Source organism: Phymastichus coffea, unplaced genomic scaffold (genome assembly GCF_024137745.1).
Source record: "Phymastichus coffea isolate CEN01 unplaced genomic scaffold, Cenicafe_Pcof_1.1 PCOF00140, whole genome shotgun sequence".
Taxonomy (NCBI): domain Eukaryota; kingdom Metazoa; phylum Arthropoda; class Insecta; order Hymenoptera; family Eulophidae; genus Phymastichus; species Phymastichus coffea.
This window is the reverse complement of record NW_026706951.1, coordinates 1-107,664: the sequence shown is the minus strand read 5'-3', so window position 1 is coordinate 107,664 and position 107,664 is coordinate 1. Positions and strand designations below refer to the sequence as shown.

At 47.9% G+C, this 107,664-nt stretch overlaps 11 protein-coding genes across 21 annotated transcripts; 5 read left to right on the top strand and 6 right to left on the bottom strand.

Moving 5' to 3' along the window:
- Positions 1-232: 232 nt before the first annotated feature.
- Positions 233-36,567, bottom strand: LOC131671996 (inositol-pentakisphosphate 2-kinase). 3 transcript variants are annotated; one of them, XM_058948883.1, is made up of 8 exons: positions 36,227-36,567; positions 4,484-4,630; positions 3,761-3,968; positions 2,173-2,369; positions 1,650-2,069; positions 1,323-1,586; positions 1,056-1,246; positions 233-822 (listed from the first exon to the last, which is right to left on the bottom strand). In XM_058948883.1, the coding sequence occupies exons 2-8, from the start codon at positions 4,613-4,615 to the stop codon at positions 636-638; spliced, it is 1,599 nt and encodes a 532-aa protein (XP_058804866.1). In that variant the 5' UTR covers positions 4,616-4,630; positions 36,227-36,567; the 3' UTR covers positions 233-635. The 3 variants fall into 3 exon arrangements, with proteins under 3 accessions (XP_058804866.1, XP_058804867.1, XP_058804865.1); XM_058948884.1 differs by having other exon boundaries at positions 1,323-1,553; XM_058948882.1 differs by having other exon boundaries at positions 1,323-2,069.
- On the bottom strand, positions 5,317-11,631 carry LOC131671997 (protein BTG2-like). Its single transcript, XM_058948885.1, has one exon. It carries the CDS (start codon positions 11,061-11,063, stop codon positions 10,527-10,529), a length of 537 nt encoding a protein of 178 aa, XP_058804868.1. The 5' UTR covers positions 11,064-11,631; the 3' UTR covers positions 5,317-10,526.
- A 75-nt stretch (positions 36,568-36,642) lies between the features above and the next one.
- On the top strand, positions 36,643-40,764 carry LOC131671994 (spindle assembly abnormal protein 6 homolog). The gene is made up of 3 exons (XM_058948880.1): positions 36,643-36,667; positions 36,946-37,475; positions 37,980-40,764. Exons 2-3 carry the CDS (start codon positions 37,284-37,286, stop codon positions 39,789-39,791), a joined length of 2,004 nt encoding a protein of 667 aa, XP_058804863.1. The 5' UTR covers positions 36,643-36,667; positions 36,946-37,283; the 3' UTR covers positions 39,792-40,764.
- Positions 40,765-40,941: 177 nt separating this feature from the next.
- LOC131671993 (uncharacterized) lies at positions 40,942-44,777 on the bottom strand. Its single transcript, XM_058948879.1, has 5 exons — positions 44,604-44,777; positions 44,301-44,505; positions 43,290-43,738; positions 41,602-43,215; positions 40,942-41,533 (listed from the first exon to the last, which is right to left on the bottom strand). Exons 3-5 carry the CDS (start codon positions 43,626-43,628, stop codon positions 41,372-41,374), a joined length of 2,115 nt encoding a protein of 704 aa, XP_058804862.1. The 5' UTR covers positions 43,629-43,738; positions 44,301-44,505; positions 44,604-44,777; the 3' UTR covers positions 40,942-41,371.
- Positions 44,778-45,793: 1,016 nt separating this feature from the next.
- Positions 45,794-59,267, top strand: LOC131671989 (serine/threonine-protein kinase PLK1-like). Of its 7 annotated transcripts, none has more exons than XM_058948870.1 (12): positions 45,879-45,899; positions 47,914-49,389; positions 49,513-50,879; positions 52,241-52,650; positions 52,715-52,981; positions 53,801-53,905; positions 54,000-54,116; positions 54,679-54,893; positions 55,421-55,904; positions 55,997-56,454; positions 56,868-57,001; positions 57,144-59,267. In XM_058948870.1, exons 4-12 carry the CDS (start codon positions 52,249-52,251, stop codon positions 57,491-57,493), a joined length of 2,532 nt encoding a protein of 843 aa, XP_058804853.1. In that variant the 5' UTR covers positions 45,879-45,899; positions 47,914-49,389; positions 49,513-50,879; positions 52,241-52,248; the 3' UTR covers positions 57,494-59,267. The 7 variants fall into 7 exon arrangements, with proteins under 7 accessions (XP_058804854.1, XP_058804853.1, XP_058804852.1 ...); XM_058948869.1 differs by lacking the exon at positions 45,879-45,899 and having other exon boundaries at positions 47,914-48,263; positions 49,175-49,389; XM_058948868.1 differs by lacking the exon at positions 45,879-45,899 and having other exon boundaries at positions 49,513-50,348; positions 50,444-50,879.
- Positions 59,268-59,507: 240 nt separating this feature from the next.
- On the bottom strand, positions 59,508-64,835 carry LOC131672007 (fibrillin-3-like). The gene is made up of 11 exons (XM_058948907.1): positions 64,471-64,835; positions 63,217-64,409; positions 62,727-63,146; positions 62,278-62,639; positions 61,773-62,216; positions 61,359-61,703; positions 61,154-61,282; positions 60,921-61,078; positions 60,452-60,859; positions 60,260-60,389; positions 59,508-60,187 (listed from the first exon to the last, which is right to left on the bottom strand). The coding sequence occupies exons 1-11, from the start codon at positions 64,553-64,555 to the stop codon at positions 59,773-59,775; spliced, it is 4,089 nt and encodes a 1,362-aa protein (XP_058804890.1). The 5' UTR covers positions 64,556-64,835; the 3' UTR covers positions 59,508-59,772.
- Positions 64,836-66,537: 1,702 nt separating this feature from the next.
- LOC131671977 (uncharacterized) lies at positions 66,538-67,726 on the bottom strand. Its single transcript, XM_058948843.1, has 3 exons — positions 67,659-67,726; positions 67,193-67,518; positions 66,538-67,110 (listed from the first exon to the last, which is right to left on the bottom strand). Exons 1-3 carry the CDS (start codon positions 67,660-67,662, stop codon positions 66,538-66,540), a joined length of 903 nt encoding a protein of 300 aa, XP_058804826.1. The 5' UTR covers positions 67,663-67,726.
- Positions 67,727-68,427: 701 nt separating this feature from the next.
- LOC131671992 (protein SET) lies at positions 68,428-71,874 on the top strand. Of its 2 annotated transcripts, none has more exons than XM_058948878.1 (5): positions 68,428-68,853; positions 69,627-69,807; positions 69,918-70,123; positions 70,184-70,478; positions 70,552-71,874. In XM_058948878.1, exons 1-5 carry the CDS (start codon positions 68,593-68,595, stop codon positions 70,569-70,571), a joined length of 963 nt encoding a protein of 320 aa, XP_058804861.1. In that variant the 5' UTR covers positions 68,428-68,592; the 3' UTR covers positions 70,572-71,874. The 2 variants fall into 2 exon arrangements, with proteins under 2 accessions (XP_058804861.1, XP_058804860.1); XM_058948877.1 differs by having other exon boundaries at positions 68,430-68,853; positions 69,627-69,816; positions 70,552-71,873.
- A 591-nt stretch (positions 71,875-72,465) lies between these two features.
- On the bottom strand, positions 72,466-75,488 carry LOC131671990 (zinc finger protein 367-like). Its single transcript, XM_058948874.1, has 2 exons — positions 75,036-75,488; positions 72,466-73,770 (listed from the first exon to the last, which is right to left on the bottom strand). Exons 1-2 carry the CDS (start codon positions 75,421-75,423, stop codon positions 72,773-72,775), a joined length of 1,386 nt encoding a protein of 461 aa, XP_058804857.1. The 5' UTR covers positions 75,424-75,488; the 3' UTR covers positions 72,466-72,772.
- A 3,965-nt stretch (positions 75,489-79,453) lies between these two features.
- On the top strand, positions 79,454-84,879 carry LOC131671991 (SERPINE1 mRNA-binding protein 1-like). 2 transcript variants are annotated; one of them, XM_058948876.1, is made up of 6 exons: positions 79,454-79,982; positions 80,749-80,899; positions 81,399-81,590; positions 82,011-82,082; positions 82,449-82,980; positions 83,066-84,879. In XM_058948876.1, the coding sequence occupies exons 1-6, from the start codon at positions 79,691-79,693 to the stop codon at positions 83,141-83,143; spliced, it is 1,317 nt and encodes a 438-aa protein (XP_058804859.1). In that variant the 5' UTR covers positions 79,454-79,690; the 3' UTR covers positions 83,144-84,879. The 2 variants fall into 2 exon arrangements, with proteins under 2 accessions (XP_058804859.1, XP_058804858.1); XM_058948875.1 differs by having other exon boundaries at positions 81,999-82,082.
- Positions 84,880-89,680: 4,801 nt separating this feature from the next.
- LOC131671974 (plexin-B) lies at positions 89,681-106,053 on the top strand. Its single transcript, XM_058948833.1, is given in 15 exon segments — positions 89,681-89,901; positions 92,220-92,882; positions 93,336-93,866; positions 94,190-94,566; positions 94,912-95,315; positions 95,386-95,884; positions 95,970-97,922; positions 99,894-100,919; positions 100,921-101,034; positions 101,036-101,069; positions 102,288-102,550; positions 102,552-102,818; positions 102,820-102,948; positions 105,842-105,892; positions 105,894-106,053. Coding segments are annotated over 14 exon segments (6,075 nt in total). The 5' UTR covers positions 89,681-89,901; positions 92,220-92,512; the 3' UTR covers positions 105,951-106,053.
- The last annotated feature ends 1,611 nt before the right edge of the window (positions 106,054-107,664 follow it).

Below are 107,664 nucleotides of genomic sequence, written 5' to 3'. Positions count from 1 at the left end.
GTTCCAGCGTCATTCGAAACACCCCTACTATTTTATTTATGAATGCCTAGAATGAAAACTACTTTTTTCGTGAACAGCTGTTGCGCTCTTTCTATTATAACTGGAATGCGTGTTCGACATTTGGAAATATTTTTTTTTGGAAGAGCGTGCCAGATAGAACTGCTACGTAAACGTTATTCTTAGTTATCTGCGTAAGGTCATTTTAAGAAAAACATTTTAGTATGATATTTCAATACTGTTTTCCTTTAATCAATCGTTAATAAATTAATCACTTAACGAATTCATTATGCACTTTGCGATACAGAAAAAATGAAATAATCAGCAGTTTATATAGAAAACATTTGATTAATAAACATAATGATTTATTAATAATTCAAAGTGAATGTATAAAATGTATATATGTATAGCTTGAATTTGATATCAGAAAAATTGTTTACTACTGTGTATGAAATGGAAAAAAACTACTCGATTGAACTACATTTCCGCAAAATCAATATGATCTTGATTAAACATAATGCACAATCTAGGATCTCACTCTTTTGTTATCTATCACTTGTTATCTCTTGTCGTCACAATGATTTAATCTTCAAATGTTCGACGATAATACTCTGGTGACTGAGTATTTGATTTACATCTCACAGCCTTAATTGCTTCTCTAATTCTTTTATAGCTGCCTGTAATACGTCATTATCCCTTTGACGATGCTTCTTAATGCATTGCAATTTCTTCATATCTAGATCTAATATTCGAACGCTGACTAAGTAGCTCTCATCTTCGGATAGGTCGATTCGATGAATCGAATGTTGGCACAAGGTTGAATCTCTGTAAGGTGGTATGATTAATAGTTGACACTCGTTGAAAAAATTGTTAATTAGAATGTATTTTCAATTTTGAGGACTCGAACGTATGTTGTTCGTTAGCGATCGTCGGTCCGGGAAGAAAAAGGTGGTGCTAGGCTATTGACGAAGAAGGGCGTACAAGCAACGTCTGGTAAAGCAGGAATCTAGCTACTCCAGTGGACGGAATGAGAAGCAAGACAAATTGATAATACTCACTTGTCGATCCGTTGAAAAGCAATCAAAATCGAACAGTCTCTTGCAGTACAGAAGAGCAAGTAATCTCTCAAAATGCCATAAGATTGTTGCATCGTAAAGTATCTGAACACATCGTTGTCAAGAGTGGCACCGAAGAGCTTATCCCGCAACGCGCAGTCGCTCGCTGCTTCGCCAACGGCAGCTCTGTCGGCCTACGTGGGAGGAGCGCACGATAGAGAAAAAAGGCCACGATAGAGAGGCTGGCGAGAAGAGGCGATCGATATTCACGTGAGGCGCAGCGGCAGCGGCAGCGGCAGCGGCAGCGGCAGCAGCAGCTGGCGGCTGGCAGTCTCGAAGCTCCGCATAGACCATTGCGTCGTCGAGCAGTGTGCCAAGACTGGCGTGAATCCAAGCGACCACGTCGGCACCGCTTCGGTGAAGCCGTTGCATGCGCAGAATGCGCTCGAGAACGGAGCCCACGGGGAGCCGGCGCGGCTCCTCGCCAGACATCTCGCACGCCTGTCGATCACAACGCAAGCCACGCAAAGCCCACTGCGGCTGCTGGCTGTGCTCAGCTCGCCAACTATTCGAGAACGGCTGTTGCGAAGCGCCTACCTGCTTCGCCAGACACAGCAGGCTTCTCGTGCGCTCGACGAGCTCGCTGGGTAGCCGCCTGGGCAGCCAGCTGGGCAGCCAGCTGGGCAGCCAGCTGGGCAGTCTCGCTTCCTCTCCCACGTCCCGGGCTTTTCTCCCTGCGGCGGCCGCCGCGTCGAATGGCCGCGCGAGCGCCTGTCCCAGCAGCCCCAGCAGCGAGCTCGAGCCCAGCTCCGATTCCTCGAGAACGCGCTGCAAACTCGCCTCGTCTCGGTTGGCGATCTCGTCGTCGTAGATGATCGCTCCGTTCTTGAAGATCCTCAGGTTGTTCTGGGGCGAACGCAGGAGAGCCTTGAGCGCGCGTTCCGTGCGCTCGGCCTCGCCGGAGAACAAGTCGAACGGACAGTACTCGCTCGGCCGCCTCGTGCTGCCGTGGTGCGTCTGCGTGGGCAAGACGTTCGTCGATTAAAGCACACGGCCTTCCGCGAGGAGAGAAAGGGCTCCCGAACGGGGAGCAGCGCGCAAAGGCCCCTCGCTGGCGCACCTTGTAGTACTGCGTGAGGCAGTAAGGGCACTTGGCGAACAGCCGATCGGCTTCGCAGACGTGCGCCTGCTTAGGCTTGATTTCCACGCAGAAGGTGGCCGCTGAGGACTCGCAGCCGTGCAACTCGTCCGCCAGGTAGGTGTAGTCCGGGAACTTGGTCGCGTACACGCCCAGGTCGTCCTCGGTGCGCCGGTGCTCTGCAAAACGCGAGCGCTCGGTCGGTCGGTGCCGCGGGCGAAGGCAAGATGCGCGACGGAGCCAGTTCCGCAGACGCGAAGCGCACCTGTTGCTGCGCGCCGCCGTTCGCCTGGCCCCTCGTCGCTGCCATTTGTTTGCGCTCGGCGCGCTCTGCCGGGAAGCCGGCTGCCGCGCGCGAGCGTCGACGACCGGTCGAGCTCGACCTGCTCGAGTCGCGAGGTGTTGGGGTCGCGCCTTGGATATCCGCCCTGCTGGCCCGATCGAGATCGGTGCGTCTGCGGATTTCTATCGCTGCTGCACCTGCCCCACACGTTCACTGAAACCTCGAGTCGGACCGCCGAGAAAGTCGCTTTTCAGGCTTCGGCGAAACGAAAGGAAGGGAGAGGTGCGGTGCATAAATTTGATATTCAACGGAATTTCCACGCGAGGGCAGGCGAGCGACGAAGGCGCGAACAATCGGAGGAGCGGCGAAACGGAAACGGAAGCGCGCCCCGTTGCCTCCTCGCAGCAATGAATGCGGCTTTCTCTCTCTCTCTCTCTCTCTCTCTCTCTCTCTCTCTCTCTCTCTCTCTCTCTCTCTCTCTCTCTCTCTCTCTCTCTCTCTCTCTCTCTCTGCTCCCTCATTCCTGCTTCGGCTCCTTTCTGCTCTCGATTTCTGTGCTGCGCTGTGCAATTGGGTCCGTCCTTCTCCATTCGGCTCATTGCCGAGGAGGCCCGTAGCGTACGGTCGGATTGCAGCTCGCATCGCGAACCCGAATCCGAGTCTGGCTTTCATTTGGTTTCCGAGCGGCTAAAGCGTCAACGGAGCTTCGCGGACGCGTCCAACGGAGCTTCACGGACGCGTCCAACGAAGCCTCGCTGTCGCCATCGCCGTCCGTTCGCGGCGAAAGGCGCAGCAGAGGTTTTCTTCCTCGGCTGTCCGCTACTACTCGCGTCGTTTACGCTGGCGCGTCCGATGGCGCCGACTCAGTTGCCGTCGGTCTTGCGGCCGAAGACTCGATCCGGAAGCCGAGCACGCGTACGAGTCAAATCGCTTCGCAGACTGTACCGAGCGAAGCCCTAGTTCCAACCCGCAGAAGGGAGGCTGAATGCAGCGTGCGCTTGCTCGAGGCGCGGCGAGGTGGCCGACGGAGAGCCGCGCATCGAGAGCGTTGCGCAAGCCAGCGCCGAGCTAATCAGGAGCGACTGCCTGGCAGGGGGTGAGCGGAAATTCGCGTACACGGCTGTCCGACCTTCCCACGGCCGGGAATTGGAGCTGGAGCCCCCCGCTGGACCGAGTTTCGGTCGGCCGCAGTGCGCTCGGGGCTGCGCACTTTGCCCATCGGCGGCCAGCAGCTCGAAAACCGAAGGGTACGCGCGAGTGGCCCTCGGCTGCGGGGAAAATGCTTACCAGGTCGCGAGGCTCGGATCTCGCCGGCCAACCGGGCGATCTGCGAGCGGTCGCAGCGCACGATCTCGGGCACGCACACGTAGGCGGCCAGGTGTCGGCAGACCACGCGTCTGATGAAGTCCACCTCCCGGCGGACCTGCGTCTCTTGCTGCCGCGGACTGCCTACGTCGGCGCCAGCCCACTTCCTCAGGCGGACCACCTTGCGCTCCTGCAACATCGGACACCGGTTAGGCGGCTCCAAGCTCAAGCCCGTCGCCGCCTCCGCTCGGTCGAGGCCACGCCGACCGGCAGTCCTGCGGCCGAGGGAAGCAGGTGCGGACGGCCTCGCGATTGCGCGAGCGCGGCGACAAATGGAGAGCCCCCCTTGCCGGGTGCAGAGGGCCCGCGAGTCGCGGTTGCGCAAGCGGCACGTGCGCCGCCAACGTGAGCCGCGTGAGCGACGCCCGCCGCCGGCGAGCGCCGCCTCGCCGGAGCCGCGGCCAGTCCGCGGGCGCAACGGCCGCGGGGACGGAGAGGCGGCGCGCAGACGGGGTCGCCGCCGAGAGGAACAATCGATAACTGTACCGCGCGCACCGTGGCAATTGGTGCGCGAGCGCGGGGAGCCGGAGAGAGCGGCGCACCGTTACGATAACCCGCGCGTGGCACGGATCAGCCCGCGGCTCGCCAGAGCGGGACCGCGTCGTGGATCGTTCGGGCTCCGCGCTCGAGCGCCACGCTGCTTACCGATGGCAGCGCGACCACCAGGTTGGCGTTTCCCTCGCCCCGATAGGCGCAGCCTTCGATCGCCACTGCTGTCGCGCCATCCGACTCGGCCGGGGTCTCCACTGGCTGGTTGCGGCCTCGCCTGGTGGGCATCGCCTGTTGTCCGCACTGAAAGCAAGCAAAGCGCAGTTGGCACTGGAAGCGGCGGCGGCCGGCCGACGGCTGCGGAGGAGCTCTCCGAGGCGCTCGCTGCCTGGCGCCGCTCGTCGTCTCGGCGGGGCCAATGTCCTCCGCGCGGTAGACCGCGGACGAGGCGCCAGGCGCAGCCGAGCGCTGCTGCGGCGGCTGCGGCTGGCGGCGGCAGCGGCTGGCTGCGGCTCGCGGCGTTGCCAGATTTGGCAGCGCGTCGGCGCTGCGGCCGCGTCGAGTCCGCGTCGCGTCCGCGTCGGCCGAGTGGCCCGATCCTCTCTCGCCTTCGAGCCCGAGTGGTCGGAGCTGCGACTCTCGCTGGACGCGCGCTCGCGGCACCTTGTCTCGGGGTCGGACGATCAACGCGGAACGGCTGCATCGAGTGAAGCGCGTGACTCGAGCTTTCGCTTTGCTGCCGGACCGAGGATGATTCAGCCGCGTCAAGGAGACAAACACGAGTTCCCGAGTCGTACGTGCGAATGTATGCTGGTTATCAATAAAACAACTGCGACGATCGGTTAATCATCGTGCGTTTATTGACGCAAATCCACGCTTCTACAAGTCAGACTAGAGTCGTAAAAACCCAAAAGCATTCGTGGAAAGTAAGCAATCGTACAGGATTGTACAAGAACAAGTCGAGGACAAGAAAAGAAAAGACACCATGGTTATTTTTCGTATCAATGAAATCTTATAAGCACAAGGCCTTTTTCGACTCATTGTTTTCTTTATTTTTTTTGCCTTTTTTCATTAATATCATCATTATTTTGTGTATCTCTGTACAAAAACAGTCGAAAAAATTATAGATTCTTCTCTCGCATATATACTTCGCCGCGCATACTTCGACACATCGGTGTCGCTATATAATAATTATAATTCGCTCAATCACTCTCAAGTACTCTCATGCACTCATCGCGCATTTTTGTTAAAGTTTTTAATTTTTTCGAGCTCGAGAGCGTATGTACAAGCATATCTTCCATGAGACACACACACAGACACCACACACACACACCACACCACACCACACCACACCACACCACACCACACCACACCACACCATACCATACCACACCACGCCATGCCACGCACGTCACGCCACGTCACGTCACGTCACGTCACGTCACGTCACGTCACGCCACGCCACGCCACGCTACGCCTCGCTACGCCTCGCCACGCCACGCCACGCCACGCCACGCCACGCCACGCCACGCCACGCCACGCCACGCCACGCCACGCCACGCCACACCACACCACACCACACCACACCACACCACACCACACCACACCACACCACACCACACCACACCACACCACACCACACCACACTTTCATGCACGCGCATGTGTGTAAAATATCGTGCGTACGAGAGACCTACCAACTAAATATAATCATACACTGATGATACAATTAATCTTAGAGATATCGTAATTATAGATCAATGCAGAGCTTTTTTCACTCTATTATCTTCCGTCAATACAATACGCCTCCGAATTGTTGTTTGTTGTCGAATGGTTTTTCATTCTGTTTTAGTGCCTTACAACCTATTTTGTGAGTGTTAAGTTACATAATTGAATGTTTACGTGTACACGGCATCGAAACAAATCTACCCAGAGATTTTTGTACATTACAATGCTTTTTGACAATGAACATCAGACGGAGAAACAGCTTTTGTTGCTTACTTCACGTGTATTACATGTAAGAATTGCGTGTATCGTCATCTACGTGTGAAAATCTAAAAATCCGCTTATCTCAAAAAAATCACTTGGCCTCCGAATCTCGATCGCGTTAGCTCCTCGAAAACCCTCCTCGTTTGAATATTATTTATCACGCGCGCGTCATTTTGTTTAATTTTTTATCACGACTATTTATTCAATCCCCCCTTAGCAATATTTACAATAATATAATCACAATACAGTATGGCCGATCTTTCCTGAACCACGGAAAAATCGACGCACTAATGATAATAAACTTTATACAAGTCGTTATTCTTTTTCTCGCGAATAAAGGAAAAAGGGCTATCGGTTCGAAAAGGCAGTTCAAGTTTCTTTGCTTTGTATGCTTTTTTTCAGAGGAACATGGTTTAAGCTCCGTTCGTTCGAGATTCGAAGGCTGTTAAGACATTATATCCCTCGCAAGCCCTCCCTTATCGCTCGTTTCTTCACCGTTTTTCGTCTCTTCGGATGATCCAATTGAAATGAAGAAGGATCGCAATAGGACGATACGTCAAAAAAGAAAAAACACTGTTGCTTTTTTCCGTTCACTCACACACGCGCAAAGAATAAAGAAATGAAGTCGCGATTGTTTTCTTCTTGCTCTCACCCCCTTTATTAAACAGAGTAATTATTCACAGTCAAACTCATTCACACTGAAAATCCTCGCGCTCGCGTTCTCGCGTTTCTTTTTTGTTTCTTTTTTTTCTTTTTTGTTTCTTTTTTGTTTCTTTGTCTGTCGGGAATGAAACTTCTCATCTAATTTAATGCTTGTTTTTCGTTTTTTTTTCTTCATTTTTTTTGGTTTTTGATCGTGATTGTTTATTTCTTTCGTGTTTTTCTCGTAACATTTTTAAAAAATACTGAATTAACCAAGCTAAAATCACAGACTTGGCTCATCTACCGCTTGGCCGCTCATCATCTCGTGTTGGCTACTGCGGCTTGTATGTGATGGCCTTTCATTTGTACAAATTCTTCCTGAAAAGGACTCGTGTATGCGTATATAATTAGTTTACAACGCTCGGCTTGCTATATCGTCGTTATATATCGCTCTTGATCACATATATAATTATGTATACATAGTAATAAGCGCACACCGCAGTCGCGATCCAGTCAACGAATGCGTTCGTAATTCTCATCATTCCACTGTGTTTTTATCATACAATAATCGATAATCGTCGCGAGAGGCTGACCCTCCCTCTCGCGATGAATCGTCGTCAATATTCTCTCGCAAGTGTGCAGGACAAATGAACAGTTAAAATCAGGGAGAAACGGAAAATCGTATGAATGAAGCAGTAGTCGACGACCACGACGCGCAATCGATATTTTTGGACAGACCGTGCGTGGGGATTGGACTTTCGACATGCCTAACTCTTTAACGATTTAACGACTCTCGCCCCACACACGTCGTATCGAAAAATAATCTTAGGTACACGTGCAATTACTTTCTTGCACCAATATTCAAATGTACTATTTTGTGCGCGTTCGCGAAGGATCGTGTTGGAGCACCGCGTGCACTGCCCAATGGTTACATAAATATCGTATGGAAGAGGAATTGTTTCGTTGACTCAATGAAAACGGACAAACGTAGTATTAATGGAAACAAATGTTATTACTATTACATTGTATGTACGGTCGATCGTGTATACTCTTTAGTACATATACATATTTATACATGCAGCTCTGTATCCCCGGACGCGTGTGCATCGCTTTTCTTTCAACATATATACTTTATTTGCCGGTGTCACCTTCTTTTTTCGCTTATATATATCTTTTTTTATTCGTTATCTTGTTACTGATTTCTTTTTTTTGTTACTTATGAGAGGTGCCGTCGAGCTTCGACTCGAACTTGCGGAGCCTTCACGCACGCTTATCGAATGAGCATTTTAACGAGCAAATGAAAAAACATATAACAATGTGTTATCCGTGTGTATGCAAGCGTATTAATCTCAAGATTGAAAATAAAAGAGAAAGCGCTTGTGTTTTTTATTATGAAGAATAAGTGGTTTATTCTAAGGCATTTATAGACAAAATATACAAAAAAAGCAATTACAAAAAGTTTTGTAATATCATACTTCGACAAAAACACGCTCTCGCTGACAAATATATTATATACATACATACATACATACATACATACATACATACATACATACATACATACATACATACATACATACATACATACATACACACGCACGCACGCACGCACGCACGCACGCACGCACGCACGCACGCACGCACGCACGCACGCACGCACGCACGCACGCACGCACGCACGCACGCACGCACACACACACACACACACACACGCGCGCGCGCGAGCGCGTATGTATGTATGTATATAGTTATGAAGAAATCTCGAATGTATCGCGTTTTTTTTCTATATACACAATTGTTTCGTGGCATATAATGTACAATATATAAATCTCGCACGTATAAGGCTCCGCCGGGGGCTTTCCAGCGTCCGCTCGACTGACGCTACATGTATGTGCCTCTTTCTCACGCAGTCCTAGTCTCTCCTCTATATAACGCTATATAATCACAGGTGGGTTGTTTTATTCTTTTTTTTCTTTTAGCATATCATTTTGTTTGTTACTTTTTTTGTTTATCGTTTTACATACGTACAAGAGCCTTAATGAATTCTCCGACGCCGAGCGCGATATTTCTCTCGTTCATATCAGTCAGTATAGTCTCTCTCCATTCTCACGCGCACTCACACGAAAAATGAAAAAAATTGTAAATATATATTTATAATATATATAATGATCAGCTATTACAGAAGAAAAATGAAAGTATACAAGACGAAAAAAAGAAATGCACTCTTCATCAATCCGACCTTTTAGTGTAAATTGCAACTTATGTAGAATGGTGAATCAAAAAATAAAAAAAAAAAAGAGACGAGACGTTTCGCTCTCATTAATATTTGTAAACTTTATATTTTTGTTTGTTTTGCATTATATAGAAATCTATCACTTTTTATATATCATAAGGAAAGACTATAACATTGTTTACATATTTACGAAGGATAATATCCTAGTCGCTGGAGAAGTGGCTCCTCCTATGGTGTTTCAAACTTTTTACGTCGTCTTGTATTCGCTGTGTTATCAGCGCGTGCGTTTCTGTGGGATTGTCCAAAAGAAACAAGCCGTTGATTTTTTCACTTTTACACTTTACAATATTTACAAATTTTATGTTGAACCGATATAATCAAGCTTGTCGTTGAGTTATTACTATAAATTATATGTGACGAGTATGATACAATTTAAACGGCTTTTGTTTTGGAGCAGCCAATAAATAATGAAAAATCCAAGCCACTGGAAAACTCGCGAGAATCGTAGAAAAGAGGGATAAAATAATTAATGTCCTTGAGGGAACAATCACCAGCAAAAGGAGCCACTAGGATCGCACAATGAAACGCATGTATATAACGTCACTCGCACACAGACACTCGCACCCCGTTGTCATATCTTACGTGCATACACTTGTACACCAAAACCAAAGAAATTTAGTTAACATTTTCCTCATTCTTCTCTCTGATCAATAAATCTCGCGAAGAAAAAAATCACAGCTTCATTGTTTTTGTCGACTCACGTTATTCAACCGAATAATAATACAATATACACAATTGGCGAAGAAACTGGTTGTTGCTGCCGCTGTTGCAGTAGCCGCGAGCGCACTCTATGACGGGCGACGCATCGGAACAAAACAAAGAACTCGCAGTGGCAGCTGATAACGGTGGCGGCGACGGCTACGACGAGCATCCTCTCCCTTGTTGCTGAGATCATCGGCAGTCACGAACCGTGCCGTCGCTCGAACACTCCTGGCCCCGTCGCACGCGACGACGAGCAACACACGCTGCGCGAACCGCAGCGTTCGCGCGTCGGCACCGCGCGAAACGTACACTTTTGTACACAGTGATAAAGGAAGGCTGATGAGGTTGGGTTGTGCCAGCTTTTTCTCCTCATTCTCTCGGCAAATGCAATCTCTCCTTTCAGACACAGACACAGTTAAATAAAAATGGGGGCTATGATGCAAATCATTGTTTAAGAGTAGTAATCGTAAGAGTAATAATCCTGGCTGCGCGTAGTGGCTCGCGATGGACAGCAGCAGCGGCGGCGGCGGCGGTGGCGGTGGCGGCGACGGCGGCGTCGGCGGCAGCAGGAGCTTTAACTGGACACGAAGGCGGCGATCTGCTCGCTGAACTGCGTGTGCTCGAGTAGCAGCGAGTCCTTGCAGCTCTCAAAGTTGGCCTGCTGACTCGAGTGGCTGGTCTGGTGGAGAAATTGCGGCGCGACCTTGGGCATCGGCTCGTCAAACGACTCGCTGCCGGAGGACAACTCCTCCCCGCAACCTTCAAAGAGAACGCAGATGCTACCGTTCTCACCGATCCTGTACGACACCTCGGCCGGATCGATCCACATGGTGAGCTCGCTGGGGAAGAGCGAATGCAGCATGCCCGGCCCGAGGCCCACGTTGATACCCGCTTGCGCGATCACCGGGTCCATCTTGCCGTTGATGCGGATACAGCGGTAGCCGCTGCCGCGGTTCGGCTTGTCCGGGAACCAGTGGTCGGTGTAACGGCGCCGCAGCACCTCCTGCAGGGAGTGCTTGAACATCTGCAGCTGCGCCTCGCTCAGCTGTCCCTGCTGCAGCCGCAGCAGCTGCACCAGGAAGTCCGACGCCGAGATGATTTCCAACCTCATTGCTACTGGTCCACGGTGCTGACTTCTCCGTTCGACCCACTAACTCTCACCGTAGTCGTATTGCTCCTTAGCCCGCTTGTGCGCAGCAGTTTGAGCCAGCTTGCGGCGAACACGCACCGTCGCAGCGAGCGCTGACAAAATGGCTGCCGAGTCTTGCGCGCACACACACACACACACGCACACACACACACACGTATGGCGTTTCGCGGCGCGCTGCTTTCACTTCTGGCACGGATAGCTGTCGCACAATCCGTACACCGTCGTTTGCCTGCACACTGCTCTTCTCGATACACGCTGGGTCGACGATCCTCGTCGTGCTTGCTGCTCGGCACAATAGTGCGTTCGTGCAGTGCGCGCCTGAATACAGCTAGCCGGACTGCCGAGGACGTTCTGACGGGTCGCGCTGCTGCCGCGGCAACTTGGCTGCGCTCGAGGCAGCTAGTGCTCTTTGTTCACGGAAGCGTCGGCGCGCGGCAGTGGGGAGCCAATGGCTGCCAAACTGGGCGCGCCCGTCTCTTTCTCTCCGTAGCCCCGCTGCGCTGCCGCGCTCGCTCGACTGCCTCCCCTTCGTTCCTCCTCCTGCCCACTCTGCGCGAGAGTGCATAGCAGCAGCTGTACGCTCGACCCGAGCGCTGTTTTTTCAAGCCTTCATTAGGTGGCGTTTTTTGCCTGCCTAAGCAACATCTATCTCTCCTTTCGCTCTATCTCGCGACGTGTAGCGGCCCTCTTTCTCTTTCTCTTTCTCTCTCTCTCTCTCTCTCTCTCTCTCTCTCTCCCTCTCCCGCTCCTTCTCCCTCGCCCTCGCCCTCTCCGTCTCCATCTCTCTCACTTGGCGATTATCATTATCGGCGCGATCGCTGCGAGAGAGAAGGAGAGGGCTCCTTCGGACGCCGCCGAGCGTCGGCCAGTCCACAAGCTGGTTCTTTCGAATTTTCAAAACCGATAAAACGATTGACTGTTCGCCGAAAGCTATTATTCACAAGAGAACTAGCGAGATGGCGCTCATCTCCACTTTGACTGCGTTAACTTCTCGCTCGTTTCCCTCCTCGAACAGCGTGGAAAATACGTCTTTGTTTTTCTCGCAACACTGCACCTAATCGATAACTGGCGATCGCGCGATGGTTATCTTCAAGCTTCGCTGCCAGCCGACTGCTTGGTTGTCGATTTGGAGCGTATTATTCAGTGTTAGGCTCGCGCGATTAATCATTAAGCAGAAAGAAACAAGAATTCCATCAGGGTCTTATTCAGCGCGATATGGCCCCGATGAAATTTTTATAGCAATTAGCGGCTTGTCTGTAAAAAGGACTCGAGACCGTGAGTCATGATGCCTTGCGCAAATTCGGCGCGTGCGCTGCTCGTGGATCTGGATTAGCAGATGACAAAACCCATAGACTGTTTGTCGCCAATCTTGGTACTCCAACAATCAGCTGCGACAGAACGTCTCGTGTGCATCTTTCTCTCGATTAGAAATAACCGTCTTGCGTGTGCGTAAGATCAACTCTCATGTCCAAGTCTGAAAAAATCATTAATCTGCCACTGAATTTTGGCGCTACCTTCAAGCGAGGAGATGGTGCGCAAATGAGTCGAAGCTGCAGTTAAGCGCGACATATGTGTGTGAGTTGTAAATATTGGACAAGTTCGGAAATGAACGCCGTGAAAGCCTTTGTCATTATAGGCTCGTCGGGGGTCTGCCCTCATCCCCCCCCTCCCTCTCTCCACTTGTCTGCGTCTAGCTGAGAGGGAGCTTCGCAGCTGCGCGCGCCCAAGCAACAAAGCCGCACACCTGCAGCAACTCCGTCGAAAGGTCTGAGCCAGCGTCTTGCGACGGACTTTCCTCTTGGTTTCTCAACCGGCGGCAGAGGCGCGCTGTCGGTTTCTCCCATGCTCCCATGAGACATAGGAAAATCAAACTTGTGGCGGGGAGAAGCGATACGTGTCTCGCGCCATGAAAATTTGATAGGCAGGGATTACAGCTGTGCGTCACTGGAGCTCTCTCCTCGCTTACTTCGGCACCGTGGCCATGATCTGCTGCCGCTTGATGCGATAACCGAGACATAGACACGCTTGGGCTTGCTCGCCTCCGCGCCGACGTCTCCGGAGAAAGAGAGGCCGGATCGGCGACTGTCGAGCCGAGCTCGAAAGCCTTGCGCTCGAGAAAATAATAGAGTACTCTGGGAACGGACAGTGCCTACTTGCCTACTCGGCCAAAGACGTCTCGGCGACTGAGCTGGTCTATCGCACCGGTCTATCGCACCGGTCTATCGCGCCGGTCTATCGCGCCGGTCTATTCGCGACGCTTTGCTGTGTGACTCGTTCGAGAAAGCAGCGGGAGCCAAGTGGAGAGACGCAGTCGCCCGCGACAGAGTTCGTCCTTTGGCCAAGTCCTCGGTCGCGGAGGGACAGTGGACACTGTCAATGGGGCATCGCGCGTGCGCGAGGCGAGCGATGCGAATAGCCGCAACGCCCGGGACGCCACTCGTATTGCTAAAGTCGGCTCCGAGTTCTGAGACAGTCACACTACACAACCAAACAAATAAACGGACGCAACGTCCGCTAAGCACTCGCGTAACCGCTACTCTGTTCGATCGCACACGACCAAGCCGCGACGTACGCCAAAATAATGAGACTTTCTCGTGTTATCGTTGCCTCTTGCTCTTTGCCTCTTTTACGTAAGCAGAGCCCAACTGGCGTTGCGAATCTGGCAAGGTTCATTTCTACACCGAAAGCGAGATGGCGAACCTCGCAAACGTGCCACGTGTACGGCGAAGCTCGAGCGAACCTTTTCATATCAATTTCAAGATTCTAATGGTATATAAATAAATCGTGAATAAATCGTGCTGTTTAAAATATCAAACACACTACATCCATCGGTATTTATTGATCGAGAAAAATAACATTTGCACCCATTTTTTCGCAAAAACCGATAAACATTTACTCATTTGAAGAACGTATCGGGAAAATTATCCAAAAGATTAATTCATTCTACGATTGAAAAAGCGTACTAAGCTATTACACTATCAGGGCTCGCGGTCACGACCTACGGTATTAATGCCAGAGGCTCAACCTACGCAACACTATACACAATGACTTTCTGTGTTCGACATTTTTAAATCAATTACATTTTATAAATGTATATACTTTAAGACTAAGTAGTTCTTATCGCGTTTACTTTAATGATTTTTTATTTAAAATATAAAAAACTAGAAATTTTTTATATTTTACTTTTATATTTTTTATTTTATATTTTTTATTTCCTTTACTCTATTTAAATAGCGAATCTCTAAAATGGCCGAAAACTTATTTTCTTTACCAATTTTCTGCAGATGTTTTTTATTTATTTATTTATTTAGAGAGAAAATTATTTTCAAATCTCATATAAATTAAATAAATACGTATTAAATGATACACACTATAAAAAAACAGATCAACAAAAAATTAAAAAATTTCGTGTAAAATATTCTACAGATCAACTATTAGTCAGACATTTAATATATGATATTCATTTTCTTCATGGAGATGTGAGTTAAAGGCTTTAATGAATTTTTTCAAATAATGAAGAGATACATTATATTTTTGTCGGATCTATCATTATCAAGTTAATCAATGATAACATGACTTATTGTTTATAATGAAAACAACATTTCTTTAATAATTATATCTGACACGCCGATATTATTATCAATATTCATTTCTTACAATTAATAACACAAGTATTTTATATAATAAATTGTTATTCCTCGCAATAAAGCTATCACTTTAGTAACAATTTAATAAATTTTTAAATGCAAATTAGAGTTCTAAATATAATAACTACAATTAACTGATTGAAATATATAAGAAACTACTTTACTAGAATGTAATAAAAATAGTATAAATCCCAATTAACCAATAAATTAAGCTCTACAAAAGAATATTGCCAATAACTATTAGTGCCATTGGAAGTCATAAGTTTTATTTCTTTATATTACGTTTATGAAAAGGTGAGAAGATGTCATAAAATCATAATCATTTTATTTCAATTTATTTTTTTCTATATTTTGATAATAATATTCTATAATATTTTCATAAAATAATAAAAGTACTATCACACTTTTATCATTTTATCAGCTGTAAAGTGAATTTCAACATACAAAATAATTATTAGTAAATAATAATTTTCTAAAAATCATTACATTTTTCATTACTTTAAATAATTCATACGCGAAATTTTTTGTTGACCTATTTTTTTTTTAATTATGTTATTCAAAACATATTTATTTAATTTGTATTAAAGATCTAAATGTAATTTTTAGCATTCGTACCAATTTTTAAATATATTTCATTACTTTCAAAACATTACAAATAATTATAAGTAAATAATGAGATTGATAGAGTGAATTTCAATAATGGGAAATATATTAAATTTTTTCAGATTTATCGAGCACATTATAAAGCAGTTAAAAAAGAAATTTTTATGCAAGATTTAACTCTGTCAAAAGTGTTTTTGATGGGGATTATACAATACTAAACCTTATATACTTAATAGTAGTGGTTATGACCCCACCTTTTAGTATAAATGTATTTTCCTCTATTTTATTCTATTCACTTTCTTTTTCTTCCAACCAATCTTTAAGACAATATTAATTACAGTGCCACAAATGATTATAAAATTATTGATTTGCACTAATAATTTCAAGACATAACCTCTTATATCCTTAAAACGATTTATTAATGGCATATTTCCATTCTTGTTTATTATTATTCACATTAGTTATTAATTGCTGAAATATGAATACGTGAAATTTCACAATCCTAGATATATAATACAAATATTTTAAGAGTATAGGAAAATTGAAAATTTCGCGGTCTTTTTTGGCATCGACCAATCACAACGCTAGATGCCGGCGTCTCGTCAGTTTTTAGGCTAAAGTAAAAGAAAGAAAAAAAAAATAAGACTTTCTCTCTTCACTTCGGTCGGCGTAACCCAAGCGTATGGCTCTTTTCGCGCCCCGAGCTGTAACTTACGGTCTTGGATCCGCGTGTTAGCGGTCATGCTCGTCAAAGGAGCGAAGCCACAGAGGAGCTGCCATTCCGACGCGATGATCCGTGATGAAAGCGGATGATCGCGATGACACATTTCCCTCGGCCCTTTTCTTTTTTTTTTTCTTTCAATGAAATGCTTTCGCAGTAGTTGTTGAACGCTAGAATATGTGGCCGCTCGGTTTTGCCGATTTGTTTTCTTCACATTTCATTCGCTATCCGCATTTTTCGGTTACACTTAAGACTTGGATCATTTTTAACTATTAAAAATCCAGGTTGTACAAGACATTGCTTATAAAAATTGGCCGGATAAGTCAGTTATTATTAACAATAAACCCTTAAAATGACCGTTTTTTCCAATAATATCTTTTGTTCGCAAGAAAGAAAAAATTAAATAATTACATATCGAACACTTGGAAACGATGTGTCTTTATCAAATAAACATGCATAAACTTTTTGATCGGAAATTATTTATAATTAGCAAATGATTACGTTTTATACATGAAAAGCACTAAAATGCAAATTAGACTAAATGAGTGAAAAAATGTCGTGTCGAATCAGAACTTGACATTTATATTCAATTGCTATTGCAAATACCATGTTTTTTCATACGTTTAGGCTAATTTGCATTTTAACGTTTTTGATGTCTATATAAAACGGTTTTATTGGTTAACTGCAATGAATGGTCGATAACAAAAATTCATGCATATTTATATGAGGAAGCCACATCGTTATTATGTTTGTCTAATTATTTTAATGGTTATTTGTTATTGGTCGATTTTGACGATCATTGGGTTTGTAACAGTTAAAAGTGGCTAAATATTCTTGTGCTGCAATGATACTCAAACGAGAGGGAGAGAGAGAGAGAGAGAGAGAGAGAGAGAGAGAGAGAGAGAGAGAGAGAGAGAGAGAGAGAGAGAGAGAGAGAGAGAGAGAGAGAGAGAGAGAGAGAGAGAAAAAACCATTTTTCACCGTTATTTATATTGTTTAAACGATCTTCCCCTACGAATTTCGAGTAGTATAACTCAATTTCTATATAACAGCATGAAGTGTACAATAGTTTGGAAAAGTAAAATTACAGGTGTAAATTATTCTGCAAGTCAATGTAGATTGCGTGTAGCCGTGTCTTCAGTAACGACCGAAATTTCGATGGCTGCGTCGTCGCTTCGAATGACAATGGAGTTCTTTTCAAAATCTGAAGGCATTGCACGAGCAAAGCTTACGCGGTGATGATCGGCGCGCGCAGCGAAGCTTGCCGCTGAGTCACGACATTGGAGCATCGAGCGCTGGTTTTCGCTGACGAGCGGCGCCGCTTTCCCGATTTTGGTCAACAACTCGCTGGCTTGTTCTTGCTTTCTCTCGATCATTGGACCAAAACTCTGATCATCTGGCCGGAACTTTGGTGCGCGCGACCCTAAGACAATAGAAGCCGTAGACGATCACTGGCATTTCCGAAGCGACATTTGCACGATGATTTGGCGTGTCGCAGGCGTCTGAGCGGTCGCCAGAGCAGCCAGAAAAAGTGCGTAACACGCACAGGCCGATCTGCTCTGGGTTTCAAGCAGGTTGCAGTCGAGCTTTGGCGTGCGCGACGCAGTGGCGACAACCGCCCCGGAGACCGATGGTTGCAACCGGGGAGTCGACGGACAGGCGCGAGACGAGAGCGGCGATCGATCGGCAAAGTGGATTTACGCCAGCGCGGCAGTTGTAGGCGTGCCGCCGAGGTGAACGAACGCGGTAAACGCCAGCTCCGAGTGCATCTCCACTGCTGCGCGAATCTCGAGTGGCGGCAGGAGCGAGCTTCGGCGGCGTCCGCTCGGCCACGAGCTGCGTGCCGAACTGCCCTGTCGAATTGGTGCGCTCCCTCTCTTTGTCCACGAAAATTGCGCAGCTCCGGCTTGGCCCGTCGAGGCCGAGTGGCTCCTCCCCGAGAGCGCGGAGCGGAACGAGCGTCGATGAGCAGCCCCGAAGCCGACTCTCCGCGAGCGTTTGTTAATCAGCAAATAGCACGTCGAGAAACGAGAGCGCTCGGCCAGCTGTGCACAGGCGCGGCGGCTCGAAGGCAGCCAAAGCGCCTCGGCACTCGAGGAATCCGCTAGCTGCTCGCAGTTTTCGGGTGGACGCGAGCATCAAGGTGCCACCGACTACGGTCGGCCGGGGCGAAGCGATAAAAGCCCATCGAGGATGGAGATAGCGCGCAGACGCGTTTCGCAAGCTTACGCAGCTGTCGCGAGCACAAACAGCTCGAACGCACCTGCGCGCTGAAAACTGCACTTCGGTAATTTTCCGCGCAGTCGAGCGTTGCTTGGCTTAGACGCGGAAGCGGGGCGCGCCTCGAGGGCCTTATCTGTGGACGAACTCAGACTCGAAAAATATTTGCCGGCCAGCGGATAACATTGGATAAAACCGATCGATCGTTGTTGTTGTTGTACGTGGCTGGACCGCGCAGTGTTACGGAATACTTGTACGGAGCGGCTCCTCGACAAGCGGCGCGCGCTATCTCGTTAGCTCACAGCGTTGGCTCTGCGCGAGCATTTTCCAAATGGCGTTCGTTCGAGCAGAAGCAGCCCGACTGGCCGACGATCAGTCGGCTGCATTCGGCTTGTCGTCGTGGTCGCGGCGAGCGCGTCGGGCTCTGGCTGCTAGGAGCCGTGGAAAGGCAAGAAGTGTTTCTTGTCGGGAATCGCGCGAAATGCAGCAGCGGACTCAGGCAAAGTAAGAGAGAACCACTCGAAAGCGATGAACGAGCTGCGACAGTCGGCCAGTCGTTCGCTGTACGTCGGGTTCTGGGTATCGCTGCGCCTCCGACGAGACCCGCACGAGAAAGACGGAAAGGAGGGCCGTCTGCAGAGAAGAGCAATCGGCCTTTTCGAAATCCTGGCGTGCTCTCGGTGCCCAGCGTCGCTCTCCAGTCGACTCGCGGCCGACTCGCGGCCGACTCGCGACCGACTCGCGACCGACTCGCTTTCACCGGCAGACTCGGCCGCGCCATGGCGAAGCCTCGATCCACGCGATAACCCACTTTCGTGTTCGCCGCTGCAATTCTCGATGGAGTAAGAGGCGCCGAAGCAGTCGACGAATCGCGAGCGCCAGATCGCCTCGCAAATTACCGTTCGGTCTCTCGCGCTCGATTATACCGTTTCGAGTCGCACCGCACGGGGAATCGATATATAACGGGCTCGGCGGAAGCTGCTGATCAAGTGCAAACCAAGAGCGAAGCGCAGGCGAGGCCCCGGTACACTCCGACAGCAGATCGGGCCCGACCGAGGGCAAACCAGCGAGGGCAGCCCGAGGCCTTGAGCGCCCGGTCCTAATACTGCAGGTGTGCCATCGACGCGAGAGAGAGGTTCAACGGGCAGCGCTTCTATGCGTCCCTTTGAATTTTCCAGACGGTTGAACAACCGGGAGCTCGATGCAGCCGAGAGCCCAGTCGTCGCTTGAAGAAAAGTCAAGTCGAACTGCGAGTTCGCTGACTCGACGGCGTCGAGGCGATCCAATCCGACGTCGAGCGAGGCGTCCGCGCCACGAGGGAGCCAGGCAGGGAGTATTTCGGTCCGTGCGCGGCAATCAAGATGCCACACGTGCGCGGCAATCAAGATGCCACACGTGCGCGGCGTGCCCCCCACCCCCCTCTGGCGAAAAAGAAGCAAGCCATTACGAGCAGTGCAGGGCGCGCGCGCGCGTGTGAGAAAGCACGGCGTCGTCGGTTCGCAATGGCGTCGCGGACGCTCGATCCGCTGCTCCGTTTCACCCACCGCCGAGCAGCGGATTCAGTTGTCGATGAATGTCGATGGGCTGAATCGAGCCTTGGTTCACCTTTGGCATCGCAGCGGCATGCGCGCGGCCGCTTTTCGGGGCCCGAACAAAGGACAGGGGGGACAAGCAGGACGGGGCGCAGAGACGCGAAGGAGGGGGGCCCCACGTGCGAGCAACAGCTGTGTGTCCCTGCAACATCCGCCGACATCTGCCGTGGAGCGTGTCGTCACGCTACGCCGCATGGGAAAGGAGAGCCGACGCGCAGGCCCTTGGGGCGTTGGGGCGGCGTCCGACGCTTCGAACGAGTTCCAGGCCTCCCGGAGCCTAAAGCGGCTGAGCGCAGCTTCCAGACGGTTCGCTGCCATGTTTCGCGCTGCCCGCGTTTGCACGGTGCTCCAGGCCGTCGGACAACTCGGCGAGCATCATTTAGTCCAAGAAAAGAATAGTCCAAAATAATTGGAATAAGAATAAGATTAGGATTCGTCCTAGAAAACAAAAGTTTCGCGTCCATTTTTTATCAGCGTAACAAGTGTGAAAAGTTCGGTTATTTCATATTTCCGTAAGAAACATTTGTTTTCACGATTAATCGTATAAATACGTCAACATAGATTGAGTCATTTTCAAGTTATCGCAAGAAAACCATCAAAATGAGCTTTTTTCATTCGACTAATATCTTTTGCAACAAAATATTGATAGGCGATGCAATGTAAAGTGCACGCTTTTATAACAGAAAAACTCGGTACAAATTGCGAAAAAAAAAATATTTAAAATCCTTTCTGCAAAAGCAATTTTAAACTTTTTTAAAAATTAATTACTTATTTTCTTGGTAATTTTGTATTTACGAATTGTTTAAAAATAGCTTTAATATGAGTGCTATGACTGGCTTTATTAACCATTGGAATATCTTTCGTTGTTAACGCGATTATTATTGTTCGTGAATACCGTAATAAAGTTTGAAATTTTTGACGAATTTCTAAAAAAAATGTACTCTCGAAGTGCAATACGAACAAAGATACGATTTTTTTAAACTAAATTCTCATGCATTGAATTATTAACTTTTTGCGATGCAGTTTTCATCAACATTTCAAGCGAGAGTTGAAGTTACAGAAAAAAATCATGCCATTAATCGTATTAAACCGTAGTCCTTGAATTCACCATCTAACGCAAGAGTAGCTGTAGCTCTGGGTCGAACTGCGCGTCCCTGTGCTGGGTAAAGAGAGAATGGAGGCTACAGCGTAGCTGTTAACAAAATTATACTACGTTTTAAAATTGGAATCAAGCGAAAATTTTCCCATTTTCTCGGCAACTACTGCATAGAATGTTATCAGTTTTTATCATTTTTTTTTAATTCCGAGTAGTTAGATAAAATATTAACTATCGCCTAAGCAGTTTTTATAAATAAATTGTTAAAAGTTTATGGCGTTTGGGGCTCGGCATCTAACGCAAGAGTAGCTATAGCTCTGGGTTGAACTGCGCGTCCCTGTGCTGGGGGAAAAGAGACTGGAAACTGCGCGTCTAAAAATTCGAATCGAGCGGAAATTTTGTCATTTTCTCGACAACTACTGCATTGAATTTTATGATTTTTTTAAAAATTTGGGGTAGTTCGACGTAATATTAACTATTGCCTAAGCGATTTTTGTAAATAAGCTGTTAAAAGTTTGTGGCCGTCGAGGCCCGGTTTCACCGACGACAACGGCGCGTACGGTTTGATTTGGTGAAACCTCTCAGAGTTGAAGGCCTAGGGTGAAGAGCGAGGGTCAATCCTTTCTCACTAATCCCCCTAGTCCGCTTAAGCCGCTAAGAAGTTGGCCAGAAGCACACATCAGCATCCAGCATCCGACGGCTATAAAAAGGAGGCTGCACCCGGCCCAGGAGTTCAGTAGTTACTCAAGATTCTGCCAAATCGCTGATCGGTTACACAATCACCTCGTCTCGTGCGTCCGTCAATTAATCTGTTGAATCGAGCAAGATAAGGACGCCTTGCTCGATTTTCTGTAGCACCGCCTGTAAACTTCTCTGCACCGTTGCAATAAAGTTATTGAAATAGAGTTTCGTTAGTCTTACGTCATCTCCTTGCCTAGGACCTAGGCCAAACGCATGCGCATACATTGTAGACCCAGATCGACGCTAAAAAATTTCGGCCTTTTTTGGGAATAGTCGCAGTCAGAAGTGTACTAGACAAGTGTACTGTAGTAGTCCGGTAGAATTCTAATTGAAGATGGATGTGAGTTCAGGAAGGTATTTTATTTATGGAATTGCTCAAGAATATGATAGTGAATAACGTACTCACAACTTGAATTTCCCATTGCGTTTTTAATAACAAATGTTTAAATGAAAAAAGTGTCAAAATTGACCTATTGTTCAACACTTTTTCTCATTTTACTAATTCGTAAACTATGAAAGATACGATAAAATGCATGGGAACAATATTGTAGAGCAAATTTATTGCTATTATATGCCAGTTTAAATTTGCAAAATTCAATTTGACAGGGCTGCAGCTGCGGAATAAACAAAAAACAGCACGAAAAAGTAGCTAATTCTCGTACTCGGATTTTAAATTGGCAATATGAATGGACATGACGATTATTTATTATTTAGAAACTTCAATCTTTCATTAACAAAATAATTGAAAATCCATTCGATAATCTTTATAATTGTTCCTTTATTGCATTAATTAATTAACAAAATTGAAATTAGAGAAGCTTGTTTGCATCAACACTGCCATGGAAATAAGCCATTAACACCTGTCGTGATTTTTTTACATCTACTTAAAGGTTCAAATGACCATATGCCGTGATCTAATTGACACTTTTTTAATATTAACCTACTCAATTGATTTTTTAAACAAGAGCTCTGATTTTTACCTTGATTGCAAATTAAATATTACCGTGATCGTTTTCTCAAATTTCAATCTAAATAACGCGTTGCAAAGTACTCAAAGAAAGGTAACTTTTGATATCTTAATCGTTGAATTTCAATTATTCTATCAAGAGTTACATAGCAGCAAATTTAAGTAGCTGTACGCGGCTATCGAGCAACGATTTCGCGAAAAAAAAAAACCGACATATTGTTTGCTCTAATACTTTATGTATCTTTTAAAATAAAATACGTCGGTTGTATTATTTTTTCACAATTAAATAAAAACGAAAAGTCAACGCACGCGAAATCCATTTTCCGGTATTGGAGTAGCAGTAGTGAGGGAAACCGGCGCAACAACAACAAATTTGATCAGCGAGCTAAGACTCACCGTAAGCTCTACACATAGACTTTTCATGACTTCTAACAACCAATTCCTACATTTTTCTTTAATTTAATACAGCGAATCTCAAGAAATTTAAACATCAAATTTTTTTTATTCCATTGTTAAAAGTTTATGAGTTGTAGTTGTTATTACGAATATGTTTTTTTTTCTTTGCAAAAAATGACATTGTTTATTGGTATAACGCATATGTACGTAAATATTGTCGAGAAAGGATTTGAAAAATGTTTTTGGAGAGGAGAAAGGTGGCGCATAAGAATGCCGGTTAAGTACGGTGACCTATAGTTAACTACCGAATTGTATAAGACTATAGCTAGATGTATTTCTACGGAGGGTCATTTTAGTTTAGGATTTGGCAAGAGAAACAGTGAGAAATACCGTTCTACAAAGAATAAATAATCATTATGTCCATTGATATTGATAATTTGAGATCCGAGTACGAAAATTAGTTACTTTTTCGTGCTTATTTTAATTCTACCACTGCAGTCAAGGAAAATTCAATTTTATCGTATCTTTCGTAGTTTACGAGTAAAATAAAAAAATATATTGAAAAATAGGTCATTTTTTGGCACTTACGATTCCATCAATAAAATACCTTCCTCAACTCACATTCATGATTTGGATATTTTTCTGCTAATTCGAGTGGACTTTAAAGCTGTATACAGCTTAATACGCAGTGAGATACATTATTGATTATTTTCATTGTTGATTGTACAAATAGTTATCGGTGATTTATTACAACACTAGAAAAAATAAATTCACTTTTTCATTCTTCAAATATTTTCTCATGAAAAGTAGGTAATTCTTTCAATAATACAATTTAAATAGCTAACAATAATGAACATTGAAATTGAGTTCTTTAGAATACATTTCGCTTATTTATCATATGTAGAGATGCGAATTGACCTACTAGATGATAACATGCAATTAAATATCCATTTATTATTAGCACGCCTTAGTTGGAAAGTTTTATGGAATTATTTTCGATAAATTCTAATTTATTTGCACATTTTTCTATATAAGTAAAACTGTTATTTACGTGATTGCGCAATAAAATAAAAGTTGATATGATATATTTATATGTAGCTTTTTTCACGAATGCTGACGATTTTTTTAATATAATACAGTGCGACAAAATAAATACCAAAATAATACTTGTTCAACAATACAATCCACAAATCCAAAGAAAATCGTATTATTTTTATGAATTTTGTGTAAAAGAAACAATGAGTTTGCAATTATTGATAAAATTTATATGCGCATTTAACAATTCTAATAATAATTTGAATAACGTACGAGATTTTTCTACAGCATTCGCCAGTGTTTCAAATACGTTTTAAATTTTAAACTTTATTATTTTTTTAATTGAATTGAATTTAAATCCAGGGATCGACTGGTACGGAAGGACTGTGGTTGTTTTCTGATAAGCCATTTAAAGACAAGGAAACTACAATTGTTAAAGCATAAGGTTTCGAACCATTCATAGTAGCAAGTTTGAAAAGAAAAGATAATAAAGAAAAATCACTAAGAGAAATGAAGCGAGTTAAAAAGAGGTTAACGAGATAGAGGTACATCATTCTTGCCAATCTTATTGTGTCAACGAACAAACACTTAATGTATTCTACGCAGCTCATCGGGTGCACGAAATTTCGATTTTTAAAATCTTGGTTTTTTTGCGGTGGCAATGCATCCGATGAATTCAGATAGCATCTGATAAAACATAATATTAATAATAGTACAGGCAAAGTTCAATTGGTACAAAAAGCGGTAACCGAAGAACGCATTGTAGCAATAGTGAAAAGTCGATAAATATATCGAAGAAAATGTCAACAAAATTTGGTATAAAGAAATTACAGCTCGCATAAATGGTAGCTTTTAATTTTAAACTTAACTGCTTTTAATGCTCGTTATCATGCTAGTTGTATGAGCAGATTTTATACTTTGAGAACAAGTAATACTCGTATACTTCGTCAACTACACAATTGCTTAAGTTTATAATGAATTTTGTAGAAGACAATGCAGAACAATGTCAATTTTCGTTGAAACAATTCATTATAGAGTATAACAAAGAATTGAAATCTGAAGAAACACTTGATCTACGAACAATAAGAGATAGAGTAGAAACATATTTTGGCAATGATATATCTGTTTATAGTTACAAAGACGATGAATCGACGCAATAAATAAAACGCAAGGTACTTTCTAATTTAAAAAAGAAATAGCAACAAGTGCAGCTGAACTTAAATCAAATGAAACGCGTGGTAAATATTAAAAAATTGACGAATTGAAATTCTAATTTAGAAGTTGTAATCAAAACTTATAAGAAAAAATTAAAAACAGAAAAAGTAGGACAATAGAATATTGATGTTTACTCACTGTTTAGTTGCATCGATGAGATCATGCACATTTCTATCTCCGCTTATGCTGGGCCTATCTACATCGATGCGTAAAAAGCGTGCATCCAATAGAAGCCCGGGAGATGGCGTCATCTGCCGAGCCCCTACCGCCATAAACTTTTAACAGTTTATTTATAAAAATTGCTTAAGCGATAGTTAATATTGTATCTAACTACTCGAAATTAAAAAAAATGATAAAAACCGATAACATTCTATGCAGTAGTTGCCGAGAAAATGAAAAATTTTCGCTTGATTCCAATTTTAAGACGTGGTACAATTTTGTTAACAGCTACGCTGCAGCCTCCATTCGCTCTTTCCCAGGGACGCGCAGTTCCGCCCAGAGCTACAGCTACTCTTGCGTTAGATGGTGAATTCAAGGACTACGGTTTAATACGATTAATGGCATGATTTTTTTCTGTAACTTCAACTCTCGCTTGAAATGTTGATGAAAACTGCATCGCAAAAAGTTAATATTTCAAGTCATGGGAATGTAGTTTTTAAAAAATCATATTTTTGTTCGTATTGCACTTAGAGAGTACATTTTTTTTAACAATTCGTCAAAAATTTCAAACTTTATCACGGTATTTTTCAACGATAATAATCGCGTTTCCAACGGAAGACGTTAATAAAGCCAGTTATAGCACTAACATTAAAGCTATTTTCCAGTAATTTGCAAATACAAAATGACCAAGAAAATAAGTAATTAACTTTTAAAGAAGTTTGAAATTGAATAGCAATTGCTTTTGTTTGAAAGGTTTTAAATATTTTTTGTCGCAATTTGGACCGAGTTTTTATGTTATGAAAGCGTACACTTTACATATATTAGTTGAATAAAAAAAAACTCATGTTGGTGGTTTTTTTGCGATAGCTTGAAAATGATTCCATCGATGTTGACGTATTTATTCGATCAATCGTGAAAATGATGTGGTCGTGAAAACAAATGTTTCTAACGGAAATATGAAAAAACCGAAGCTTTCACCCTTTTTACGCTGACAAAAAATGGACGTGAAAATTTTGTTCTCTAGGACAAATCGTAATCTTATCGCATCACGATTCACAGCTTTTCACGCAATAATATTGTCAATATGAATGTATGTTTATTTTGAAGTGTTTTTAGGTAAATATTTTGGACTAATAACGTGCGACTTTGATCGTCGGAAAGAGCCCGACGCGCGGCTTGGCACTTTTGGCAGCCCCGTCGATCGGATCAGCTGCGTCTCCTCGAGCTGAAAAACGACAGTGGCGCCATGCTCAACGTCACGACGCCACGACACCATGTGCTACGTACAGCAGAGACGGAGAGAACGGGGTGCGACGATTGACCAAGAGCCCAAGAAGGAACGCACGCACGCACGGGGAAAAATCGATAAGTGCAGCTAGGCCGACAAAGAGCCATTGCTGTCGGCGCGCTTCCGAGCGCGACGAGCAGGAAAGAGAGCCAGGCAACAGACCTTTTATTTGCTCGAAATGCTCGATGCCTGACTCAGCCTATTCCATATTGAACGACTCTTGGTGCGATGTTTCGCTCATGTTTTCCTGCACTGACGCGCTAGTCGAGTCGAAGAAAGAGCCAACCGCGGCCGCGTTCGCTTCGCCAGCAAGGCAGCCTTCTCTCGCTCACTCACAGCCCAAAGCGTACCTCAACTGGACGCGATCAAGAGATAGCAGCTTGGTCGACGTGCTGTGCAGCGAGATTCCGGCTTCCGAAAGCTCATTCGCGCTACCCCATCGACAGAACGCCCAAGTACGCAGATTAACGAGCGCTGCATCTCGATCTCCTCACTCACATTCTCACGGCAAGAGCCCGCCGTCCAAATCCGTTCCAGAGGCACGCTGGTCGCCGACCTCTCACTTATTCGTCTTTCATCGACAGACTTGCTGCATTCCGCGGCAATTTGGAGGCGTATTTTTAGCCGCGCGCCAGACGGAGAAGCAAGGAAAGACAGAGAGCGACTCGACTCGACTCGCCTCGCCAAAGTTACGGCGGCCGTACAACGACACCCCAAATGAACATTGCGGGCAAACGAAGACGGCGTGCGGAGATAAGGATGGGGAAGGAGACCGCTGGGGAAGCTGCCGCTGGCCTCTTGCCTGAACAGCACGGCACGCACGGACGCGCGCGTGCGTGCCGGGCCGCACGTATACCAGCGCGGCAGCCGCGCTCCGCCCTCGCCTGCGATCGCATCGCAACTGCTCGAGGAAGCTTCTCTCGGCACGCGCAGACCGAAGGCCCGGTCCCCGTGTGTGCGCCGCACACGTGGACTCGACCGTCGTTGGAGGCCGTCCCGCGGCGTTACTTTATTAAACGCGGAGCGGCGTTCGGCGCGACAGCCGAGTCTTGTCTGTGCCTCGTCGGCCCGTCGGCCCTTCGGCCCTTCGCCCCTTCGTTCCGACCGAGACCTCCTATACCGACTGGCAAGCGGCGACGATGCCTGCTCTCTCAGCCTTGCTTTCGATTCACCATTTCATTTGGCGCGTCGTCGATGTTGGTAAATTTCATGACCGTTAGCCAGCTCGGTACGACCAGCCAAAGTCGACATCGAGAGAAGCTAGTCGGCGAATATTTTCCACGGATAAATATTGACGAGCGGCGGTCTCGAGAACCGCGAGTGCGAGCAACACGTCGATCGAGCGACTTTCATTGTGCTACCTAGAAATCTTCTGATCGCGAGGCCCTTAAACGCTGAAACCGACAACTAACTTGGACGAGATAAAAAGTTGGCTGATTGTCTGTAACGAGGGCCCCACGGCTCCGCGCACGAGAAAGGTTTGCGAAGAATGACGCTAGTTTTGAGACGACGCTCGCGTCGAGGTCTGTGCGACGGGCGCTCGCTCGACACACAATTTACGCCGTGCCTATAGGCACAGGCTGGAGAAAGCATCCGATAGGTCCTGAGCGCACGCCACCAAATTGGCATTTCAGTCGGGATAATAAGCAGCGAACCGGCTACTGCCAGGCAGTGCGGTCTCGTGTTTGATCGTGTTCGCTTGTGTTTGTTTCTCGCGCCTCTGAACTAGCGCAAGCGAGAGTTTGTCTTTTGAATTCGTTTGATCGGCAGCTCCTGTCCAGCGTTTCCACGACTCCGGAGAGCACTCGCTTGTCCGTTTGCTCGGAAGGAGCCGCGCGCGAGAGGCGCGAGAGTCGCGAGAGGCGTGATTGCGGTGCTCGCATTCCGCAGAGCGGCAAGAAGCTGGAGCGCGAAAGGCGTTTGGCAAAGCGCTCTTGATGCAGCGTCGGCGTTGCGTGCGCACTATCGCTTACGCAAAAGTCGATCTGGCCGAAAACCGCGCGCGAGCCGATGGCGAACCGGACTCTCGTCCGAGCGAGGCGGAGAGAGGGAACGCACGAAAGGAAAGACAGAGCCGGTAGGACCCGTTTTTTCTCGGCTCCTTCGACAATCCGTCCGCTGCCTCGAACGGAGACGAGGCAGCAGCAGCTCCTGCCTCTTTGTGTTCTTCTCTCGTTTTCCCAGAGCGCCCCACTTGCCCGACTGCGGCCGGATTCTTTGTCGCGCTTTTATTGACTTTCGGCTTGATCGAACGCACCAACTCTGTAAAGTTTCGAAAGCCGGGCACCAGAGTAGCGGCAGCTCACTACGCGGAGCGCTTCCTCCGGAGAGAGAACGTGCAGTGTCTCCCAACCCAACCCACTCTCGGCAAGCAGCAGCCGGGCCGTTCTTCCTTTGTTCGGCCCGCTGCGTTTTTCTGACTGAGTGCTGGCTCCGCCGATAGGTCGACAGTCCACTTCCATTACAACGGAATCGGAGTGACGCTCTGTGCGCCGTTGCGGCCGAATCTCGTTCCGACCTCTGCTCTCTCTCTCTCTCTCTCTCTCTCTCTCTCTCTCTCTCTCTCTCTCTCTCTCTCTCTCTCTCTCTCTCTCTCTCTTCCTTTTCGCTGCTGCGTTAAAATTGTCGACAACGCTAGCGCGAGCCGACCTCGATCGATTCCCGTGGATCACGCGAGCGACCTTAAGCAGCTCGCGCGCCCGCGAGTAATCAGGTCGATAAGTGTCAGGAAAGCGACTTGAGCGAAAGTCGATCAGACGAGTATTCGATAATACGCTGCTTTGTGCTTGTCAAGATTGCACCTGCTTCGGAAAAGTCGCAACCATTTATGAAACTGTTGTTGACCGGTTTTGGTCATGTCCAAAGTATCGTTGGCATTAGCGTCCAAACAATGAAAAGGCCAACTCTAGGTTAAACGTGTTGACGAGCTCGTGAGAAAACAGGGGAAATTGACGTCGTGTCCTTCCGATTGCACGCAAGACTGTCCATATGCTTGTTCCGAGCGCCGTCGGCTCACCAACGGCACCAGATGGCTGTCGATGCACGACTCTGTGTTTTGGCAACTGCTTTAGGACGAAACACCTGTCTGACTACGTTCGCGGAGGCTTCCAAGATTTCAATAGGCAGAGCCCGTCAGGAATAGTTGACAACGTATGTCAACATGACCGATCGCACTTGCAAAATTCTGCTTTTTCGGTTGATCAAAATTCTATGAGAAAATCCCGACTGTTTAATCTTATTGCGTAACGCGACAACGACGCACGACCCCGATGCCGAGCGCTAGCCTCGTGAAAAGCCGAGACACCCGAGAGAATCCTTCTCCTTTTTCTCCCAGCCAGCGGCAAAAAATCTTTTCTTGCGGTATCTATTTTCTTTACTTCTTTTTGGAATTCGCACACGTCACCGCGTCAGCTTATTTTTCACGGCACGGACGCGTTTCTTTATTTATAACAATGCAATCATTGCCTGGCAAAGTAGTCGCGGATATGGACGTTTGCCCGAGCAACGAAAAATGGCACGCGTGGCTCCGACAGCGCCTTCTCAACTTGCAATTCCGAGTGCTCTTTCATTCGCGCCGTTGCGTTTTTTCATCCTTCCGAGAAATCATCAGTGCCTCCGCGAGACGCTTTCCCGTCCATTCAGGATACACGCGATATTGCAATTATGATTTTCGCGCGCAGGTACTCAGCGAACACCGCTGCGAAGCGACTGTGACTCAACGCGTGCTTGCGAGTTCATTCCGAAGGAAGATGCCGACCGTCCCTTTCCTTCAAGGCTCGGATCGAAAATGTTCTTCAGCCGTGTTCTCGCGCTCAAGCTAATGGATCACCGAGCTGTTGCCAAGCGGAAACCGCTGATCGTCGCGGGCCCAACTTTTCTCTCCCTCTCTCGTGCTTCCCAGCCCGTGTTGCCGGCGCGCACCAAATGCGCGCTACTTCAAAACGCACCGTTCGGCAATCGCGCAAGGGCGTCCAAAGGGGCATCCGTCTTGCTCTGCTTAACGGACGGGTAACTTATAGAAAGTGGGAAAGTCAAAGTCATCTCCTGCGAAGAGGACCTAACTGCGATTTAATAATTGCGACGAGAGAGACAGGAGAGAGACGAATGTGCGGCTATCGCTGTGTTTCTCGTTGAAAGTCGACCGAAGCGATTGATTTACCAACGACTTTTGCAGCGCCCCGATAGCTTCTCTCCAATAATTGCCTGGCGTACAATGGCTGCATATCAACACTTGGAGATCTCGAAAAAAGAGCAGCTAGTCAGCGCCAACAATTACCGCTTACATAATCTTCTCTGCTTCGCCCGCATTTCTCATAAGCTCGGCGAGCAACGGAGCCGCCACCGCCGCCGCCGCACAGCCTCAACTTGGATTCCATTGCTTTGTCCTAATCTGCTGGAAATCGACTCCATTGATAGTTCTTTCGCGCACAACTATAGACGCGTGGGAGCGTCGGTCCGAGTGTACGCCGAGGAGCGACGCGGCTGGAAAAACAAAGGACGTATGTCGAGCGAGCACAAAGGAACGATCTTTACGAGAGAAAGCTGCTAATTAACATGTCCGCAGCTCGTGACCGAGGTTCACGATTGTTATTATTGTTGGAAATATGCTCGCAAGGCGTCCAGTCACGCAACCTCGATGTCGCGTAGGCTGCGAATAAAGACCAGGCTAATGTTACATCTGTCGGGAGGGCAATCGGAAACGTCAGAAATCTGGCCTTTCAGATCAGCAGAGCCAAGCTTGCAGGTGTCGTGTCAGCTCGCGACTGCGTCGTACTCGTCCGTTTTCTTATTTCAGCTAAGCCGCCGATGAATATGTCCTCAGATATTTGCTGTTGTTTGCTTGGCTCTGCCGGTTGCGTTGCGGCGAGTCAAGAAAGCAATGGTCGAGCAAGCCCGAAAAAAGAAACGAACGCCAGGAGCGTGTAGCTCTTTAAACGGGGAATATGCCCGTATGCCAGCGTGAGAAAACAAACGGAACGGAGAAACGGCAACGCCGCGCTCGACGATTCGGCAGCGCCGCAGCCAGTCGCAGCCAGTCGCAGCTACCGCCGCGGCCGGCCGCGGAGTTTTGTTTCGCTCGAGCTCCCTTCCCTCCCCCTTCTCTACCTTTTCTCACCCCCTCCTTGCGCCATCTGCCCCCTTCTCTCGCCCTTCTCGCGCGGGCGCTCGCTCTCTCTCTCTCTCTCTCTCTCTCTCTCTCTCTCTCTCTCTCTCTCTCTCTCTCTCTCTCACTCTCTCTCTCTCTCTCTCTCTCTCTCTCTCTCTCTCTCTTTCTTTCTCTCTCTCAGCGCTCGGAGAAATTGCACTTTTACGCTTACGTGTACACAGGCCTTCGTTGCCGAAACTGATGCCCGTCGTACGTGCCCTTCGCGCCGCTTGCGGCAAGCAACAGCATCGCAACATGGCGACCGAGGCGCACCATCGCTAATCACCTCCGGCAAAAGACATCGAGACCAGCTGTTTTTGCTTATTGCCTCTTCAACTTCTCAGCAGACCGATAGAACTACGTTGTCACTTGGATTACTCCTACTACATATATCGCTCTGACGCTCGTTCTGGCGTGGCATCTTATGCCTACTCGGCTGAAAATAAAACCTTGGCGCACTCTCGGCGCGACTGATAAGTTTAGCCACAAAATGAAGGCAGTTGTAAGCACCAGGACTATATGAACTACTCGGGGAAAGCCGTGTACGATTTACGAGTCCAAGCTCCGAATCGTCGAGGTCAGAGTTTTCTGTCATTCGCTGGTTCGCCGGGAAGTGTAGCTGCGCGCTCGCTGCGTGGATAAAGGTCGATAAACCATGACCCGTCACAATGTCCGTTGGCCTTTAAATCCGCTTCGTTGCAAAATCAATAGCCGTCGCCTTCGAGCTCTCGCTTCTTTTTCTTCGCTCGATATGCGACAGGTATAGATTTGTTGGTTACTCGGCAAGCCAGATAAGCTAGATTAGACACATCAAACGTAGCCGTGCATACGAAAGAAAGAGTGCGCTTAGATCAACGTTTCCCGGAGAGTATGAGACAAGGACTTGTAGATCGACGTATAGTGGAGGCGTGGCGCATGCGGGTCCCAAGGGCCCTTTGTTTGCCCCTTTACAGACTGCTGCGGGCCGGAGGAGAGTAGGGGTGGGGTAGCCGTCCTTGGTTGGCTTGTGTCTCTTATTTTTGTCTTGTCGTTGTTGGCTCGTCGGGGTCTCCCGACCAAAACTTATCTAGGAAGGCAAAAATCTGGTCCGGACGGGATTTTTCTTTCTTGGTTTTCAGGGACTAGCAAATATCTTTTTCAAGCCTTGGCGTAATGCCGGCGACTCATTATTTTTCCAAATGCGGATGGCCAAACGTTCGTAGACTGGAAAAATACTCCTTTGTTCGTTCATCATTTGGAAAGAGGCGCAAAGAGGAACAAAGAGAGCCAAGAAAAAATATGATTGCTCTACATAATTCATTGCATCAACAGTTGTTTTGTTCAACGCGCTTCGTTTTGCCAGGCAGCGCGTTGCTCGGCAATACCGTGTTTTTGTGCCTTTTTTTCGCTGTCTAATTTATTTTTAATCTTTATTTATAAGCTATGCGAGCCTTGATAAAAGTATAATCACAGCAACCAGTTTCTTTTTTGTTTTACCGCGCAACGTTGCAATGCTCAAATTAACATCCGGTCCTTCTTTTCGCGGACGCAAATATTTATTTTTAATTTCGCACACGCGGTCAAACAAGTAGATAACGATGTTTGGTGTTTGAATGCGACTTGTTGAACAGAAATATACGCTACCGGTAAATATTTTGGATGAGCCGCGGTAACAGCGCTTATTCGCGCACGCATTACAGTCGATTGTTTGTTCGCACATCGAGCAACGAAAAATTAACGAAAACCTACCGAACATCGTGCCGAAGGCAATTGATTTTCCAATGAGTACACGAAGCGAAGATAAGGAGGACGGAATAAAGAAAGCACAGTTACGCTCGGCCGCGCGCTTTTCAATGGATTTGTATTACTAAAATTATTAACGGACCGCTGATAACAAGACGAAGGTTCATGAATGAACACTTGTCAAAGAGAGGCCAAGTACAAAGAGGTCGAGCAAAGATAATACAAAGGAGCACGGCGGAGCAGAGCAAATAAAGTAAAAAAATCAAGTTCGCTCGTAAACAAGATCAAACGATGGCACAGAGTGTCAACAGCAGTCCGCCGAGCTTCAGCCGAGCCGTTGCTCGGTTGCAACATGCTCGTCGCTGCAATTCTCGCGTCCATATTCGCCAAAACAAAGCTGCCCGTGCGCATGGCCAACGGCCCTACGATCAATCTACGACTGGCCGTCTCTGGAACTTTCTAAAAAGAGGCAGCCACGTAAAAAGCCACTTACGTGTGCGCTCACACCGACAGAGTTTACAAATTACGGTAGCCCGCAGCAGCATTCGTCTCTCCAAGGCTTCTCTCTTTCTCCGCGGAGAGGAGCAGTGGCGGAGACTGTAATCAGCGCCAGCGCCAGCGAGGGCAGAGAGAGACAGAGAGAGAGAGAGAGAGAGAAACGAGAGGCGCGTGCGTACATACACGCACGCGTAAATCTGTCGTGAAGGAGGCAGTCGCTGACGCAACATCGTTGAACGACGAACCCGACGACACTCGAGCGATTCAATCGTTGCACGCGCGACGATAATCGGAGAGGGAGAGAAACACAAGGGCTTCCAATCGAAACGAATGTTTTTCGTCGAGTTGCCTTTGGATCTAACGAAGTCATTGAAAAGAGCTCCTATATTCGAACGGCGGGGGCTCCGCAGCATTCGCGATGTATGTACGGAGCCGTGTGAACGTTGGCGAGATCGCGCGACCGCCTCGACATCTCAGATATGTACATTCGATCTATTCTATATTACAAGGTTAAATCGCCGTGCGCCTTCTTCACAAAAGCGCAGAAAACAGCAGCCTAGGTAAAAAAGCAACTTGCAGTCGTAGACGCTACTCGGCACGGACCTCCGTATGTGGACGGAGCTCGCTGCCGAAACGCGACTCTCGCGGTAGCGGGCCCGTCGAACCGGACGCTCCCTCCACTAGCTATGCCAAATCATCACAAAGGTCGCCAACCAACGCACACCTGCATTTAAAAACGTCTTTTCTGTGCACCATCCGTCGTATTTTCCTTACTCGACTTGTGACCCCCCCCCCCTCCCGCCGGCCACCGCCCCCCTCGCCTTTCCCATCAAACGATCGTCGGACGCAAATTTCTTCGTCACTTTCTCGTTTTACGAATCTGCGTGCAAGAAAGGTGGGGGGGGGGGGGGGGGCTACCAAAGTTTCAAAAGTTCTCAATACGATCTTATAATAAAGTTCCTTATATCTTCGTTTACATTTTAGGATTTAGGTTCTTTTTGCAACCAGAGGACTAATTTGGTTCCAAAGCGCATAGGGACAGCACCCGACAACACGCCAGCTACCGCGTTTCCGAGAAGCATCGCACTGCACGCTGGTTTTTAGATGCGAGTGAGCTTATATACTGATAGACGATATTTACAGCCGCTTAAGAGTCGTGAAGAGATGTCGTAGCCACCTAACGAATCAAAACGTTACTAGACTTGTGGCACAAAAATTTTAATTACGAGTTGGAACAAAATCTTGACTTGCACGTTATTGCCTAATATCATTACTGACATCGATGCGATTACGAATGAATATGCTATAGAATTAATTTTTTTTTTCTTATGTTCAATAAATATCAATGTAGGTTACACTGAATTCAAGCTTGAAAACATTACAATAACATTGTCAAAAAATAACGAATAATGTAGATGTCGTCAGACGACAGGCATAATACTGACGGTCGGCCATGAAGAGAGCGACACAACCAACACGAGGTTAAAACACCGATCAGTAAAAATGGAACTTGTAAAATGTTAATGGCCATAGAGAATATTTGGCGGCCCTGCCCTAACTCATCATCTCATACGCCCAATATTCTTGAAATATAATCTTCAATTATTATCGCTTCGATAGCTGATTATCAACACGACTCCGGCTGCACAATCATCACTCGACACAAAAACCCACATGATAAAATAGCATACTGCTCGAAAACCGCTGAAAATTCAATTTGATCCATCGTGAAATCTTCGTGACAGCATTTAATTTAACCAACGCTCGATAAACGTAGTGTAAACAATCAGGAGAAAAATCTTGACGACGCTTTGATACCACCGTCGCGAAGAAGGCCTTGAAAGTATTATAAGGCTTCGGCATACATGCTGTATTCATGCTGCCTTCTCTCCCGCGCAGCGGACCGCCTCGCAAGCGCCTATCGGACGGATACACTTTTAAAAAATTCGCCGATAGACCAACCGGCGCAGCCAGCACGCACAAGATTTTTCAACCACCCATTTTTATAACCTTCTTTGAACAAGCTAATCTTCATCCTCGCGTTATCATTCAATAACATTACTTGTCGCTTGACTAACCTTTGCTGCGGATGCACAATGCAACGACTTTCGGCGTCTTGTCCGATGGAGGAAGAAAAATTCTCGCGACGTGTATGTGCTTGATAATCAATAATTAAGTTGGAAACTTGCACTTCGAGCACTGACAGGCTTTTTACCTGCACATGATTTCACTACAAACACACAAACACAATACACCAAACACAACCCCGAACGCCGATGTAATAAATAAGTCGGAAGAAAAGGCGCGGAAGGTGTGCGACCCACGCGGGCGCTACCGAGGTAATTTTGGTACGTTGATAGTAGTATAGTCGCTACGGCGGGAGACGTGTCGACTGTCGGCGATTTGCTCGTCTCGCATCGAGTCGCCTCGCAATGCACACGACACAGGATTGGTGTGCTGCGGGCTGGTGGGCACACAAATACACTACAGCGCCGCCTTTTAATTTCTAATCTCGACCGGTAATACAGATGCTTTCGTCACTCACGCCTTTCTGTTCAGTGGCTATTTTCTGTCCAACGATTTTTTCGTGAACAATTTCGATGTCTCCATTTAGGATTCTGATAATTTTTCCTGATATCTATATCTTCATACGCAATTAATTGAAAGCTTTACATAGGAAAGATAAAACAATAGTAAACTATTCCAAACAAACATTTATATTGACAAAATACCTCTGCATATTTTTAAAAATAAAATCATTTGTTCTATGCAATCTAATAATTACACTTAATCATAGCCCAAAGCAGTACGCGAAACGGCAATCAAGCATATCTCACAAGCATATAACCATTCAAGTGGCCGGTGTCAGCGCACACACACATGCACATCGATGCGCATGATTAAAAAGGATTAGTCGCGAAAAAGAGCGGCGTTGTGCATTGTAGTTATATGTAGTACTACGGGTGAGCACGCGAGCATAGTATATAGTACGCCCGGTAGCGGTAGAAAGTGTGTGCCGCGAAAGCCCCCGCAGCGAGAGCGAATCGCAACGGCGTCATTTCCACATCCCTCTTCATTGTCAGCTGCTTGATATAATAATGTACTCGTGATAAAAATGCAAGTAGGCGGTGGATCATGAATTTCTTGAACGCGATTGCTGTTGGCGCAGTAGCCGGCAGCGATTCTGCTCTACAGCTCAACAACGTCGAGGTCATCTACTCAAAAGTGCAGCGAGTCTACGTCAAACCACAACATAAGGAGGAGCGACAGAAAGATCTTCGTGTTAACGTCGAGATTCACGCTGGACTTAGTCCTGTTTGTCGCAAGGTTTGCTGCATCGTTTTTTATCATTCTTGGGTATTACTGTAACCTAATGTTTTTCTCTGGCTTCAGACGTGATTGTAAGTAAATAGGTATCGTTTGCTCGGAGGACTAGTTGTTTTTTTCTAATTCGAGCTCATTGTCTGCTTGATGATGCACTTTACTTTTCTTGCCCTTGCTTGCTGAAAAATATGATCCTGTTGTTAAATAATTAATTTGTAAAATTCTGTTCTAATGTAATTAATAGTGATTAATAGACGAGAGATTATAAAAAAACGATTTTTTTCTCTTTATCGAAGCACCACCTTGCAATAGATATTTACATGAGGCTTGAGTTATAATGCAACTTTATAATATATATAAATAAAAACCGAACACCTGCATAATTTCTTTTAGAGTAATTTGAGTATAAGAAATTTTTTCACGTAGCTTGGACTATTTTTACTCTTTTAATTTCATAAATATGTAATTTGAAAGTGTAAGAGACTGACATAATTTATTATTTTCCAGGCACTATGTGTTCTTTTGGCAGATGATGATGATCCCTGCTTTTTATACTCGCTGTTCATCACAGATGATGACTTTAAAGTACTGAAGGCACAGCAAGGTCTTTTAGTGGATTTTGATAATTTTGCCACACAGCTAATATGTTTACTAGAACAGTGTCAGGTTCCAGCCACAAGTCTGTCCAAGTCACCAAAGTTTTTGCTGCTTCTGGCAGAAGAAGCAGGAGACTGGAGTTTCAAGCTTGTGGAGACTAATAATTTTAAGCACCTATGTCATTTGAGCTTAAATATAGCACCATCGAATGACTCAGATTTGAAAACTCATATGGCTATGAAGATAAAGAGCTTGAAGGAAACTATTGTACAAAAAGAAAGGGACATGACCAATCTTGAAGCAAGATTGGCTGAATTGGCAAATAAATTAGAAGCAAAGTGCAAAGAATCAGAGCAGTATGAACAAAATTATATTACCGAAAGGACCCAATTACAAATGAATTTATCTCAACAAGTTGCCTTAGAGAAAGATAGACTGGCTCAAGCAAGACTGGAGTGGCAGAACCAAACTGAAAAGCAAAAAATGGAGTTGGAATACAGACATAGCGAGACAATAAAGCAATTGCATACTGAAATAGCTGAGCTTAAGGCACAGAATATTAGTTATAAAGAGAAACAGTCACTCATTGAAGCCACGAACAAAGAACAATTGAAGAGACTTCAAGAAGTTGAAAAAGAACTGAATATAATGCAAAGGGACTATGCTGCAATAAAGAAGCACAATTCTAAACTTGAAGCTGATTTTCAGGAGAAGGAAAAGTCAGTGAATATTCTTTCCACAAAAGTAGCAGTACTGGAACAGGAATTAAAAGATAAGACAATATTAATAAGTAAACATACCGAAATGATTAAGAATTCAAAGGACAGTAAACAAAGACTGGAAGAACTACTAGCAGAAAGGGATTCACAGTTACAAAGGAAACAGGCATCTCTTAAGAATCTCAGTGATGAGCTTGTGAAGGCAAATGAAATTCTAGGTAAATTACAGAATGAATTAACTTCAACTAAATCCAAATTAAAACTAAGAACAAGCATAGCTATTGAACAAGAAAGACTTCTAGACAACAAACAGAAAGAATTTGGCCAATTGGAAAACAAAATGGAATCGTACACCAAAGAGAATTGTGAGGCTAAAGCTCAGCTTGATAATCTCAAAGAAGAAATCAAAGTCTTAAAGAACCAGTTAGAAGAGAAGGAAAAAACAATCAAGAACAATGATAATGTTATAAGTTGGCTTAACAGACGGTTAGTAGAGCAATCACCGCTTACAAGTGCCACAACAACTGCTCCGATGGCTGTGTCACAGCCAATACAGCTAACATTACCAAGAACCAGTAAGTTTATATCAAACAGGTTTGAAACGCGAACTCCAGCAACAAGTACATCCAATCAATCCATTTTATTGACTGGTCTACCACTGAAGAATTCAATTGCTCAGAATCCCAACATCAATCTCACTGCTAGGAGTACTGCAAGATCAACAGGTGTTGGCAACTCTGACAATTCGACTGGAGTCAATTTCAAAACTGGACAGATCTCTAGCACAAGTACACCCCTGGAACGTGCCAATTCGCAGAGTAAGATAATAAATAATGCTAATTCAGTGCCAGCAATTATTGAGAACAACAATATGCCAGCTCCTATGATCAATGGTAATAAACTTAAGGGCACAAATACTACTTTGCAAGGTGGTCTGAGAAGGGCATATGACAAACCACTTCTGCCATCTGCTTATTTTCCTAAGACTTTGCACAATCAATGAAAAATGAGAAACAAGGTTTATCTTAAAATTTAAAGAATTTCTATTTTTATGATATTGATTGAAGAACTGTTCTGACTGTAATATTAATTTTAAAGTACTATTTGGGATTGACCTATCAAATTAATTATACATTTATATTCTTTGAGTTTAGAATTATTATTAACAGACAGAAATTGCCAATTTACAATTAATTCTTGTTCTCTTTATAGTTTGACGAATTTCTGTATTCATAGAAAAATCGCAGTATCTTCATTGTGTTGAAATTAATGTTACATTCAAGACTATTTTTTTGTGATTTAATTTTTATAATGAAATTTGACTGAATAATTTTGCAAAAACTAAATCGTCTCTTAAAGTTTCGTAAGATAATATAAAAAGTTTATTTTGTATTATTAGGCGCACTTATTTTTATTAGAGTATTTATTGAAAGTTAGGAACAAATAATTTTAATGCCTTGTAATTGAAACTATTTATTTCAATTAAAGTGAATCTGTTTTAAAACTAATTAAAATTATCGAGGAAAAGCTACAAATATAAACAAGGATTTGTTTGTGACTGCATGCACATAGAAATTTTCTTGTTGAACAAATTACAAAGTACAAATAATATTCAACAATTACCTAGAAAGAATCTTAAATTAGTATAAAAAATATACATTTATCTGACGATTTGCCACTTATCTTGTTGAGAAACTTAGTACACAAAAGTAATGATATTGTATAAACTTGTGTAGTTTTTTTATAATTATTTTTATACATATATGTACTTTGAATTGTAAATTAAATGAAGTTTTATATGAGATTAAATAAAACAATATCCATGTATTCATTGAAAATGAAGGCATTTAGACATCACACTTGGCATAATTGTAGATGTAAAAGATTTTTATCTTACCGTTGAATATGTGGATTATGTACCTGGATCTTTCTAAATGACCAAGAATATATCAAACAAAATGATGACTTTCTATTATAAAAAAAATTTAATTGAATACAAATTAAAAAAAAAAAAGAAAGATGTATTAAAACAGCCTAAGTCAAAAATTCGACTCAATTAGCGCTCTCTAGCCTCATAAAGAGCTACAGTATTAATTGTGAACATTCAGTATAATAAGAAAAGTAATTCGGAGTGAGGATCATTTATATTTTCATGAGCAGTCGTGTCTATTTTATTATTTTTGTACATAAAATTAAAATAAATATAATTATTATACAAAATTAATCGATAAAACAAACAATTCATTCACCTTTATGGACAAACATGTCACTCTTTTTTTCTTCTCATTATCATTTGTTCGCTTAGTTACGTCACAGATAATATGTTATTGTTAGATTTGAAATACAATAAAATTAGTTACGTTGATTTTAATGCATTTGAAAGAAGTGAATCTTTTAATGCAGTTGATGAGCGTGAGGGAGGCGAATATTGTATCTAGCCCCAAATTGTTTATTATTTACCGATGGAAAAGAGTCGTTTTTTATTTAAAATTGTAAATGTAAGATCTTTATACAGCTGTACAGATATTATCCGCGCACTCGATGAAATACTGATTTGTATGAGAACGGAGTAAACATTTATCTTCACGTTGAAGATAACGCCGATGACAAATTTTCATTTAAAATATCCGAATTGCCCATATTCAGCAATGGAAGATCAACTCTTTTGCGTCTGCGTTCACATTTTGGACAAGGTTTGCTCGCGTTCATACAATCTGAATGGGAAACTGCACTACAGGATCCACACTGTAAACAAAATCAAACTAAAATATCAATATCAAAAATCTCTTTCAATGTTCAAAACTACTACTTACCCTGTAGGTATTCTCCGTATCAAATGGATAAATGATCTTCGTATTATTGCACACCTCGCATATAAAACCCTTCTGGCTGCAAAGCCAGCAGCTAATAACGTGATTCCTCGCGAATTCCACGATTTTCTGCAACTGCTGCGCCAACATGCCATTTGGAATATCCGGAAGATCCGACACAGAATACTGATGAATATGTTCGTACATATAATCCTTCGGCGCGAGTTTCTTTTGGAAAGACTCGATAATCGGCTCTCTACAGGTAAACAAATAGGCCCTTAATAAATTCAACTGCACTCTCAGTGTTTGCAATTGCGCCATCGTGTCGACAGCAGTGTATATTTTCGGGTTGATAATCTTCAGATCGAGCAAAGTGGGACAATCGATGAGATATGTAGCCGCTTTCGAGCACACAGGATATTTCTTAAGATCCCAGTTGTGCACGACTTTGGCAGGAATCAGATATTCTTCACTAGCCATGCAGTTACAACAGAAGTAATCCCCGGTGAAGTTACATACATTGGCCTTGGCGAAATCTAGGCCGATGTGTTGTCCGCAGTCGAGGCAATTGTAGTTCTGCAAGTCCAGACCTTTCTCCCGAGCTAGTCGTCCGAGCTGCTCATTGAAGCTACGTCTCTCGTGGGGTTCCGACGTGTTGACGTTGACCGGCGTCGCAGGCTCGTAGACCGGGTATTTTTCTAAAAGTTCCTCAAGATTCGGCGACTTGTACTCAGTGGGTCGATAACTCTTAAGCAAAGCGTCATACGTTGGTCCCTCTCCGGGGGTCGTCGGTCCCTCGGAAGTTCGCGATACCATAGATGTGGTCATCGACGACTCGCAATCTTCGTAAGAGGTCGACCACCCTAATTTACCAATTAGCGAGTTACCTACCATCACGTCGAGCTTTAATATACTTTCGTCCAAAAGCGTGGGTTGTAATTCCTCGATTTCTGTTGTCGACTGGGCTTCCTCACTCTTTGCTTCTTTGACCTTTGCTTCGGAATCTTTGGGCTTGGAGGATGTACCTTCGCCAGGCGAATCAGCCGTTTTAATAGCTAGATCCTGTCCATTCTGTCTCATCTTTCTCCTGAGTGTCGGAGAAGCGAGCGATGTCAGTTCACTCTGTGTGCCTACCTCGACGCGATGCGTCTTTTTTGCCAAGATGATTCTCAACGCCTCGTCCTCAGACAATCCGCTGAGATTATTCTGCGACGAATTGTACGAGCTGAGGCTGCCGATCGAACTAGCCGTCTCGATCTCTTCGAAGTTACTGCTCTCCAAGTCGTTACTATTAATCGTCTTGGCAATATCTACGGCGCTGAATACCGGAGCGGATTTCATAGGTGGCGACCATATTGCTGCCATGAGCAAAGGAGTGCTCGACCAGAAATTCAGAAGGCTGGAGTTACACGCGAGGTTGAAATTGATGCTATCGACATTCTCGAGGAGGCGTTGAGCTACTTCAACCAGATCGAGATCTCGAATGAATGCAGCTTTGTTGTAGTAAGGTTTTAGGGCAGAATTTTCACGACGAATCGCCTCGAAGTAGCTCGATAAGAGGCCTTCGTTCAGAGCTAGGCGAATCCAAGCGCGACAGTAACCAACTTCCGTTGTTATCTAAATATAAATCAACAATTGGATGGAAAAAATGGTTCCAAACGTTTTTCGTACTATCATGTCGTGCAACCTACCTGACTCAACGACTGTATCTGATCGATAATGCCCCTATGCGAGAACACGAGCAAAGGACCCCAGAAACTTGGTTGTGGCATAGCATCGTAATCTGGGCCACTCAACGCCTCCGTCACTCTATTCAACAGGCTATCTTTCAGCCCGTGAAGAAATATGGCTTCGAGGGCGGAACACAACGCGAGTGCCTCGTCGCAGATCTCCACAGGAGTATTGTCGAGGAAACTTTGAGCACCTTGGATCTCGATGACCACAGTGTTGAGCTGCTGCTGCAGAGATTCGCGTACCAGCATGTGTCGCCGGTTCGACATCGAGTTCACCGTGCGCAACAGCGAATTCATCTTGTACTACTACGATTTTGATCGTGGTCGTCGTCTTCGTCCCTTTTGCGCTGCTGCAGCAATGTAACGTCTTCATGTTTTGCTAAGCAATGCCTTGGAGAATCGTGTGCCTGTCAAGGAGAACATTATATGCATAAGTTAAGATTGTTCAATCCTGTTCTATTGACTAGTTTAAAAATACAGTCAATAATGTCTGGTGGAGTTTCCTGTTGCTGTCCTGTGTTACTATTTATAAATTATATAGTTCAATCAATAACCTCACTCCCTACTGTAGCAATTAAAGGTTTGTAGGAACGATTGAAAGAGTGGAAGACTGAAAAAAGCTATAATTGTCATTGACTAGATAAATTAGACAAAACCACATTGCCAATGTAGCATACACATGCTTATCATTATCATTCGAGTAGCCTAGATAATCTGCTAAAAACAGCAGTTTTATATGAATACTCATATAAATTGAAAAATACTTTTGAAAATGGTAGCAGATGTTATAAAACTGATCTACTCCACCAAAAACAGACTCGATTGTTAAGACTTCTTTAATCATTTGTTGCAGTCAAACAACAATAGCAGCAACAGCAACAATGATTAAAAAGAGAGAAAAAATCAAGGGGCCTCCAAAGCATAGGTAACGGTATAACAGCACTTTAGTACTCATCAATAAACACTCACCTAGCGTCTCTCTAGAGCGATCAGCAGTTTAACATTAACAATATCATAGTAGCAGCTCATCGTCGTGGTATTGGAGAACGTGCAAGCATCGAGCATTCTCTTCGCAAGAGACAACAATGACAAAATAAAACGGCAGACTCACGCTTTCTCTCTTTCTAAGTTATCGCAGCCGACCAACTGACCGATATTGACTGACACTTCTAATCTGCAACACAAAATCCGTTACGTATGCGCACCATCACAGGTATGCAATACAGAGATGTGAGCAGAATGTTTTAGCCTCTCGTAAAATGGAATATTTACCTATTTATCATCAGGAGCGATTAAATGTAGGGGCAGCTCCCGCGAGAGAAGCAGAATACGCATAATCGCATAAAATTGTTAACGATAACTTGAAATGGTTATCTCGTCAGCTGTCCGATGACGATGATCGCGTGAGAGAGAGGGAAAGGAAGAGAGCAGCACTGTATGTATGCGTTGACTATATGTATATGGCACATTCTAGACTATGACGATCAACTTTTCAGGGGTAGGTTTCAGATTTTCTTGAAACTTGGTCTACGTATTGTTTATATGGTAGTGTATTTAAGTATGGATTATTAGATCATTATAATAATTATATCAAAAGTTATAAACAATTGAAAATTTTTGACGAAAAATTTTCAAAAATTTATATCTCCGCAATCATTTAAGTTATTGAAACGAATTTTTTTCAAATTACGCATAAAAGAGTGTACTTTGAAAATATTGAGTGAACAATACTTTCATATAAATTTTTCCAAAAGTTATTAACATTTTTTTTAAACAATTATCCATATCTCAAAAAGTGTTATTTTCATTTTAAAAATAATTTTTTTATTGCATTCCTTGACATTTTTTCTTTAAGATTCCGTTTTAAAATTCATCGAGCGATCATTAGATGCGATACAGTGAACGATAATAGAGGACGCTGACAGGCCTTACGACGCTTGTCGGCCGCGCATCGGCGCTGCTATCAAACTTACCGACTTACCGACTTTTCGTCAAAAATTTTCAATTGTTTATAACTCTTGATATAATTATTATAATGATTTAATAATCCATACTTGAATACAGTACCATATAAGCAATATGTAGACCAAGTTTCAAGAAAATCCGAAACATACCCCTGAAAAGCTGATCGTCATAGTCTGGAATGTGCCATGTATACATATACACATATATATATACATATATATATGCAGACATATATATACGTATATATATATATATATATATATATATATATATATATATATAAATTGTGTGAGTGTATGTGTGTGTGTGTGTATATACATATAAAAAAACAATCATACAATACAAATAATTCAAACAATCCGCTTAGGGCGAAGGAGGGAATTAATAGTGTAATTAATTTAAGCCGCTTCTCCTAAGCTGCCCTGAGCTCCCTAAGCGGCCCGAGAAGGAGATTACACCACACCGGCGAAGATATATAAGGAGCGACAGTCCTCACGGAAGCCAGTAGGGAGGACGCCGTCGAACTTGCAGCAGTTGCAGCAGTGTTCCGACACCCGCTTCTGATAGCAAGTCTAGCTTGCTTAAGCCGGGTGCAGTATATATGTACGTATGTGTGTGTGTGTGTGTGTGTGTGTGTGTGTGTGTGTGTGTGTGTGTTGTTTAATTTTTAAATCATTTATAATATCTTTGCACAACAGCTAGAAGTTGATCTTCGCAAATTGCCTTCTTTTTCTATCGACACCTTTTCTTATTCGCTGGCCCAGCTGCAGCTGACGTAACATGTTTTCCGTATCAGCTTCTTCTAATTTTTGCCGTTCCAAAGACAGGTACAAGCTTGGGTTGTGCTTCCCCACCACTAACTGAAACCTATTATGCCATTCTTCAGATATGTTGTTGGTGCGTGCTGTACAAGTTGTTTAGGACTGAATCAAATTGGTTGCACAAACGTGGAGCATATTTTGGAAAACGATTGGTGAATCTCAGTTCTTCATTTCGTCTTCCAATACTCAGCCAGCGCACGTAGTTAATCTCGAAGTACAGGGGGATAGGGGGCCCAACCCAACTCACCAGGTAGTTATTTTGTCGCGAATTATTTGAAAATATTCAACAACTTTATCTGCGTGTATCTGGGTATAAAAGCTAAAGAGCATAGTAATTGGACTCCTTTCTTGATCTTCCGATCGTCGCTATTATACGCTGCCTGAAGGCCTTCAGTTACTACATGTACATCAAAATTTTGCAATTTACTACTGACACATGTGTGAGTGAACATGAGGTCATGAAAATAATAACAAACAGCCTTGCCATCGATTTTTGTGTTCCAACAAAAGAAAAATATCATTATGGAAAAGTGTTCATTCGAAAAAACAGCGGTGGGAAATCTACCAATTTTTCATGGTTCTAGCTATATTGGATGACCATATTAAAAATGTTTGTCAATTAGTATTGTACCGTACATTTATATAATAAATTTTCGCCAGTAACAAATGTAATTCACAAAACACCCTTTTTTCTGCATGCATTAATATCATTTCTAACTATAATTAATTTGTTTAAATTCGTAAGATATCTCGATCACACTAAGGTTTCAAAAGTTTAAATGTAATAATAGCATAAACTATATTTACAGACAAAAGAGGAAATAAATTATGCATGCGACTATTATAATGGGGCCTGTGATCGACAGACGTCAATCAATAGAATCAATCAACTGATCAATAGAATTGAAAGAAAAGTTGAGTGTGTATATCGTAAAGAGTATCCTGTTCGTGCTATGGAGGACGTGCTGTGCTGTGTCGTTACAGAGCGCCGCGACAACCAGAAGGACCACGCAAGACCCGCTCTGGAAATTTGATCCTGCACACATATCAATTAGGCAAGAAGATTGAAAAAGAAATAAACGACAAATATATGTAATAAATAACGCACGGCAAAACCTTAAAATTCTGTGTTTAAAATTAAACGTTTTAAGTGTGCAATTGTGATGTCACCCATAAGAAATACATTGTCGCTGAATTTAAACGTTTAGAAGTGTTTAAAATTGGGGACAATGTATTTCTTATGGGTGACGTCATATTAAACGTTTAAATTCAAACACATGGGTTTACCGTGACGCTAATTTGATTGACATACTTTTTTTGACACATTTATAAGGAACCATAGCAACCGTTGCACGAAAGCGCTTGGTTGTAAATACCGATCACTTTAATTTTCCGTGCTAAAGTTTATTTATTTAAACGATCGCCTTGCACTACAATATTTTGCTGCAGCTGCAAAGACGCAAGTTGCTCGACTGCGCCGCTCGCAATTTTCTCTTGAACCAGTGAACCCTTGGAAGCTGAAAAGTGACTCCGATGCATTAGCAGCTTATGGTCGTAGCCATTCAATGGTTCAAACCCGAATTCGAGAGCCATTCTCGGCCAGACGTCGTTAGACTGAAACGCGACAGTTTGCTCGACTTCCTTTCTTAACCGTCGCTTCCGCGACAAACTATAAATGTATAAATGAGCTAAAATAACATCATGCCGTTTGCTTCACAATTGGTTGTAGCGCTAATGTTCATTCCAATTTGATGATCATCTCGGCAATACAACATTGACTTGTTCGATTTGTGCAGGTAAAACAACTGAAAATGCAGCATGTATGCCTTGTAACGTGTGCGCAAGCATGGCCAAAAGTCAAGTGGGGCGGCAATTGCAAAGGAGAGCTAGTGCCACGGTACAGTCACGTCGAAGCCGAGAAAGAGGGAGAGAAAGCGGGAGAGAAAGCGGGAGAGCAAGAGAAGGAGAAGGAGGAGGCGGAGGAGAGGAGAAGGAGGAACAAGAAGAAAGAAGCGACCAAGGGCCCTCTGCCTGCGTAAAGAGAGAATAAAAGGGAAGTGCGAGCGAGGCAGCACGGGATCGGAAGAAAGGAGCAGTGAACGGCCGGGCAGGCGAACACAAAGTAGGGAATAATAGACGCGCGCAGGTACATATTTAATAGATGTTTTTTGGGACGCGCGTTCTCCCTCTCCTAGTGCCTGAAGCCGAGGCTTTCAATCTCGACCAGACTAGTTTCTTCTTCTTTCTTCTTTCTTTCGTTGCTCGAGGGACAAGCGCTTAGCGTGTGCGCACCATTCATTTTCTTCGAGGCGCAAAACCAAGAGAGCGTGGTACTTTGGAAGAATGCAGCAGCACAGGCAACATCAAGGCTGTCTCTCGAAAATGCTGCTATCGCGAGGCTACGCGCGCCTCGCCCGCTAACGGTCAGCTAATCTGTACGATAACGGGGCCAGCCATACGAGCGCGCGTTTCTGCATATACGTGCATAGAGAAAAGGTGGTTTACTCGCGCGTGGCGCAGCCGGTTTTACGACTCGGAGCGTGTGAAAGCTCACGGAATGCCTCTTTCGTTGCCGATGCATTTTTCGCTTCGTGGGAGCTGCCGCGGCCACCGTATCGCGGAACGCCTGCAAATGCTAAGTCACTTGAGAAGCGTTTGCTTTGAGTAGCTCGGGCGTCGAGCTTCAAAGTCAGTTGAACTAGTTACGGGGCTAATTGGTCGATCGGAGTACAGGCCCGAGGCAGCGAGACTTCGCAGTCTCGCGATTATACAAACGAGCGTCGCCATGGTGTTCGCCAGCTTTGCCTACACAGCTACTCGTCGGCTGAGCTCGGTAGCGCCGCATTCGTGCAGTCTGCCGTTACGGAACACCACTATTTTCACTCGTTTAAGTGTCACTGCAACAAGTCAAGTTTCAAGTTCTCCTCTTTAAGGAAGCAAAGTAATAGAGAAATCATTCGATCGATCGCCAATCAGTCGGAGCGTCATCGCGAGAAAAAGGACCGATCAATTGGATTATCGCACGCCCGAGAGCACAGCTTCACGATAAAATTACAGGGAGAAATGGCCTCGATGACTGCGGAGAGATAGAGAGAGAGAGCGCCAAGAGAAAACCTGCACGCCAGCGGGATATCCTGTCTCTCCTTGGCACTGTACATCAGCCAGTTTACTAAGGATTCCCGTGATATTTCCTGATGTTACGCATAGCTTTACGAGGACGACGACGACGACGACGACGACGACTGGCTCTCATCAGAAAGAAAGTGCTGCACGTGCGTATTTTTTTCACATCCTTTTTTCGGGCCTTTTCTTTATTCCGCTGCGCACGGCTCGCTTTAGCTTCCGATTCTTTGTACAGGTCGATTGCTTCATTTCTTTATTGGTTGTTAATATAGCATTGGACAACGAAAGAGTTTGCTTATACAGAAACTTACTCAGCTCGACGCCATTCGCCGATGGCGCCGATCACGTAGCTCATCTGCGAGGCTCCACTGTAGAGGCCTTTTCAATCTCTCCTCGTGAGAATTCAAAGCACCAGCTCACCGAATGTCTCTCAAGACTTACCGAATAATAGGAGCGATGCCGTACTCGATCGGTTAATCAAGCTCGGCAAGGACAAGAGCCAGCTTGCCGGGCAATCACCAGTTTTGCTCGGGCAACGCCCGCATCCACTGTCCTCCATCTCCAACTTAAGAAGTCGCAAGCAGCCGGCTCAGCTGCATGTGTCTGCACGCCATGGACAAGGTCGCCGATGCGACAATCGATCGTTTCCGCAGTTTCTCTGGTTCTTCTCAAATGTTGCCAAATGTCCAGTTGTTGTCAATCGAAGGCGTCTGACGGATGGAAAGGCGGGATTTGACATTCGCTTGAATCGCGCGTCATTGGCCTTTATCAGCGCAACCTTGCAACCGACAAAGATTTTCCAAGCCACTTGTCGCTTCCTAGAAAAACTTTATTTGGCTTGGATGGCTATGAATGGCTACGACAAAACTAGCAACATAAATAAAATCTCCGCGAGGTCTGCTAATTCGGCTCACAGCGGCTCTACGCAATGTGCCTCCGGTGTATACGTATATCAGCGCGAAATCGACGTTTGAATCAGTTCCAACAGCCAAGCAAAAGCCTTGGCGATCTCTCTCCTCTCAGTCAAGTGTCCGCTCAAAGAGAAGGCCTCATTGTTGTCTGCGTCAATAGACCGCTTCTGGCGTATCTTGCGACCAATTCTCGATGCGTGAGTAGAAAGGCGCATTTCCAAAGCTTTCATCAGCGAGCGTGCAGTCAATCGGGCTAGCAACCGCCATGCGCGCAATCATTTGCATTATTCAGCTAGAAGCACGCCGCCCGACCCACGAGGCTTCACGATGTAGCCGACACTTGCACGCCAATAGAGCAGCCAAGCGGACGCGCGGATCCTTGTTCCGGACCGAGCAATAAGAAGCGCGGGGGCTGAACGACGCAGACGAAACCAGCCAATGTTCTCACGCGCTCGCCCGAGCGACCATCGCGGCTCGCGACACAGCGGCCACAGCGGGTAGCGAACGGGAGCGGCAGGGCGCGCGCAGGTGTGCGCCCGGCGACGCTGCAAACCAGTTTGGGCGCTCGGCACTCGACGGCTTGTCTCGAACTTCCCGAGGCGCTTGTCCCGCTCACCAGGCTCGACTCGCTCGCGTCCGTCGACTCGCCACGGGAACAGCTGACTGTGGAGTGCCGCGAGTCGCGCCGCACGGACGGGGCACGGGGGAGGCTGTGAAAATTGGCCGAGGTAAGTAACCCTCGCCTTCGGTCTGTCGCACAGCCAGCGGCGCACGCTACGCAAGAGCGGCGGGGAGGGGATTGCGCGGCTCTGCCTCGTCGGGCCTCTCGCTCGGCAACGCTCAGTCGCTTCTCCGCAGCAGCGCTTCGAGCGACGGAGAGAGCTCTCGGCGCTGGCGGTGCGCGCGCGCGACCTCACCGCGGCCATACTCGACGAGTCGATTCTTGCACACGCGCGCGCGCGTGTGTGTGTGTGTGTGTGCGTGCGCGCGCGTGATTTTCGGTGCGCGCCGCGTTCCCACGCTCTCCCCGAGAGCACAGCATCGCCTCCTCTTCCCTCGACTTTGTGGCTTCTTTTCCTCATCCCCTGGCGGCTCGTTCTGTCTCTGCGGCTCTCCGTCGTCGTGACCAGAAATGACTATTACCACCACTGCCCGGTGCATCGATTTTCTACGCTGAGCCAGAGCCGAGGGAGTGAGTCGGCTTGTCGACATGTCCGTGGCTGTACCGACGGGGGTCGCAGGTGAGTGTCTCCTTGTTGTCGGTCGCTCGAAAACCGCGTTGGTGGAATTCGTGGAAGCAAAGTCAAACGCAAAGCCGACCGCACGGACTAGGTGAAGGGCGAATCCGTGCGAGTATTCATGGTTTTTCAGGCATCGCGCGGCGCACTGTTTACAAGCAGCTCCGCTGGAATTTATTCGCTGCACGCTTCCCAGGAGCGCGCGCCCATTGCTTCCACGGACAAGCATAAGCATTGTTGTGATCGTTAGTGCAGCGCCGGAACAAATCGCCTGGCTGCTCTCACTCGCATACACATGCTACGCAGTACTGTGTTCGCATCGACTTGCAGTCTGCTGGAATTCAATACCGAGTGACTCGCTGACTGCGACTGTGAACGCTGAGCGCAGCATGACACTGTCAGCACATCAAATCCGATTAGGTGGTATCGAATCTCGATTCACAAGTCGAATATTTGGCTGGCGCGTGACCGCAGCATAGCTGACCGAGCTGATATCGTGGATGCAAGTGCGGCAAGCGCAATGAATCCGCGGGCGTATTCGAGTGCGCAACGCGAATCAGGAATCAGCGAGGCTGCTTTGTAGCTGTTGTGTGCGCTAATGAATTCCACGCGAACTAATCGACGACCATTAGCCAATCAGGTGTACTCTTGCGCGGCACATTCTTGACAAACACAAACCAATCAAGACCATTGGCTGACTGCGCTAGCTTTGACCAATCGCTTTAATTGTGTAGCCCTGAATACTCGATCGAAACGTGCTGCGAGTAGTCTCGTAGGGCCTGCCAAATTGACAAGCGTTATCCGTGCGCCGGATATCGAAGTTCTTCATTCTTATAGCCCGGTTTTTCCAGGATGTCCAATGGAGCATCGGAGCTCGTCGTCGCTGCGTCTCTCGGACGAGGCTCCCCAGCGGCGGCGGCGGCAGCGCCAGCAGCAGCAGCAGCAGCAGCAGCAGCAGCAGCAGCAGCAGCAGCAGCAGCAGCAGCAGCAGCAGCAGCAGCAGCAGCAGCAGCAGCAGCAGCAGCAGCAGCAGCAGCAGCAAGGCAAGAAATGTCGCAGACGCACGCGGCGACGACGAAGCGAGTGCACAGAGACGGGCAGCATCGGCTACGGCTCGTCGGCGCCGCTCGAGTCCGAGACGTCCTACTCGTCGCATCCTGGGTACCCCGTTTGCGCCAGCGCCGTGGTGGCGGAGGCCGCCAGCAGGCCCGAGATGCAGATACAACTCGTTCAGTCGCCGCCGCCCCACCTTCACCAGCAGGTCGGTCGACGCTCGGACCGCCGGGCCTCCGACTCCAAGCTATCAACTGTCGGCTTGCTTGCAGACTCGACAGTCGAGTAGCGCTGGCAGCCAGTCGTCGACTTCGACGCCGAGCTCGGCCGCCTACGTGGACGTGTCCTCGTCGGCGAGGCTCGCCGGCTCGACGTCGAGCGCGCAGAAGCCGAGGAACGCGCTGGTGAGGAGTCGCACGGCCAGCGCGGCACCGACCTCCGCGTGCTCGTGGAGCGGCTCGGCCGGCGAGCCCGAGAACAGCTACGTGGTCGACGCCGAGAAGGGCAACGCCTACTACAAGGGGGTTTTGCTGGGCAAGGTGAGCTCGCCAAGCGGCGACGCCGCAGTCGAGCTCTGCGCGCGCGACAATGTCTATTCTCGATCAGAGTCGTTCTGCTGCTCGTGCTCGCGCCCACTCGAAATAGCGCCTTCAAAGAGAGTTCTTGACATTGCGTGTGACATTGAGGCCGCGCCTGTACACGTGCACTCGGCGCTACTTTGGGTCTGGCCAAAGCCCGCGCTGTCGCGTTGCCTCTCGTCGCTGGACAGCTCGTCGACTCGCCACGTCGGACGTTCAGTTTTCGCTCGGCGAATCCGAAGTTCGATCCGCCGCTGGCCCCAAAATAATCTCCCGGCCAACTTTGCGCCGAGCAGATGTCGCTCACCTTCGACGTGCCAGCCTCGACGCGAAAGCGACGGTGTCGCAAGCTTGGCCGCGACGCTCAGCCGCCCCCCGACTCGCGCGACGCGGTAGGCGGAAGACGCGGTTCCCCCTAACACCGTTCGTTCGTTCGGTCGTGCAATGTATAAATACGGCTCTTCTCCCCTAGGTTATTGGTACAATGGCAGCGCTCGCGCGCGACCAACACGCGGCTTTCGCTCGGATCGCTGATGCCGTCACCGCCGCGATACGCCGGTTATTTTTAACCGATTGAACGAACGTCGTCCGTTGCCTTTTCATCTGCACTCGGTTTCGGCAGCCGACTCCTGGATGTCGCTTGCATTGGCTCTTCGGTTCTCGCAAAACGCACAACGCGGTTCATTGATTGATCCGAAACCTGGCCGGCGCGGGCCAACTGCGGGCTCGACGAGGAGCGGCTTGAAGTATGACTCGAAGAATCGTCCTTTCTGATTGCAGGGTGGATTCGCACGAGTGTATCTGATAACCGAGATCGCGTCGCGCAAGCAGTTCGCCTGCAAGATCATCCCCAAGTATCAAATGCAGAAGATCCACATGCAAAAGGTAGGCTTTCTACTGGTAATGCTCGCCGACCGAAAAGCACAATTAGCATATACGTATACATAGAGGCTTGCTTTGTTTGATCCCGGATCGGCAGATCGCCCGCGAGATAATGATTCACAAGGAGCTGAATCACGTGAACGTCGTACAGATGCATCACTACTTCGAGGACAGCCTCAACGTGTACATGCTGCTGGAAGCTTGCCCGAAGAAGGTAAGGCCCCGAGCCCTCGCTCTACGCACCACAAGCCGGCGACGCGCAGGCGCTCTTGCTCTTGTCTGGCGCTCGGCCTTGTTCGGATCGACTCTTACGAGAGTGCGCTTGCCAACATTGCCAGACGAGGGCATCGCCGCGATACACCAATTGGCGATTTCAGCTTGCTACGCGGATTGCGCGCTGATTATTCGCGTGAACTGTGCGGCAGAAGCGCCGACAGCTCGAGGAATCACCGGTGCATGCGACCCAGCTCGCCATCCAGCCGTTCCGCCTCTCGATCTCGTTGGAATGCCGCTGCCGCCGTCGCCATCTCTTGCGCTTTCTCAGAATAACGGTACGCGCGCGAGGAAGTCTTGCCGACCTCGAGCCAAGCTCCAAAGTGGTTGTGAGAGAAAGCCGCGGCGAGAGGCACAGCCCAAGTAGCGTAGTCGCGCGCGCCGCCAAAGCAAAGACGTTGCGCGACGCGCGCTCGACTCCAATAGCCATCGGGCTACGGAATTGGTCGCGCAACGGAGCGAGCGCAATCAGCGACGAGAACAAAGAAACTGCCTGCTTACAGAGCCTGGTGCACGTGCTCAAGTACCGTGGCAAGGTGACCGAGCCCGAGGCACGTTACTACATGAGGCAGATGGCCACGGGAGTGGCCTACATACACTCGCAGAAAGTCATCCACCGCGACCTCAAGCCCGGCAACATGTTCCTCTCCGACAGGATGATCGTCAAAATCGGTGACTTCGGCTTGGCTACCCATCCCGATGGACAGCGACGCAGAGTGTACGTACGCAGCAGAGCAATGGTCTCTCTGCCGACTTGCTCATTGAGACGCGCGTCCGACGTTCCACCGTTGCCTCAGCGTGTCCGCAGGCTTAGCAAAGGCCAAGTCACGTCGAAGCCGGCCGCGTGCAAAGCAACGTACTTATTTGTTGCCCCCCCTCCCTCCCTCCCACGCTCTCTCTCTCTCTCTCTCTCTCTCTCTCTCTCTCTCTCTCTCTCTCTCTCTCTCTCTCTCTCTCTCTCTCCGCGAACAAACCGCCTAATGCTCCGACTCATGGCGGTACAAACGGGACCTTTGTACGCTCGAGCGTCCATTGCCGATACGCGGTGCCTGCTATTGCCTAGCAAAGCAGTTCTGTTGATCGTGCGAGCTGCCTTCGTTATCCAATGCCGTTTGCCACGGGCGCCGAGCTTGTCAATCTTTTTCACGAGGCCGTTGTCGCGTTTAGCTCCGGCGTTCAGCGAAAGCGTCGACTTTCCCATTGTAATCGCGACCAAGCTTAATTACTGGGATTGTGCGTCAACAGAACTATCTGCGGCACGCCAAACTTCATAGCTCCGGAAGTACTGTTCAAGCAAGCCTACAGCTACGAAGCGGACGTGTGGGCCTTAGGTTGCATCCTGTACGTGCTTCTGGTCGGCCAGCCGCCCTTCGACTCACCGACCCTCAAAGAAACCTACTCGCGAATATGCAACCAGCGCTACAAGGAGCTCGACGACTCGACGGCAACTCGCGCCGGCCAAGACCTTGTGCGCTGGCTACTGCAGCCTAATCCTGATCTCAGACCCTCGCTCGAGCTTGTCAAGGAACACCCGTACCTCGCTCAGGAGTACGTGCCCACGAGCTTGCCCGACAGCTGCTGCTATCAGGTTCCGAGACTGCCGCTCGCTGACAGGCAAAATGCCCTCGCGAGTTTTTCGTCCAGCTTGAACTTCTCGCAGGCTCATCATCATCTTCATCATCATCATCAGCAACAGCAGCAACAGCAGCAGCAGCAGCAGCAACAACAGGTGAGCGCCAACCGCGTCGTCCTTTACCAGGCCTAAAGCCTGATCTCAAGCAAACGGAACGAGCGGAACTTACGACAAACGTGACATCGCAGGCTGGCAACTACGAACAGCAGACCCAGCAGCATGAGTCGCAAGCAGCGGCCCAGCGAAAGTCCAGCAAGAAAAAGAAGGTTTCTAGTTGGCTGGCGAGTCTGCGCCTGCCAAAGCTGCCGCGCTTCCGTCAGCGGATCAGCAGCGTGCTGTGCTTGGAGGCCCGCAAGAAGCAAGCGTTGACGGGCCAGCCGCAGCACGACCATCCGTCTGGCGGCACGAGCGTCCAGCGGATGGCCAAAGTCTTGGAGGACTGCTTGGCGGCGCAGAATCGACAGCCGAGCGATAGCGGCGCCAAGTTCGGCCCTGGAGCTAAGCTCGTGGAGAACGCCGCGCCACTGTTCGTCACCAAGTGGATCGATTTCTCCAACAAGTACGGCCTCGCCTTTCAACTGTCCGACAAGTCGGTCGGAGTGCTGTTCAACGACAGTACCAAAATGAGTTACACTCACGATAGAAGGTGAGCGAGTGTGCTTTGACAAAGAGCCTTTTGATCGCGGCTTTGTGCTGCGTGTTGAGAGCGGTCGTAGCGGAGCCGTGGTATCAGCTGATCACCCGAATAGCTCGCTTCGTCCGAGGTCGATCGAACCGATCCCAAGGGCCCCGCGCATCGCGGTCGAAACGGTTTTTCACGAAGACGATTTCAAATGGAGTCTGTAAGCACTTTATTAATCGCGATGCCGCGGCTACAAGCGTACTTTGATCACTGCCGCGATGATGATTGTTGACAACTAGCGACAACAAACCGCGCCACGTCTTGGCGCAACACGTTGGCCTTGCGTCACGTTAGCATGCGTCAAGTTCTCCGCGGCCCTCTTAATTAGTTACGTGCCTCCGTTCACTCCTTTTTATTTTGCCCTTGTTGGTTTGCAGACGAGTGGAGTACATCAGCTCGGGCGAGGATATCACGCGATACAATCGTGAGAAAAACGTGCCAGAGCATTTACAAGAGAAGCTTGGGCTGCTTCGACACTTCACCGACTACATGGACAAGCATCTTACCGAGGGTGAGTCACCTCGCGCACTTCGCCGCCCCAACTCCTCTTCAACGTTGCTCGCGTCGATTGGTCGACAATGCCCCTCATGCTACTTGGCTGATTTCTCCCGAATCTTGGACGACTACATGCTGAACGGTATTTGTGACCTCAGGTGGCGAGATGCTAGACCACCGGGGCAACAACCGGCCGCCAGACGTCCGAGGCAGTGGCGCAAGCAACGTGCCGCAGATGCGTCGCTGGATTCGCACGAGCAAAGCAATCGTGATGGAGCTCAGCGTGCCCTTACTCCAGATGAATTTCTTCGACGACCACACCAAGTTCATCGTGTCGCAACAGAGCGGTAACTACCTCGTGACGTATATCGACGGCGAGCGGCGAGCCTCCAGCTACTGGCTCAGCGACTTGTGCGAGAGCGGCTGCAATCCTGACGTTCATGAGCGAATGCTGTACGTGTACAAGGTGGCCAAGGAGTTTGCCGATCTTGATTTCGGCGCGCCTTGAATCAATCTAAATCACAAAAGCACATTTTTTTGTGTCACTGTGATTCCGTAAAAGCCAAGCGTTTCTCGGCCCAAGCGCACACGCGTCCTTTATTTTCTTCTTCATTAACACATCGCTCTGTTTGCAACAACATTCAGATGATACCTTTTTCCTTTCCGTTTTTTCGCAAATTATCGAATTCAAAGTGGACTCAAGTTGTGGTGCTCGAATAGTAATTAACCGAAAACATAATTCAATTCAAACAACGATCATGTGATAATGCCGATTAATAATTATATATATCAAGGTAAAGAGGGAAAAATCGTAGGCACGCCGCTGTACGCGTGTATATTTAGTGTATTTAGAGTTGCGAGTGCAGTTCCAGAGAGAATATCATATGCTAGTCAAGCGTTCTGCAATAATGTGAGACGAGAGAAAAACGAGAGGCAGAATTCGTGCACTGCCAGCAGTCATTTAGCGGCTGCACTTAATGTTGTTTTTCTTTAGCCACGGTAAAGAGTCAATATGAATGTGATACACTGAGCTTCGACGTTATCTCTCTGGTCGAGTGCTATCTAGTACTTGGACAATTCCAGCGTTGCATTATGATCGATCCACTTTTCCCCTCTGCGAGACGCTAATTTACATTGAGAGCTGGCTCGATTGATTTATCACTTCACAATTTTTGCAAATTTTATAGAACTAGCCAATTCCTAAAATAATTACTTCGAGATTATTAATTGTACTCATTATTGTCAAAACTCACTACTGTATTTCGTTGTTATTTTTTTTTCTTTACGACTATCATAAAATTGTTTTGAGTTCGAAGCCATTGATCAATTAAAACTTATATTTTTGAAATTCATTAGAGCTATATTCCTGATCTTTAAAGGATTATCACTTAAAGCGTACGTCTCTTTGCTAAATCGAAATTTATGAAAACTATTAAGCTGGAAATCGATTAAAGATAAAGCATTTGTTAGCGGCACACGCAGCATCCGCAATTTATGTTACTATTAAAATTTCGGATAACTTGACTCGTTGATCAAGATTGAGCGAATAGCGAAATCGCGCTATATCTGCAAAAGCAGTGTAAAGTTGAGAGCCGATATTTGGACGTTATGCGAGATGTAGATACCTGATGGTAAACATGCAACTTATCCGTGTATTAGTCTTGTCGAGAATAGTGGAGCGAATGTCCTAAGTGGAAAATGATTAAAAACTATATTAAAATTTATCAGCAATAAAAAACGTACTGACGACGGAAGCGAGCTGTAAGACAAGTTGGCGTTGGCGAAAACATTGTAGTTTTTTCTAGATAGAAAACGATAGGAAACCGGCAAGCGCATATGTAGGGTCGATTGATTTATACCAATGTACATCCTTTTGTGCTAGACATATGGTGTTTGTACAGTACCGAATAGTAGATGAAAATATATATCACTATTTTTCATCTGCTCGTGATCTTCGACGATTCGTGCGATCGTACTGTGTATATGCTGTAATAAGTCGAAAGCCGTTGTATTTACTTTTTATGTAGTTCTAGGAAGTCATGCGCTTATCGATCGTTATGTTATTTCTATATAGGTAAGATATCTCAAAATAAGAAAGCGGTGACGCTGTAAAGAGTAAAAGTTGCTGCGTCCTTTATTTTTTACGAAAAGAAATAATGTGACGCAAAAGTCCGTGATAGCCGATGCAAAGAGGTGGCAACACAAATCTCGTTGTTAAGTGACTCTTATCAAAGTCTCTTGATCGTACATGCCATATGAATCTCAATAAATATCATGAGGATCTCAAGTTAATGTCTCGTATTTTTATTAGTTATGCTCTTTGATCTCCCATATCAAAGTAATCCTCATACAAACAGCATATTTTTTCAATGTTATTGAAAATACCGTAGCCATACAAAAGAGTTCCCGCTGGTGGCCTCGCTCAACACGCAGCCGTTTTTTTATCTACGCTTCTTACCACTGCCTCTATACTACTATTCTCGAGACTTGCAATGAGTGATAGCAAAACTTTGGTTTGAAAGCCCTGCGATTCCAATAAAGAAAGACGAAAATTAGCTCTAAATAAGTGGAAGTCGAAAAATCGAAATAAATTGGCTGGTAAAATGTCGACGCCGAGCCTGACGGAACTTGTAGTCGTCTATCATTCCACAGTTAAAAAAACAATTGCTTCATTACAAATTATGAATTTTATTGATATTCGTGTCGTCAGAAGAGAAATTATAGTGAACGATGCAGTGACGGTTAGCTCAGCAGCAGCAGCAGCAGCAAAGCGGAGAGGAGTTGGCCTCAAAACTCGTACTGCGAAACGACGATGAAGATCTTGGCGACGGCGCTGCCGGTGAAGAGGCCGCTGGGCCCGTAAACCTCCATAGAGAGCTGGATCTCGATATCCTGCGGACCCGGCAGGCTCTTGACTAGGGAAAGCACCGCCTGCGCGGGGAAATGCCGGTCGAGCGAGAAGCACTCCTCGGTGGCGGGCTGCACGCCGGGTGACGCCCGCGCCGCGATGAAGGCCATGCTGAAGATGGCCGTGGAGCCGGGCACGCTGTAGGAGCCGCGCATGACGAACAGCTCGACCTGTCCGGAGGCCGGAATCGGGAACATGGACACCATGGCGATGTAGTTATAGCTGTAGTGGGCCGGGCGCTCCAAGCAGGCTCTGTCGTGGGCCGGGCAGAACGGACTCTCGCGATTGCAGCGGCTGGAACGACAAGTGGCGCGTGAGCCGGGCGGCTGGGCGGCCGGGCGCGGCCGAGGCGGCGCGGACGGGTACTTGCGCTTGCGGGGGTCCTGGACGTAGCCGGGCGGACAGCCGATCCGGTTGCACCTGTAGCCGCCGCGCAGGTTCTGGCAGAGCTCGCGAGCCCCTCGACAGGCGGCGCCGGCCGCACACTCGTCGACGTCTGCGAAGACAAGCGTTAGCGCGAGCGCGAGGCCGCGACGAGCGGATCGCGCGAGCACTCACCCTGGCAGGTGCGGCCGTCGTCGGCCAGCTGGTAGCCGTCGGGGCACTTGCAGGCGTAGCTGCCGGGCGTGTTCTCGCAGACGCCGACGCACAGCTGGTCGGTCCGGAACTCGGCGCACTCGTCGACGTCGGCGCAGGTGCGGTTGTCGGGCCGCAGCCGGTAGCCGTAGCCGCAGCCGCAGCGGTGGCCGCCCCAGGTGTTGAAGCAGAGCTGCTCGCAGAGGCCTGCGCCGGTGGCGCACTCGTCGAGGTCGACGCAGGCGCCGGTGCCGGGCGCGCTCACGAAGCCGGCCTCGCAGCTGCAGCGGTAGGAGCCGGGGGTGTTGCGGCAGCGGCCGTGGATGCCGCACGGCGAAAGGCGCAGGCACTCGTCCACGTCCACGCACTCGTTGCCGCGGCTCTCGAAGCCTGCGCGCAGAGGGGTGTCAGCCGGCCGCCCGGGGCCGCGGCCCCGGCGCGGCGCGCTTACCTGGCGGGCAGACGCACGAGTAGCCGCCCGCTCGTTTCCGGCACTGCTGGTAGGGGCCGCACTCGTGGCTGCCCAGCGCGCACTCGTCCACGTCCGCGCACTCGGCCGTGGCCGGGTCGGCGCGGTGACCCACGGGGCAGGCCGTCCGCGGCGCGCACCTGCGGCAGAGCGCGCGGGAGGTCAGACCGGTGGAGACGGTGCGTCGGCGCGAGCTGCCATGGCGGCGGACCTACTTGTAGGAGCCCACAGAGTTGAGGCAGCGGGAGGCGCCGCAGACGCTCGGCTGACCGCGGCACTCGTCCACGTCGATGCACCGGCCGCTGGGGCCGCTCTCGTAGCCCGGCGGGCAGCTCGTCGGCGACCTGGCGACAGACGCCGAGCTCGTCGATCGGCCCGGGCTCCGCCGGACGCGCGCGATCCCGGATCGCCCCCACTTACCTGCCGGTCGTCCGCAGCGGGCCGACGGTCAGGGCGCGCTCGGTACTCGCGCTCGCCGGGGCGGCCGGAGTCGTCGGGGTCGCCGCGCTCGCCGAGGTCACCGAGGTCGTCGGGGTCTCAGCGCTGGTCGTGGTCGTCGTGGTCGTCGTGGGCGTCGTGGGCGTCGTGGGCGTCGTGGGCGTCGTGGGCGTCGTGGGCGTCGTGGGCGTCGTGGGCGTCGTGGGCGTCGTGGGCGTCGAGGTCGCCGCGCTGGTCGTAGTCGCCAGGGTCGTTGGGGTCGTCCGGGTCGTCGGCCCCGTCGCGGCAGGTCCGCGGCGGGCGGTTGGGTCGGAGGGGATCGGTGAGCTGCAAGCACGGCGAGGCATGGAGACGCGGCCCGAGGACGCAGCCACTGCCGACGGACGGGCCTCGTACCGCGGGGACGCTCTGACGGGCCAGCCGGGGGGGGGCCGACCGGTCGTCCCGCCGCCGCCCCCCCGGCGGCAGCGGAAGTTGCCCTGCGTGTTGACGCAGAGCCAGCCCCGCGGGCAGTCGTGGGTGCCCATCTGGCACTCGTCGTCGTCCTCGCAGATCTCGGTGGCCGCGTTGAGCGTGTAGCCGGTGCCGCAGGACAGGACGCGCACGCAGGCGTAGCTGCCGATGGTGTTGTCGCAGCGCTGATACGACTGGCAGTCGTTGTCCTGCAGGCACTCGTTCACGTCGACGCAGGCCTGCGTGAGCTGCTCGCGGCGGAAGCCCGGCTTGCAGCGGCACTCGAAGCTGCCTGCCGTGTTCGTGCAGTCCTCGTAGCTGCCGCAGATGCCCGGCACCTCGCTGCACTCGTCCACGTCCACGCAGCCGCCGCGGCGCGCGTCGAACCTGGGACCAATCGCGGGCTTTAGCGGACCGCCGCGGTGTGCGCGCCAGGCCGGCCCCTCACTTGGATCCGGCGCTGCAATCACCGCCGGTCCGCCGCTTCATCACCGGCAGCACGGCCCTGGCGCACTCGAATCTGCCCGGCAGGTTGTAGCACTTGTCCGGGCCGCAGTTGTGGCTGCCCTCGGCACACTCGTCCACGTCTGTCGCCGCAGCGGAAACACAAAGCAACCCGTGAGACGCGGCGGCCCGCGGAAGCGCTCGACTGCACGCGGGCTGCGGGAGGAGGGCGTTCGGGGCTCGGGCGGGGGCAGGGTCGGGGTCGGCAGTCGGATCGGAGGGCACGAGGCTTGCGTGGCTCGGTGTGTGGGCTTGTGCTGATAAATGAAAGAACGCGCCAGTTCCATTACAAAGATTTATTCTCAGCTGAAATATAAAAAGTGGTTAGCAGGAGGTGCGCCAGGGGTGGGCCCGGCGCGGCGCTCGGGCGGTCGGGCGCCCAGGTGCTCAGGCGCACTTGCGCAGCCGCGCGTCGTAGCGGCTGCCGGCGGGGCAGGCGGGCCGCAGTCTCCTCAGCCGCGGCGCCGGCCGCTCGCAGCGGTAGCCGCCGGGCAGGTTGACGCAGCGCTCGCGCAGCCGCGGCTCGCAGGCGGCCCCGCCGGCACGGCACTCGTCCACGTCCTCGCAGTCACGCGTCAGCAGCGAGTACTGGAAGCCCGACGGACAGGCAGGCAGCCTCGTGATGCACTCGTAGCCGCCCTCGCGGTTCACGCAATAGCGGTGCGAGTCTCGCGAGCACGAGTGCAGGCCCTCCTGGCACTCGTCCACGTCCAGGCAACCGCCGCCGCCGGGGCCGCGCCGGAAGCCCGCTCCGCAGGTCGGCAGCGGCTCGCAGCTGTACGAGCCCTCGCTGTTGCGGCAGAAGTGGCTGCGCTGTTGGCGGACAGGCGTCGGCTCAGTCGGCTGGATGACCGCGGGGCTCGCGGGGTCGCGGGTGCGCTACCTGTCGGCAGTCGTGGTGTCCCAGCAGGCACTCGTCCACGTCCCGGCAGCCGCCCGAGCCCACGTCGAAGTACCAGCCCGGGCCGCACAGCGGCGAGCAGTCGAAGCCGCCGCGCAGGTTCACGCAGCGCTCGTGCTCGCGGCAGCCCGGGCCCTCCGCGCACTCGTCCACGTCCACGCAGCCCTCCAGCGCCAGCCGGAAGCCGCTGCGGCAGGGCAGCGCGGCGGCGCCGGCGCCGGCCCTCGGGCCCGGCCGCGCCGCCTCGCAGGTGTACGAGCCGCGGCTGTTGCGGCAGAGCTCGGCGGCCAGGCAGGCGTGCAGGCCCCGCGCGCACTCGTCCACGTCCACACAGCCGCCGCCGGCGGGGGCGCGCGCGAAGCCGCGCGCGCAGCCCGCCGGCAGGCAGTCGTAGCCGCCGGGCGTGTTGCGGCAGCGCTCGCCGCGGGCGCACGGCTCGGCCAGCAGCTCGCACTCGTCCACGTCTGCGCGATCCGGCATGCGGCGGTCGGTGGCGCGGCCGTCGGCTCGGCCGGCCGCGCGCCGCCTCGCGCCGCCTCGCGCCGCCTCGCGCCGCCTCGCGCCGCCTCGCGCCGCCTCGCGTCGCCTCGCGCCGGCCCGCGCTCGCCCCGCGACCTCGGGCCCCGCGCCCGCCGACGCGCCCCGCGACCCGCTGCCCGCGGTGCCTCGGGCGAGGCCGCGCGACGCCGCGCGACGCGGCCGCGCGGCCGAGCGGCCGAGCGAGCGCCGGTAGTTACCGTCGCAGCTGCTGGAGCCGGGGTTTAGCCGGTAGCCCCCCGGGCAGGCCTGGCCCGGCTCGCCGTCCCCGCTGCGCAGCGCTCTCGGCGCCCTGGATGGCCCACGGCGCCCCCAGCCGCTGCCGCTGCCGCTGCCTCTGCCGCTCGCCGCGTCGCCGGCGTATCCCTCGCAGCAGTCGCGGCCCATTCGGGCCAATTCCGCGGGCGCGCCCCGCCGCTGGGCCGCCGCCTCGGCGCAGTCCAGTCCCGCCCTGGCGAGGGCCCGTCCGCGCTGACAGAGCTGCCACCGGTAGGCCTCGCGGCAGCAGGCCCCGGCGCGCCCCAGGCACGCGCTCCGCCCGGCCTCGTCGGCGCCCCCGCAGCCCAGCCGCCACTTCGCCCACCAAGTGCCCAGCTTGCAGCACTCGTCGGAGGCGTCGTCTCGAGCGGCCGTCACTCCTGCGAGGCCGACACAGCGCTGATCGTCCCGTCGCCTTACGCAAAACCGTGGAATAGTTGCCTTGGACAAGCAGCAGTGGCAGCAGCGGCAGCAGCGGCAGCAGCGGCAGCAGCGCCGGCTGCAACCCGCTCCAGCGTGCTCGCATCTCGGCCGGACCTCTTCCCTCGGCGACAGCCACCCGGGCAAGCCTCCACGTCACTCGTCGCGCAGCCGTTCGTCCGACTCGTCCCGTCTCACGCGCTGCGCCGCCCGAACTGTTCGGGCATCTTCCTCCAAGCTACACACTCCGAAGCGTTCAGTCGGCGCGCGCGCTCCGCAATGGCGAGAGCCCGCCGGCGGCTGGCTCTATAACGCGCGGCACGCGGGCCGCGCGAGGGGAAAGATCCTCTTTCGTCATCCGGCCAAGACTACGCCAGGCGACTCCGCTCGGCTTTGTTCCGGCGCGACGCGAGCCGCATGTGTCGCGCGCCCCCGTCTAGCGCCCTTCCTTCCACTGCTCTCGCCAGCGCTTCAATTTCGGCTGGCTCTTTGTTCGACGCCCGCCCGGCCCGCCCGGCCCGCCCGGCCCGCCCGGCCCGCTCGGCCCGCTCGGCTCCGATCGTCTCCGGCGGCCAGCCTCGCTCGGACAAAGGACCCGACGAGCGGCGCGCTCGCGGTCCAGTGGCACGTGACCAATGCAGATGAGCGCTCGGCGCGCATTAATTGACGCAGCCCAATTGAAGTCTCGCGTTTTCATGCCAATGAGCGCTCGTTTGCGCCGTGCGCCTCGCTCCTTTTCCCCTTTCCCAGTGGTGCGCTGCCTCGCACTGCTCTTCTGCCTCTCTCGCATGTGGCGATGCGTTTGGGAAGCCTCGAGCGCTTCCCTCCGAGCCGAGAGGAAGAGCGCGCGCCTCCGCGCGTCTGGCCTGGCGCGGCTCTCGCTTCTGACAGAATTACGAGCCGCTCGTGCCCTTCGCGCCGATCGCCGGCCGATTCGGCTAAATATAACGCTGCGGTTTCTGGCAGCAGAATGCGTTGTGCTCGTGGGCTCGTGTGCCCCTCCGATAACCAGCTGGCGCTCTTGCTTTTCTTCTTAGCTTTCACTCGCCAACGGACGGGAGAACCATTGCTCGAGCGCTCGCGATTGGACCGCGAGGAAACATTGTCAATCCTCGGCCTTAACAAGCCTCAACTGGTATCTCGTCCTAAACTGCAGTCCCGTCTAGAAAACCATCCAACGTCGGAATCATCGGAAACCGTTTGCCCCTACGCGCTTCTCATTCGCTGCCTGGAAAAACATACAAGTCAGCCTGGAAGACTTGCAAGCGGAGCACGAAGCCGAACGTGACCCTGACACGCTTAATTAAGCCCTGGATGTGTCGGAATCGCGCGTGCGAACCGAGCCACGTAACTAAGCTTCACCGACAGCGACAAAAAAATTTTTAGGCGCCTGCGGAAGAGTCCAAGGTCGCATTTATCGCCGAATAAAGACCATCGTGTGCTTTTTCTTGCAGCCAAACATGTGCGAGAGAAAACCGACTGATGTGTCACGTACGCCACGACTACGCCTCAAAGATGGGATGAAACGTCTCGAGCGAAGCACACTTGTTAATAGCGAACAAGAGCTTCATCAAGTGCTACTCCAAAGCACATCATCGTTGCGTCGGTTCGAGCATCCTAGTTGCTTACATATATAATGTCTTTAAGAACAAACCTCCATTTTTCCACGTTTATCGCTCATTTATTATCAGTTTACTTTAAAATTGTAAAACAAAAGTAATTACATATCGAAAATTACACCAAATTTAAGTATATTATTATCTTATGCAGATAACACATCTAAACAGCTCATATAAATCTAAATACAATTTATTCACACAGGTTTCATACTTTATTAGAAATTTTAAAAATCCATCATATGGCAATGTAAATATAAATGAATTTAATTATAGGTAATAGCAGCAATGTAACACTACGAAGAAAGATAGTGAATTGATTGTAAAATTAAGTTTTAGTTGAGAACTGAAAATGCTTTGTACGTATCTGTCTTACTAACTTTATTAAAGGATAACGTCATCAATACATAAAAATTATATTACTTAAATATTACATGAAACCAATAGCTAAGTAAATGCCATTTCTTTCAGTCTACTTATATTTTCTATGAAAACAATGACTTGTGTAATGTCCTTTCTTACTGCATATCACACAGGTGCTATGTCCAGCAAAACAGTGATTGCATCCACTTCTGTGGGTTCCTGCTAAGTAAATGCAGTCTTTCACCATGTCAGTGTTACACATCCATGAAAAATGATTTAGTCTTTTGCACTTTGAACACTGCTTGTTAGAAGCTGAACACTTGTTTATTTCATGATTCGAACCACAAGAGGTGCATTTGTTAATAAATTTATTTGAGCAACATCTAGCAAAATGATTGCTTTCACCACATTTCCAGCATATTTTACCTCTTGCAAAACATTTCCCAAATGGATGATGTAGATTGCAGCGTTTACAACAATTGTTGGCTTGGATAGATTCCAAATTGTCACATTCTTTCCATAAAAATAACAATTCATGTATTGCCAAATTCTCATAATTGGATATGCAGCAATTCAAGTCTAGTTTTTTTATTCTGTTAAATAAGTTCTTTGATTTGAAGTCTTGAAGCAATTTTTCTTTCACAGTTACATCAATTGGTTTGTCCATTTTTTCAGCTATATTCTAAAAATAGAAAAAAAATATTTTAATAAAATTGTCTCTCGATAAGTCTATCATATCTTCAACAATTGTGCTTATTTTCTACCTTTAGCAGAGAAATGTATTCTTCGTAACTCTGATTGTCAGCTTTTATAAAGTTTTCATTGGATGAATAAATAAAATACACATCAAATTTGAAATCCAGCACTTCATATTTTGTTTCATGGGCCGTGTATGCAAAGTAGAATTTTTTGGAGAGTTCTTCTCCCAAAAAACCGATATATTTCAAAAATTTTTCCCCTCTTTGACAATGAGGAATACCTTTGTGGTCCATATAGGCTCTGAAACATTTTCGCCATGTAAGCCACTCATGCCTAGAAAGTGAAGACAGTGGCCTAGGGCATGTCACTTGTTCTCTGCTTTCTGTGCACCCTGCAAGGACAGAATAAAATTATTTTGATTTTTCAACAATGTTAAAGTTTGTTTAGTTCTGATCTACGATCGCGACCGTAAGTTTTACACTGTTAAATAATGCACATTTTTTAAATTTAAACTAATAAAACTATACTCACCCATTTTTCAAAATAGATAGCTTAATTATATTTTCTGCTGTTCCTTTTTATTATTTCGTTATTTGTTCCGGTAGTTGTCAGCCAATAAAAGAGAAAAATTATTCGCCGCGATTATCACAAGACCTGAAATCAGTATATCGGTAAAAGTAAATCGCATGCTATAAGTGCCGTGCCGTCATCAAACTACATCGGCTCTTTGTCTCGTCGATTACGGAGAGGGAGAAGAAATTGGAGCTGCAACTCGGGTTGAATTACTGTATAGTTACTGTATGTCAACTGTCCCGAGTGTTGCACTGTTCTCGTCACGCACTAAACAGTGATTAATTCTTGAGAAAATAATTGCGAAGATAATTATTATTGTTGCGCGATATTGTTTTAATGAATGTATCGTTTATCGTGGTGAATCTCGGCATCGTTAAAACGAAGCTTCCATTCTTTTATAATTTCAAGTTGAGCAGTCACTGCCTATAATCAAGCAGAGGGAAGAAAAGAAAGAAAAATTGATAGCAAATAAGCACATACCTCTGCACATTAAAATCTTGCCTCTGTCGCGCCTCGATTCAATGATTTAAAAAGAAGCCACAAATGCCATCTGTCGAATTTCGCGGACAGTAACTTCCCAGAAAGCCGTGCGCACGCCGAGCCGACCGAGGCTCCATCAACAATGGCGCGGTATAGTATGGGCAAAGTAGCGTGAGCGCGAAACATAATACATTGACGTTGTGAGAAAGACAGAGAGCGAGAGAGAGAGAGAGAGGGAGGGGGAGAGAGAGAGAATTTGCACCTGTGTACGTGAATGCGTTGTTGAAATAGTAATAGCAGCAAGCAGGCTCGACTAAACTCGCATCGCAACGGTTTGTGTCAGTGTGGTATCGGGCACTCGGCTAAAGGATCGAGAGATCTCTCGCGTTGACAGCGTGTGTCTGGTCATAAGATGACCTCGCCAGCGAAGAAAGTTAAGAAGCTCGATGAGTCGAGCGACGGTGATGGCGCCGCTGACAATCGTGACTACGACATCGAGATACAAAAAGCACTGGAGGAAATTGACGGCTGCCAAAATCAGATTGATGGATTGAACGAGAAAGCCAGCGATGAGATTCTCGAGGTTGAGAAGAAGTACAACAAGCTGCGCAAACCATATTTCCAGAAGCGTAGCGACATCATCAAGAGGATACCTAATTTCTGGGTTACCGCTGTATCCTTTCATATACCAACATGCCTCTTACCATTTTTTCACTCCGTGGACTCGTGCGTGTGATTATATACTTATACCGGCGTTCGCGCTGCCGCCGGCGGCCCCCTCTGATGCCGCCATCTTTGCGCCAGCCGGGCCTGCGATGATGCTCGTTGTTCGTTTTTAATCGAGACTTTTACTTTATCAACGATTATTTTCTAGGATTTTTTTTCAGCGCAAATAAGTTCGACAGCTAATAATACTTTTCGTATATACTTGTATGGCTTATGAGGCAACCAAGGTTACGTTGCTTTCAAAAGATAAAGTGTTCGTAACGGTACTGAGCGAATTGTCTGATGTCATCCTTTTTGACGCGTTATTCGAATGTTCTTTAATCTCCTCGAATTTTTTATTTGTATTAACACTAGAGATGTTCAATTATACCAATTTTTATTTTTCATAAGCAAGTTCTACCCAAGCTTGATGTCCTTGACAATACCTTTTTTCACCTCGTACAGCCCATGACAAAATGTTGAACAAGACGTAATTTTTCAGTTTGAGTATAGTTATAATGAACTAATTATGATCTAGTATTTAGTGACTTGATTGTTCAAATTTGGCTTTCGTAGTTTGACACGCCGTTAATGATATTTGCTCAGATAAAATTGATAGTGCAGAATGGAGTTTCATAACCTACAAATAAAATCCTTTAGTAATATGCTCTACTTCGATACATTTTTTAACTACATTAAAAATTTACGTTGTTTTATTTTCCTTAGTAATATTCGTTATAGTTTGTAAACAACAAAAAAATTGCTGATATTTTGGAAGAGGAAGAGGAAGATGCCTTGCGTTATTTAAATAAATTGGAGGTAGAAGAATTCGAAGACATCAAGTCTGGATATAGAATCAATTTTTATTTTGAGGAAAATCCCTATTTTAAAGATGAAGTGCTTACTAAGGAGTTTCACCTTGGTTCGTCTGGTGAGCAGACCTCTCAGCCTTGAACTTATACAATGGCTTGAGGTCGCAGTATTTTCTTGTTCAATTTTAATGACAAGCTAATTCCAAATATTTTTTCCTAGGAGATCCGGTATCTCTAAGTACAGCCATTAACTGGAAGGAAGGAGCTGATTTATCTAAAAGAGCAAAGGCAAAGGCTGCTATGAAAGGTAGAAAAAGGCCTCTTGGGCACAGGTCATTCTTTGACTGGTTTACGGATCATGGAGATCCAAGTTCTGATGAAATAGCTGAATTGATCAAAGATGACCTCTGGCCAAATCCTCTACAGGTGAGACTTCAAGCAGAATAAATCTCATTCAATTCCTAATCATTGTTCTATATATTGCAGTATTATTTGGCACCAGACATGGAAATTGAGAATGGTATTGAAGGTGATGAAGTTGACACTGACGATGAAGAAGATGAAGACGAAGATGGAGTGGATGAGGATGGGGCTGATGAAGAAGGTGAGGGAGAGCTAGGTGAAGGAGAGGAAGGTGATGATAGTGTAGAAATAATGGAGGATGCTGGGGAAGGAGAAGAGGATGAGGATGATGAAGATGCCACAAATGAGAATGAAGGTGTGCATGACGAAGAGGAGTTTTTGGCGGAGGATGAAGTTGAACGAGAGGGAGAGCACTTAGGTAATTAATTTTTAAATTAAAGCTTTTAATTAAATAGAAAAATATATTTAATGTCGAATGTATTCGTTTCTAGATGGCGAAGAACCTGAATAAAATATTTCTGACTTAATTGTAATTGACGCGGAAACATAAAAGGACAATCGTTGAACGTAAATCTTTTCAAACGTGACTCTAAACCGTGAAAAATTGCCTGGAGCTTCCATCACTGACAATTAATGTTATTTTAGTTGTAAGTGCTCTACAGCGAAAATATTCACGAATATCAGATTAAAGAATGTCGATTATTTCGATTGTGAAGGAAACAATTGATGGTCACGGCCTACGCTGCATCTTCAAGAGACTCAACACTAGGCCAATTTTTAAGATACAAAACTAATTTAACGAAAAAAGAAAAAAAAATTCACACTTTAATTTTTAACGGATAAGATAGGTTTAAGAGCGCTGAGCTTCCAAAGCGAAGTTCCACATTGTCGTTTTTTGTATTCCTTTATTTATAAGTCGATATTGTAAATAGTGACAGCGCATGATTTCTTCACGTTCATGTCGGAACTTTGAACCCTCCAATCTTCTATTTGCTTTCAGTGCTCGATTAGTTTTTTTTCTCTTTGGTTCATTTGACTATTTGTTCTTTACATAAAAATTCTGATGTAATATTTATCTGTATTGAAGATTCAGTAACATATTATTTAAGAATGTATTTTTACAACTATTTAGTTTGGTATCGTCGAATTATTTGGAGCGCCTTGTAAAGGCAAAATTTTCATTTTTCTTTTTACTTTTTTTTTCTGCAAATCTCATCTTATTTAATAACGCAAAAAAATAAAAACTTTTTTATTTAAGCTGAAGGAAAAGAGTGTAACGAAATACCGTCATTTTCACAAATAAATTGTCGTTTTTAAATTTACGTAACATTTTATTTTATTTTCAAGTACCCTCTATTTATTTTCAAATGACCAAATTGATTGTTTATAAACGAAATTGGATATTCGAGCTAAATTTTGATTGTGAATACTTATAACAAAGTCTAAACAATAATACATTTTCAAGATATTCGTAAGAATTTATAATATGATTCCTTCGCTTGGTTGTTGACGGAAAATGAGTTTATTTGCATGTGTAAATAACTATGTGTATTTTCAGGATTATTTTCAAGTACAAAGAGCACATGTGATGTAATTATTTTTTAGCATAATGATATTGAAAATGTTTAATAAAAACTATGTAACTTGAGTTAAAACCGCTTATTTTTTCAAGCTTAAAAGTCATATTTCACAGGCACAAATTAAATATATTAGTAAAAGTGAGATATTTTTACACAATATCATTAAATGTCAAACATTCACTGTATGCAATGAAACGATAAATCCATGTAAACTAGTGAATCAAATAAAAAAGTACAATTACCTTTCTTAAGATAAACTTTATGTTTTAATTGTAAATAAAATAATATGTATTTACAAATGATCAGGGAGCAAGGGTGAAGACATTGATAAAGTTTATTCAAGGGCTTTTTATTAAAATTAAGAATTATGTACAGTTCGTAAAAAAATAAGAGAGATAAGGCAACGCAGCAAGATAGTCAAAGGTTCCAACGCTTTCACGATATCAAATAAGCTTTTTTGAAATTTCTTTTCTCTTTCGTGTCGTCAGCAAAATCCTCGCATACACTTAAAGATATCACACGTTTACATAAATAGTGACTAATTTTCTCCCTGTTTAAATACTTTACAAACTCGATTAAATCTTTCGACGCAACTTTGCATGCAAACATACTCGCTATTACCTAAATATTATCACACGAGACGCAACCTCGCTAACGGTACAAAATCACCCCGTCAATACTAAGCGATTGTCGAACGCGCAACCTACATCATTCAACGTGTCTTTGCTTGTTCATACTCGTTTGCTAGCGGGGGAGGCTGGGGCTTAACACGAAGAAAAATGCCGTATCCAAAAAAAACAACCGTTTAGTTTTGTCAATTTGTTGGTTTTTGGTCAGCAAATATACGAATTGGCGCCAATCACGTATCCACGGGGGAGGGCAAGCAGAGAAACGCGAGGGGAGGAAAGAAAGACACGAGAGGCTCCCGCAGCATACTCGGCCGCTCAACTAGAATAAGAAACAAGCGAGGGCGGAGCAGAGTGCCTGCCGCGAGTTTCCAGCGAGAGGAGGCTCGTTCTCGCCAGGGCAACGTACACGAAACGAAAACGAAACAACGAGGAGGAGCCTCGCGGCGCCTGGGGCTCAGCTCCGCGCGCGACGCGCAGTTCCGCCGGCGACGGCGAATCACAGTCTAGAGATGAGTGTACTCGGGCTGGTCCCTGGACAGCCTGAGCGCCTTGGCGGCCTCCTCCTGCGTCTTGGCGAGCTCCATGAGCGCCAGGGCGCCCAGCCACTTCTGGTTGTCCTCGGGCAGCGGCGACAGGTCTGGCAGCGCGCTGTCCTCCTGCTGCAGCACGATCACCGCCGGCGACTGGCTCTTGACCGCGCGCATGAGGACCGTGGGCCGGTCGGGCGCCGAGCCGTCGACGAGGCGCTCGGAGAGGAGGAGCTCGGCCGTCGCGGGCTCCTGCCGGGCCACGCTGCTCAGGCCCTCGGACAGGCTCCACTGCGAGCAGCTGTGCAGCTCGTCGGAGATGCGCCGGCAGCCGGCCACCAGCGGGTGCGCGTCCCAGCGCAGCGGCTTGGCCAGCTGCTGCTCGAGGCAGGCCTCGCGCAGCCAGCGCTTCTTGGGCTGCAGCCGATCGAGCGGCCTGCGCTGCGGCGTGCTCGGCAGGGCCGGCCCGCCCGCGGCCTCCTCGTCCTCGGAGGAGGCGGCCAGCGGCGCGGCGTCGCTCGCCTCCTCGTCCTGGCTCTCGTCCTGACTGTCCTGGCCCTCGCTGCAGTAGCGCCGCAGGTTTTCCTGCTCGCCCAGCGCGTCCATCACCAGGCCCTTGCGCGACTTGCCGCCGCTCTTCCACTGCTTGCGCTTGCGCTGCTCGCTCTTGCTCGTGGGCGTGCGCTCCTCGCGCTCGCGGGCCAGCTTGTAGCGCTCCAGCCAGCGCGTCACGTCGTGCGGCAGCTCCGTGTTGCCCGAGACGGGCTTCAGCACGAAGTCGTCCGAGCGCGTGAGCGTGGCGTACGGGTGGTCGGGGCAGTGCCGGTTGGCGTGGGTGAAGCGCATCTCGCAGCCCGGCTCCGTGCACAGGAAGGGCTTCTCGCCCGTGTGCAGCCGCTGGTGCGTCTTCAGCTGGCCCGACTGCGTGAACGCCTTGCTGCAGCCGGGGTAGTCGCACGGGTAGGGCCTCTCGCCTGCAATCATGCCGGGCGCGCTGTAGCAGCTGCGACTGCCTCTGGCGGCGACCACGTGGCGGGGACGGGAGGAGGGCCGAGCCGCGGCGCAGCCCGGGAGCCCGGCCGGAAGGCCGACTGAGAGAGGCGGTAAACGCGAGCCTCGCCGGTCCGTCAGCACTTGGCGGCTCTCTTTCCCATCGGGCGAGTCATGCGCGGCGAGGGATTGATAAAAGCGTGGCGGACGGCCTCCTTTGTCATCTGCCGCGGCGGTCGCGGCGCCGCCTCGCTCTCTTGGCCCCTCAAAGTGTGCAGTAACGTATCGGCGCAGCGAGCCGCGCTGGAAAAGCACAACGCGCGTCCCCCCGCGCGTTCCCAACAAAGAAGCGACGTGGGCCAGTTGCTCCAGCTCGCTCACGAAAAGCGACTTGTTTCTTTGTCGGAGCACGGCTCTGCTCTGATTTTCGTCCGATTCGACGACACGGCAACGAGATACACGGCGACCGATAAAACAATCGAAAGAACGGTGGGCGTGCAGATCACATACCATTAGATGAGCGACGAGCCGTCAGGTGCGAGTGGCTATAGTCTCAAATGGTGGCAAGCAAACGGCAGCGGCAGCGGCGGTGGCGGTGCGCTACGCGCGTTCGGAGAAAGTTAAAAGCCCGTTGCGCGCTCTCCGATTTCGTAACGTTTTGAGAATGACGCAACGAGGCGCAGGGCAACAAAGAGCAATGATCACTTTTTTAGCGACAAGACAACAGGAGGGTAGCGAGCCTGCCCGTTACGCGCGTGCGCGTGAGACAGAGAAAGAGAGAAAGAGAGAAAGAGAGAAAGAGAGAAAGAGAGAAAGAGAGCGGAGACAAAAGCCACGCGCGCGCGAGCAACAGCTGAACACGCACGAAGCGCGCTGCGCACAATTCCGAGGGGGATTAAAGAGCAACAGGGCTCTCCATCGCGCTCTGTGAAGGAAGAAAGAGACGGAGCGAGAGCGCGAGGCCAAACGGACATGTTGGAATTTCCGTGTGTGGTGCACGCTTGCGCGCGTCTCGCGGCGTGCTCGAAGCGCGGGAGACGATGCCTCGGCCAGTGAAAAACACGCATGCTTCAGGCTTCGGTCCAACAAGACTGTCCGAAAAGTTTGCATGCGAGGCGAGAAAGTGACGCGCGACGAGCCGCGCGTTAAAATACGGCGGCCCACCACCAAGCGCGGCTCTCGCGGATAGAGGTTAGGTTGCGGTCCTTGCGCCGGCCCGTATTCGCGATTAGTTGAATGAAAAACTCACCGGTATGGGTTCTCAGGTGCGCTTGCAGGCTCTTCTCGCGCGGAAACACGCGATTGCAGTAGGTGCACTTGATACTCGACGGCGACGTGCTACCCTGCATCATGAGATTCGTCAAGGCATCGGCTCGTGGCCTGCCGCGTCTGTGTGCTTCCGAACCGCCTCTCGTCGAAATTCTTTGCCTGTCCACCGAGCCACCGCTGCTCGCTTGGTGGTGGTGATGGTGGTGCCCATACTCGGGCGACGAGCTAGAGCCACTGCCCGGGCTGAGATTCACGTTGCGCGCCTCCTCGCCCCAGTTCCACGGGAACATGGTGTCGCACATGGGCGGACTTCCCGGTGGTTGTTCTCGTAAACTCACGATGTTGCGCTTCGGCGTGTGCAGCTCCATTGCCCCAGGTCAACGTGCATGCGTACGGACTGGCTCGTCGCGTGCGACTGATTAACCGCCAAAATGCGCTTCGCCCGCTTCGCCTTCGGTAGTGCGCAAGCGTCGACGGCTCGCTCGCGTCATTGGTCGAGGCTCGAGCTCGCGCTAGGGTGGCACACGGCGTCTTCGCTCCATTCTCTCTGCCGCCTCGCGTACATATGCATCTTTCTTTTCTCATTATACTCGCACGTCGCACATTCAACTGTTTACGTTGTTTTTACATTTCTCTTTTGATGAGCGATCACGATTTTGCTATCCGACGACATTACGTTCGCGATGCTGCACTTACAGTCTCGACTATTTTTGCCGATCGTTCTACTCCTCAAGTTTGTTAAAGCTTGCGTTGTCGCCCTTTAAAGGGCCACAGCCAACATTCAAAATGCCAATTAGACCAGCATCTGACTGATTGCCGCCACCAGGCAGCCTCTGAAAACCAGGACAAATTTCTCTCCAGGCTTGTTGCCCCTGACAAACCAGGCATCTCGGACAAAGCAACTGAAGAAGCCCTTGATGGCGCAAGGTCGCGCAACTCTCGCTGCCTTCTCGCTGGCTCTCACCACAGCCAATATAACCAATTGACCAGCTCTCATCGGCTGTAGACGCGTGCCAAGCTGTCGCGCGAAGTGGGAGTCGGCCCAAGCGCTAACAGGTATGAAAGGTCCGGTTATTTAAATCGGCCGCACACGAGGGACCTTTAAATGACGAGTGCCGACAGAAAGAGCCCATTACCGGTAATAAGTACGCGAGGGGCACTCCGGGAGACTTTCTCCACGGCAGTCGCAAAGTTGATCGATCGTTTAGACCTCGGTTCCATAGGTACGTACGGATGCGGACGGATACGGACGCGAATCGCAACTCTAGTAACATCACTAAAAATTTCTAGTTCGATTATTTAGTACCAACACTACCGGTAGTGAGTAAAAGTGACTGTTGTTTAAAACTGTAGCGCCGAACGTACCACATTTAATGTTCAAATCTCAGGTCTACAATTTACTTTTCAAATTTTCATGAATATTGCTTATTGATGAGTATGCTAATGTAAAAAAAGTTTTTGGGATGATTAATACACATCATTTATATTTATTTTCTTCTTCTTCTCATATATTCAAGTACTTCCATAAAATTAAGGCCTAATTCCACTAATTGTAGTTGAAAGTCTGTCAATTCTCTATCATTTGCCATCTTATAGACTGTAATAATGTAAAGGTTAGATAGGCGATCATTAAATGTGGTACGTTCGGCGCTACAGTTTTAAACAACAGTCACTTTTGCTCACTACCGTTAGTGTTGGTGCTAAATAATCGAACTAGATATTTTTAGTGATGTTACTAGAATTGCGATTCGCGTCCGTATCCGTCCGCATCTGTACGTACCTATGGGACCGGGACCTTAAAGAGCACTGCAGACCATAAACGCCGAATTCTCGATTTGGCCGCAGCGCTTTCGTGGGTGTGGGCCACTGACATTCTGCGCGTGGGAAAAGCAGCGAGGTGCGGCAGGCAAACACGGCCGCGCGACAATTTTGGTACGCCGATGGAAAAGCGCGCGGAACAGCCGTCGGCCGTCATCTCGTCGTGTGTGTTAAAATCCGCGAACGAACGGCAAAGCCGTGATAAATTGCGAAGCCTCGCCTCAGCTGTTCTGTTCCCTGTTATAACATATCTGCACTGGTTACAACGAGAGAGAAAATTTGTACCTAAAATGAAGGAGCTGAGCGCGGACAGGTTGTATCAACAAAAGAAGAGAAGCAGGCTGCTCGAAGCTCATTGGACCTGTATATGCTTTGTCGCGCGCAAATGCTACCACGTTTCCAAAGCTCGACGACCGTGAAAAGCCAATCTCTGTTAACCCTGTGAAACGCACTGCACACAGTCCGTTACATATGAGGGTGCGCGTGGCTGCTTAATTCTCATGCCTATTCCAATTATTTCTATCGTTTAGTTTTCACGAGCTTCTCTCGTTTCTTCTCCTCGACTGATCTCACTGTTATCTTTCTTTTGGCCCATTGAATAGAGGCTGGCTTTATACTTTCCAGTGGTAAGTCTAATTCAAGTGTGATAGCGAGTAGTGTCTTATTCGTCAGTTGCCTTCGCTTCGGCTTGTCTGTTCGCTCTTGCAAATTTTTCAATTATTACTACTCGCGAAGGCAGCGAACACGAGTGCTATTGTGCGGAGGCTGTCGTTGAAAATACATTGTCTCAATATATTTAGGAATAATTTCATATTTTATATGAGCTCGGATAGAGTCAATACAACGATGATACTCAATGGAATCTCCCGCGGTTCGCGCTTTATCGGAGAGACACCGTCAATGACGTGGAAGACTGTCGTTCAACCGTTTTCAGTTGTCACCAATAACCTCGTTCGCTCGCTCGAAAATTTTGACTAAAATACGCACTGCGCAATATAATATACCGACCGTTCCCCGGCAGATAATATATTTTATCACTGGCTAAAATGTTGTTTCGTATATTTATTACATTTCAATACGTATAAGCTGTATATATATATGCAAAACATATGCCGCAATAATGCATTTTTCGCCATCTTTTATGTCATTCATTAACAATAATAATTTAAGATGCTGTAATTTTTCATATATTGAAGCAATGCTCAACAACTTTAATCGTTACTAAACTTTAATTAACTGTACCACGCATTAGTTTTATCTAACAAAATTCTATAAAATAAAAACCGACGCCAGTTCATATTTACTCTAATAATACTTATAATTTCCGACTTAAATGATGTAGCGCATATTCGATTAGTTTTATTCAACTTTCGTGTGCCCAGCTGTTTTCCGTCTGAACGGTGCGATGAAAATTCGTTTGCGTATGATTTTTGTTCATTTTAGAAAAAAAATTATTAAGAAAATCTCTAAATTCGAACTAATATTGAAAATAGAGTAAAGATTTTGTAAATTAATTGATATATTTACTACAACTGCAATATAAAATGCCGTAAAAAAGGCGGTAAAAATTTTACTTTTGCAACGTTGCCACATTTATCGTTACGCTCTATATTCGGAAGCGGCAGATTTGAATGACGCAAATTTGGACAAAAATTTGAAAATAATTATCCAAGTGATTTTAAGGACAGCCCAATATATCATTCTAGAAATTTTTCTTTTAATCTCGATCTAGTTCTTGAAAATGATATTATTTAAAAAACTTAGGGATATTTTCGTAACAACATTTTTTATGATAGCATTCCCTAAATAATTTTTGTGCAATAAATCGATAGCATTTTCTAAAAAACTATCGATTTATTGCAACGATGACGATTAATAAAACAGTTACAATATACTCTGAAAAATATTGCTTAAAATACATCATTGTAATTGCATTGACATTACAAAACTTTCAAGTTGTTTTCAATCGACAGATTTCATCAATCTGAATATTCCTATATATGCAAGCTATTTTTAATTTTCCTATGTGAACTTGGATTGTCGTTAATTATTGGAAGAACGACTGTCGACTAGATATATAATTTATACCTGTAGCTATTAAACATACTCACCCATTCGATCGACTAATTAGGCTCAAGATTTTTAAGTAAATTTATGGTCTTATTAAGCAGCATCGTGATATTAAAAAAAGCTTTAAAACATGAGTCGACGAAAACGTGCGTTCGCTCTCGAATGATTCATCGAATGAACGCCTTTACTTGCATGTGTTCTATATTCAAATTATCGGTTCCACGTGTCATCTCTTCAATTAACATGATCATGTTGGATTTCACGATGACATCAGTCAACAATCTCGCAAGTAATCAATCATAAATGCTTTGTCAGATTCGGCGAAAAATCAATGAGAAAATTGTACTCTCATCACACGCGATGTTGGACAAGCGCTTGGGCCGCTTGGCGTTTGGCTTGGCTTGGTTAAGAAAGCGGCGTGCGTCGCCTTTCGCGGAAATGGCATTGGCAACGTCGCATCATCGACATCCGTCGTGGCGGACGAGCAGCTCCTCGACGAATCAGTTCTGCGCCAGCCCCACCCCTGTGCATCGAAAATCGCGCGAGTGCGGCCTCGCGGACCTCGTGGTGACTGGTGAAGCTCGAGCCTCTTTTCCTCACACACTGTCGATCGGACTCGGCCATATTGGATCATCTCAATTGGATGTCTGTGTTACACAAGGGCTCAAGAGTAGCCGGAAAATCCAAGTCCTCACCTCTAACAAGGAGGGACAACTCAAGATTTAAATACACAAAGCCACCGCGATCATGGAAAACGCTTATAGCATAACCGTCACCAACAAGTTCTGCCTGGCCCTCGACGAAGACCAGGACCCTCTCGAAATCCTTAAACTGCGTGAACAAGAACAAGAAAAAAAGAAGAAGGACAAACTCAATGAGAAGGAAAACAAGACTAAGCAACCCAACGAGAAGCCTGCCAGCGCTGCTTCTTCTCAACAGCAATTAAACAAGCAACCCCAGCAATCCAACAAGCAGTCTAAAATCAACAAAGAGAATCAACAGCAGCTACCCCGCAATCAGGACGCCAAAAAGGATCAAGGTTAGTTTCTTCGTGAATTGCTTTGTCCGTCTATCTCTCGCTCGAACGCTCATTTCCGCATTTCCTTGTCGCATTTCGATTTTTTTCCTTCTATTTCGAGGCCTTCTAGCGACATTTTCCATTTCTGCGACGGAGAATGGTACAAAAAAATGTGCGCGCGCGCTCTTGTGCTTTCCCTCTCGTATGCGCCCACGAGGCCTTTAAAAGCCGGCTTAGCTACATAAGAGAAAGAAATACACGACCTGTACCATCATTGATTGAGCAAAGAATATCGATCTGCTATTTTTTTAAGACACATTTTTTTCCTATTCGTTCTTTTTTTTCTAGATTTAGATGTAAAAGAGGGTTAGCGAATTTCACACGCGGTCGCCCATGTGCTCGCTCTCGCGCGTCGACAACATGTCCGCTGGAAAGAGGAAGATAGAATAAAAGCGACTCAAGTAGAATACAAGTATACTGCGAGGGCCAATGTAAAAAAAATAAATTACTATGACAACGCTGATGACACAATGATGTCCACGGGGTTCTTTAATATTTTTTCCGTTGCTACTAGTTTGGATAATTTACCGTTTCTCTCTCTCTCTCACACACGCGCGCGCGCGCGCACGCACACACACACACACACACACACACACACACACACACACACACACACACACACACACACACTTTCTCATTCTCAAATTTGAAGCATAGATTTTTATATATACAGGTCTCTTTCTTTAATTATGTGTGGTTTATGTTGTTAAATTTTCCCTTTTTTCAGCTGGTGACAAGAAGCCTTCTCAGCAGAAGTTTGGTGGAGAGCGCAATGTGAAGTTTAATACTGAATCCAGAGAGGAACATTATAATAGGCGCAATCATGAGGATGGAGAGAGACCTCGTATTCAAAATGACTTTAGACGAGGACCATCTGGGTAAGGTTCTTTCTTTATTTCTCCATAGATTTATTGTACTTTATTCAATCTACACTTGCTGTTTATTACTTTTCTTCATTAGTCAATGTTTTTCATACTGATTGATAATGCATTCACTGTTTATGAGATTAATATTTTTCTTTTTGTTCAACAAATGTTAAACAAAATCAATGTTTATAGTAAATAATGGTATCAAAATCAATATTCTAATGTTTTTTGTAGTATTACAATATTTCGTTCTTGATTCACAGATAATATTTTATCAGTGATGTGGTGATGGACAAAAAAACCAATAAAATAGAATTGTTAATGTGTAAAAATAGTTCATTTTTTAAGATATTTTTTCTATTTTAATGCTTAATACTATAGGTACTACCTCAATATCATTTAAATTATATCTAACCTTGATAAAACGAAAAAAAACAAACAAAAACGAACTACTGCCATCACACTATCAGCACGGATAATCAATAAATATATAATTGTTCATGTTTATCAGCGAGGGACGTGAACCGCGTGAATACCGTGAGCTTCGTGGTGAGTTCCGCAATCATCAGGACTTTGGCGAACGTCGCGGTGGTGGACGTGGTCGTGGCTTAGGCCGTGGCAGGGGAGGCGGTTTCCGTGGTCGCGGTGGCTTTGACAACCGTGGCAAACGTGAATTCGATCGTCAATCTGGATCGGACAAGACGTAAGTGTCTTATCAGTGTCATACATTTTTCTTCATACTTTCAAGAGTTTTTGAGTTTCTTACTTCAGTCTAAGATTATATCCTAATTGAACAGTGTGTACAAATCTTATTAACAATCATTTAACAATTGGTCGTATTTCTTATTGCTTACAATTAAAAAGGCATCAACAAACAAGGTAAGAGTCATATGACTGGTTTTGTTTTACAGTATGTTACTGTTGCTGCTGATGATTGCTATCATTCCAGTAATAATCATCGCACATTGTACATTTGTTCGCGTTTAATTTCCATTATTTTTTACAATCATAGAAACACAAACATTTTTTGACCCTTTTCTTATTTTACTGTTCTTGATTAAAATATGGCAATAAATATTCTTTTCTCAAAAACTGTTAATAATGTGAACAGATCTGGTTACAGCGGAATAAAACCCATTGACAAGAAGGATGGTGCTGGGAGCCATAACTGGGGAACACACAATGATGAAATCGAGTAAGAGAGTTTTGCTTGTGTTTGTTTTAATTTTTTTTTACTTAGTACTCCTGCTAACTTACTGATCCATGATTTCGTAAATGCAATTACCAAGAGAATAATATAAATTTTTGGTCAGTATTATTATAGCCTTTTATTTCATATTAATTTATGTTATGTCATAGGTACTTCTGTTGTAGATTTTCAAAAAATTGCTTTTTAGATGTATTCCTTAATTATTTTATGGGATAAAACAAAATGAATCATTTATGTATTTTTTTATACCGTTCAAATTAAATATATGTACAGTAAATTTGACTTTCAATGGTATTACATTTATAGCAAATTTTTGTTGTAAGATATTAGTCATGTTGTTGGATTTCACAGAGAGAGCCTAAACCAATCCGATCAGGATTGGGCGATCGAGAAGCTGGATGAATCGCCAACTACGGTCAACGAAACCAAGGACAGCGCAGGCACCGGAGGAACCAGCGCTGAGGTCGGTGATAGTGGCGACAAGTCGAGTGGTGAAGAGAAACCTGCCGAGGAAGAAGCTCGTGAGTTAACCCTTGACGAGTGGAAGGCTTTGCGTCAGAACCGACCCAAGCCGGAGTACAACTTGCGCAAGGCTGGCGAGGGCGAAGATCCATCCCGCTGGAAAAAGATGTACGCTCTAGAGCGTAAGAAGGAAGGCGAAGCCGAAGAGGATGAGGACGATGAAGAGTATGACGCTGCTGAATATCCGCAACGTGTCGGACGCCAAAAACATGTCCTCGACATTGAAATCCAGTTCAGCGATTCGCGACGTAGCGGAGGCGGCGGGCGCGGTCGTGTAGGTCGCGGTGGACGTGCTCCCGGGCGTGGTTTCGGCAATCGTGGCCCGCCTCGTGGTGGATTTGAAAGTGGCGAGCCTCGCTCTGTGAGTTTCACAAACATTATTTTACAATCTTTTTCCATTGTTTTTTTTCATATATTCATTAATGGTGGTTACTTTTACTTTTTAGACTGAGCAAAGATCGCCTCGCGAGCGCCAAAATGCTCCAAAAGTTGATGATGAGCATGACTTTCCCTCATTGGGTTAGTAACTCTGTGTTGTCAACGAGCTAACTATCCAAAAAAAGTAATGAGCCACCGTTATTTAATTGACAAAGAAAAGAAAAAAACAACACCGTTTCAACCATGATCAACACTCCAGTTCTTCGACTATCAATATTATTGCTACAGTTGCTGCTATCGCTACTCCCGTTGCTGATATCGTAACATCATTGTTGTTAAAAGGCATTGTTACAGTAACATCAACACGCGATCCCATTATTACAGGCATACTTGCATAAGAAAGAAAAACAAAACGAAAGCGACTATGCGTAACAGGTGTATAACATTCATTTTTACACTGTACTCATAAGCACATACGCGCGCTCATACACAAACACACGCACACACGCGCACACACACACACACACACACACACACACACACACACACACACACACACACACACGCACGCACGCACGCATAAACACACAGTTTAGTTTTGCAACAGTTATCTTGCAGATGAGAAGTTACATGAGTATCATTAGAATCAGGGAGAAAAAATCGTAACTATTGTACAATCTCTTGGCTGCTTCGGCTTTATCTTAAACAAAGGTAGTTTGTTTGTAAATTAATTCTTTAATGTTTAATATTAAATGTAGAAAAGGCAGTCCAAGAGACTCAAAAACTCTGTATTGCGTTTGTTTTAATTTTTAAAACTCTTGTCAGTATGCTACTCCTATCTGAAGACGGCCTAGGTTAGAGGAGGCCAATAAACATTACATTGACGATCTGTTAGCTTTGACCGACGCGACGTAGTGTGCGGTAAAAACATTTTCCTCTAGGCGATAAATTTTAAAGAAAAGCTTTGTTTTATAATTTTTATACGGCACCTTCCTGCGATCTGACGCAGAGTTAGCAAAAATAATACATAAAAACAGATCGATACGAGAAAAGGGTTTAGAGTAGGAAGGATAAAAATAACATTCGCGTAGACATAGATGTTAAATACCTTCGGCTCTTGCCCATGTTTGTAATTAAAAAAAAGTAAAACCTAGAGGTCGATATGATGATAAAGTATACTTTTATTTTTTACGATGGCTGAGTCGTGTTGCGAGTAACTTTGCGATGTATTTTTTTTCTCTGTCACAGCAAATAATAATAATAATAATAATAATAATAATAATAATAATAAAAGGAATAAAAGTTCGCGTTTGGATGTTAGTGTATTTTCAATCAACTGCGCGTTATCTGGGTTTCGAAGAGAGGCAAAGAAATACACTCACTCTTCCAGTGCGAAATAAGATCGAAATAACTTAATATAATAAAGAAACGTGATACAAAGAAAACTACCATCAATTATGTGTTATACTTACATCGATCAATTGTCATATATATTTCAAAGTATCGAAAAAACGCTCTATATTAGTGATCCGCGACGTTTATTATATTATTACTTTAAAAAGTAAAGATGAAAAAAATAGCTAGAAATCGTTTTTGAGTCTTGAAAGAAGCGAAACCCTAGATCTCCTTCACTGAGATACACACTGTTACAATATTTGACACTTAGGTAAACATGTAAATAACGTGCTGTTTACAAAGGACAAATTGTGACTAAACTATGCTAGAGTCATAAATACGTGAAAGAAATAATTGTAAAAATATACACAGAAAGAAGAAAAAAAGATTCTTTAGTCGAGTCTGAGAAACATTTCTTCGTTAACTTGTCTTTCTTATATTTGCCATACTTAATATGCATGTCGCTGATTTTCTCGTCATTTTCTTCTCGTACTTTCACACAGTGCAAAGCATTAATGAAAAGAAAACAAATAAAAGGAAAAACGTAGTGGTAGCTGTGCGTACCTGAAAAGTATCGATAAATATGCGATGAAGAAAGTAAAAGTAGAAGAGAAAAAGAGAAAAAAGAAGTGACAAAGACTACGTGCTCGTTTAATGAATTCCGGCAAGGAACAGACCAGTCCAATTGGGAAAGGAAAGAGAGAAGAAACTTAGCGGTTATTTCGAATGTAACGACGATTATTTTATATAAAGTACCCTTGAGAAAAAATAATAAAGAGAAGGAGTGGAAAAAAACAGAGTCGAATGTTGCTGAGAATTATCAACTGAGGATGATCGAAAATGCCTGGCACGTCTCCTTCATTACACTTCAACGCTGCATTTTCCCTCTACCATTTTGCTCTCGCGCTTCTTCTTCGTTTCTCCAAGGATACCTGCCGACCAGATAGAAGTTGGTTACTTTATCATTGCATCATTCATGATTTTGCTTTCAATTTCTTGTTTAGTCGGCGAGTCCTTTTTATAGGATTTTCTAATAGACGCAGACAAAATACTCTGGAGTCGGACCATTTGAAATTAGATTTGCCCGCACTTTAGATACGTGCCGAGATGTTTTTAATTATCTTACGAGACGCTGCTAGCAACTTATTTTTTCTTTTCGTTCTTTATTCGTTTTAATTAGATTAGGTAAGTCGATCGCATCGATTTTTATGCTTAAGTTTTTTGTTGTAAAATTTACCACAATAATTACGATAATTTAAAAAAACATACATTCGTTTTGTTTGCTTTATATTATACCATTTTTTAATGTTTACTTTTTTCAGTCCTAGCTGGTTTTACAGGAATCATAAGTTGTTGATTTACTTCTGTACTATAATTAGTTTTGATATTTGTTGAGCAAGGGAAACGTTTTTAGAAGTGAAAAGTCATATTTTTAGAAATCCAGAAAAAGGTAAGATAGTGTAGGAGGGTGGGGCCGGGGGTTCGGGAGACATCCTCATGTTGATTCGAAATCTAATAGTCTCATCACGTTGGACAATATAATGTACGTGTTTCAAGTGCATATAGACGCATCAAAGGAGTTACTTTCGTTGTCTGCTTACTAGCAAACGTGACACAACTGCTAAAAAGGATCGCTGCGCACACGTACTCTTGTGTTTGCCAAATAAGATTCAGAAGCCACACGTTGAATTTCGTCTGAAAAGCCATTTGTTTTCTAACGCTATCGAGCAATGGATATTTATTTAGTTAGGCAATAAGGTATATACAGCAGTAAAGTTCATTATCCGCTATTTTTTTATATTACCATTTATTTTTAGGTACATTTATCTTGGCACGCACGCTGGGCACTTGCATAAGAGCGTGCAAACACTGCTAGGAAATTTTCTTATACTCGTAATCTTTTACTCCTTCTTCCTTTTTCTCTTCCCGATGACAATAATAAAGTAATATTAAGCATGAAAACAAATACGGAAATTGCTATTCTCTTAGGCAATCGACATTTGCATGGCAAGTGCTACCTCGAAAATATTGTATAAACATTCAGGCGTATATAAAAGAAGCCGAAGTGGGCGGCTTTAAAGTTGAGAGACATGAGTTTAAACTCATGTCTGCGTACAGTAGATCCGATAGTTGCACGTATATTTCGTCGGCTAGGAGGTAGAAATATAATGCGTTGAAACACGAAACACGAATCTAAAAAGTGAGCGTTCGTGGCATGCATAATGAAAAAGGAAAAGGGAGCTTCGAAAAGCTTGAAAATAGCGAGTGGCAGTGGCCAGATGCAGGCGTCCAGACATTTTCCTGGCCGACCTTCGCTTTGGCTCGCCAAAGTACATATCAGCCATTGAAATATGAAATGGCCGTGGGTGGAAGCTTGCACTCGAGGCGTCGGCCTAGCGCCTATGGCGCGCAAATTGGTCGCTCCTAACGGGCAACGAGCCGCTCGACTGGAATAAGCGATCGGCACCGTTGGGCTGCAATCGCTGCAAGTTTGACGGGAAAAAGCACTGGTGCGAGGCCACAGTCCGGCAGAGCTGCCAGTGCGGTTATCTTTCAATCGCTCAGTGGGCTGTCAGCGCGGCAACAATCAATCGCGCTCGCCACCCGCAATCGCTGGCTAGGAGGAAGAAAAAGTTGATCCACCCCGCCACGGGCGTACAGCCATCTAGGGCCAAGGAAAACACGGCAAGTTCATTAGCGAGTGGGTGAGGCGAGCGCGAACCATCAATCACGCCGCGGCGCCACTGCGCCGCGGGCTTTTCCACGCGAGCTCGCGAGGCCCGGGGACAATAATCTCGAGGGCTCTCGGGCACAAAGGCTGTCTCGCGATCGAGCCTCGAAGACCTGTCCGTAAAAGCCTTGCTCCCCTTCGTCTTGTCGACGAGATGCGCCCCTGTCCGTGACGAGCAACGTCGTGCGACCGCCGACCAGCCAGCAGCCCACGACTCTTCCGGCTGCCGGAAACTGGTCGCGCGCGGAGTATCGAATTCACAATTAATAAGCGCCGATGATTTTATTAATAAGCAGCCTTATTTTCGGATTAATCGGTCGGTGCGACACGCTGACAAATTTTCACGGACATGATCGATTCGACTCGACGTTTCCTAATTCCGTACCGATTCTATACCAGGAGCGTCGATCGGACGCGAGCCACTGCTCGGATTCCGCTGCTTCGGTCTCTTTCCAGCCTCATCTGATTTTTAGCCGATTTCGGTCTAGCCACGAAAAATTCATTAGCCGCGCATACGCGTTTCGCGTCCTGAATCGTTCGCCCGGCAACACTGCAAACTACGACGCAAACTCCGAGCAACAAAAACAACGATTCATCACGGATCGGTCCTCCGAGCTCGCCTGCAGAGAGACAGATCTGAATGGCGTTGGAGTAACTCGATGCACACGTACGCGCGCGCGCGCAGCATGTTTGAAAAACGGCCAGCGCGTCCAAGGAAATTCGTTTGCACGTGGAAGGAATTACACTCGTCGGCGGCGCCGGAACGGGTTAATTGCGAGTGCTGCATTTAATTAATTTACCTCTCTGTCGCGCAAGCGCAAGCGCAAGCGCGTATATAGTTGGCTGCCGCGGCTGCGATATCGTCGAGTGCGTCAAAGTCCGCTTATCTGTACCGACTCGCGCGGCTGGATGCGAGCAATTAATTAAGTATAGCGCTCGCCGCAGCAACACCTCAGTGATATGGCCTTTTTCGTCGTAGCGCGCGCTCCTCGTCTATTTTCATTGCTGAACGATTCGACACGAAAAATTTGAATTGGAATAAGTGCTCACCCCTGCTGCACCCGCCTCTATTATTCGAAATAACAACCGAGGCGAATTACCTTAAAACAATGTTATTCGCCGCGCCAGCCACGCGCAGTGTAAAGAGATCCCGTTGGCTGCACAGGGACGAGAGAATTTTCTCCGGAAAAATAGAGAGACTATTTCTCAAATGCTCTCTTCAATGATTTTCACGCCTGAACACAAAAGCGCCTAATGGAGACCCGGCTGCTCGACGTATAACACATAAATTATCCATCGCGACGAATGCGTCGGGATTTTCTTTTCTACCATCCACGAGGCGTGTCAAACGCGCTTGGATGCGCCGCATTACATTCTCACTCTCGAAATGAAGTGCGTGCTCGATATTTTTCGTAAACAAGCTGCCACTTTGATCCCGGTTTTAACATTTCGATAATTCGCCGTGGTCTTCTCTGTTGATAGAATCATACGTAGGCTGCTTCTCTCTCTCTTGTCGTCGTCGTCGTCGTCGTCGTCTGTACAAACCGCCATCACTTGATCAATCGGCACGAATACCAATTTTCCTTCCATTACCAAGATAATACTACGCCAAAGAAATGGACAAGGCGGTAAATGGAAAGTATACAAATGGCACCAATAAAAGGAGGAAAAATTAATGTCCCCGCGCATAAGAACGTTCTGTGGTTTTTATGATGCCACAAAACCTTGTGCTACGCAGAGCACGGGACAACTCCAAAACCGAATAAAAAAATAACAACTCTCTCCTGCAAGCTTTTCCTTTTCGATAAGCCCCTAAATCAATAAGCCATCAATCGACGTTTTGGCCTGCGTATGCGCGCGCGAGACGGTACAACGAGATCTATAGCCATCGCGACAAATCGCCGGCAAAGGACTAAAAGGGCTGCACGCAGTACAAACATTCCACAAATTAATCGGGACAGTGGCGCCTTCAATACTATCAGATCCACATAGTCATTTCTCCAAATAGCTTTTTTCTTTCGAGGGCCAGCCCGAGTCGAAAGGCTCGCTTCGGAATAGATAAACAATCTTCGTTTCGGACGACAATTAAACGAAGAGCACGCCGGGGAGCGTCTCACACACTTGCACGTGAACGAAGAAGAGGCAGCTGTGGCTAATGGGAAAACTCCATAAATCAGGCCCTTGTCGTGTGTCGTCGTCGTCGACAGAGAGAGAGAGAGAGAGAGAGAGAGAGAGAGAGAGAGAGAGAGAGAGAGAGAGAGAGAGAGAGAGAGAGAGAGAGAGAGAGAGAGCGCTACCTATACATCCGTGTGTGTAAGCAAACGGTTCTCCTCTAGCTTCTCTCTACAGGGTGGTGGTGGAATATACACAAAGTAGCGGCGGCGACCCTCTTGCGCGCGCACGCTTTTTGGAGTTGGAGAGAGAGAAAGAGAGAGAAACACAGAGGCGAGGTCTTCGTGTACGTGTGTGCACTGTGCACTGACTGGAGAAGTGGTGGAAGCGCCAGCAGCGAGCGACTGCGAGCAGCGCTGCCGTCAGTGCGAGTTTAATGGCGGCGGCGACGAGGTGTCGTGTAGCAGCTCGCCGCATTCCGCACAGTCAGCGTCCCTACTACCACTACTATTCGTCCTTCGAGCCGACGATTGCGACGTCGGCGTTGACGATCAAACGGTCGCTTGATCGCAGTGACGCAGTGAATGTTTCGTTGTTGTTCGGTGCGAGTGTGTGCTTCGATAGTGAGATGCAGATGCAGCAGCGGCTGAAAGATGCTTCCTCGAGGTACGTATGCAGCGTGCCCTTTGTGAACTCTCGTATTCGGACTTGCTCACTCGCTCGCTCGCTCGTTCTTCTCTCGCTTGCTGCGCTTTTTTCATCGAGTATACGGCTCCCCCGCTGACTGCCACGGACGCACAATCTCTCTCACAGCGTGTGTATTCTTGAATACGCGCATTAGATCCACTCTCTCTCCCTCGCTCTCTATTTCACTCCCTCTCCCTCTCTATTTTATCTTCGAGTTTAAGGAAAATGTGATTTTCCTTGGGTGGCCCCCGAGGATCTTGCACCTTCCTCGTCGCGTACTCCTCTTACGGCCCTTTGTTCGCTGGTCTCTCTCTCGCCGTCGCGTTTGTTGCACGCTTCATTTTTACACACAGATACACAGGAGCGCCGAAGAACGAACGAGAACGAGAGAAAGAGAGAGAGAGAGAGAGAGAGAGAGAAAGAAAGAGAAGGATCTTTCTATATTTTTGCACGGATGGCAAATAGTAGTCGGCAAGCAAGAGAGTCTGTTTTTTGTTTATGGCCCGGCTCTTTTAATTCGTTAATTGCCTCGCTTTTTTCACCAGCGGCAGTTGCAGCATAGTAGCGGTATTTACGCGAGAAAATATTTCAGTTGATTGATGTTTATCTTTCGTTTTGATATTTTCTTTCCCGTGCTTCTCCGCTTTTTTTGTCTGTTTGCGAAAATGAATAGAGAAAAGTTTTTCATCCGGTATTTTTTTGCTGCGAATGTGTGTGGAAGCTTTATTCGTTACGATCACTTTATGAGGCTGTAGGGCGCGCGAGAGAGGATTTTCCTGCACACAGCGTAAGCTTTGCGCACGGGGGAGGAGGATGAGAAGAACAGGCGGATCTCTCTCTTGCTACGTACGGGCAATTTGTATTCATGAAATTTGTGCTGCTAAGCTTTGAAAAATATTGTTGCAGATTACGCGACAAAAGCCTGATTACTTTGGCAAGCGGTCGCTTCCCTCAGCCTCTCCGAGAGTCGTGCGAATTGTTATTTAAGCGTCGATCGTTTCACAAACACTTATCTCTCTTCAACATCGCGTCGTCAAATTTAACGGGTGCCCAGAGCTCTTCGTTCTCGCGGCTTTAACCAAGTATCATTACTATGGTTAACTCTGGCTTTGGATCGCTTGTGGTATATCGCGGCAAGTAGTTTTCCTGGCGTGTCATTTTTTGCGCACGCGGATGCTCGATTGAAAGAAGTCTTGCTTGCACGTACGGTAATGTGCGGTAATGAAGCTCCAAGTTGGTGTTGTTTTTAGTTCGCACATGCACTGACAGTCGGCTGCGGTCTTGTGGCGCTTTCAACAAAGCTCGGGTCGCGCGACCGACACAATTTGACTTAATTATAGTGATCAATCGGTCACGGGAAACAAACACCGTGGCGGCGGCGTCGGTGGCGGCTGCGCGCCAAATACCCGCCAACACATAACACGAGCATTGTCACAACCACCCTATAAGTGGCTCTCTTCCCCTTATTATCTCGCAACCGTGGATGCGGCAAGGATATAAATTTTAATAAATGCTCGCTGATATACGGGGGAATTATACCACCGCACACTCACTTTATATTGGTGTCGCGATACGTTTTCCCGCTTGTCTTTCGCATATACAATATTGATGAAGGGGAGGCTGGGACGTCGTGCGCGTGTATGCGTGTGCTTGGAAAAAAACGAGCATTTCGTGGTTGTAACGACGCGAACGATCAGTGCGAGGAAAGCATAAATCAGGCTTGATGACGCCTTTTTCAATTGATTCCAACAGATTATTTCCGACACACTCCCGATTAGTTCTGATTCGTTTCAATGTCGATCTATGCGCTGTATCTTTTCCTGGGAAACCACTGCCTTTCTCATTGCCCACTCTGGCCAGGCTCTTTATCAGCCGTTCGAATATTCACGAGCGACCACATTTCTTTCTTTTTTTTTCGAGTCATAACCGAGAGAGAACGAGAGAACGAGAGCGAAAGAGGGACTACAATTAAAGCGCAAAACAGTGCTTTCTGATATTTGTTATCAGCTCTGGGCATAGCAGCTTCTCGCGTTCAATAATTCAGAAACTCCGCTTGTCCATGTGTCGCTGCTGTGGTGATAGCAGCTAATCACGCTGGAATTATCGTCTATATAATTCAATGCGCGCACCCTTCCATCCAAATTACGGAATAGTAGCGATACTAATGACAAGCTCGATCGCGGTACTCGGGGAAAAGGAATATCGTCGTGCATCGCGGACGCGGGCATCGTTGCTCGGAGGAGCTCCAGCGTGGATTGCCAAGTTGAATAATCGAACATCCGCGCTTTCTGTTGCAGATGAAGCAGTGAAGAATGAAATCGCGGCGAGCCAGCTTTACTTGAAGCTGGCACGGCAGCCCAGCTCGATGCCTGGCTGAGCCTACTAGCCCCTAACTTCTTCTCTTAGCTAGATTTCCTCCTCTCTCTGTCCGTCTCTCTCTCTCTCTCTCTCTCTCTCTCTCTCTCTCTCTCTCTCTCTCTCTCTCTCTCTCTCTCTCTCTCTCTCTCTCTCTCTCTCTCTCTCTCTCTGCCCCCTCGCTCTGTCTCTGCCTCTGCCTCTGCCTCTGCCTCTCTGGTGCTGCAAGCAAGTCATGGATCAGCTTCTCGGACTGCGCTCGACCTACTTCCTTCGGCCGTCAAGACGGGTGCAACCACCGCCACGACTGCTTGTCCTCTGCCTTCTGCTGGCGCTCGTTTCCGCGGTTGCGCGCGGCGTCGACGAGGAGGCCTCCTCGTCGGCGCCGCCCCCGACCGAGCCGCCGCAGCACATCGTCGCCAGGTACCCGGGCAGCGATGACGACCAGCTGACGGTGTACGCCGACTACAACACCACGCGCGAGGACAGTCTGCGCTTCAACCACCTCCTGCTCGAGCCCGCTAGCGGCAACCTCCTGGTCGGCGCCGTCAACAGGCTCGTGCAGCTCGACGCCGACCTCCGACCGCTGCAGCTCGTCATCACTGGTCAGTGATTTTCGTTGCGCTCTGAAATACGCGTATCAAGCTCACAGTTTGATTGACATTAATAGGCCATTCGGAATGAATGGCTGATGCATCTCTTGTGAGCCCCTTGATTTTCAGCGACTGTGTATATAGCTTGTAATGAGTGCCGTAAGCCCTTTGTTCGAGACTCCGCGAAAGGACGCGCGCAAAATCTACCGGACCAAGCAACAGAGAAATAAAGCGGAGCAAAAAAAGAGCCGAGTTGGTCCTATCCGATGAATTTGGCGTTTGCTCGCGCGCGTCACGGGCCGAGTCTTTGGCGCTGGAAATAGTCATCGTGCTATCGACAGCTGCTATCGGCCAATGAATATAAATTAGTCGTGTAACCAACGAACGCGGGATAACGAACGGACGGGCCGGTAGGCCGCGCGATTGCACGACTGGCGATAACGAGCCTGGGTTGGATTTTTGCAGGACCGCGCCACGACAACCCGCAGTGCCACGCGACGGGCTGCTCATCGCCGGAAGTCGACACCCAGCTCACCGACAACGTGAACAAGCTGTTGCTGGCAACCGACGACGGCAGCCTGCTGGTCTGCGGCTCGCTGTTTCAAGGCGCCTGCGAAAGGCGCAACCTCAGCTCGATCCAGCAGCTGTTGCAGAACTTCACGTTCGGCGTGGCGGCCAACGACGAGCAGTCGTCCACCTTCGCCTTCGTCGGTCCTCAGCGCTACGACACCTGGCACGAGCCCAACGTGCTCTACGTCGGCACCACCTTCACCAACAACGGCCAGTACAGGGACTACGTGCCTGCCATTTCCTCGCGCCGACTAGACACCCTCGAGCTCGCCGAGGACACCTTCACCAAGCAGAGCCAGCTGTTCATCGAGGTCAAGGACCGCGATCATTTCCTCGTCAAGTACGTCTACGGTTTCAACGCCAGCAACTACGCTTACTTCGTCGTCGTGCAGAAGCAATCGTACCTGCCCGAGCTCGAGGAACTGGGTGAGTCGTCTGCACTTCGTCGTTTCAATGGGCGAGGGCCGACAAGGCCGATCGGGCCAATCGGCCTGCTTCTTCGTTGTCCCTCGTCTAATGTGACTCGACGATAACTCGATAATGCGTGTCATTGATGCCAACTTGTAAAGCTCGATAATCAGTGGACGTTTGATTCCGAGTCGAGCTTCCCTTAATGGCTGGCTACGCGGCATCGTTATCGATTTATCACTGCGCATCAATTTTTCACCGCTGCAGGTGGCTTGAAGCGCCACTATAGAGATCCACTCGCACCTTGACTTCGAGTAACCGATGAATTACCGTTGAACCAGGCTACGTCTCGCGATTGGCGAGAAGCTGCATCACGGACGCCAATTACGACAGCTACGCGGAGGTGACGCTGCAATGCGACGTGGACACGCGCAATGAGTCGTACAGGCTCGTGCAGGATGCCAAGATCATCCCGGCGAGCGCCGACTTGGCCGCCCAACTCGGCATCAGCATCGGCTCCTACGTGTTCGTGGCTGCATTTTCGCCCAGCAAGGGGATTACCAACGAGCCACTGCCGAGGTCGGCGCTCTGCCTCTACAGCCTGCAGGAGATCGACCTCAAGTTCAACGAGAACATCCACGTGTGCTTCAACAGCAGCGTCAAGCACCGAAACATGGGCTACATCAGCGGCCAGGTGCAGAACGGCGAGTGTCCACAGGCAGGCGTGAGTGTCGAAACATCCAACACTCGCGTTTACGAGTCGGAATAATTGTGCTAAATGTCGCTTTTCTCGTCGATTGACTCTTCGATCTCCCGCCCGCTCGCGAAGCCATACAGCTATGTATTTACGCGCGCATTTCTTGGTAAAAGACAGAACGGGATTAGGGAGAGTCAGGCAGAGGCTAGAAAAAAGAGAGGTTAAAGCGCAAGCATCCACGCTAATCCTGTGGAGACTGTTTCTTGCTTGCATGCGTCGTGCGCCTCTCCCTCCTGCCCCTTTTAAGGCTTTACCTGTGTTAGCCTTACCTGCTTCGGACCTGAGTATGCTTGCTTTTGTTCGCAGTCGACGGGCAACATCGGAGACTTCTGCGAGGAAGCCTTAAAAATCTCGGGCGCGTCACCGATAGTCGGTCAAGCAATTCTACACTTTCCCGATACTCTAGTCACGTCGATCGCCCTTGCCAACACGGAAAGCCATACTGTAGCTTTTCTGGGTACCGAGGACGGCGCCATCAAGAAAGTCCTAATCTCGGCTCTCGAGACTTCGGTCTACGAGAGCATTGTGGTTGACCGAGGCCACAAAATACTTCCGGACACTGCCATTGCCCCTCAGGGCGACTACCTCTACGTTCTGTCCACCGGCCACTTGTCCAAAGTCAGAGTGCAGCACTGCAGCAGCTACACCAACTGCAACGGCTGTCTCGTCGCCGGCGATCCGTACTGCGGTTGGTGCTCCTTGGAGAAACGGTGAGTAACGTGCGGCTATTCGCCGTCTGTGCTGTGCGTGCGCCGACTGACCGCATCGCGATCTATGCAGGTGTACCGTGCGCCGAGACTGCCAAAAGGCCAACCGCAGCAGTCCACGCTGGCTGTCGCTGGGCACGGGTCAACAGTGCATCGACTTCGAGCAGGTGCTACCCGATCGCATCCCTATCAAGCAGATGACCAAGGTGCAGCTGACGATACGCACGCTGCCAGAACTGCCGGTCGGTGCCAAGTACAAGTGTGTGTTCGGCAACGCCGAGCCCATAGACGCCATAATGACCCCTTACGGGCTGTCGTGTCCCACGCCGCCAATACACTCCCGGCCCAGCATACTCAAGGACGCCGACCACGTGCTCGTACCCCTGTCTGTGCGGTCCAGTGAGACCAACAAGGACTTCGTCTCCAGGAACTTCGCCTATTTTGACTGCGCGCGACACACCATTTGCTCGGAATGCGTTAAGGCCCAGTGGACTTGCAGCTGGTGCATCTACGATAACAAGTGCACGCACAACACCACTGAGTGCAAGGGGGACATTGTGTCGGCGGAAAACGTGAGTATGCGCACTTGCGTCCCGGGGCGTCTGGACCGATGGGGCGACAACCTTCTGAACGGGCCTCGCCCTCTCGTTGTTGCAGAGCATCGGCCAAGCGAGTCTGGCGGCGCGCGGGGCGCAGTACTGTCCGCGCTTTGTGCAGCGCGCCAAGCGGATAATGCTGCCGAACAACGTGCCCAAGGAGATCAGCCTCGAGGTGGAGAACCTACCGCATCCGCTGGCCGGCCACACGGGCTTCCAGTGCTTCGTGAAGATCGAGAGTGCGCACTTGCGAGTGACCGCGCGAGTCGACCGCAGCCGCTACATCGTGTGCGATAAGACGGTGTACTCGTACGAGGCGCAGAGCGGCGAGTACGAGGCCGAGGTTATGGTCATGTGGAACAACAACCACTACGTCGACCGTACTACCATCGTGCTGTACAAGTGCGAGGTGCTGGGCTCGCACCGTGAGCACGCCGACTGCTCGCTGTGTGTGACTCGCGAGCGCCATTTTGAGTGCACCTGGTGCGGTAACAGCTGCGTTTACCGGCACTCGTGCCTCAGCGCACCCTTCGCCGAGTGCCCCAAGCCGCGCATCGACATGATCAAGCCGCTCAGCGGCCCGATCGAGGGCGGCACGCTCGTCACCATCGAGGGTAGCAACCTCGGCCTGCGCGAGAGCGACGTCGATGGCAAGATCTTCATTGGTAACGCCTCCTGCAGCCTCGTCGACTACGAGATCTCGGTGCGCATCGTCTGCCGTACCAGCCGTCACGAGGCCACGGACGCCGCGCCCGTGATCGTCGGTAACGTGGCCGGCTACACGCGCAGCGCCGTCTACTTCAGCTACAAGGACATCCGGCTGACGGGCCTCTATCCCGGCGTCGGCCCCCAGAGCGGTGGTACACGGCTGGCCATCACCGGCCAGTATCTAAACATTGGCAGTGCGATATCGGCCTACCTCGACGAGCTGCCCTGCCAGGTGAACGCCACGCAGGCCAGCAGCACGCGGCTGACGTGTGTGAGCAGTCGGGCCGGCCGCATGAGGCGGATATCGCGGCTGACGCTGAGCATCGACGGCGCCAACCGCACCCTCCACGGTGATCCGTACAACTACACGCACGACCCCACCATCATGGAGATCAAGCCGCTGAGCAGCTTCGCGTCGGGCGGCCGCATGATCACCGTCCACGGCACGAACCTAGACACCATCCAACGGCCCGAGATGGTGGTCTACCTCGACAAGGACGCCGAGCCGATCAATCGCACGGTCTGCAGCGTGCTCAATCCCACGCAGATGGAGTGCCCGAGTCCTAGCGTCGCCTCGCGCTTCCACCACCGCGAGAAGCGCTCGCTCGCGCGCAAGGACTCCAGTCTGATGCTCAAGATCGGCTTCCTCATGGACAACGTCGACTCGGTGAGGGATCTGGACAAGCAACCCCTGGGACCGAGGAACCGCCTGGTCTACGTGGAGGATCCCAAGTTTTTCTCCTTCCCCGACGGCATTAAGCTCTACAAGGGCGACACGCTGGTGATAGAGGGCGAGAGTCTGAACTACGCAAGCGACGAGAGCGACGTGAACGTGACCGTGGGCACGGAGCTGTGCAATGTCACCTCGCTGGCGCTCACGCAATTGGTCTGCACGCCGCCCGAGTACCAGCCGCTCGGCAGCGACGAACTCGGCTCGCGCACCGAGCGTGGTCTGCCGCTGGTAGTGGTGAGGGTCGGGCGCAGCCTCAGGTTCCCCATCGGCTACCTGCAGTATGACGTGATCAAGTCCTACTCGATACCGCCCGAGGCGGTAGCGGGTATAGCCGCCACCACGGTCGGCCTGGTACTCACGTTCGTACTGGTGCTGGTAATCTACAGGCGCAAGAGCACGCAGGCGGAGCGCGAGTACAAGCGCATCCAGATCCAGATGGATACCCTGGAGAGCAACGTGAGGATGGAGTGCAAGCAGGCCTTTGCCGAGCTACAGACCGACATGACGGATCTGACGGCTGATTTGGTGTCGTCGGGCATACCCACCCTCGATCACAAGAACTACATCATGAAGGTAATTCGCGAGCGACGCGACGATCATTTCATTTAGTTTGGCCGCGGTGAACGCTGCTGTTGGCGTGCAGTTGATTGAAATTCGATTAAATCACGCATGAGTGCGCGGAAATTGAGGCTCATTCAAACGTTTTAAGCCCCGTGGTTAACTTCATTTCCTTTTCCCCTCTCATATTCCCCCCCCCCCTCTCGCTGCCCCTCTCTCTCTATCTCGTTTGGTAAAACGAATAATTGTTTAATTCGCAAACGCGTCGAGTCTGGTTTTGTTAACCGAGCGTGGTTAGTCACTTTTAACTTGCAATGCAAATTGTGCTTGTTCTCTATGATGATAGAGTAACGAGCGGCCGCAGTTGAACGTTAAATATTTACTGCTGGTTGATAGAAAGTAATTAGGAAATGCTATGGGCTACCGTCGGTGCACGCGGAACAATACTGCGTAAAAATATATTTATCTAGGAAAGTTGGTAATAATGCCCGAGCAATCTGCGATAACAAGAGCTTATTATGCTAAAGTTTGCATAGTGGAAGGACGGGAGGACCGGGAGAAGAAGCGGGCTAATATCAGAATAAACTTTTCCGTATTGATATAAATTGCATTAACCAGATAAACTTGGCCGCGTATTTTTTGCTTCCTTGCGATGGCACACGGCGTTACACGCAATAAAAAGTGCGCTTGGGCCCGTGTTTACGACGAAACTTTCCGATAATGCAAACTTATTATGGAAGAATACCGATCGCAAGCACCTTTTCTTCTTATTAAAAAACAGAGAATGTTGCAATATAAAACTGCTCGCGCGCGTGATATCGCCAGCGAAAGATCGATTTTTCTCGACCTACGTCTCTCTCCGCTTTTTTATATTCTATTATACATACGACGGATTTAATAGCAATAAAAAATTCAGTCGTGCGCCGGAGCAAATATCGCGACAATGAAACATGCACGTAATTGATGTATTCCTCGTAAATTTTTGAGCGCAATGGAGAAAATCGAGTTTTCTATTCCCAACAAAGGGCATAAAATTCGACGAATGCATCCGCGTTTTCACCGGCCTGTTCCTTGACCAACGCGAATTAAAAATATCTTTAGCTCTGTCGTTGCCAATATATGCGAATATTTGGCCGAGTTTATAAGGTCCTGTTGAATTTTTCAAAGTGTACTTTGCTCCGGCAAATGAAACAGAGAGAGAGAGAGAGAGAGAGAGAGAGAGAGAGAGAGAGAGAGAGAGAGAGAGAGAGAGAGAGAGAGAGAGAGAGAGAGAGAGAGAGAGAGAGAGAGAGAGAGAGAGAGCTGCGAACATGTTATTTCTATCCGACGATGGTGCTGCAAAAGCGTCTATATGTACAAGCTTGTAATATTTTTTGCGGAGGGAGAGAGAGAGAAATCGGCGCATGTATATACGTGACGCGCGGCACTGGATTTACGTAGGTCTATTTGGTCTATTCACAACCGGCGAATTAAAAGATCGCGCAAGAAGTCCATTTGCCGGTACAGGCCGGCCTGACAAAAGAAAATCCAATTTCACGAGCGAATTGCTCGTAAATTAGCATATAATTCAATTTGGTACGAGCGCCGCGGCAGCACGCTCCCGTCGATCCCCCAATTAAACGCGGAAGTAGCCGTTAATACACTAGGCTCATCCATATTCGCTAGCGCGAGCAATACCGAGAGCAAGAAAAAACAGCAAGGCGCGGATGCATAATTTAGACGAGCTTTAACGAAAGGAAGTACAAAAAGACTAAGAGTGCCATAGAATGAAAGCCGAGGAAGGATTCTCTCTCGGCGGAAAAATTAACGCCGCGTGACGAGGTCGTTGCGCGCGCGCTCTGATGAATAATAGATTATCGAGCCATTAGCCCTTGGCGGGTGGCGTCTTAATGTCAGCTCGGCGCGGCGCGCGACACCCGTCGTTAAAAGCTGCCGGCGGAGAACGAGTCTCGGGGTCTGAAGCGCACCGATCGCTGCTTGCCACAGGTGTTCTTCCCGGGGGTGATCGACCACCCGATCCTCAACGACCCGCGCTGCCGCAACAACGCGCTCAGGACCAACTACGACGCGGCGATGCTGCAGTTCGAGCAGCTGATCAACAACAAGTGCTTCGTGCTGACGTTCATCGAGACGCTAGAGTCGCAGGCCGACTTCAACATACGCGACAAGGTGAACGTGGCGTCGTTGCTGATGGTGGTGCTGATGGGCAAGATGGAGTACGCCACCGATATCTTGATGAGCCTGCTGCTGCGGCTGATCGACAAGTCGGTCAACAGCAAGCACCCGCAGCTGATGCTGCGTCGCACCGAGAGCGTGGTCGAGAAGATGCTGACCAACTGGATGGCGCTCTGCATGTACAACTACCTGAAGGACTGCGCCGGTTCGGCGCTGTTCCTGCTGTTCCAGGCCATCAAGCACCAGATCGAGAAGGGCCCCGTGGACGCGCTCAGCCACGACGCGCGCTACTCGCTCTCGGAGGAGCGGCTGCTGCGCGAGCAGATCGACCACTCGGCGGTCACGCTGCACGTGGTGCAGGACGACATGGACGAGAAGCACCAGTGCAAGGTTCTCGACTGCGACACCATCAGCCAGGTCAAGTGCAAGATCCTCGACGCGCTCTTCAAGAACCTGCCCTTCTCGCAGCGGCCCTCCGTGCACGAGGTGGACCTGGAGTGGCGCCACGGCCGCGGCGGCCACCTCACGCTTCAGGACGAGGACCTCACCACCAAGTGCTGCGGCGATTGGAAGCGCGTCAACACGCTGGCGCACTACGGCGTCAAGGAGTCGGCCGTCATGTCGCTGATCCTGCGTCAGAACGACGCCTTCTCGCTCGGCTGCAAGCAGTCCTGCCCCGCGTGCGGCAGCAGCGCCAGCCTGGGCAAGGGCGGCTCGGCTCTGCACCTGCAGCACGCCGCGCCGCCCGCGCCACCTGCGCCGCCCGCGCACTACCCCTCGCGCGCCACGCGGCGCTTGCGCTGCACCACACCACCATCGCCGCCATCATCACCATCACCCGGGCCACGCGCTCGTTGGCCCCGCCAGCGTCTACTCCGGCGGCACCGGCATCTACTTCGACGGGCAGCACTCGCCGCCCGCGATCATCGCCAACGGTGACGTCGAGAGCGCACAACGCCTCCAGTCAGCGGCTCTACCATCTGGTAAGTTGTTCGGCTCCGCGGATTCGCGGATCGGCTCTTGGTCGGATAGGCTTGGTGCGCACCGATCGTTTTCCGGCGATCACGGCCCGCCGAGCTCTGCCAGACTGGCGCTCTAATTAAACTATTCATTAGCGCGCTGCTGTGGCGCCGACCGAGCCGCCCCCCCCCCCCCCGCGGCATTTTCATAAATTTAGAGGTCGCGCTGAAATGAAAAATGTAGCTCGCTTATGCGGAAGGAACGAGCAAGTGCAGTTTATTCAATTGCCCAAAGTCAACAAATTTAATTAAGATTTCACGCTTGCCTCTTCTCTCCTTCTTTATTAGCTTTACGGAGGCGAGCGGACGCTCGCACAAAGAGAAAGCGGTCACTATACACGTTTACATTAATTAACATCACGCGAGATATGCCAGCTTTTCTATTGGCACCATAGCACTCTTCTAATCGATATCAGGGGAGCCGCCATCCTTCCGACTTTCAATCCTCGATCTAACCAAAGGATATTATTTTTCTCTCGCGGCTAATTATTTTTTACGCTGGAAAATTTCTTTTTTTTCCACCCTTGATTTCTCCACGGGATTTGATTAATTTTACGCACCGCTGTTCCGCGTTTCAATCTGCGCGCGATTCGAGAGGCAAACCGAAAACGCTCGGGGCTTTTTTTAACAATTTTTTTTCCGCCTTTCCCGCCTTTCCCGCCTTTCCCGCCTTTCCTGCCTTTCCTGCGCATCAAATCAACGAAACAAAGACTACGGCTCGGGATATTTTTCAAGTCCTGTTTTTCGAGAGAGAGAAAAATTACGCGGAAATCGTGGAAACCGAACGATTTCGATAATTGTTGAAATTACCTCTGGAATATCTGGACTGTGTATAATGATAAAAATATTCATATAGCTGGCTCACGTGTGCGAGTATCTATATGCGTGCTGTAGTTTCAATTAAAAAGCGTAGCTACGAGAGTGCGGGCATATTGAAATACCGGGAACTCGTAGTCAAAGGGCTACGCGAAATTCTCGGGGACAAAGGGCGGAAAAAAGCGGGCGAGGCGAAATATAATATGTATGTAGGTTACCAAAGGTATAAAACAGCTTGCTCTCGATATTGCGCCGCGGCGGCATTAATAACGTCTGCCAAGCGATGTAATAACGACGACGGAGACTGGTTGAAAAAATGATCAAGGCTTCCTCTGAAGTGGCAAACTTGTGCGTGCTGATTACAGGTGAGGCCGGCGATGGAGGACGGCTCGTACGGCCTCGGGCTTGGGCTTTCCGAGCGGCAAGCTACCGCCGGGACTGCAGCCCGAGCGTACGCACAAGGCCATCCCGGAGATCTTTCTCACGCGTCTGCTCTCGACCAAGGGTACGGTGCAGAAGTTCGTGGACGACTTCTTTAACACCATCCTGACGGCCAACGAGGCGCTGCCGAGCGCCGTCAAGTGGCTGTTCGACTTGCTCGACGAGGCGGCCGTCAAGCATAACATACTCGATCCCCGAGGTGCCGCACGCCTGGAAGTCCAACAGTCTGCCCCTGCGCTTCTGGGTGAACTTCATCAAGAACCCGGACTTCATGTTCGACATTGACAAGTCGCCGACGGTCGACTCGAGCCTGTCGGTCATCGCGCAGACCTTCATGGACGCCTGTTCCACCAGCGAGCACCGACTAGGCAAGGACTCGCCCTCCAACAAGCTTCTCTTCGCCAAAGACATACCGCACTACCGGGAGAAGGTCGGCAAGTTCTACGCCGAGGTGCAGCGCTTTGCCGCTCATCACCGACCAGGAGATGTCCAGTGCCATGCAACAGCTTAGCGCCTCGCACGCCAATGAGTTCGACGTTATAGCTGCGCTCAAGGAGCTCTATATCTACGTTGGCAAATATTACGGCGAGGTAAGAGGCCGATTCTCATTTCCTTTCCCGCCAAAGCCCCATGTATATATGTATACTTTTTGCGCGCTCGGCGACACTTTTTTCCTCTCTCTCTCTCTCTCTCTGTCTCTCTCTCTGTCTCTCTCTCTCTCTCTCTCTCTCTTGCGGTTGCAAGCTTCATATTGCAGGACTTATGTTAACCCTTTTTTACTTTATGTAATACAGCGCGGAAATCTCGTTAGAGAGCAGAAAGCTTGGTTCTTTTTTGGCCTAGCAAAGTTCGAATGTTGTCGGAATATCGTAGCGAAAATCCTGTTAACTTTATCTGCTGCTCCAACGGGGATTTATACACAAGACATTATATTTGTTCGTTGCGGCAAATTGTAGTGCGCGGAGAAAAATCAGCAGCGGGAGCGTTTAATGACAGAGCTACTTTCACCGAATAAACTTTTTTAAGTCGTCGCACACGTGCACAGTCTTTCCATTTAATCAAAAGTATTATTATTCTTCGCGTAAAGTCAATGAGGAATTGCGAAATTATATGCAGGCAAAGCACCATACAAATTTGTTGAAAGTACGCATTTGTACAGGAGCCAGGCCGAAAAATAATCATTCGACTCCGTAACACTGCAAAATTAATTAAAATCTAGTAGCGCAAATTGCTTTAGGCATGCTGCTCGCAAAATAAAACCACTCTGAGAGTAGTGCAAATGGTAGGCGTATTTCAAGTGAAATTCAGATGCGAAATAGACACGTGAAGTGAAGGAAATCGCGATATAATGATGGCTCCTTTCGGACTCGACGGCCGGGGTTAATGACCGTTTGGCGTCATTAAAAAATCCCACACGCATTTTTCATCCAAAGCTACGTTCAACTTGCCTTTCCTCGTTCGCACTTGAACCACGCTTGTTCCCTCAAATTTTCCCCGTTAATACGTAAAAAACTGAATAAAAATATCGGCGGAAAGAGCTACGGCCGCCGCGCACGCGTGCCTTCTTATTACAATTTCTTTGACAATTGATTAAAACAGAAATTTTTTGGTGTCGTTGTGGCGCGCGTGCATCAACGGATACCTTATTTTCTTCCTAATTTGCACCTTCTTATAGCCCGAAAAGCATCAAGTGGGCTCGCACGATTATGAAAAAGCATGAAAATGCAGCAGTGAATGAATCTTAGTGGTCTCTCTCTCTCTCTCTCTCTCTCTCTCTCTCTCTCTCTCTCTCTCTCTCTCTCCTCTCTCTCTCTCTCTCTCTCTCTCTCTCTCTCTCTCTCATCCCTCGGCATCAAATTATTTCCTTCTGCGTTTAGTCTGATTGCGAGTGGTCTCGCTTCTTTTTCTTTGCTCCCTTTTCAATTGCCGAGTGTTTCCAATATTTATTCGCGTTCGATAATGCCGATGAATAGAATATGCCCGAGCCTCTTTCAAAAATTAAAAGGAAAATATTGTAGCGCGCGCGTTCCAAAGCAGCGCCTACATCGCGACTCTCCGCGCAGCCTGTTTGCACAATACATCTACATTCAGCCGAGTTGAACGTTCCATTTTCATAAAAAGAGCACACTTTTTTTTCGCTCTATCGACAGCAGCGAGCCTCTGCTTTCGCAATCGCGAAAAAACGCCGAGCCGCGGGCCGGGCAGCCCTTTGACACGTACGGCAGTGCCGCCGCCTCTGGAGGCGAAGCATTTGCAAACGGCATAGATTATTGATAAGGCTACCAAGTTGCTAACCTGTTGACCTGAACTCCCATTGCCCGCGCAGCTACGCAAAGAGCCCTCCCCCCTCCGGCCGATCCAGCTCTGCTATTAATACGTATAGACTGTTTTGCTCGTCGCCAGTCGCCTGTTGTTGTCTGTGCAATCTTCCATAAATGCATTATTTAGTTGGCGCAATAACACGGAACGCGACAATACGCTCCCGATTCTATGGTGATGCCTTACATATCCAACGCAGCCGTGGTTGCCTAGAAAAACTCGATATTTTCTACTCTTAGGAGCTCTGGCTGGCTTTATAAAGCGGGAATCGACGAGCGCGCGTACTCTATTTTTCAAACGGTTCAAATGGAGAGCATTCCAATATTTACAACGATGTAGCACCAGCATCAACAATGATACGAATAATAAGGAGATAAAGAACGCTCGTGTATACATCTGTTTGCGCTTTCAAATCCGATGGGAATTTTCTAGTTTTCTTCCCGCCGACGCCAAAATATAAGTAGCGGTTCGCGAGAGCTTCCAAAGTCAAATTCATTCGCTCATTCGTAGAATGACGTGTAGCTCCGAAACGTTTGCTGCATTTCTTCGCTGGGCTTCGAAAGTTTCGAGCTTGCGCTCGAATGAAAACGAGGAAAGGTTGCTTTTGCCAGCATCAGCCGCCTGTGCTCTAATAGATATCTCGTTTGGAGCGCGCCGCGCGCGACTCCATTCTCGACTGCAAATGGAAATCAAATAAATACACTGGATCCGGCTGCTCGCGGCCCCCAAATCGATATTCCACGGCGACGCTGTCGATAATACGCTCAGCCATTATTAAACTATCAATAATGCTTTGGCAAGTATCATCCAATTTCGCTTTCCGTAGATCCGCCATGGATCGTCAATCTTCGGATTAGCGAATGTAATATTTTGCTCGCTGATAGACCAAAGGATAGACAGTTTCCACACTGTCTTTTCAAAAAGAAGGAAAGTGCCTGCACCACGGAGACAAATATTCTGGGTCAAACTGAAAATAAGCCAACACTCTGCTTTGTCCCGTGCGCGTCAGACCCCTGCCGGATCATCCCTCTCCTCTTCTCTCGGCCGACGCATCTCCAGCAAAGGGAGAGCCACGCGAGACTCGTCCATTAGGACAAACAAATCCCCACGTCGGCATTGATAAGAAAAAAGCTGAGCGCATTGGTCTGTTCCGTCTGCTTACAGATCCTAGAAGCGTTGGAGACGGATCCGGGCTGCTGTAAGCTTCATCTGGCGCAACCGTTTGGAAAACGTGGCGTGCACGCTGGAGGGCGAGGAGACATCGGCTTGCTGACGACGCAAATTGTTGCCGCCGCCATTCGACTAAAGAGAGAGAAGAAAAAGACGACGAGGATGTACATAAGCCGCAGCAGCAGCAGCAGCAGCAACCAGAGAGATGGACGACGGCCTACACACACATACAACCTTTATACGACCCTTCTATTAACTACTATACCCTTCCCTATCGTCTCCCTCGCAAGTCCCAACCCCCTAGTCACACATCACTCCCCCTCATCAACCGCCAATTCCCCGTGTCCCAATCGTCCTTTTTGTCCCCCGTTCCCCCCGTTTCCCCGTTCCACACCGTTCCCTCAATCTCATACGTACAAATAAGCGCGCGAGTTGCATAGCCTTTCGGTAAGTTTCGAACGAGCGATGATGATTAACTGTACATACGTAACGTTTAACTCAACAAAAAATTAAGCGAGAGAGCCAAGGCGTCGTGCTCCGAGATAGAGCGAGAGATTGTCGTAGTCTGTGATCCGAGAGCACGAGTGGCTATGCCTAACTATCTTATACACTTACGATTATTACATTATTATTCATTATTATCATTATTACGATTATTGAGTATGTTGCATATATAAATATTTATATGCGTAAGAGTATGGATTTTATATATATACGACAATGAATATATAGATATGAATTATACAGATATGACGAATATATTATAAATATATTTGCGGATAATAGATAAAACGGGGGGTACACGCGCGCAGAGTTGTAGTAGTGAAGCTAGCTATAGAGAGGGTTTATTATCTTGCAGTGAGTGCAGGCAGGGAGAGAGAGTGAGAACGCGAGAGCGCGCTATGGTCTACTACACTCGGCTCGAAAAACGAAAAAACAGACGCGTGCGCGCAAGCGTAGGTATCTCCCTCTATCTCACTGAACTACGAGCTCTGAGGGGGATTATTGAGTTTCGTTGACGAGTGCGAATAGTGCAAAAATGAAACGCCTCACTCGTTTATATACATATATACACACAGCAGCAAGCAACGCCGAAGGAGAGAGACTGTTTCTTCGTTTTCCTTTTTTTCCTACGGCTACTACTGCTGCTATTTTTTTCTCGTACTCTCACGCGTACGAGAAATTTTTATATGTGTCCAACGACTATTATTTACTGTCAATTAAGTGTTTATATGCAAACACACATTACTGTACATTCGATCAATTTGTATGAGCTCTCTGATTTTATATGATAAGTTAGTGTCTATTTTCTATTTGTTTATTTTCTTTTTTATCGTTTTTGTACATACGACTAATAGGAGATATATAGTTTGAGAGAAGAAAAATATCGTCCATTATTAAAAAATATAACATCAATAAAAATAAGAGCGTCATTAATTTGTACATCTTTTTTCATTCGCTTCGCATGATATACACGATCAGCATGAGCACTGCCGTAGATGCGAACAAATGAAATATTCGTCAACACGTATACACATACGCATACGTACGAATAACATACTGAAGCAGAGAAAGAGAAAGAGAGAGAAAAAGAGAGCGAGAGAGAGAGAGAAAGTACAGCGTGAAAAAAACGTGTGCTGTCTTTGATTTCATTATGCTTGCAAGCAAGCTCCGCATAATTACTCGTAAAGTTTGAGCTGCCGTTTGATATGCGCTTAAAGGTTTTCGTCTGTGTCAAAGATTTACTGCTGCCCTTTGCGGAGAGAACTTTTTTTCAACCACCATCACCAACCAACCAAACACGTGTGCAGCGCCGG

Coding starts and splice junctions, on each gene's coding strand:
- LOC131671977 (XM_058948843.1), bottom strand. Junction 67,111..67,192: donor AATACATTTCTCTGCTAAAG/GTAGAAAATAAG, acceptor TTCTATTTTTAG/AATATAGCTGAAAAAATGGA.
- LOC131671991 (XM_058948875.1), top strand. CDS start 79,691: ATGGAAAACGCTTATAGCATAACCGTCACCAACAAGTTCTGCCTGGCC. Junction 80,900..81,398: donor TTTAGACGAGGACCATCTGG/GTAAGGTTCTTT, acceptor CATGTTTATCAG/CGAGGGACGTGAACCGCGTG. Junction 82,083..82,448: donor ACACACAATGATGAAATCGA/GTAAGAGAGTTT, acceptor TGGATTTCACAG/AGAGAGCCTAAACCAATCCG.
- LOC131671994 (XM_058948880.1), top strand. CDS start 37,284: ATGAATTTCTTGAACGCGATTGCTGTTGGCGCAGTAGCCGGCAGCGAT. Junction 37,476..37,979: donor TTAGTCCTGTTTGTCGCAAG/GTTTGCTGCATC, acceptor ATTATTTTCCAG/GCACTATGTGTTCTTTTGGC.
- LOC131671990 (XM_058948874.1), bottom strand. CDS start 75,423: ATGGAGCTGCACACGCCGAAGCGCAACATCGTGAGTTTACGAGAACAA. Junction 73,771..75,035: donor GCACCTGAGAACCCATACCG/GTGAGTTTTTCA, acceptor GCATGATTGCAG/GCGAGAGGCCCTACCCGTGC.
- LOC131671992 (XM_058948877.1), top strand. CDS start 68,593: ATGACCTCGCCAGCGAAGAAAGTTAAGAAGCTCGATGAGTCGAGCGAC. Junction 68,854..69,626: donor CTAATTTCTGGGTTACCGCT/GTATCCTTTCAT, acceptor TATTCGTTATAG/TTTGTAAACAACAAAAAAAT. Junction 70,124..70,183: donor TCTGGCCAAATCCTCTACAG/GTGAGACTTCAA, acceptor TATATATTGCAG/TATTATTTGGCACCAGACAT.
- LOC131671997 (XM_058948885.1), bottom strand. CDS start 11,063: ATGAGGTTGGAAATCATCTCGGCGTCGGACTTCCTGGTGCAGCTGCTG.
- LOC131672007 (XM_058948907.1), bottom strand. CDS start 64,555: ATGCGAGCACGCTGGAGCGGGTTGCAGCCGGCGCTGCTGCCGCTGCTG. Junction 63,147..63,216: donor GACACCACGACTGCCGACAG/GTAGCGCACCCG, acceptor GTCCGCCAACAG/CGCAGCCACTTCTGCCGCAA. Junction 61,079..61,153: donor AACTCTGTGGGCTCCTACAA/GTAGGTCCGCCG, acceptor GCTCTGCCGCAG/GTGCGCGCCGCGGACGGCCT.
- LOC131671993 (XM_058948879.1), bottom strand. CDS start 43,628: ATGAATTCGCTGTTGCGCACGGTGAACTCGATGTCGAACCGGCGACAC. Junction 43,216..43,289: donor AGATACAGTCGTTGAGTCAG/GTAGGTTGCACG, acceptor ATTTATATTTAG/ATAACAACGGAAGTTGGTTA. Junction 41,534..41,601: donor ATACGGAGAATACCTACAGG/GTAAGTAGTAGT, acceptor TTTTGTTTACAG/TGTGGATCCTGTAGTGCAGT.
- LOC131671996 (XM_058948882.1), bottom strand. CDS start 4,615: ATGCCCACCAGGCGAGGCCGCAACCAGCCAGTGGAGACCCCGGCCGAG. Junction 1,247..1,322: donor CCGCTGCCGCTGCGCCTCAC/GTGAATATCGAT, acceptor CCTCCCACGTAG/GCCGACAGAGCTGCCGTTGG. Junction 823..1,055: donor GCTTTTCAACGGATCGACAA/GTGAGTATTATC, acceptor ACCACCTTACAG/AGATTCAACCTTGTGCCAAC.
- LOC131671989 (XM_058948867.1), top strand. CDS start 51,362: ATGTCCGTGGCTGTACCGACGGGGGTCGCAG. Junction 53,906..53,999: donor AGAAGATCCACATGCAAAAG/GTAGGCTTTCTA, acceptor CCGGATCGGCAG/ATCGCCCGCGAGATAATGAT. Junction 55,905..55,996: donor AGCAGCAGCAGCAACAACAG/GTGAGCGCCAAC, acceptor GTGACATCGCAG/GCTGGCAACTACGAACAGCA.